At 43.0% G+C, this 144,179-nt stretch overlaps 8 protein-coding genes across 15 annotated transcripts in view; 2 read left to right on the top strand and 6 right to left on the bottom strand.

The window, feature by feature from the left end:
* Positions 1–15,138: 15,138 nt before the first annotated feature.
* Positions 15,139–19,435, bottom strand: LOC124009353 (tubulin polymerization-promoting protein family member 3-like). Its single transcript, XM_046321073.1, has 4 exons — positions 19,277–19,435; positions 16,831–17,022; positions 16,561–16,714; positions 15,139–16,402 (listed from the first exon to the last, which is right to left on the bottom strand). Exons 2-4 carry the CDS (start codon positions 17,019–17,021, stop codon positions 16,211–16,213), a joined length of 537 nt encoding a protein of 178 aa, XP_046177029.1. The 5' UTR covers position 17,022; positions 19,277–19,435; the 3' UTR covers positions 15,139–16,210.
* Positions 19,436–24,292: 4,857 nt separating this feature from the next.
* Positions 24,293–27,246, top strand: LOC124009226 (tripartite motif-containing protein 16-like). The gene is made up of 7 exons (XM_046320806.1): positions 24,293–24,956; positions 25,094–25,189; positions 25,416–25,649; positions 25,851–26,007; positions 26,108–26,164; positions 26,275–26,328; positions 26,415–27,246. Exons 1-7 carry the CDS (start codon positions 24,396–24,398, stop codon positions 26,963–26,965), a joined length of 1,710 nt encoding a protein of 569 aa, XP_046176762.1. The 5' UTR covers positions 24,293–24,395; the 3' UTR covers positions 26,966–27,246.
* A 7,688-nt stretch (positions 27,247–34,934) lies between these two features.
* On the bottom strand, positions 34,935–37,929 carry LOC124009240 (zinc finger and SCAN domain-containing protein 26-like). 3 transcript variants are annotated; one of them, XM_046320847.1, is made up of 3 exons: positions 37,410–37,929; positions 36,485–37,164; positions 34,935–36,305 (listed from the first exon to the last, which is right to left on the bottom strand). In XM_046320847.1, the coding sequence occupies exons 2-3, from the start codon at positions 37,147–37,149 to the stop codon at positions 35,423–35,425; spliced, it is 1,548 nt and encodes a 515-aa protein (XP_046176803.1). In that variant the 5' UTR covers positions 37,150–37,164; positions 37,410–37,929; the 3' UTR covers positions 34,935–35,422. The 3 variants fall into 3 exon arrangements, with proteins under 3 accessions (XP_046176803.1, XP_046176812.1, XP_046176794.1); XM_046320856.1 differs by having other exon boundaries at positions 36,485–36,999; XM_046320838.1 differs by having other exon boundaries at positions 36,485–37,929.
* Positions 37,930–41,288: 3,359 nt separating this feature from the next.
* Positions 41,289–44,954, bottom strand: LOC124009279 (NF-kappa-B inhibitor alpha-like). Its single transcript, XM_046320914.1, has 6 exons — positions 44,059–44,954; positions 43,852–43,969; positions 43,411–43,612; positions 43,182–43,270; positions 42,777–43,007; positions 41,289–42,586 (listed from the first exon to the last, which is right to left on the bottom strand). The coding sequence occupies exons 1-6, from the start codon at positions 44,550–44,552 to the stop codon at positions 42,545–42,547; spliced, it is 1,176 nt and encodes a 391-aa protein (XP_046176870.1). The 5' UTR covers positions 44,553–44,954; the 3' UTR covers positions 41,289–42,544.
* A 34,619-nt stretch (positions 44,955–79,573) lies between these two features.
* On the bottom strand, positions 79,574–96,300 carry LOC124009285 (gap junction delta-2 protein-like). The gene is made up of 2 exons (XM_046320926.1): positions 95,930–96,300; positions 79,574–82,083 (listed from the first exon to the last, which is right to left on the bottom strand). The coding sequence occupies exons 1-2, from the start codon at positions 96,004–96,006 to the stop codon at positions 81,228–81,230; spliced, it is 933 nt and encodes a 310-aa protein (XP_046176882.1). The 5' UTR covers positions 96,007–96,300; the 3' UTR covers positions 79,574–81,227.
* Positions 96,301–103,050: 6,750 nt separating this feature from the next.
* LOC124009335 (ras-related protein Rab-6A-like) lies at positions 103,051–123,249 on the bottom strand. 5 transcript variants are annotated; one of them, XR_006834281.1, is made up of 9 exons: positions 122,615–123,249; positions 111,332–111,390; positions 110,953–111,006; positions 109,750–109,855; positions 107,910–108,021; positions 106,541–106,634; positions 105,991–106,084; positions 105,075–105,141; positions 104,796–104,864 (listed from the first exon to the last, which is right to left on the bottom strand). XR_006834281.1 is itself a non-coding variant. In XM_046321040.1 (8 exons), exons 1-8 carry the CDS (start codon positions 122,682–122,684, stop codon positions 104,800–104,802), a joined length of 627 nt encoding a protein of 208 aa, XP_046176996.1. In that variant the 5' UTR covers positions 122,685–123,249; the 3' UTR covers positions 103,051–104,799. The 5 variants fall into 5 exon arrangements, 4 of the variants coding, with proteins under 4 accessions (XP_046176996.1, XP_046176978.1, XP_046176989.1 ...); XM_046321040.1 differs by lacking the exons at positions 106,541–106,634; positions 109,750–109,855 and adding an exon at positions 110,024–110,129 and having other exon boundaries at positions 103,051–104,864; XM_046321022.1 differs by lacking the exon at positions 106,541–106,634 and having other exon boundaries at positions 103,051–104,864; positions 122,615–123,241.
* Positions 123,250–123,957: 708 nt separating this feature from the next.
* Positions 123,958–126,129, top strand: mrpl48 (mitochondrial ribosomal protein L48). Its single transcript, XM_046321000.1, has 8 exons — positions 123,958–124,226; positions 124,377–124,429; positions 124,567–124,598; positions 124,764–124,852; positions 124,961–125,130; positions 125,343–125,445; positions 125,555–125,644; positions 125,774–126,129. The coding sequence occupies exons 1-8, from the start codon at positions 124,206–124,208 to the stop codon at positions 125,846–125,848; spliced, it is 633 nt and encodes a 210-aa protein (XP_046176956.1). The 5' UTR covers positions 123,958–124,205; the 3' UTR covers positions 125,849–126,129.
* A 15,976-nt stretch (positions 126,130–142,105) lies between these two features.
* Positions 142,106–144,179, bottom strand: part of LOC124009202 (mitochondrial uncoupling protein 2-like) — a 4,221-nt gene continuing 2,147 nt past the window's right edge. For both annotated transcript variants that reach the window (XM_046320767.1, XM_046320774.1), the window contains 5 exons: positions 144,113–144,179; positions 143,812–144,009; positions 143,618–143,719; positions 143,330–143,510; positions 142,106–142,404 (listed from right to left, as the gene is read on the bottom strand). The exon at positions 144,113–144,179 is cut by the window's right edge. In XM_046320767.1, the coding sequence (XP_046176723.1) occupies positions 142,311–142,404; positions 143,330–143,510; positions 143,618–143,719; positions 143,812–144,009; positions 144,113–144,179 (642 nt within the window). In that variant the 3' untranslated portion in view covers positions 142,106–142,310. The remainder of the gene's footprint in view (positions 142,405–143,329; positions 143,511–143,617; positions 143,720–143,811; positions 144,010–144,112) is intronic.

Raw genomic sequence — 144,179 nt, 5'->3', positions numbered from 1 at the left:
ATACACTAACACACTAACACTCTGTACACACTAACACACTAACACTCTGTACACACTAACACACTAACACTCTGTACACACTAACAATCTGCACACACTAACAATCTGTACACACTAACACACTAACACTCTGTACACACTAACACACCAACAATCTGTACACACTAACACTCTGTACACACTAACACACTAACACTCTGTACACACTAACACACTAACACTGTACACACTAAAACACTAACAATGTGTACACACTAACACACTAACAATCTGTACACACTAACACACTAACAATCTGTACACACTAACACACTAACAATCTCTACATACTAACACACTAACAATCTGTACACACTAATAATCTGTACACACTAACACACTAACACTCTGTACACACTAACACTCTGTACACACTAACACACTAACAATCTGTACACACTAACACACTAACAATCTCTACATACTAACACACTAACAATCTGTACACACTAATAATCTGTACACACTAACACACTAACACTCTGTACACACTAACACTCTGTACACACTATAACACTCTGTACACACTAACAATTTGTACATACTAACACACTAACAATCTCTACATACTAACACACTAACAATCTGTACACACTAACACACTAACAATCTCTACATACTAACACACTAACAATCTGTACACACTAATAATCTGTACACACTAACACACTAACACTCTGTACACACTAACACACTAACACTCTGTACACACTAACACTCTGTACACACTAACAATCTGTACACACTAACACACTAACAATCTGTACACACTAACACACTAACAATCTGTACACACTAACAATCTGTACATACTAACACACAAACAATCTGTACACACTAACAATCTGTACACACTAACACTCTGTACACACTAACACACTAACAATCTGTACCACACTAACAATCTGTACACACTAACACTCTGTACACACTAACACTCTGTACAGACTAACACTCTAACAATCTGTACACCCTAACACACTAACAGTCTGTACACACTAACACACCAGCAATCTGTACACACTAACACACCAACAATCTGTACACACTAACACACTGTACACACTAACAATCTGTATACACTAACACACTAACAATCTGTACACATTAACACACTAACACTCTGTACACACTAACACACAAAAAATCTGTACACACTAACGATCTGTACATACTAACACACTAACAATCTGTACACACTAACAATCTGTACACACTAACAATCTGTACACACTAACACAATAACACTCTGTACACACTAACACACTAACACTCTGTACACACTAACAATCTGTACACACTAACACACTAACAATCTGTACACACTAACACACTAACACTCTGTACACACTAACAATCTGTACACACTAACACACTAACAATCTGTACACACTAACACACTAACAATCTGTACACACTAACAATCTGTACACACTAACACACTAACAATCTGTACACACTAACAATCTGTACATACTAACACACAAACAATCTGTACACACTAACAATCTGTACACACTAACACTCTGTACACACTAACACACGAACACTCTGTACACACTAACAATCTGTACATACTAACACACTAACAATCTGTACCACACTAACAATCTGTACACACTAACACTCTGTACACACTAACACTCTGTACAGACTAACACTCTAACAATCTGTACACCCTAACACACTAACAGTCTGTACACACTAACACACCAGCAATCTGTACACACTAACACACCAACAATCTGTACACACTAACACACTGTACACACTAACAATCTGTATACACTAACACACTAACAATCTGTACACATTAACACACTAACACTCTGTACACACTAACACACAAAAAATCTGTACACACTAACAATCTGTACATACTAACACACTAACAATCTGTACACACTAACAATCTGTACACACTAACAATCTGTACACACTAACACAATAACACTCTGTACACACTAACACACTAACACTCTGTACACACTAACAATCTGTACACACTAACACACTAAGAAGTGTTAACATATGTTGTTATGGTCTAATGGTCTAATGTTGTTATGGTCTAATGGTCTAATGTTGTTATGGTCTAATGTTGTTATGTTCTAATGTTGTTATGGTCTAATGGTCTAATGTTGTTATGGTCTAATGTTGTTATGATCTAATGGTCTAATGTTGTTATGGTCTAATGTTGTTATGGTCTAAATGGTGTTATGGTCTAATGGTCTAATGGTGTTATGGTCTAATGGTCTAATGTTGGTTATGGTCTGTTGTTATGGTCTAATGTTGTTATGGTCTAATGTTGTTATGATCTAATGTTGTTATGGTCTAATGGTCTAATGTTGTTATGGTCTAATGGTCTAATGTTGTTATGATCTAATGTTGTTATGGTCTAATGTTGTTATGGTCTAATGTTGTTATGGTCTAATGGTCTAATGTTGTTATGGTCTAATGTTGTTATGGTCTAATGTTGTTATGGTCTAATGTTGTTATGGTCTGTTGTTATGAATCTAATGGTCTAATGCTGTTATGATCTAATGGTTGCTTTATGATCTAATGTTGTTATCTAATGTTGTTATGATCTAATTGTCTAATGTTGTTATGGTCTAATGGTCTAATGTTGTTATGATCTAATGGTCTAATGTTGTTATGGTCTAATGTTGTTATGGTCTAATGTTGTTATGGTCTAATGGTCTAATGTTGTTATGATCTAATGTTGTTATGATCTAATGTTGTTATGATCTAATGGTCTAATGCTGTTATGGTCTAATGGTCTAATGTTGTTATGGTCTAATGTTGTTATGGTCTAATGGTCTAATGTTGTTATCGTAGAATGTATGCACACATGACTGTAAGTCGCTTTGGATAAAAGCGTCTGCTAAATGGCATATATTATTATTATATTAACAATCTGTACACACTAACACACTAACACTCTGTACACACTAACAATCTGTACACACTAACACACTAACAATCTGTACACACTAACACACTAACAATCTATACACACTAACAATCTGTACACACTAACACACTAACACTCTGTACACACTAACACTCTGTACACACTAACACACGAACAATCTGTATACACTAACACACTAACACTCTGTACACACTAACACTCTGTACACACTAACAATCTGCACACACTAACAATCTGTACACACTAACACACTAACACTCTGTACACACTAACACACCAACAATCTGTACACACTAACACTCTGTACACACTAACACATTAACACTCTGTACACACTAACACACTAACACTGTACACACTAAAACACTAACAATGTGTACACACTAACACACTAACAATCTGTACACACTAACAATCTGTACACACTAACACACTAACAATCTCTACATACTAACACACTAACAATCTGTACACACTAATAATCTGTACACACTAACACACTAACACTCTGTACACTCTGTACACACTAACACACTAACAATCTGTACACACTAACACACTAACAATCTCTACATACTAACACACTAACAATCTGTACACACTAATAATCTGTACACACTAACACACTAACACTCTGTACACACTAACACTCTGTACACACTATAACACTCTGTACACACTAACAATCTGTACACACTAACACACTAACAATATGTACACACTAACAAACTAACAATCTGTACACACTAACAATTTGTACATACTAACACACTAACAATCTCTACATACTAACACACTAACAATCTGTACACACTAACACACTAACAATCTCTACATACTAACACACTAACAATCTGTACACACTAATAATCTGTACACACTAACACACTAACACTCTGTACACACTAACACACTAACACTCTGTACACACTAACACTCTGTACACACTAACAATCTGTACACACTAACACACTAACAATCTGTACACACTAACACACTAACAATCTGTACATACTAACACACAAACAATCTGTACACAATAACAATCTGTACACACTAACACTCTGTACACACTAACACACGAACACTCTGTACACACTAACACTCGGTACACACTAACAATCTGTACACACTAACACTCTGTACACACTAACACACTAACAATCTGTACCACACTAACAATCTGTACACACTAACACTCTGTACACACTAACACTCTGTACACACTAACACTCTGTACAGACTAACACTCTAACAATCTGTACACCCTAACACACTAACAGTCTGTACACACTAACACACCAGCAATCTGTACACACTAACACACCAACAATCTGTACACACTAACACACTGTACACACTAACAATCTGTATACACTAACACACTAACAATCTGTACACATTAACACACTAACACTCTGTACACACTAACACACGAAAAATCTGTACACACTAACAATCTGTACATACTAACACACTAACAATCTGTACACACTAACAATCTGTACACACTAACAATCTGTACACACTAACACAATAACACTCTGTACACACTAACACACTAACACTCTGTACACACTAACAATCTGTACACACTAACACACTAACAATCTGTACACACTAACACACTAACACTCTGTACACACTAACAATCTGTACACACTAACACACTAACAATCTGTACACACTAACACACTAACAATCTGTACACACTAACAATCTGTACACACTAACACACTAACAATCTGTACACACTAACAATCTGTACATACTAACACACAAACAATCTGTACACACTAACAATCTGTACACACTAAGACTCTGTACACACTAACACACGAACACTCTGTACACACTAACAATCTGTACATACTAACACACTAACAATCTGTACCACACTAACAATCTGTACACACTAACACTCTGTACACACTAACACTCTGTACAGACTAACACTCTAACAATCTGTACACCCTAACACACTAACAGTCTGTACACACTAACACACCAGCAATCTGTACACACTAACACACCAACAATCTGTACACACTAACACACTGTACACACTAACAATCTGTATACACTAACACACTAACAATCTGTATACATTAACACACTAACACTCTGTACACACTAACACACAAAAAATCTGTACACACTAACAATCTGTACATACTAACACACTAACAATCTGTACACACTAACAATCTGTACACACTAACAATCTGTACACACTAACACAATAACACTCTGTACACACTAACACACTAACACTCTGTACACACTAACAATCTGTACACACTAACACACTAACAATCTGTACACACTAACACACTAACACTCTGTACACACTAACAATCTGTACACACTAACACACTAACAATCTGTACACACTAACACACTAACAATCTATACACACTAACAATCTGTACACACTAACACACTAACACTCTGTACACACTAACACTCTGTACACACTAACACACGAACAATCTGTATACACTAACACACTAACACTCTGTACACACTAACACTCTGTACACACTAACAATCTGCACACACTAACAATCTGTACACACTAACACACTAACACTCTGTACACACTAACACACCAACAATCTGTACACACTAACACTCTGTACACACTAACACACTAACACTCTGTACACACTAACACACTAACACTGTACACACTAAAACACTAACAATGTGTACACACTAACACACTAACAATCTGTACACACTAACACACTAACAATCTGTACACACTAACACACTAACAATCTCTACATACTAACACACTAACAATCTGTACACACTAATAATCTGTACACACTAACACACTAACACTCTGTACACTCTGTACACACTAACACACTAACAATCTGTACACACTAACACACTAACAATCTCTACATACTAACACACTAACAATCTGTACACACTAATAATCTGTACACACTAACACACTAACACTCTGTACACACTAACACTCTGTACACACTATAACACTCTGTACACACTAACAATCTGTACACACTAACACACTAACAATATGTACACACTAACAAACTAACAATCTGTACACACTAACAATTTGTACATACTAACACACTAACAATCTCTACATACTAACACACTAACAATCTGTACACACTAACACACTAACAATCTCTACATACTAACACACTAACAATCTGTACACACTAATAATCTGTACACACTAACACACTAACACTCTGTACACACTAACACACTAACACTCTGTACACACTAACACTCTGTACACACTAACAATCTGTACACACTAACACACTAACAATCTGTACACACTAACACACTAACAATCTGTACATACTAACACACAAACAATCTGTACACAATAACAATCTGTACACACTAACACTCTGTACACACTAACACACGAACACTCTGTACACACTAACACTCGGTACACACTAACAATCTGTACACACTAACACTCTGTACACACTAACACACTAACAATCTGTACCACACTAACAATCTGTACACACTAACACTCTGTACACACTAACACTCTGTACACACTAACACTCTGTACAGACTAACACTCTAACAATCTGTACACCCTAACACACTAACAGTCTGTACACACTAACACACCAGCAATCTGTACACACTAACACACCAACAACCTGTACACACTAACACACTGTACACACTAACAATCTGTATACACTAACACACTAACAATCTGTACACATTAACACACTAACACTCTGTACACACTAACACACGAAAAATCTGTACACACTAACAATCTGTACATACTAACACACTAACAATCTGTACACACTAACAATCTGTACACACTAACAATCTATACACACTAACACAATAACACTCTGTACACACTAACACACTAACACTCTGTACACACTAACAATCTGTACACACTAACACACTAACAATCTGTACACACTAACACACTAACACTCTGTACACACTAACAATCTGTACACACTAACACACTAACAATCTGTACACACTAACACACTAACAATCTGTACACACTAACAATCTGTACACACTAACACACTAACACTCTGTACACACTAACACTCTGTACACACTAACACACTAACACTCTGTACACACTAACACTCTGTACACACTAACACACTAACACTCTGTACACACTAACACTCTGTACACACTAGCAATCTGTACACACTAACACACTAACAATCTGTACACACTAACACACTAACAATCTGTACACACTAACAATTTGTACATACTAACACACTAACAATCTCTACATACTAACACACTAACAATCTGTACACACTAACACACTAACAATCTCTACATACTAACACACAAACAATCTGTACACACTAATAATCTGTACACACTTACACTCTGTACACACTAACACACTAACACTCTGTACACACTAACACTCTGTACAGACTAACACTCTAACAATCTGTACACCCTAACACACTAACAGTCTGTACACACTAACACACCAGCAATCTGTACACACTAACACACAAACAATCTGTACACACTAACACACTGTACACACTAACAATCTGTATACACTAACACACTAACAATCTGTACACATTAACACACTAACACTCTGTACACACTAACACACAAAAAATCTGTACACACTAACAATCTGTACATACTAACACACTAACAATCTGTACACACTAACAATCTGTACACACTAACAATCTGTACACACTAACACAATAACACTCTGTACACACTAACACACTAACACTCTGTACACACTAACAATCTGTACACACTAACACACTAACAATCTGTACACACTAACACACTAACACTCTGTACACACTAACAATCTGTACACACTAACACACTAACAATCTGTACACACTAACACACTAACAATCTATACACACTAACAATCTGTACACACTAACACACTAACACTCTGTACACACTAACACTCTGTACACACTAACACACGAACAATCTGTATACACTAACACACTAACACTCTGTACACACTAACACTCTGTACACACTAACAATCTGCACACACTAACAATCTGTACACACTAACACACTAACACTCTGTACACACTAACACACCAACAATCTGTACACACTAACACTCTGTACACACTAACACACTAACACTCTGTACACACTAACACACTAACACTGTACACACTAAAACACTAACAATGTGTACACACTAACACACTAACAATCTGTACACACTAACACACTAACAATCTGTACACACTAACACACTAACAATCTCTACATACTAACACACTAACAATCTGTACACACTAATAATCTGTACACACTAACACACTAACACTCTGTACACTCTGTACACACTAACACACTAACAATCTGTACACACTAACACACTAACAATCTCTACATACTAACACACTAACAATCTGTACACACTAATAATCTGTACACACTAACACACTAACACTCTGTACACACTAACACTCTGTACACACTATAACACTCTGTACACACTAACAATCTGTACACACTAACACACTAACAATATGTACACACTAACAAACTAACAATCTGTACACACTAACAATTTGTACATACTAACACACTAACAATGTACATACTAACACACTAACAATCTGTACACACTAACACACTAACAATCTCTACATACTAACACACTAACAATCTGTACACACTAATAATCTGTACACACTAACACACTAACACTCTGTACACACTAACACTCTGTACACACTATAACACTCTGTACACACTAACAATCTGTACACACTAACACACTAACAATATGTACACACTAACAAACTAACAATCTGTACACACTAACAATTTGTACATACTAACACACTAACAATCTCTACATACTAACACACTAACAATCTGTACACACTAACACACTAACAATCTCTACATACTAACACACTAACAATCTGTACACACTAATAATCTGTACACACTAACACACTAACACTCTGTACACACTAACACACTAACACTCTGTACACACTAACACTCTGTACACACTAACAATCTGTACACACTAACACACTAACAATCTGTACACACTAACACACTAACAATCTGTACATACTAACACACAAACAATCTGTACACAATAACAATCTGTACACACTAACACTCTGTACACACTAACACACGAACACTCTGTACACACTAACACTGGTACACACTAACAATCTGTACACACTAACACTCTGTACACACTAACACACTAACAATCTGTACCACACTAACAATCTGTACACACTAACACTCTGTACACACTAACACTCTGTACACACTAACACTCTGTACAGACTAACACTCTAACAATCTGTACACCCTAACACACTAACAGTCTGTACACACTAACACACCAGCAATCTGTACACACTAACACACCAACAATCTGTACACACTAACACACTGTACACACTAACAATCTGTATACACTAACACACTAACAATCTGTACACATTAACACACTAACACTCTGTACACACTAACACACGAAAAATCTGTACACACTAACAATCTGTACATACTAACACACTAACAATCTGTACACACTAACAATCTGTACACACTAACAATCTGTACACACTAACACAATAACACTCTGTACACACTAACACACTAACACTCTGTACACACTAACAATCTGTACACACTAACACACTAACAATCTGTACACACTAACACACTAACACTCTGTACACACTAACAATCTGTACACACTAACACACTAACAATCTGTACACACTAACACACTAACAATCTGTACACACTAACAATCTGTACACACTAACACACTAACACTCTGTACACACTAACACTCTGTACACACTAACACACTAACACTCTGTACACACTAACACTCTGTACACACTAACACACTAACACTCTGTACACACTAACACTCTGTACACACTAGCAATCTGTACACACTAACACACTAACAATCTGTACACACTAACACACTAACAATCTGTACACACTAACAATTTGTACATACTAACACACTAACAATCTCTACATACTAACACACTAACAATCTGTACACACTAACACACTAACAATCTCTACATACTAACACACAAACAATCTGTACACACTAATAATCTGTACACACTTACACTCTGTACACACTAACACACTAACACTCTGTACACACTAACACTCTGTACAGACTAACACTCTAACAATCTGTACACCCTAACACACTAACAATTTGTAAGTCGCTCTGGATAAGAGCGTCTGCTAAATGACTTAAATGTAAATGTAAATGTAACAGTCTGTACACACTAACACACCAGCAATCTGTACACACTAACACACAAACAATCTGTACACACTAACACACTGTACACACTAACAATCTGTATACACTAACACACTAACAATCTGTACACATTAACACACTAACACTCTGTACACACTAACACACAAAAAATCTGTACACACTAACAATCTGTACATACTAACACACTAACAATCTGTACACACTAACAATCTGTACACACTAACAATCTGTACACACTAACACAATAACACTCTGTACACACTAACACACTAACACTCTGTACACACTAACAATCTGTACACAATAACACACTAACAATCTGTACACACTAACACACTAACACTCTGTACACATTAACACACTAACACTCTGTACACACTAACACACAAAAAATCTGTACACACTAACAATCTGTACATACTAACACACTAACAATCTGTACACACTAACAATCTGTACACACTAACAATCTGTACACACTAACACAATAACACTCTGTACACACTAACACACTAACACTCTGGACACACTAACAATCTGTACACACTAACACACTAACAATCTGTACACACTAACACACTAACACTCTGTACACACTAACAATCTGTACACACTAACACACTAACAATCTGTACACACTAACACACGAACAATCTGTACACACTAACAATCTGTACACACTAACACACTAACACTCTGTACACACTAACACTCTGTACACACTAACACACGAACAATCTGTATACACTAACACTAACACTCTGTACACACTAACAATCTGTACACACTAACACACTAACACTCTGTACACACTAACACTCTGTACACACTAACACACGAACAATCTGTATACACTAACACACTAACACTCTGTACACACTAACACACTAACACTCTGTACACACTAACAATCTGCACACACTAACAATCTGTACACACTAACACACTAACACTCTGTACACACTAACACACCAACAATCTGTACACACTAACACTCTGTACACACTAACACACTAACACTCTGTACACACTAACACACTAACACTGTACACGCTAAAACACTAACAATGTGTACACACTAACACACTAACAATCTGTACACACTAACACACTAACAATCTGTACACACTAACACACTAACAATCTCTACATACTAACACACTAACAATCTGTACACACTAATAATATGTACACACTAACACACTAACACTCTGTACACACTAACACTCTGTACACACTAACACACTAACAATCTGTACACACTAACACACTAACAATCTCTACATACTAACACACTAACAATCTGTACACACTAATAATCTGTACACACTAACACACTAACACTCTGTACACACTAACACTCTGTACACACTATAACACTCTGTACACACTAACAATCTGTACACACTAACACACTAACAATATGTACACACTAACACACTAACAATCTGTACACACTAACAATTTGTACATACTAACACACTAACAATCTCTACATACTAACACACTAACAATCTGTACACATTAACACACTAACAATCTCTACATACTAACACACTAACAATCTGTACACACTAATAATCTGTACACACTAACACACTAACACTCTGTACACACTAACACACTGTACACACTAACACACTGTACACACTAACACACTGTACACAGTAACATACTAACACTCTGTACACACTAACAACCTGTACACACTAACACACTAACAATCTGTACACAGTAACATACTAACACTCTGTACACACTAACAATTTGTACACACTAGCAGACTAACAATCTGTACACACTAACACACTAACAATCTGTACACACTAACAATCTGTACACACTAACACACTAACACTCTGTACACACTAACAATCTGTACACACTAACAATCTGTACACACTAACACACTAACAATCTGTACACACTAACACACTAACAATCTGTACACACTAACACTCTGTACACACTAACACACTAACACTCTGTACACACTAACACAATAACAATCTGTACACACTAACAATCTGTACACACTAACAATCTGTACACACTAACACTCTGTACACACTAACACACTAACAATCTGTACACACTAACACACTAACACTCTGTACACACTAACACACTAACACTCTGTACACACTAACACTCTGTATACACTAACACACTAACACACTAACAATCTGTACACACTAACACACTAACACTCTGTACACACTAACACACTAACACTCTGTACACACTAACACTCTGTATACACTAACACACTAACACACTAACAATCTGTACACACTAACACTCTGTACACACTAACACTCTGTACACACTAACACTCTGTACACACTAACACACCAACAATCTGTACACACTAACAATCTGTACACACTAACAATCTGTACACACTAACACTCTGTACACACTAACACACTAACAATCTGTACACACTAACAATCTGTGCACACTAACACTCTGTACACACTAACACTCTGTACACACTAACACACTAACAATCTGTACACACTAACAATCTGTACACACTAACACTCTGTACACACTAACACACTAACAATCTGTACACACTAACACTCTGTACACACTAACACACTAACAATCTGTACACACTAACACTCTGTACACACTAACACTCTGTACACACTAACACACTAACAATCTGTACACACTAACACTCTGTACACACTAACACACTAACAATCTGTACACACTAACACTCTGTACACACTAACACACTAACAATCTGTACACACTAACACACTAACACTCTGTACACACTAACACACCAACAATCTGTACAAAACAACACACTAACACACTAACAGACTAACAATCTGTACACACTAACAATCTGTACACACTAACAATCTGTATACACTAACAATCTGTACACACTAACAATCTGTACACACTAACAATCTGTACTCACTAACAATCTGTACACACTAACAATCTGTACACACTAACACTCTGTACACACTAACACACTAACAATCTGTACACACTAACACTCTGTACACACTAACAATCTGTATACATTAACACACTGTACACACTAACAATCTGTACTCACTAACAATCTGTACACACTAACAATCTGTACACACTAACACTCTGTACACACTAACACACTAACAATCTGTACACACTAACAATCTGTACACACTAACACTCTGTACACACTAACACACTAACAATCTGTACACACTAACACTCTGTACACACTAACAATCTGTATACATTAACACACTGTACACACTAACAATCTGTACACACTAACAATCTATACACATTAACAATCTGTACACACTAACACACTAACAATCTGTACACACTAACACACCAACAATCTGTACACACTAACACACCAACAATCTGTACACACTAACAATCTGTACACACTAACAATCTGTACACACTAACAATCTGTACACACTAACACTCTGTACACACTAACACACTAACAATCTGTGCACACTAACACTCTGTACACACTAACAATCTGTACACACTAACAATCTGTATACACTAACAATCTGTACACACTAACAATCTGTACACACTAACACTCTGTACACACTAACAATCTGTACACACTAACACTCTGTACACACTAACAATCTGTATACATTAACACACTAACACTCTGTACACACTAACACACTAACACTCTGTACACACTAACACTCTGTACACACTAACCCTCTGTACACACTAACACACTGTACACACTAACACTCTGTACACACTAACACACTAACAATCTCTACACACTAACAACCTGTACACACTAACACACTAACAATCTGTACACACTAACATACTAACAATATGTACACACTAACATACTAACAACCTGTACACACTAACACACTAACAATCTGTACACAATAACATACTAACAATCTGTACACACTAACATACTAACAATCTGTACACACTAACACACTGTACACACTAACAATCTGTACACACTAACACACTAACAATCTGTACACACTAACAACCTGTACACACTAACACACTAACAATCTCTACACACTGTACACACTAACACTCTGTACACACTAACACACTAACACACTAACAATCTGTACACACTAATACACATCCTCATTGAGACTCAAACCAGACTATTATAAACACTTATATACAGTATAGACACTTCCTCTGTGTTCTTTGTCTTTCACAGTGTTGTCCCAGGCTGTTCCAGGAGTAGATCCTGTCTACAAAACACACAGCAGCACGATACCGGGGAGAGAGGACAGAACACGACACAGACACACCCTCACACACAAGGCATTTCTTTTTAAGTACATTCATAACACAGTAGTGGATTTAACTATGCTGAACTGATCTGAACATTCACTAAAGCACACTCCCACTGAACATGACATAGAATGTCACATGCAAGCAGAGCATCATTCATCACCTACCCCAGAGGGATGTTCCACCCATAGCAACATACTACAGAGGACAGTCAACTACCATAAACACCATTCCATGTGTCTCACCTCACATCTTTCAGCTCAGCACAGGTCTCAGATAGAAAGGGGGTGACTATGTCTTGCCGAGGTCCTCATTCACTTTGTTGCCTTTTTGCACCAGTATGGGACTTAATAACAGAGGAAGCAGACTGGCTTTGTAAAGGTATTAGGGACAGATACTGTGTTTAGGGGTGTGCAGTACCCAAAGGAATAGTACTAATCACTGTGACTTTGACATGACATTGATAGAGATTTGTGTGTGCGTGGGGGTGTGTGTGTGTGTGTGACAGAGAGAGAGAAAAATCACTCTTTCACATGGTCTGATTTGCTGCTCAGTGATTTATTTGAGCGTTTACATAGTATTTTCCAGCTCTTCAGAACAGAGGGAGACACAGCTAGACTGGACAGTGATCAGGAAGGACAGAACAACAATGCAGTGCAGTCAGGAGGCTCCCAGTCCTCCAACAGACAGTGTTCTCATCTTCTCAGAGCTGGAGAGGACTCATCTGTCTCTTATTCCATGTGTCCAATCTACAGCACAAGCAAAGGACTATAATGTCCAGATACAGTTGATATATATTTGAATGTATTCACCATTCATTAATCTATTACTTAATCTAATAATGTATTTATTAATTCATCCATTTACATTTCCAATATTCAGTTATTATAGCAGAGCAGATGAAGCTATGTACATCAGTTGAGAAGAATGTGGGTGAAAGAAGTGCATAATACCAGGGCATTAGTGTGAGAAGCAACCTCAATGATAAGGCACAATGTGTATAGCAGTAGGAAGCTGAGTTACTTCCTGTAGTAGTAGGGAGCTGAGTTACTTCCTGTTGTAGTAGGGAGCTGAGTTACTTCCTGTAGTAGTAGGGAGTGGAGTTACTTCCTGTTGTAGTAGGGAGCTGAGTTACTTCCTGTAGTAATACGTGTGCTGACTGAGGTGTTTAGTAAAGCTGGGAGGGATGGGGTCAGGGGTTGGGCTGGAGCATTTACGAAGGGGGAGTATATAGATTATTTAAGTACATTTTCTAACCCTACGAAATCATTATTCTTTATCAACTAATACAGGTAATGTTTCATATTCAGGTTTACTCCCCACTGGAAGCATTACACCTGCCCTCTCCATCCTACCACCCCAACCCCACCCTGTAACTCTGAGGATATATTTATCAGTTTTAAATGTAACCTTTATTTAACTAGGCAAGTCCGTTAAGAAGAAATGATTATTGACAATGGTGGCCTCCCCTGATACTATGGCATCCAGTGACTGAACAGGCCATCCTCCTGTACCTGTTCAGTTCTCAGTTCTAATTGAAAGTCCAGTATTTAGGAGGTCTTTGGGGTAAATGGTAGGGTCTGAGTAGCTCTCTCTCTCTGTTTCCTCTATCCTGCCTATGCTTCCTTGACCTTATCCTCATAGGTGCCCTTGCCCTTGTAGGCCCCCACATAGCCACTGGCATCTGGGATCTCCTCTCGCCCAGCCTTGCCCTTCCCTTTGCCAGTCTCGTCAAAACGCTCCTTGTGTGCCCCCGTGAATTTGGTGGTGTCTGTCAGTCTGTCCACCGCCGCTGCCTTGGCCACTTTCTATGAGCAGGAAAAAGAGAGAAGGAAAGAGAGAATGAGAGATGAGCATACAAAGCAAGAACTTACCCCCTTACACATATGCAAACACACACACACACTCTTACTCTCTCTGGGACCAGTATTATCAGGCAGTGTGCTGCTGACAGGTAGACACTCACGGTGACGCCCGCGTTGGAGGGCTCCTTCCCTGCTATGAGGCCATAGAGCTGCTGCAGCGTCTCCTCCTGGCCCTTCCCTTTGAAACGTTTCGGGGCCAACTCTGACAGGGCCTGGCTGAACTGCTCAAAGGTGATCACACGAGCTGTCTTCGCCCTAAAACACATAGACACAAAATGTTGTTGTCATTTTCCCTCTCGTTTTCCCTCTCACTAGAAAGATGACTGTGCATCTTTCAGTGTGGAGATTTGAAACTGGACGGAGTTTCTCACTTGACTTTAGTGAAGACGATGTCCACGTCGGTGGCGGTGACGTTCTTGCCGTCGATAACCCGGCAGTCCTTGCAGAGTTTGGCAAAGTTCTTGCCGTTCATCTCCTTCCCAGTAGCCTTGGTGTCCCCATGAATGGCAAACTTCTTGAAGGCCGTCTCTACCTCTGCTTCTGATACTGAGCCCTCTGCCATTCTACAGAAAGGGAGGGAGAGAGAGGGATGATGCGAGAGAAGGATGAGAGAGGGATGATGCGAGAGAAGGATGAGAGAGGGATGAAAAAGGGATGAGAGAGAGAGAGAGAGAGAGAGAGAGAGAGAGAGAGAGAGAGAGAGAGAGAGAGAGAGAGAGAGAGAGAGAGAGAGAGAGAGAGAGGATGAGAGAGCGAGAGGGATGATGAGAGAGAGGTAGATGATGAAAGCAAGAGAGATGGTGAGTGAGAGGGGGATGATGAGAGAGAGAGAGAGAGAGAGAGAGAGAGAGAGAGAGAGAGAGAGAGAGAGAGAGAGAGAGAGAGAGAGAGAGAGAGAGAGAGGATGATGAGAAAGAGAGAGAGAGAGAGAGAGAGAGAGAGAGAGAGAGAGAGAGAGGATGATGAGAAAGAGAGGGTTAGAGATGATGAGGGAGAGGGGGATGATGAGAGAGAGAGAGGGGGGGGGATGAGAGAGGGGGGTGATGAGAGAGAGATAGAAGCAGATGATGAGAGAGAGAGATGATGAGAGGGAGAGGTACAACTTTTAGGATGGGATGTATGAGAAAGGAATACAGTTGAGAGGGTTGTTGTTTCTCACACAAAGACCAGGTTCCCTGCCATAATATTGAAATAACATTGGGAGGACGCGGTGTGTCCACGAACAGGAAATGAGGTATTAACTATTGGGAGAGATTTGGTCGTTAAGGCAAGACATTCAGCACACCATGTCTTCTGGGCATTACTCACAAGCTCACTTGTTTGTAATAAATCCATTAGCTGGATTGATTCCCTGCCCCTCCAAGAAATGACTGCTGTGGTCGCTGACTTATGGTGAACACACACACACCCATATCCACACACACACACACACACACACACACACACACACACACACACACACACACACACACACACACACACACACACACACACACACACACACACACACACACACACACACACACACACACACACACACACACACATCCACACACACACACACACACACACACACACACACACACACACACACACACACACACACACACACACACACACACACACACACACACACACACACACACACACACACACACACACACACACACACACACACACCCATATCCACACACACATATCCACACACACACACACACCCATATCCACACACACACACACATATCCACACACACACACCCATATCCACACACACACCCATCTTGAACTGTCACTGTTGTTTCAGCTACTCTCTGGCAGCTACTTAATTAAATAACGTTCCATTATGTATCATAACTGGAGAACAGCCTGTTGTTGGGGAAAATATCTCAATTATTTTCACTAAATGAGACCACCAGACTGCTCACTTTCTCTGTTTTATAATGGGTCTTGTCCATTCCGTATGATGGGTAACAAGTTCATGTATTTTTTATGTATTTTATCCAAAACTGGGCCATGGAGCATTTGATATTCAAAATGTAAAGAAATATTATTATATCTTGAAGTAATCTTTTACAGTACAGGAACATTCCACAAGTTAAACACAAACATTATGCAATATAGCCCCATAACATATAATATACACTGAGTGTACAAAATATTAAGAACACATTCTTCTGCCCTCAGAACAGCCCTGAATTCATCAGGGCATGGATTCTACAAGGTGTCGAAAGCGTTCCAACGGGATGCTGGCCCATGTTGACTCCAATGCTTCCCACAATTGTGTCAAGTTGGCTGGTAGTCCTTTGGGTGGTGGACCATTCTTGATTCACACAGGAAACCGTACCCCGTTCAAAGGCACTTAACTCTTTAGTCTTGCCCATTCACCCTCTGAATGGCACACATACACACATTCCACATCTCAATTGTCTCAAGGCTTAAAAATCCTTCTTTAACCTGTTTCCTCCCCTTCATCTACACTGATTAAAGTCGATTTAACAAGTGACATCAATAAGGGATCATAGCTTTCGCCTGGATCCGCCTGGTCAGTTGATGTCATGGAAAGAGCAGGTGTTCCTAATGTTTTGTCCACTCAGTGTATGTATGTCTACACGTATGTTCATTTCAAATGACAACGGAGTCTAGTAAAGATGCCTGAAAGCACAAAATAAACGTCAACCGAAAAGAGGACGGTGAGCACATTAAATTATGTCAAACAAATGGCTTCTCATTTCTATGATTGTCTGTCATGCATTGTGTTTGAACCTCTTCTGGTCCATAGACTCGGTACAGGAGAACTATAAATATAGACATGTTTACCTTTTAGGTGAAGGGATGCTGAGTGATGATGCTGGGGATGCCCGTGCTAATGCTGTGTGTCCTCCTCCTAGCCCTGCCACTCACACCACCTTCACAATGATGAGAGAGGTGGAGAGAGAGGGGAGGGAGATGAAGAACAGAGGGTGGGGAGAGAGAGAGAGCACAGACCAGCACAAGCCATGACATCATATGCTGCCTGTCACTCTTGGGCGCATGCGTTTGCTCGTTCACTCCCTCTTTTTCTTAACCTTACCCCCTCCCTTTCTCCCCCTCCCGGGCTCCTTCCCCCTCCCCTCTCTTGTCCTTTATGATTTGGCTCACAACTGGTGCAACCACGCCCTGTCCTCTGTCTGTTCGCTGTCTGCCTGTCCAGAGCAACAAAGAGGGCCTTTGTTTTGATAAACATGAAGAACAGCCTATAAAATGAGGACTAATCTGTACATGAACAGTAAACATCTAATACTTGTATTTATTTATTCAACTAGGCAAGTCAGTTGAGAACAAATTCTTATTTACATCGACTACCCTGGACGACGCTGGACTAATTAATTGTGCGCCGCCCGATGGGACTCCCAATCACGGCCGGACGTGATGCAGCCTGGATTCAAATCAGGTACTGCAGTGATGCCTCTTGCACTGAGATACAGTGTCTTTGACCCCTGCGCTAGTCAGGACCTTATTTAAACTAACATGATACACAAATCCATACGCAGCAATTCTGTTTATTTGTTTCTATTCACTGCCTTTCGCTCTGTCTATGAAGCATATTAGTTGTTTTTAACACTGACTCAATCATAACCCTCACCCCATGTTGAACACATCTTTAACACGTGGTCATTACAATTGAACAGTGAAACCCATTCGTTTAATGAGAAAGGATGTAGGATGAAACCCCACCCTCTAGCGGCTAATCTGGTACTGGCACCACAAATATCATGTGGATAATGTTCTGTTCCGTTCTAGAGAGTGGGAATAATCTAGAATAATGTTCTGTTTACAAGATACACATACAGTTGAAGTCGGAAGTTTACATAATAATCATGGCCTCTAAACCTTCAAGCTGCATACTGGACCCTATTCCAACTAAACTACTGAAAGAGCTGCTTCCTGTGCTTGGCCCTCCTATGTTGAACATAATAAATGGCTCTCTATCCACCGGATGTGTACCAAACTCACTAAAAGTGGCAGTAAAAAAGCCTCTCTTGAAAAAGCCAAACCTTGACCCAGACAATATAAAAAACTATCGGCCTATATCGCATCTTCCATTTCTCTCAAATATTTTAGAAAAGGCTGTTGCGCAGCAACTCACTGCCTTCCTGAAGACAAACAATGTATACGAAATGCTTCAGTCTGGTTTTAGACCCCATCATAGCACTGAGACGGCACTTGTGAAGGTGGTAAATTACATTTTAATGGCATCGGACCGAGGCTCTGCATCTGTCCTCGTGCTCCTAGACCTTAGTGCTGCTTTTGATACCATCGATCACTACATTCTTTTGGAGAGATTGGAAACCCAAATTGGTCTACACGGACAAGTTCTGGCCTGGTTTAGATCTCATCTGTCGGAAAGATATCAGTTTGTCTTTGTGAATGGTTTGTCCTCAAGGTGTTCCTCAAGGTTCTGTTTTAGGACCACTATTGTTTTCACTATATATTTTACCTCTTGGGGATGTCATTCAAAAACATAATGTTAACTTTCACTGCTATGCGGATGACACACAGCTGTACATTTCAATGAAACATGGTGAAGCCCCAAAATTGCCCTTGCTAGAAGCATGTGTTTCAGACAGCGAGAGGCAGGGCCTTCTCCTATAGAGCTCCATTTTTATGGAACGGTCTGCCTACCCATGTCAGAGACGCAAACTTGGTCTCAACCATTAAGTCTTTACTGAAGACTCATCTCTTCAGTGGGTCATATGATTGAGTGTAGTCTGGCCCAGGAGTGGGAAGGTGAACGGAAAGGTTCTGGAGCAACGAACCACCCTTGCTGTCTCTGCCTGGCCGGTTCCCCTCTTTCCACTGGGATTCTCTGCCTCTAACCCTATTACAGGGGCTGAGTCACTGGCTTGCTGGGGCTCTCTCATGCCGTCCCTGGAAGGGCTGCGTCACCAGAGTGGGTTGATTCACTGATGTGGTCATCCTGTCTGGGTTGGCGCCCCCGCTTGGGTTGTGCCATGGCGGAGATCTTTGTGGGCTATAACTCAGCCTTGTCTCAGGATGGTAAGTTGGTGGTTGAAGATATCCCTCTAGTGGTGTGGGGGCTGTGCTTTGTCAAAGTGGGTGGGGTTATATCCTTCCTGTTTGGCCCTGTCCGGGGGTGTCCTTGGATGGGGCCACAGTGTCTCCTGACCCCTCCTGTCTCAGCCTCCAGTATTTATGCTGCAGTAGTTTACGTGTCGGGGGGCTAGGGTCAGTTTGTTATATCTGGAGTACTTCTCCTGTCCTATTCGGTGTCCTGTGTGAATCTAAGTGTGCGTTCTCTAATTCACTCCTTCTCTCTCTCTTTCTTTCTTTCTCTCTCTCGGAGGACCTGAGCCCTAGGACCATGTCCTAGGACTACCTGACATGATGACTCCTTGCTGTCCCCAGTCCACCTGACCGTGCTGCTGCTCCAGTTTCAACTGTTCTGCCTTATTATTCGACCATGCTGGTCATTTATGAACATTTGAACATCTTGGCCATGTTCTGTTATAATCTCCACCTGGCACAGCCAGAAGAGGACTGGCCACCCCACATAGCCTGGTTCCTCTCTAGGTTTCTTCCTAGGTTTTGGCCTCTCTAGGGAGTTTTTCCTAGCCACCGTGCTTCTACACCTGCATTGCTTGCTATTTGGGGTTTTAGGATGGGTTTCTGTACAGCACTTTGAGATGTCAGCTGATGTACGAAGGGCTATATAAATACATTTGATTTGACATACACTTAGGTTGGAATCATTAACACTCGTTTTTCAACCACTCCACAAATTTATTGTTAACAAACTATAGTTTTAGTAAGTCGGTTAGGACATCTACTTTGTCATTTGTCCAAAAATTGTTTACAGACAGATTATTTCACTTATAATTCACTGTATCACAATTCCAGTGGGTCAGAAGTTTACATACACTAAGTTGACTGTGCCTTTAAACAACTTGAAAAACTACAGACAATTATGTCATGGCTTTAGAAGCTTCTGTTGGCTAATTGATATAATTTGAGTCAATTGGAGGTGTACCTGTGGATGTATTTCAAGCCTACCTTCAAACTCAGTGCCTCTTTGCTTGACATCATTGGAAAATCAAAAGAAATCAGCCAAGTGTAGACCTCCACAAGTCTGGTTCATCCTTGGGAGCAATTTCCAAACGCCTGAAAGAACCACGTTCATCTGTCCAAACAATAGTATGCAAGGATAAACACCATGGGACCACGCAGCCGTCACACCGCTAAGGAAGGAGACACGTTCTGTCTCCTAGAGATTAATGTACTTTGGTGTGAAAAGTGCAAATCAATCCCATAACAACAGCAAAGGACCTTGTGAAGATGCTGGAGGAAACAGGTACAAAAGTATCTATATCCACAGTAAAAAACGAGTCCTATATCAACATAACCTGAAAGGCCGCTCAGCAAGGAAGAAGCCACTGCTCCAAAACCGCCATAAAAAAGCCAGACTACGGTTTGCAACTGCACATGGGGACAAAGTTCGTACTTTTTGGAGAAATATCCTCTGGTCTGATGAAACAAAAATAGAACTGTTTGGCCATAATGACCATCATTATGTTTGGAGGAAAAAGTGGAGGCTTGCAAGCTGACGAACACCATCCCAACCGCGAAGCATGGGGGTGGCAGAATCATGTTGTGGGGTGCTTTGCTGCAGGAGGGACTGGTGCACTTCACAAAATAGATGGCATCATGAGGGAAGAAAATTATGTGGATATATTGAAGCAACATCTCAAGACATCAGTCAGGATGTTAAAGCTTGGTTGCAAACAGGTCTTCCAAATGAACAATGACCCCAATCATACTTCCAAAGTTGTGGCAAAATGGCTTAAGGTCAACAAAGTCAAGGTATTGGAGTGGCTATCACAAAGCCCTGACCTCAATCCTATAGAAAATGTGTGGGCAGAAATGAAAAAGTGTGTGCGAGCAAGGATGCCTACAAACCTGACTCAGTTACACTAGTTCTGTCAGGAGGAATGGGACAAAATTCACCCAACTTATTGTCGGAAGCTTGTGGAAGGCTACCCAAAACGTTTGACCCAAGTTAAACAATTTGAAGGCAATGCTACCAAGTACTAATTGAGTGTATGTAAACTTCTGACCCACTGGGAATGTGATGAAAGAAATAAAAGCTGAAATAAATCATTCTCTCTGCTATTGTTCTGACATTTCACATTCTTAAAATAAAGTGGTGATACTAACTGAACTAAGTCAGGGAATTTCTACTAGGATTAAATCTCAGGAATTGTGAAAAACTGAGTTTAAATGTATTTGGCTAAGGTGTATGTAAACTTCCGACTTCAACTGTAGATTATTAAACTGTTTGATTGAGGGCATGTTGACCCAGATGGGACAGGCAGAGATTTGACCTTGTCCTTTAGGCTGTTTACTGTAACTGTGTTGTGTACGTATAAACATGATGGTGCTGTGTCCTAGATTTAGGGTTCTCAAACCTCTCCGCAGGGACTCCCAGACAGTCCATGTATTTGAACTATTCCACAGCTAGCACACCTGATTCAAATTGTCAATAATCATCAAGCCCTTGACTAGGTGAATCAGGTGAGTTAGTTCTGGGCTACAACAACATTGGGAAACATCTAGGGCTCCCAGAGGAGAGGTTTGAGAACCACTGTCCTAGATTTCCTTTACAGAGAAGAAGCAGGACAGACTTTTTTTTACCGTGGACGTTGTGAGCCACCATTAAACTCTCACTGCTGTTGTGTCAACAAAAACATCTGAGTGTCTTTTCATGTATTCTCTGTTTACACTAAAACACAGCCTCACCTTTAAATACCTATGGAGGGGGACTGGGCTCTGGCTTTACTCTCTTTAAACACAGGTCAGTGGAGAATCATTCTGTGATCAGTCAGTTCTTTTCTCCTAACAGGTTATTTCCCTGTCTCAGACAGTCTGACCCAGCAGGACCATGGCTGAGTCGAACTTCCCCCTGCCTCCAGATGGCTTCACATGTCTTCTGTGTGCAGACATGCTGCGAGACCCCGTCACCATCTCCTGTGGAGACACCTACTGTCTGGAGTGCATCAAGATCTACTGGGACCAGTACGACCACCTGGGGGTGTACAGCTGCCCCCAGTGCCGGGCCACTTTCAGCCCTCGCCCCGTGCTGAGACGCAATGTGCCCAACGTGACCCAGGAGCTCGAGCTGCAGCCCTTCCCCTACCTCCAGAGGGATTCACTGTGTGACTTCTGTGTAGGCCGCCGCAGCAAGGCTGTCAAGTCCTGCCTGATGTGCCTGGCCTACTACTGCGAGACACATGTCAAGCCTCACTACGAGTCGGCCACCTTCAAGAGGCACAAGCTGGTGGATGAGACAGGTCACCTGGACAGGAAGATCTGTCCGCAGCACCAGAAGGGCCTGGAGCTCTTCTGTCGCTCTGACCAGATGTGTATCTGTGTGCTGTGTACAGTCAGGGAGCACCGCAGCCACAACATCATCTCTGCTGAGGAGGAGCGCGCTGAGAAACAGGCAAGACTGCTCTTACACACTGGAACAACCTACCCTCACCGCTCTACCAGTACACGACAACTGCAATGCTATGGCTGAAACTCATTTGAAACTTCTAAAGACAAAAGGGACTTATGGTTCCTCTTCTCCTTTAACAGAAAAACCTGGCAGTGACCCAGTCTGAGGTCCAGCACATCATGCAGGAGCGGATGAAGGAACTGCAGGAGTTGAGACACAATGTTAACGTTCTGAAGGTTAGGTCCATTTCCTAGGTCAATTTATGGTACTTTTTATGAGACTTACATCCCTTCATTAATGGTATATTTGTTTGATCATAAACTTTTGTCTTAAGAGGCACAAAATAATTAATATGATATAGTATATGAATTAAAACCATGTGAGTTTGCAATGTTTTGTTTTTAATTATATATATATAATGATATTTGTGTAATATACAGTATCTCCCTCCCCTAACATCAGAGCAATGCCCAGCGGGTGATATCGGACAGTGATAAGATCTTCAGTGAGATGTTGCAGGCAGTGGAGCGATGGCACGCTGAGGTGAGCCAGCTGACTAAGGCCAACATGCAGGTGGCCATGTCACAGGCTGAGGGATACGTGGAGCGGCTGGAGCAGGAGATCCTGGAGCTGCAGCGCAAAGATGTTGAGCTGCGCCAGATCCTGGACACAGAGGATAACATCCACTTCCTACAGGTAGTGGACTAGAGGGAGGGGGGACACTGGGCTGTCGGAACAAGGATCAGTACAATATTCAACAAAATATTATGAATCTGGCATTGGCATTACAATGAAAAGCAAGTCTATTCAATTCAAATATGTTATTCTCCTTGTGTCTATTTAATAAAAAATGACTCACTGAAACAGTATTTCATATCTTACTTCTGCACTACGTAGAATTTCCCCACGCTGTGTGTTCCTCCTGAGCCCACGGTGCCCAAAGTACTAATCAACCCCCAGTTCTCCTTCGGAGAGATCACGAAGACTGCCACCGACATGAAGGAGCATCTAGATGACATCTGTAAGAAGGAGCTGAGCAAAATCTCCAAGCTAGGTTGGTATATTACTGCGACTTAGACGCCTATAACACAGCCTTTGTACAGCAAGAATATAGCATTACATTGTGATAACCAACTGTAATTTTACATTTCCAGTAAGTGATACCCCTGTTTACATACTTTCACCAAGAGGTGGAGAAAAACAATTCAAAGGTATATATTTATGAAGTTTACATTGGTTTGTTATATGTGAAAAATAATAATTTTTTCAATCGGACTATCTCTGATGATATAATCCATCATTTGTTCCGGCACTAATACAGCACCCTCCAGGGCAGATTTTCAGGAACCCAAAACTAGGGCAGACTTCTTGAGATGTGAGTGGTCTGTTCTTGTCTGTTCTTCATACCAACTCAATCATATCATTTTCTGATAACGCCAATAAATATTACTTTTCCATCAGATTCCTGTCCGCTCACCTTTGACCCCAACACAGCCTACAAAGAACTGGTTCTGTTTGAGGGGAACCACAAAGTGATGCGGAAGAAGACAGTCCAGTTTTACCCGGACCACCCCGAGCGATTCGATGGCTTCTCCCAGGTTCTATGCAGGGAGTCACTGGGTGGGTTCAGGTACTACTGGGAAGCAGAGTGGAGCGGGGAGTTCTCAATCGGAGTGGCCTACAAGAGCATCAGCCGCAAGAGTAAGAACTCTCACAGTCTGCTGGGCTACAACGACAAGTCTTGGAGTCTGCTCTGCTCTGACTCGGGCTACTCCGCATGGCACAACAAGATGGACAAAGATCTGCCAGAGGCCCCGCGGGCCACACGGGTTGGAGTGTACTTGGACTACACTGCCAACACGGTGGCCTTCTACTCTGTGTCAGAGGCCATGGAGCTGATCCACAAATTCAAGGCCCAGTTCTCTGAGCCCCTGTATGCAGGCTTTGGAGTGGGTTCTTCCGTGTCCCTCTGCCAACTAAAGGAGAACCTCCAACTTTACCGAGCACAGTGATAACAGACTGAAGGGCATCTTCTCAGTGAAAATACCACTATGTAAACTACACATTGCTAATGTTGCACACATTACGAAACATTTAAATGTAACACATTTCAATAAAATATAAAATCATATGAGTGAAGAGTTAAGGATATTGCAAATGACAAAAACTATAATCAAATCATTACTTTGACTTTATTACTGTGACATGTAATCTTAGTCAAAGAAAATTCCTAAATTGGAAATATATCAATGGTTCTCTTTACAAACTGTGCAAATAAATAAATATGAACATCCTCCAGCTACAGTATCTGATACAAATGTGTATACAGTGTATTCGGAAAGTATTCAGACTCCTCCCCTTTTTCCACATCTTGTTACATTATAGCCTTATTCTAAAGTGGATTTTTAAAAATCTCATCATTCTACACACAATACCCCATAATGATAAAGTGAAAACAGGTTGACATTTTTGCAAATTTAATACAAATAAAAAAAGGAAATTGAGCTCAGGTGCATCCTGTTTCCATTGATCATTTTTTAGATGTTTCTACAACTTGATTGGAGTCCACCTGTGTTACATTCAATTGATTGGACATGGTTTGGAAAGGCACACACCTGTCTATTTAAGGTCCCACAGTTGACAGTGCATGTCAGAGCAAAAACCAAGCCATGACGTCGAAGGAAATGTCTGTAGAGCTCCGAGACAGGATTGTGTTGTAGGTAAATGTCTGGGCAAGGATACCAAATAATGAAAGCAGCATTGAAGGTCCCCAAGAACACAGTGGCCTCCATCATTTTTAAATGAAAGAAGTTTGGAATCAACAAGACTCTTCCTAGAGCTAGCTGGCCAAACTGAGCAATCGGGGGAGAAAGGTCAGGGAGGTGACCAAGAACCTGATGGTCACTGACAGAGTTCCTCTGTGGATATGGGAGAACCTTCCAGAAGGACAACCATCTCTGCAGCATTCCAACAATCGGGCCTTTATGGTAGAGTGGCCAGACGGAAGCCACCCCTTCGTAAAAGGCATATAACAGCCCACTTGGAGTTTGCCAAAAGGTACCGAAAGTATTCTCAGACCATGAGAAACAAGATTATCTTGTCTGATGACACCAAGATTGAAGTCTTTGGCCTGAATGCCAAGTGTCACGTATGGAGGAAACCTGGCACCATCCCGAAGGTGAAGCGTGGTGGCAGCATCATCATGCTGCGGGGATGCTTTTCAGAGGCAGGGACTGGGAGACTAGTCAAGCTCGAGGGAAAGATGAGCAAAGTACAGAGAGATCCTTGATGAAGAGCGCTCTGGACCATAGACTGGGGCGAGTGTTCACCTTCCAACAGGACAACGACCCTAAGCACACAGCCAAGACAACGCAGGAGTGGCTTCAGGAACAAGTCTCTGAAAGAGCTTGAGAGGATCTGCAGAGAAGAATGGGAGAAACTCCCCAAATAAAGGTGTGCCAAGCTTATAGAGTCATGCCAAAGAAGACTCAAGGCTGCAATCGCTGCTAAAGGTGCTTCAACAAAGTAAAGGGTCTGAATACTTACAGTAACCAGTCAAAAGTTTGAACACACCTACTAATTCAAGGGTTTTTCTTTATTTGTACTATTTTCTACATTGTAGAATAACAGTGAAGACATCAAAACTATGAAATAACACATGGAATCATGTAGTAACCAAAAGAGTTTTAAACAAATCAAAATATACTTTATATTTGAGATTCTTCAAAGTAGCCACCCTTTGCCTTGATGACAGCTTTGCACACTCTTAACATTCTCTCAACCAGCTTCATGAGGTAGTCACCTGGAATCACTGCCTTCCTGAAGACAAACAATGTATACGAAATGCTTCAGTCTGGTTTTAGACCCCATCATAGCACTGAGACGGCACTTGTGAAGGTGGTAAATGACATTTTGATGGCATCGGACCGAGGCTCTGCATCTGTCCTCGTGCTCCTAGACCTTAGTGCTGCTTTTGATACCATCGATCACCACATTCTTTTGGAGAGATTGGAAACCCAAATTGGTCTACACGGACATGTTCTGGCCTGGTTTAGGTCTTATCTGTCGGAAAGATATCAGTTTGTCTCTGTGAATGGTTTGTCCTCTGACAAATCAACTGTACATTTCGGTGTTCCTCAAGGTTCTGTTTTAGGACCACTATTGTTTTCACTATATATTTTACCTCTTGGGGATGTTATTCGAAAACATAATGTAAACTTTCACTGCTATGCGGATGACACACAGCTGTACATTTCAATGAAACATGGTGAAGCACCAAAATTGCCCTCGCTAGAAGCATGTGTTTCAGACATAAGGAAGTGGATGGCTGCAAACTTTCTACTATTAAACTCGGACAAAACAGAGATGCTTGTTCTAGGTCCCAAGAAACAAAGAGATCTTCTGTTGAATCTGACAATTAATCTTAATGGTTGTACAGTCGTCTCAAATAAAACTGTGAAGGACCTCTTACTCTGGACCCTGATCTCTCTTTTGAAGAACATATCAAGACCATTTCGAGGACAGCTTTTTCCATCTATAACATTGCAAAAATCAGAAACTTTCTGTCCAAAAATGATGCAGAAAAATTAATCCATGCTTTTGTCACTTCTAGGTTAGACTACTGCAATGCTCTATTTTCCGGCTACCCGGATAAAGCACTAAATAAACTTCAGTTAGTGCTAAATACGGCTGCTAGAATCCTGACTAGAACCAAAAAATTTGATCATATTACTCCAGTGCTAGCCTCTCTACACTGGCTTCCTGTCAAAGCAAGGGCTGATTTCAAGGTTTTACTGCTAACCTACAAAGCATTACATGGGCTTGCTCCTACCTACCTCTCTGATTTGGTCCTGCCGTACATACCTATACGTACGCTACGGTCACAAGACGCAGGCCTCCTAATTGTCCCTAGAATTTCTAAGCAAACAGCTGGAGGCAGGGCTTTCTCCTATAGAGCTCCATTTTTATGGAACGGTCTGCCTACCCATGTCAGAGACGCAAACTCGGTCTCAACCTTTAAGTCTTTACTGAAGACTCATCTCTTCAGTGGGTCATATGATTGAGTGTAGTCTGGCCCAGGAGTGGGAAGGTGAACGGAAAGGCTCTGGAGCAACGAACCGCCCTTGCTGTCTCTGCCTGGCCGGTTCCCCTTTTCCACTGGGATTCTCTGCCTCTAACCCTGTTACGGGGCTGAGTCACTGGCTTGCTGGGGCTCTCTCGTGCCGTCCCTGGGGGGATGCGTCACCTGGGTGGGTTGATTCACTGTTGTGGTCGGCCTGTCTGGGTTCCCCCCCCCCCCTGGGTTGTACCGTGTCGGAGATCTTTGTGGGCTATACTCGGCCTTGTCTCAGGATGGTAAGTTGGTGGTTGAAGATTTCCCTCTAGTGGTGTGGGGGCTGTGCTTTGGCAAAGTGGGTGGGGTTATATCCTTCCTGTTTGGCCCTGTCCGGGGTGTCCTCGGATGGGGCCACAGTGTCTCCTGACCCCTCCTGTCTCAGCCTCCAGTATTTATGCTGCAGTAGTTTATGTGTCGGGGGCTAGGGTCAGTTTGTTTATCTGGAGTACTTCTCCTGTCCTATTCGGTGTCCTGTGTAAATCTAAGTGTGCGTTCTCTAATTCTCTCCTTCTCTCTTTCTTTCTCTCTCTCGGAGGACCTGAGCCCTAGAACCATGCCCCAGGACTACCTGACATGATGACTCCTTGCTGTCCCCAGTCCACCTGGCCATGCTGCTGCTCCAGTTTCAACTGGCCTGGGCCCTAGGACCATGTCCCAGGACTACCTGACATGAGGACTCCTTGCTGTCCCCAGTCCACCTGGCCATGCTCCTGCTCCAGTTTCAACTGTTCTGCCTTACTATTATTCAACCATGCTGGTCATTTATGAACATTTGAACATCTTGGCCACGTTCTGTTATAATCTCCACCCGGCACAGCCAGAAGAGGACTGGCCACCCCACATATGCTCTCTCTAATTCTCTCTTTCTTTCTCTCTCTCGGAGGACCTGAGCCCTAGGACCGTGCCCCAGGACTACCTGACATGATGGCTCCTTGCTGTCCCCAGTCCACCTGACTGTGCTGCTGCTCCAGTTTCAACTGTTCTGCCTTATTATTATTTGACCATGCTGGTCATTTATGAACATTTGAACATCTTGGTCATGTTCTGTTATAATCTCTACCCAGCACAGCCAGAAGAGGACTGGCCACCCCACATAGCCCGGTTCCTCTCTAGGTTTCTTCCTAGGTTTTGGCCTTTCTAGGGAGTTTTTCCTAGCCACCGTGCTTTTACACCTGCATTGTTTGCTGTTTGGGGTTTTAGGCTGGGTTTCTGTACAGCACTTTGAGATATCAGCTGATGTACGAAGGGCTATATAAATACATTTGATTTGATTTGAATGCATTTCAGTTAACAGGTGTGCCTTGTTTAAAGTTAACCTGTCTAGGACTGGGGTTCCTCGCCAACAGCCAATGAAATTGCATGGCGCCAAATATAAAAATCACCAGAAATCCCATAAATAAAATTTCTCAAACAAACAAGTATTATGCACCATTTCTTTTGTTGTTGAATTTTACCCCCTTTTCTCCCCAATTTCGTGGTATCCAATTGTTAGTAGTTACTATCTTGTCTCATTGCTACAACTCCCATATGGGCTCTGGAGAGACGAAGGTCGAAAAGCCATGCGTCCTCCGAAACACAACCCAACCAGGCCGCATTGCTTCTTAACACAGCGCGCATCCAACCCGGAAGCCAGCCGCACTAATGTGTCGGAGGAAACACTGTGCACCTGGCGACCTGGTTAGCTTGCACTGCGCCCGCCACAGGAGTCGCTAGTGCGCGATGAGACAAGGATATCCCTTCCGGCCAAACCCTCCCTAACCCGGACGATGCTTGGCTAATTGCGCGTTCAGGTCCAGTCGGACAAAAAGTTCAAAAAGTTATATTACAGGTTGAAAAAAACTTGCCAAACTAAGTACAGAATCAATCTTTAGGATGTTTTTATCATAAATGTTCAATAATGTTCCAACCGGAGAATTCCATTGTCTGTAGAAAAGCAATAGAATGAGAGCTACCTCATGCGAAATGCGTGTGACTGAGAACGAGGCTGCAGGCAGACCCCTTAGTCAAACAACTCTCATCTGGCCCCCCTTCACTGTAGAAGCCTGAAACAACGTTTTAAAAACTGTTGACATCTAGTGGAAGCCTTAGGAAGTGCAAAATAGCCCATATCCCACTGTGTATTCAATAGGGACTGAGATCAAAAACTACAAACCTCAGATTTCCCACTTCCTGTTTGGATTTTTTCTCTGGTTTTTGCCTGCCATACGAGTTCTGTTATACTCACAGACATCATTCAAACTGTTTTAGAAACTTCAGTGTTTTCTATCCAATACTAATAATAATATGCATATATTAGCATCTGGGACTGAGTAGGAGGCAGTTTACTCTGGGCACGCTATTCATCCAAAAGTGAAAATGCTGCCCCCTATCCCAAAGAAGTTAATTTGTGGAATTTCTTTCAATCTTAATGTGTTTGAGCCAATCAGTTGTGTTACAGGGTAGGGGTGGTATACAGAATATAGTCCTATTTGGTAAAATACCAAGTCCATATTATGGCAAGAACAGCTCAAATAAGCAAAGAGAAATGACAGTCCAACACTACTTTAAGACATGAAGGTCAATCAATCAGGAACATTTCAAGAACTTTGAAAGTATCTTCAAGTGCAGTCAAAAAAAACATCAAGTGCTATGATGAAATGATCTCATGAGGACCACCACAGGAAGGGAAGACCCAGAGTTACCTCTGCTGAAGAGGATAAGTTCATTAGAGTTACCAGCCTCAGGAATTGCAACCCAAATAAATGCTTCAGAGTTCAAGTAACAGACATCTCAACATCAACCTTTCAGAGGAAACTGCATGACAATCAGGCCTTCATGGTCGAATTGCTGCACAGAAACTACTACTAAAGGACACCAATAATAAGAAGAGACTTGCCTTGGCCTAAACATCAGCGCCACAGGTAACTTCCACAAAGCTGTGAACGATCTGAGAGACAAGGCAAGAAGGGTATTCTATGCCATCAAAAGAAACATAAATTTCAACATACCAATTAGGATTTGGCTAAAAATACTTGAATCAGTCATAGAGCCCATTGCCCTTTATGTTTGTGAGGTCTGGGGTCCGCTCACCAACCAAGACTTCACAAAATGGGACAAACACCAAATTGAGACTCTGCACGCAGAATTCTGCAAAAATATCCTCCGTGTACAACGTAAAACACCAAATAATGCATGCAGAGCAGAATTAGGCCGATACCCACTAATTATCAAAATCCAGAAAAGAGCCGTTAAATTCTACAACCACCTAAGAGGAAGCGATTCACAAACCTTCCATAACAAAGCCATCACCTATAGAGAGATGAACCTGGAGAAGAGTCCCCTAAGCAAGCTGGTCCTGGGGCTCTGTTCACAAACACAAACACACCCTACAGAGCCCCAGGACAACAGCACAATTAGACCCAACCAAATCATGAGAAAACAAAAAGATAATTACTTAACACATTGGAAAGAATTAACAAAAAAACAGAGCAAACTAGAATGCTATTTGGCCCTACACAGAGAGTACACAGCGGCAGAATACCTGACCACTGTGACTGACCCAAAATTAAGGAAAGCTTTGACTATGTACAGACTCAGTGAGCATAGCCTTGCTATTGAGAAAGGCCGCCGTAGGCAGACATGGCTCTCAAGAGAAGACAGGCTATGTGCTCACTGCCCACAAAATGAGGTGGAAACTGAGCTGCACTTCCTAACCTCTTGCCCAATGTATGACCATATTAGAGAGACATATTTCCCCCAGATTACACAGATCCACAAAGAATTAGAAAACAAATCCAATTTTGAAAAACTCCCATATCTTTTGGGTGAAATTCCAGTGTGCCATCACAGCAGCAAGATTTGTGACCTGTTGCCGAGAAAAGGGCAACCAGTGAAGAACAAACACCATTGTAAATACAACCCATATTTATGCTTATTCATTTTATCTTGTGTCCTTTAACTATTTGTACATTGTATATATATATATAATATGACATTTGTAATGTCTTTACTGTTTTTAAACTTCTGTATGTGTAATGTTTACTGTTAATTTTTGTTGTTTTTCACTTTATATATTCACTTTGTATGTTGTCTACCTCACTTGCTTTGGCAATGTTAACACATGTTTCCCATGCCAATAAAGCCCTTGAATTGAATTGCTTGGGCCGGGAAACACGAAAATGTACATTAGGCGGGTGGAAATCTGTCCTTTGGTCTGACGAGTCCAAATGTTTTATTTTTTTTACCCCAACTGCTGTCTTTGTGAGACGCAGAGTAGGTGAACCAATGATCTCCACATGTGTGGTTCCCACTGTGAAGCATGGAGGAGGTGTGATGGTGCTTTGTTGGTGACACTGTGATTTATTTAGAATTAAAGGCCCACTTAACCAGCATGGCTACCAAAGCATTCCGCAGCGTTATGCCATCCCATCTAGTTTGCTCTTAGTTGGACTATCATTTGTTTTCAATAGGACAATGACCCAACACACCTCCAGCCTGTGTAAGGGCTATTTGACCAAGGAGGAGAGTGATGGAGTGCTGCATCAGATGATCTGGCCTCCACAATCACCCAACCTCAACCCAATTCAGATGGTTTGGGATGAGTTGGACTGCAGAATAAAGGAAAAGCAGCCAACAAGTGCTCAGCATATATGGGAACTTCTTCAAAACTGTTGGAAAAGCATTCCAGGTGAAGCTGGTTGAGAGAATACCAAGTGTGTGCAAAGCTGTCATCAAGGCAAAGGGTGGCTACTTTGAAGAATCTATAATATATTTTGATTTACTTAACACTTTTGGTTACTACATGATTCCATGTGTTATTTCATAGATTTTATGTCTTCTATTATTCTACAACGTAGAAAATAGTCAAAGAAAGAAAAACCCGTGAATGAAGGTGTCCAAGCTTTTGACTGGTACTGTACATACATCATGCATAAAACATATTGATTCTAAAAATAAATACAGTACACTGTCACACAATGTTTTCTGATCTCTGTTCTGAAAATAAGTACTACCATGATAATAATAACAAATAATTAAAGATTAACTATCACAATATCAAAATGCATGAAATACCTCTATCTTGGATCAAGGGTATCTACAAAAAAAATGAATAAAGAACAATTAATTTGAGCTTGTTTATATGGAAACATGGGAGCGATGTTCCACCAACCAGTTCACCTGTGAAACCCAAAGCAGTGTCCTCTGTTTATGGAACACGCCAACAGAAAACACTGGTAGTTTTCTCACAAATACATCTGCCTATGTAGGACATTTACAGAGAAAGCCACCTGACCAGTCCTACTTCAAGTCCTTGTTGTGTGTCAATTCTCACCAGGCCTCCTCCCAGCCAGGTGAAGTGCTGATAGTTAGAGTATCAGCGTGAGTGAGAGAGGTGACGTGCCCCTGGCCCTGGCTTGCTGTGGGAAACCTGGTGCCTCTTCATGTTGTCTTTGAGTTTGAAGGTCTGTCCACAGTCAGTACATTGAAAGGGTCTCTCCCAGGAGTGGATGCGTGTGTGTTTGTTGAGGGTGCGGCGGTGGCAGAAGGCCTTCCCACACACCCCACAGACGAAGGGCCTCGCTCCCGTGTGAATATTCCTGTGCTCCTCCAGGTTCCTCTGCTGGGCGAAGCAGCAGCCACAGTCTGGGCACTGATGGGAGGGCGAGGGTGATAACTGGCGAGTGTGGAAGGAGGGTGAAGGAACACCCGAGAGGGCCCCCCAGGTCAACTGTCCATCTTCAGAGATTAGCCTTGTGTACCTGGCAGTAAGCTCAGTCTCGTCACTAGAAGCATTACTCCGCAGTCCGGCTATCACTGGGCTGTCCTGGACATGTGGATGATAGGCGTCAGGAGCTAGGGGTGGGGGTGACTGTGGGGAGGGGATCTGACTGGACACTGTGGGTGTTGGATGCGTGTATATGGTGGAGGAGAGAGGGTTGTTTCTGGGAAGGAAGATGTAAGGTGTGTCCACAGACATGCTTTCATGTTCTGTTGTTCTCACAGACATTTGGATGGGCTCTGGAGGAGCACTCTCCTGATGCCAGTCAGGATCTTCCACTTCCTGCTTACACACAAAGATGGACCCTTCCTCTGGGACCCTCTTATGCTCATCCTGCTCCTCCTGATAGCTGGTCATCCCCACGTCAGGAATCTCAAGGCTGAAATGGACAGACTCCAGTTTAACTGTCTCCAGCTGGTTGAGAAATGACTTGGTCAAAGCATCTGGCTGATTACTGGTGCTCTGCATCTTGACACTCCTTTAAATTTAAAAAATGAAATACAATCAAGGGCACATACATTTCAAGAGATAAAGGTTAATCATAGTGAATCGTTGTTGTGATCTGAATGTGACTTAAAAATTAAAAACTTAAAACACTGAGGATGATAGAATAACTGAAGATACGATAAGCTCAATAGCAGCCACACATTGACCTACCCTTGTTCATGTGCCTCTGTTGAGCTCTGTGCTGTGTCTGTCTGTGTAGGGGCAGGCGAGGAGACGGTGAAGACCCCAGACCCAAGCCGCTGCTCAGCCATGCTGATTGCTTCCTCCATATCCCTGGGCTGCTGCTTCTGCACCCAGGCACCAGCCTCCTTTGGCAATAGGGACAGAAACTGCTCCATAGCAACACACTGCTCTACTTGTGCAGCAGTCCTTAGGTCAGGCCTAAGCCAGTGCTTAGCAGCCGAGTCAAGCCTCTGCCCCAGCTCTCTGGCTCCCTTCTGGGTGTCGTACCTCAAGGACAGGAAGTCCTGCCTGCTCTTGTCCTCCACAGTCCACATCTGTCCCTGTACCGTGGTCTGGGAGGCATTAGTCAACCCCTGGGGTCTGATCGGTTGACTCTTCTTCTGTGTCTCCTCTTGCAGCAGCCCAGTCAGCCTAGCAACCCAGTCCTCTGGGTCTTTATCTCTCCCTGTTGTCATCCCAGGCCTTCTCTGTTCCTCTTCATCCTGCGGTGAAGACCGGTCAAGGGTTTTGGTTAAACCATCCTTGACCAGCTGGCTGAGGACCTTTTCCTGGATCTCCCCCTGTCTAGTCAGCGCTTTCAGCTGTTGTTTATGCACATCCAGCAGGGACACCAGGAACTCAACTACATTCATATTGATTGCAGGTGCCTATGGTGAGAGCAGTCAAATAAATGGACTACTGGATCACAAAGGCATATATTACCCCAAAATCATTGCTAGCTAATTATTAGAGTCAAATTTCCAGTAGCTTCACTGCAACATAACTAGTTAGCAAGGTGGACAACGTTAAGTGGGAGATTTAAACGTTGTTGTTTTTTTTAAAGACAGCAAAATTATATTATCTGAAAAGGTATTACACAGAATAGAACATAACTCAAAGTAATATAATTTACCTGTGATTGTTAATTACTCGCCGTGGACGTTTCAGTAGCTTGCTAGCTACAAATAATATTTTGACAACAATGGACGAGAGGAATGTTTACAATGTTACACCACACAGGCGTCGTCACAATCAAATGGTACACCCGGAAACAATATAAAACTGTTTACGTAACGGTATCTAGCTAACTGTAGACTAACTTGCACGAAATACAATACGAGTAAAATACCAAAAGAAGCCTTAGCCTCACGGTCAGTAACGTTATTTTTCTACCTGTGGTTTTGGTCAGCTTGATAGTCGGTGAAAGTTGTCTATAGCTGTCTGGTCAGCTAGGCCAGTTAGCTAACGTTATCCCTCATCCAGATATACATTTAAATGAGTTAGCTAGTGTTGATAAAATGTTATGTAGATGAGGGAGCCGGTCAAGGATCGATTCAGACAAGGTGTTAAAATTGTACTATACAAGCGACAGTTTATTCAGAGTGAGAATATCTGGTACACGTAAATACGGCTCTCCCGTTCGCTCGCACAGAACAGCAGGAAAAGAGAAAGAGTGAACCGTTACAATACAATTTATACAAAACAGAAAGTAGGTTGATCCTGGGAGATCGGATCTTTGGATTGGTTCAGCTGGGCGGTCCGTCTGTAGTCTTCCGCCATTGGCTCAGCTGGGCCGTCCGTCTGTAGTCTTCCGCCATTGGCTCAGCTGGGCCGTCCGTCACTCTAGAATCCCGCCGTCACATCCGTTCAGCTAAAGGAGACTGTGTGTGTGCGCTGGTTTGGCAGTCAGTGTGTAATGTGGGAGCTATCCTGTAGGGGACCCCACAGGCTTTACTGTGAGTTGTAGCCATGTATTTAGCAGTAGGCTGATCACTTGCATAAGAGAATAGCAATTCTTTACACTAGCCAGACGTACAGCCTTTTAAACTTTCACAACCTCTTAGATCACGTGTTAGAAACATATCCAATCAAGGCTTAGGTGGCTATCAACGTTGTATTTTCACAGAATGTATTATAAAGTTACATCCAAGTTATCGTCATTGCCCAGTGGCACAATCATTACCAAATGTTTATAATCATAGACTCCAAGAGTGGAACCATGGAAGTGGGGCGGTTATTTACAGACCTACTAGCAGTGCACAGACAGCAGCTACAAGCCCTGACTGTACAGGGAGAGATCCAGACTCTATGGTACAGTTACTGGAGAAGGAGGTGCTCAGGAGAATGGAGCCCAATGTGAAGCTGGAGGAAGTGGAGGATCAAGCCTGAGCCCAGTCAGGGCAGAACAGAGACTACAGCAGCAGGGCTTCAGCTCTATAAGGTACGACCCAGAGAGACCGCCTAGGGAGCTGGGGAAAGGGCTGGAGAGTGCTGCCCATTACTGGTTCCGAGGAGGACAGCTGTGAATGTGGTGAGGTGTGTGGCCCTGCAGAGTTCTGCATCCCTTCTCCCCAAAGACGTTGGAGACTGAGTGCTGAAACAGTGCCCCCAGGAGATTGAGGAAACTATCTGCATGGCTAAGGAGTACCTGAACAACACACCTGGGGAGTAGAGCAGTGAGATGGACAACCACTCTGATGGAGAAGGGTACTCTGTAGACCAACAGAGAGAAGAAACAGCAGGGTATGGACAGATCATGTTTTGAGTATTTCTTACTCATATGTTGCCTACAAATATTGTGGGTTTATTGGAATGCATTTGTTGATATGTCTATTTCAATTTTTAAGACATGCAGAACCTACAGTTAACTGTGAGAAGATTAAAGTCACAGGGCTGTGCCCAGGGTTGTTTCTGAAGAGGATAGATGTGTCGAGTCTGCCTGTACTTTAGTTTCAATATAAGATGCCAGACATCTGGATGACATTTACAGTGAGGATAGGAGACTTGATGGGGAAGATGATTTTGCTGAACATGAGGACTGGGTTAAGGAAGAGATAAAATACAATAGCTAGTCTGAAGTAAAGGTTGAGATCAGGACAGTCTATTGACATGGCTAGAAATACTGAAAAGATTGAGAGGGGTCAGCTAAGAAACATAGCAAATCAGATGCCTGTCTCTGGGAGGGCCAAGAGATGTGTATCTGCCCATCATCTCCTCGTCCAGCCCTAACACTGCTGAGACCCTCTCCTACCTGAAACGTAAAAACAAAAGATCCCTCCCATAGACCAAGCCACTGCTGTCCTGACTGTGGTAAGAACTACAAACAGGCTGACTTTGTCAGTAAACACAGTTGCAGTGCCTTCCCTAAATTTCACTGACTGTGACCAAACCTTTACTTCTCAGACATGCCTGACCCACCACCCCAGAATCAATAATAGTATAATAGTGTGGAAAGCAGTTCAGGGACAAATATTATCAGAAATCTTACGAGGACCCACACAGGTGAGACCACTTATACATGTATAGACTGTGGGGACGTCTGTTTTCAGCTGAAAGGGCTGCAGGAGAAACAGCAACATCTACACAGAAAAAGGCCATTCCGCTGCAGTGTGTGTGGGAGGGCTTGCATCACAGCCACAACCTGACAAAACACAAGCTTCTTCACTCCCAGGCAAAGCCCTTCCTCTGTACCCACTGTGGAAAGAGCTTTAACCTCAATGACAAGATGCTGAGGCATCTGAGGACAGTGCACGATGAAAGCATGTTCCCTTGGATGTGGTGCAGCGGAAGGGCATCTTCCCCTAACCCTGCCTTGTGTCACGTTCTGACCTTTATTTCCTTTGTTTTGTATTTATTTAGTACGGTCAGGGGGCATCAGTTGGGTGGGCAGTCTGTTTGTTTTTCTATGATTTGGGGATTTGTATGTTTCGGCCTAGTATGGTTCTCAATCAGAGGCAGGTGTCATTAGTTGTCTCTGATTAAGAATCATACTTAGGTAGCCTGGGTTGCACTGTTTGTTTGTGGGTGATTGTCTATGTTGATTGCTTGTGTCATCACAGTTCTCATTTAGCTTCACGGTCATTTTGTTTATTGTTTTTGTATTCAGTGTTCAGTACTTTCTTTAATTAAATATCAAGAAGAACATAAACCACGCCGCGTTTTGGTCCGCCTTCCCTTCAACAGAAGAATCCCGTGACACCTTGTTAATAATGCTTACATCTCAGATCCTTTCAACTGCTTTAGTCCCAAACCAGCTAACTCAATTACTCCATATGTTCAACAATAAACATTTAACATCAGCCTACTTTAGTGGACATAATTTATTATCCACATTAATCTAGCAACATTTAAGTTACTACACCAGTTTCCCCATGATGAACATTTAAAGAAGCACAAAGACTATTTTGGATCTACAGACTGAGTCCCTGGCCAGTGTGACCAATGAGTGCAGGTACTATGATTGTAACGGGTGGCAGGTAGCCTAGTGGTTAGAGCTTTGGGCCAGTAACCCAAAGGTTGCTGGATCAAATCCCTGAGCTATTCTGTTCCCTGTGTGCCATGGATGTCGATTAAGGCAGTCCCCCACACCCCTCAGATATTAAACAGCATGATCATTACACAGGTACCCCTTGTGCTGGGGACAGTAAAAGGCAACTCTAAAATGTGCAGTTTTGTCCCCCACATGTCTCAAGTTGAGGTAGCCTGCAATTGGCATGTTGACTGTAGGAATGTCCACCAGAGCTGTTGTCAAGATAATTTTATGTTAATTTCTCTACCATAAGAGACTTATTTACATTGACTTATTTCCTTATATGAACTGTAACTCAGTAAAATCTTTGAAATTGTTGCATTTGGCGTTAATAGGCTCCATATATAATTATGGAGCCTCGGCTCCCGGATGCTGTAATAATATCGAAGCTGTGCATGGAAGTAAAGCTTGGCTACAACTTTGATACAGAATCCATACTGATGAGTGTTCAGGGACAATAAACAGCAGACACTGCATATCCTCTTAATACTCTATACATTTTACAGTTTTATTACAATAATCATGTAGACATCATGCTCCTGCTGACGAGCAAATACAGAGGCATCCTAGCCTGTCAAATCACCAGTCAATCCTTTTTCAAAAGAATACAAAAATAAGTCAAAAATACAGAAAGCGAATATACACCAGATTAAACCCTTGTTCTGGAGGGTCTCCGTGTCTGCTTTTTGTAGCTCCGTCTTTAATTTGTGAACTATACATCAAATGAACTGAATGACATCACTCCAGGGTATTCCAGGGATAGTCGTCAGGCCCTGGTTAGAGCACTCATAGTCAGGGACTGATTCATTACTGAAATTGTCACATCACATTACCCTCTACCCATGTGATAGGTCAAAAAATGTCAACTCACATAGACTTGCAGAGGTTCCCAAATGCCGTTAAACAATCATTTATTTCAACTTGAGGCAAAGATGATTTAGCAATGTGTTGAGTTTGCCCCTCTCTTTTCTCCTCCCATCCCTTGTGAACTACTTACCTTGGCATGCATAAACCTCTACCTTATGTACATTCACATCTTCCCCTAACCCTGCCTTGTTAATAATGGTAACGTCTCAGATCCTTCTAATTGCTTTAGTCACAAACCCACATGTCTCATCTATAGCCTTAAAGATAGAATCCGCAGTAGGGGAAACTGCGCCACGGCTGTTTTTGTTTTGTTGACGAAGCAGAGCTGGGGAGCGTTGGGTCTCATGGTAAAAATAAATGCACTATAAACACTGCTGTTCTATCTCGCGTCCAATCATGTTCGAGAGAAAAACACAGTTCATTGTTTGCAGTAACTTCTTTGTTGTTGTCATATCGCAAATGGGTGTGGCAGTTTTACCGTGAAGGACTCCAGCTTTAAAGTTGGAATCTGTAGTGGTGAAACTGGCAACTAGTTTGACAGAACACAGCTTTTGTTTGGATCATTCTCCCATGCGTAAGGTAGGCAACACTAGTCTTGGCAAGCTTAGCTCCAGACAAACACTAAAACCATGTGACCAATGTGCACAATGTAAAGGAACTAAATTGACACAGGAACAACTGATCAATTAAATCGAATGACTCAAGTCCGGACTGGGTTGAGAACTGGACCTACTCTGCAGCCTTGCTATATACAATTTACAGGCACACATACATACACGAACCACACACACACAAATGCTCATGATGCACATCAATCGCTTAGCCCAACAGCAGCGCCATGACTCCATGTGGCTCAGGTTCCATGTTCATGGTTAGTGCACTCGTTGTCCATTGATAACAACGTCATCAAACTCCTACAGGAGGCAAACGCAGAGAACAGCAGAGTTAATATGACTCCAGTGTCATGGAGTCATATAAACCCAATAGTAACACTTACAGCCATGATGGCCACTGTGTGACTTCTGAAATGTCAATAGATCTATGACAGACGAATAAAGAAGTTCATATCTGCAGTGCCAACTAACTCCCCCAGACCACCCTCACCTCTTCACTCTCCCTCTCCTCTTCGTCCTGGGCCTGTGCGTCAGAGGCCCCTCCAGCCTTGAGCAGGGCCTGTACCTCCTTGTTGGGCCTGTGCAGGGAGCAGTAGAGGGCTGTGTGGCCTGCATAGGAGGGCTGGTCTACATTGGCTCCCCTCTGCAGCAGCAACTGCACCACCCTGGGGCTCTGGGACTCCACGGCCCAATGGAGAGGGGAACGGCCTGAGCCTGGGTCCTGGGGGTGCAGAAAGGGAGAGAGAGGCAGTGAGTGGATCATCATAACATTTAAGTGTAAGTATCTTGCTCAGCAGGTGAGGGGACCTTTAATGACTTTAATGAATGAAGTGCTGAGGCATGTTGGAACCCAGCAGGCATGGAGGACCCACCCTGTCTATATCAGTCTACTCACCCTCTGGTTAACATCAGCTCCTGCCTCAATCAGCATGCTGATTATGTCCTCCTTGCCCCTCTGTACTGCCAAATGCAGTGCACTCACCCCTAAAGGAGAGAAAGAGAGAGGGAGGGTGACATTACAAATAGAGAAACCTAAAAGGTAAAACAGGGATGATAAAGTTACGGTATGTAAAGTTTCTAACGGTACAACGACAGGCTACACGTCGTCTGGGCGATCTGTGTACCCGAGTAGTTGGTGACGTGTAGATAGTCGGTGCTCTGGCAGTTGGAGGTGATCTCTCGTACACAGTCCTGCCTCAGCTCCCTGACAGCCAAGTGCAGCGGTGTGTTCCCTCCTCTCTCCTGGAGCTCAGCACTCGCACCGCCCCACAGCAGCCCCCGCACACACTGGGACTGGTCCACTATGACAGCCAGGTGGAGGGCAGTCTGACAGAGGAAGTAAGGAGGAGGAAGAAAAGAAGTGGACATTGAAAATAGAGGAAAACACAATAGAGACAAAAAGTCCCCAAAGTAGGAGATTTGAGAGGGCCAAATGAAGAGTGAGGAGACCAATAAAATGAAAGTGGACACATGTTAATTACATGTTAATAAACCCCCCATTGGGGAACTCCCTATGCTGGTGTGGCTGATCTCAGCTCAAAAGAGCAGTGTGTCCCTGTGCTTACCTGTCCCAAGTGGTTCTGGATGTCCAGGTAAGGCACCCAGCTCCTGTCCAGAGCGATCACCCCCAGTAAGTATTGTACGAAGGCCCAGTGCTCGTGGATAAGAGCCAAGTGAAGAGCCCTATGAACAAAGGAGATGTTTGAGATAACAATGACAAATAGCCAACAAACTGCTGTTCATCATGTGAATAGTAACGAGAGCCTACTCACGTGTCTCCATCCTCAGACACAAAGTGCAGTGTGTTGAGCATCTCGTCTCTCCTTTGTCTTTCCCCCTCCAGGCTCGGTGCTGCTTGCCTCCCACGGTCGTCGACTGTGTAACTGATAACTGGTTCATTCAGGTGCATGGTCCCCAGCCCCTGTGATATACTCCCCATCGTCTCATCTGTAATTGAGTCCCCTATAGCCGAGTCCAACCTCTCTCCACCACCCAGTGAACTAAAGTCCATAGGGTGCTTGTCAGTGTCATCCAGTGAGGGGTAGGAGGCCGTGTGAGGAGGGGACCTGGGCCCCCAGGTTTTGGATGTCTCATTGCTGAAAGAGTCATCCAGGCTCAACGCTGTTCCACTCAGACATTCTAGCCCACTGTCGCACCAATCATCCGGTGCAGAAGTACCCAGAGTTTCGTGTTTGTCAAGCCCGAAGCCAAGCATAGGCCGTGCATGCTGCTTTCCAAAATCGCACCTGGGCTGAATACCAGCCATTACGAATACTGTTGCTAGCTAGCTATTCGTTTTTTATAATAGACTATTTTGCAACAGCTGGTTAAAATCGATTGATTCTAGTAACCAGTTTGCGAAAGCAATGTAGCAGGCTAGCTGTGCTTTCAAGCTGGTAACTGATGTCCAAGCAGTTAGTTAGCTAGCTAGCACGCTAAAGGTGCTAGAGGACCAAGTCTACGAAAACAGTACAGGGCGCTGCATCTAAGCTCTAACTGATATCATCAAAGTTCATCTTTGATGGTTTTTCACTTAGTAAAATAAATATTAACGTTACCGTGCTAAATTGTTTACAGGTCAAGTCGTCTCGCGAAAGGAGATGTCCTGGGGAATTCCCAAAGCCTCTCCAGCCAAGTCTGTTAGAAGGAGTAGGTCCTGTGCGCATGCGTGAAATTGCATATCGGATAGGTCCTTTATTACGGTACCACCGACAGAACAATGAGAAAAACATATTTGACTGTACTGCTGTTATAGTGAGGTCAAATCAACGTTTATTGGTCGCGTACACAGTTTAGCAGATGTTACAGAGGGTGCAGCGACATGGTTATGTTCCTAGCTCCTAACAATACAGTAAAATGTCAAACAAGTACACAAATAATAATAAACATTTAAAAAACACAACGCACACTAAGAATGATATGAACAGCAGTAGATATATTAGTGAGCTATGTCACTTTGCTTCTGGACCAGAGTCTGGAATATAAATATCACTTAGAAATGTCCTCGTGTTTGAAAGAAAAGCACATTTTTTTGTCCATTAAAATAACATCAAATTGATCAGAAATACAGTATAGACATTGTTAATGTTGTCAATGACTATTGTAGCTGGAAATGGCAGTTTTTTTATGGAATATCTACATAGGCGTACAGAGGCCCATTATCAGCAACCATCACTCCTGTGTTCCAATGGCACGTTGTGTTATCTTAATCCAAGTTTATCATTTTAAAAGGCTAATTGATAATTAGAAAACCCTTTTGCAATTATGTTAGCACAGCTGAAAACTGTTGTTCTGACTAAAGAAGCAATAAAACGGGCCTTCTTCAGACTAGTTGAGTATCTGGAGCATCAGCATTTGTGGGTTCAATTATAGGCTCAAAATAGCCAGAAACAAATAACTTTCTTCTGAAACTCATCAGTCTATTCTTATTCTGAGAAATGAAGGCTATTCCATGCGAGAAATTGCCAAGAAACTAAAGATCTCATACAACGCTGTGTACTACTCCCTTCATTGAACAGCGCAAACTGGCTCTAACCAGAATAGAACGAGGAGTGGGAGGCCCTGGTGCACAACTGAGCAAGAGGACAAGTACATTAGAGTGTCTAGTTTGAGAAACAGACACCTCACAAGTCCTCAGCTGGCAGCTTCATTAAATAGTACCTGCAAAACACCAGTCTCAACGTCAACAGTGAAGAGGTGACTCCGGGATGCTGGCCTTCTAGGCAGAGTTGCAAAGAAAAAGCCATATCTCAGAATGGCCAATAAAAAGAAAAGATTAAGATGGGCAAAAGAACACAGACACTGGACAGAGGAACTCTGCCTAGAAGGCCAGTATCCCGGAGTCGTCTCTTCACTGTTGATGTTGAGACAGGTGTTTTGCGGGTACTATTTAAAACTTCTTCGGGATCGGTGTCCCATCCATGGGACGGTTGAGCTAACGTAGGCTAATGCGATTAGCATGAGGTTGTAAGTAACAAGAACATTTCCCAGGATATACACATGTCTGATATTGGCAGAAAGCTTAAATTCTTGTTGATCTAACTGCACTGTCCAATTTACAGTAGCAATTACAGTGAAATAATACCATGCTATTGTTTGAGGAGAGTGCACAATGTTGAACATAAAAAGTTATTAATGAACAAATTAGGCATAATTGGGCAGTGTTGATTTTTTTTAAATAACAGAAATGCAATGGTTCATTGGATCACTCTAAAACTTTGCACATACATTGCTGCCATCTAGTGGCCAAAATGTATATTGTACCTGGGTTGGAATAATACATTGTGGCCTTTCTCTTGCATTTCAAAGATGGCGGTACAAAAAATAATACAAAAGAACGGTTGTTTTTTAATTTGTATTATCTTTTACCAGATATATTGTGTTATATTCTCCTACATTCCAAGAGAAGCCAGACTTCCACCAAAAATGTCTCAATTAAAAAACATAAAATAATATGTCTTTGGTCTCTGTGTTTCATAATTTTCCTTCAATTTGCAAGAGGCTGAATGTATCTCACAGGAGAAAGCATCTGTCTATCTACGTGTATGCCATCTATCTGAAGCGATCTGAACTCCGTTGACAGAAAAAGTATCACAAATTTGCCAATCAGCGTTGAGCTAAACCAAGCGAGCTTAACTGTGAATGGTTCTGGCGCACCCAAAAAAAGAATCATGGGGAGACACTTTGGATTTGGCATCACTCCTATCAAATCCCATTGAGAGCATATGTCATTGGCAGAAAAATCTTGAATTGTTGCATCTCGTTGTGTTGGGCCTTTCCTAAATTAGCCATGGATGGAGATAGGGATTTGGACTTCTGGTTTTACTTAATTCTCCATACTGGCCAATGATTATAACAGCGATTCTGATCCAACCATTAATTCATACATTGTTGTGCCCCTGGCCTGAGAGGATGGAAGTTCAATATGTAGCTAGATGTAGAAGGCTAATGTTAACTAGCTAACATTGCCCATGAATGAAAGGGCTTGGCTTCCCCAGGGATTTGACCCACGCACCACTACTGATGGCCTGGAGATAGAAGCTGTTTATCAGTCTCTCGGTCTCAGCTTTGATGCACCTGTACTGTCTCCACCTTTTAGACGGTAGTAGTGTGAACAGGCCGTGGCTCTGGTGGCTGAGGTCCTTGATGATCTTCTTGGCCTTCCTGTGACACCGGGTGCTGTAGATGTCCTGGAGGGCAGGCAGTGTGCCCCCGATGATGCGTTGGGCTGACCACACTACCCTCTGGAGATCCCTCGGGTTGCGGGCGGTGCACTTGCTGTAACATGAGGTAATACAGCCTGACAGGATGCTCTTGATGGTGCATCTGTAGAAGTTTGTGAAGGGCCAGGACACATTTCGTCAGCCTCCTGAGGTTGAAGAGGCTCTGTTTTGCCTTCTTCAATGTGCTGTCAGTATGAAGGGACCATTTCATATCATCAGTGATGTGCAAAAGCTTTTGCCCCTCTCCCCTGCAGATAATACATTATTAATACAAAATTGGGCATCATTCATCTCAATCAATACATGACTTACTTTACATAACAATTGCTGGGTTTGCTCGGAAAGCCTGCTTTATGTTGCATAGGTGTCTGTCTTTTGAAGAGCACAATTATCAAAATGGTATGGATCCTTGATATCACCATCAATTCGTTTGATGACATTCCCTGTAATAATCACTAAACGAACAAAGATAATTTGCAGTAGAAAATAGCACTTGAAGTCAAATATGCATTTCATGAGGATACATGGGGTGGCGCCAGAGACCTATACGAAAACAATGTTTTGGTTTCCTCTTTGTCATCTGTAAGCAAAAGGAACATTAACAAAGGTTATCAAGGACAAACAAAGCTCTATTTTATAGGATTCATTAGCAACTAATTCGCTGCATGAAATAATGGTATGAGACGTTCCAAAGATAGGCTAAAACATTTCAGAGAAGTAAAATACATTTCTGAAAAAAGTCAAAAGGAAATGGAGCGATGAAAGAGGCTACACGACATGTCATGCTTTTGTGTGAAAAGGATATTCAAAGAAACTGAACAGGAATAACTAAGTGTCAGAGAATTAAGAGGGTTGTTTGAAGGTGAGGTGTGTATGTGTGTGTGTGTGTGTGCACATGCTTGCATGCGTGTGTGAGAGGGAGGCACTTAATTATAATACCTTACCGCACTCTCTCCTCCAGTATCACCATCCAAAAGAAGTGAAATAGAGAGAGAGAGAAAACATGGTCAGCCTCCATCCATGTATTGATTTGGGAAGGTGGATATGCTTGTGTGGTGGTATGGAGTTAGAGATGGGAGGGAAGTGGTTAATAAAACACCTGGCCAAATACATTCATTTCAGCAAGCTAGTGGCCCATGGAAAAGTATGTGCTGTGTAGGGATGTAACTAGCGTAAACCCCACCATTAGTTCAGCATAGCAGAGTAGCATGTGGCTGTGCCAAAGATGTGCTGCTGCAGATGAACATGTGGATGATTCGCATGGGAGCTGAGCTCAGTCTGGGCGTCCTGCTCTGTACACTATGTGAGGAGGGGAGAGGAGGCACTCCTAGAGGAGGCTCAGGATTTTGGGCTGATGGGGGAGGAAGAGGGTGGGAGGAGGTAGAGGAGGTGGAGAGATCACCACTCTACAATACAGCAGCTCGGGCTCGGATCCACAAGGTGGCAAAAGGAAACTTGTGTCCCCTCTAGTTTTATGCCCCTATATTTAAAAAGCAGAGTGATAGGTTAGCGTGTGCCTGGTGTGTGTAGGGGGGCTATGGAAAGCTTAGGTTTGACTCCTTTGGGTTTCCATACATTTAAAAAAACAAAGTATCATCTGTGGTATGCTAAATTAATAACGTGATACGCCTCTGTCTTTAATATTTGATATTGATTTATAAGGGTGGAGTCAAGTTTACCATTGTAGCAGCTTCACTCAACATGCCTCACCACTACAGTGTTTAGTTAGTTTCTTAGCTAGCTGTAAAAAAAAATTAGCTCTATTAGCCTATTTAGCTAGCTCGGACCTAACAATGGATAACATAAATTGGCTTCGCCAAAGTACCCAAACAAAGCCAAAGGAGAAGGGGACACCTGGTTACTGGTGTCAGTGGATGTTAAAAGTTGTGACAGTATTGTGAAGTTCTAGTATGTGGTGGACAGTACAGTAGGCCAGGAGGACCGAGGAGAAGAAACTGAGTGTAAAAGACTGTTCTTGGATGCTGTCATTGTTGAAATGTCGGAACGATTCAGAGAACACAACAGCCAACTAGTTGGTGGAGGCCCTGTGTGCCCTTGACCCAGAGAGCCATTACTTTCTAGATGTTAAAAAGGGGAAACCACCACTGGATCTAAGCAAAACCGATTTGGTGGAAGCGTAGTGTGTAGGGCGCTGTCCATGGTGCTGATAGAGTGCAGGGGAGATTTCGAACAAACCTGTCACTTCTTTGTCAAAAGCACTCAATGGTCTCTGCATTTAAACGTTTATGTTTATTGTGGTATAGAATTATATAAGTAGAATTCAATAGAATTCCAATGTAAGAACCCAAATGATGCCCCTGGGTAAAGCTACATATGGGTATGTTTCATCATAGAAATAGATAATTCTATTCTCTCTATCGTTCCGTTCCTGCTCCCAGCTGTTCCTATTCCCCTAATCATCATTTAGTCTTCCCACACCTGTTCCCGATCCTTTCCCCTGATTAGAGTCCCTATTTATTCCTTTGTGATCCGTTCCTGTCCCGTCGGTTCCTTGTATTGTATTCACCATGCTGTGATTGCGTTTCGCCCTGTCCTGTCGTGTTTTTGCTGTGATTGTGTATCGCCCTGTCCTGTCGTGTTTTTTTTGCCTTCATCAGATGCTGCGTGTGAGCAGGTGTCTCTGTCGACTACGGCCTGCGCCTACCCGGGCGACCTGCAGTCTGTGGCCGCTTCTCCAGTTATTTCCCTCTACAAGTCTAGAGGATTTCTGTTATTCCCTGTTTGGACTTAAATAAACTCTGTTTCTGTTAAGTCGCTTTTGGGTCCTCTTTCACCTGCATGACAGAAGGAACCGACCAAGGAATGGACCCAGCGACTTCAGACGCTCGTTACACTGCCGTCGAGATCCAAGGAGCCATGCTCGGCAGACACGAGCAGGAATTGTCTGCTGCTCGCCATGCCGTGGAGAACCTGGCCGCTCAGGTTTCCGACCTCTCTGGACAGTTCCAGAGTCTACGTCTCGTGCCACCTGTTACTTCCTGGCCTGCCGAGCCTCCAGAACCTAGGGTTAATAACCCACCTTGCTACTCCGGGCAGCCCACTGAGTGCCGCTCCTTTCTCACGCAGTGTGAGATTGTGTTCTCTCTCCAACCCAACACATACTCTAGAGAGAGAGCTCGGGTTGCTTACGTCATTTCACTCCTTACTGGCCGGGCTCGAGAATGGGGCACAGCTATCTGGGAGGCAAGGGCTGATTGCTCTAACAAATTCCAGAACTTTAAAGAGGAGATGATTCGGGTTTTTGACCGTTCAGTTTTTGGTGGGGAGGCTTCTAGGGCCCTGGCTTCCTTATGCCAAGGTGAACGGTCCATAACGGATTATTCCATTGAGTTTCGCACTCTTGCTGCCTCTAGTGAGTGGAACGAGCCGGCGCTGCTCGCTCGTTTTCTGGAGGGACTCCACGCAGTGGTTAAGGATGAGATTCTCTCCCGGGAGGTTCCTTCAGATGTGGACTCTTTGATTGCTCTCGCCATCCGCATAGAACGACGGGTAGATCTTCGTCACCGGGCTCGTGGAAGAGAGCTCGCATCAACGGTGTTTCCCTGCTCCGCATCGCAACCATCTCCCTCCTCTGGCTTTGAGACTGAGCCCATGCAGCTGGGAGGGATTCGCATCTCGAATAAGGAGAGGGAACGGAGGATCACCAACCGCCTGTGCCTCTATTGCGGAGTTGCTGGACATTTTGTTAATTCATGTCCAGTAAAGCCAGAGCTCATCTGTAAGCGGAGGGCTACAGGTGAGCGCAACTACTCAAGTCTCTCCATCAAGATCCTGTACTACTTTGTCGGTCCATCTACGCTGGACCGGTTCGGGTGCTACATGTAGTGCCTTGATAGACTCTGGGGCTGAGGGTTGTTTCATGGACGAAGCATGGGTTCGGAAACATGACATTCCTTTCAGAGAGTTAGATAAGCCTACGCCCATGTTCGCCTTAGATGGTAGTCATCTTCCCAGTATCAGATTTGAGACACTACCTTTAACCCTCACAGTATCTGGTAACCACAGTGAGACTATTTCTTTTTTGATTTTCCGTTCACCGTTTACACCTGTTGTTTTGGGTCATCCCTGGCTAGTATGTCATAATCCTTCTATTAATTGGTCTAGTAATTCTATCCTATCCTGGAACGTTTCTTGTCATGTGAAGTGTTTAATGTCTGCCATCCCTCCCGTTTCTTCTGTCCCTACTTCTCAGGAGGAACCTGGCGATTTGACAGGAGTGCCGGAGGAATATCATGATCTGCGCACGGTCTTCAGTCGGTCCCGAGCCAACTCCCTTCCTCCTCACCGGTCGTATGATTGTAGTATTGATCTCCTTCCGGGGACCACTCCTCCTCGAGGTAGACTATACTCTCTGTCGGCTCCCGAACGTAAGGCTCTCGAGGATTATTTGTCTGTGTCTCTTGACGCCGGTACCATAGTGCCTTCTTCTTCTCCGGCCGGGGCGGGGTTCTTTTTTGTTAAGAAGAAGGACGGTACTCTGCGCCCCTGCGTGGATTATCGAGGGCTGAATGACATAACGGTTAAGAATCGTTATCCGCTTCCCCTTATGTCATCAGCCTTCGAGATTCTGCAGGGAGCCAGGTGCTTTACTAAGTTGGACCTTCGTAACGCTTACCATCTCGTGCGCATCAGAGAGGGGGACGAGTGGAAAACGGCGTTTAACACTCCGTTAGGGCATTTTGAGTACCGGGTTCTGCCGTTCGGTCTCGCCAATGCGCCAGCTGTTTTTCAGGCATTAGTTAATGATGTTCTGAGAGACATGCTGAACATTTTTGTTTTTGTCTATCTTGACGATATCCTGATTTTTTCTCCGTCACTCGAGATTCATGTTCAGCACGTTCGACGTGTTCTACAGCGCCTTTAGAGAATTGTCTCTACGTAAAGGCTGAGAAGTGCTCTTTTCATGTCTCCTCCGTTACTTTTCTCGGTTCCGTTATTTCCGCTGAAGGCATTCAGATGGATTCCGCTAAGGTCCAAGCTGTCAGTGATTGGCCCGCTCCAAGGTCACGTGTCGAGTTGCAGCGCTTTTTAGGTTTCGCTAATTTCTATCGGCGTTTCATTCGTAATTTCGGTCAAGTTGCTGCCCCTCTCACAGCTCTTACTTCTGTCAAGACGTGTTTTAAGTGGTCCGTTCCGCCCAGGGAGCTTTTGATCTTCTAAAAGAACGTTTTACGTCCGCTCCTATCCTCGTTACTCCTGACGTCACTAGACAATTCATTGTCGAGGTTGACGCTTCAGAGGTAGGCGTGGGAGCCATTCTATCCCAGCGCTTCCAGTCTGACGATAAGGTTCATCCTTGCGCTTATTTTTCTCATCGCCTGTCGCCATCTGAGCGCAACTATGATGTGGGTAACCGTGAACTGCTCGCCATCCGCTTAGCCCTAGGCGAATGGCGACAGTGGTTGGGGGGGGACTGTTCTTTGTCGTTTGGACAGACCATAAGAACCTTGAGTACATCCGTTCTGCCAAACGACTTAATGCCCGTCAAGCTCGTTGGGCGTTGTTTTTCGCTCGTTTCGAGTTTGTGATTTCTTACCGTCCGGGTAGCAAGAACACCAAGCCTGATGCCTTATCCCGTCTGTTTAGTTCTTCTGTGGCTTCTACTGATCCCGAGGGGATTCTTCCTTATGGGCGTGTTGTCGGGTTACAGTCTGGGGAATTGAAAGACAGGTTAAGCAAGCACTCACGCACACTGCGTCGCCGCGCGCTTGTCCTAGTAACCTCCTTTTCGTTCCTGTTTCCACTGTCTGGCTGTTCTTCAGTGGGCTCACTCTGCCAAGTTAGCTGGTCATCCCGGTGTTCGAGGCACTCTTGCGTCTATTCGCCAGCGCTTTTGGTGGCCGACTCAGGAGCGTGACACGCGCCGTTTCGTGGCTGCTTGTTCGGACTGCGCGCAGACTAAGTCGGGTAACTCTCCTCCTGCCGGTCGTCTCAGACCGCTCCCCATTCCTTCTCGACCATGGTCTCACATTGCCTTAGACTTCATTACCGGTCTGCCTTTGTCTGCGGGGAAGACTGTGATTCTGACGGTTGTCGATAGGTTCTCTAAGGCGGCACATTTCATTCCCCTCGCTAAACTTCCTTCCGCTAAGGAGACGGCACAAATCATTATTGAGAATGTATTCAGAATTCATGGCCTCCCGTTAGACGCCGTTTCAGACAGAGGCCCGCAATTCACGTCACAGTTTTGGAGGGAGTTCTGTCGTTTGATTGGTGCGTCCGTCAGTCTCTCTTCCGGGTTTCATCCCCAGTCTAACGGTCAAGCAGAGAGGGCCAATCAGACGATTGGTCGCATACTACGCAGCCTTTCTTTCAGAAACCCTGCGTCTTGGGCAGAACAGCTCCCCTGGGCAGAATACGCTCACAATTCGCTTCCTTCGTCTGCTACCGGGTTATCTCCGTTTCAGAGTAGTCTGGGTTACCAGCCTCCTCTGTTCTCATCCCAGCTTGCCGAGTCCAGCGTTCCCTCCGCTCAAGCGTTTGTCCAACGTTGTGAGCGCACCTGGAGGAGGGTGAGGTCTGCACTTTGCCGTTACAGGGCACAGACGGTGAGAGCCGCCAATAAACGCAGGATTAAGAGTCCAAGGTATTGTTGCGGCCAGAGAGTGTGGCTTTCCACTCGCAACCTTCCTCTTACGACAGCTTCTCGTAAGTTGACTCCGCGGTTCATTGGTCCGTTCCGTGTCTCCCAGGTCGTCAATCCTGCGCTGTGCGACTGCTTCTTCCGCGACATCTTCGTCGCGTCCATCCTGTCTTCCATGTCTCCTGTGTTAAGCCCTTTCTTCGCACCCCCGTTCGTCTTCCCTCCCCCTCCCGTCCTTGTCGAGAGCGCACCTATTTACAAGGTACATAAGATCATGGACATGCGTTCGGGACGGGGTCACCAATACCTAGTGGATTGGGAGGGTTACGGTCCTGAGGAGAGGAGTTGGGTTCCGTCTCGGGACGTGCTGGACCGTTCACTCATCGATGATTTCCTCCGTTGCCGCCAGGATTCCTCCTCGAGTGCGCCAGGAGGCGCCGGTGAGTGGGGGGTACTGTCATGTTTGTCATTTATTATCATGTCTTGTCCCTGTGCTCCCCATGCTATTCGTTTCCCTCTGCTGGTCTTATTTGGTTCTTTCCCTCCTTCTATCCCTCTCTCTCCCCCTCCCTCTCTCACTCTCTCGCTCTCTCTTCTCTCTATCGTTCCGTTCCTGCTCCCAGCTGTTCCTATTCCCCTAATCATCATTTAGTCTTCCCACACCTGTTCCCGATCCTTTCCCCTGATTAGAGTCCCTATTTATTCCTTTGTGATCCGTTCCTGTCCCGTCGGTTCCTTGTATTGTATTCACCATGCTGTGATTGCGTTTCGCCCTGTCCTGTCGTGTTTTTGCTGTGATTGTGTATCGCCCTGTCCTGTCGTGTTTTTTTGCCTTCATCAGATGCTGCGTGTGAGCAGGTGTCTCTGTCGACTACGGCCTGCGCCCCCGAAGCGACCTGCAGTCTGTGGCCGCTTCTCCAGTTATTTCCCCTCTACAAGTCTAGAGCTAGCGTAAATATAGATTGTGTCATGCCTTTATCCATCTGATATTTTGTTTACTCTGCCTACTTGGTGCCATTGTTTTGTTCTGTTCACATTAATTCGTTTGCATTCGCAGTTTTGTCGGTATGCTAAACTGTTGTTCAGTGTTTTTGTTTGCATGCATGAATAATTAGGCTACTACTTTCAGCATTTAGTTTGCATTATTTTGGTAAGTGGTATCAAATGGTAAGTGGTATCAAATGGTATCAAATGGTATCAATTGCATCAAACACATAGTTTCCATGTGCTTTAGTGTGCAGGACGCTGTCCAACGTGCTGATGCAGCGCAGCAGAGATAGGCTACAGATTTCGTGTCAACCTGTCACTTCAAAAGCAAGCATTCAATGGTCTCAGAGTCTCAGCATTTGAACTTTATGTTTGTTGTGGTATATACGCAGAATTCAGTATAATTCCAATGCAAGAACCCCCCCCCCCCCCCAAATTGTGCCCCTTCATCGATTTCAACTGCCCCTTAAGTCACTTTATTCTGGTGCCGGGTCTGCAGCAGCTCTCTGAAAAGTGCTGACCTGCTCTCTTCAGTGGACATTCTTCAATGCTGGCAGCAGCACAAGAATCCCCTCGTCCATTCACCCCTTCTCCATCCCACCTCAAATTCCCTTTCCCAGGTCAGAGTGGTGATCTCATATACAGTCATTGGATTATCTTATTAGGAAAAATTGTGAGGTTAAGTAAGCTTTCTGCCTATCTTAACAGATACATGAACAGACTTTGGACACATCTACTCATTCAAGGGTTTTTCTTTCTACATTGTAGAATAATAGTGAAGATAAAAACTATGAACTATGAAATAACACATATGGAATCATATAGTAACCAAAAAAGTCTTACACAAATTAAAATATATTTTATATTTGAGATTCTTCAAAGTAGCCACCCTTTGCCTTGATGACAGCTTTGCACACTCTTGGCATTTTCTCAAACAGCTTCACCTGGAATGTATTGAAGGAGTTCCCACATATGCTGAGCACTTAATGGCAGCTTTTCCTTCACTCTGCGGTCCAACTCATCCCAAACGATCTCAATTAGGTTAAGGTTGGGTGATTGTGGAGGCCAGGTCATCTGATGCAGCACTCCATCACTCTCCATCTTCGTCAAATAGCCCTTACACAGCCTGGAGGTGTGTTGGGTCATTGTCCTGTTGAAAACAAATGATAGTCACACTAAGCTGTCAGAGCAGCTCACAGATCACTACACCTGTGCATAGTTCATCTGTAAATAGCCCATACAATCTACCTCATCCCCATACTGTATATATTTATCTTGCTCCTTTGCACCCCAGTATCTCTACTTGCACAGTCATCTTCTGCACATCCTACCATTCCAGTGTTTAATTGCTATATTGTAATTACTTAGCCACCATGGCCAATTTATTGCCTTACCTCTCTTATCCTACCTCATTGGCACATGCCGTATATAGATTTTTATACTGTATTATTGATTGTATGTTTGTTTATTCCATGTGTAACTCTGTGTTGTTGTATGTGTCGAACTGCTTTGCTTTATCTTGGCCAGGTCGCAGTTGCAATTGAGAACTTGTTCTCAACTAGCCTACCTGGTTAAATAAAGGTCCAATAAATACATTTTAAAAAGTGCAAACCAGATGGGATGGCGTATTGCTACATAATGCTGTGGTAGCCAAGCTGGTTAAGTGTGCCTTGAATTCTAAATAAATCACAGACAGTGTCATCAGCAAAGCACCCCCAAACCATCACAACTCCTCCTCCGTGCTTCACGGTGGGAACCACACAATGCAGAGATCATCCGTTCACCTACTCTGCGTCTCACAAAGACACGGCGGTTGGAACCAAAAATCTGAAATTTTGACTAATCAGACCAAAGGACAGATTTCCACCGATCTAATTTCCATTGCTCATGTTTCTTGGCCCAAGCAAGTCTCTTCTTATTATTGGTGTCTTTTAGTAGTGGTTTCTTTGCAGCAATTCCACCATGAAGGCCTGATTCACACAGTCTCTTCTGAACAGTTGATGTTGAGATGTGTCTGTTACTTGAACTCTGTGATGCATTTATTTGGGCTGCAATTTCTGAGGCTGGTAACTCTAATGAACTTATCCTCTGCAGCAGAGGGAACTCTGGGTCTTCCTTTCCTGTGGCGGTCCTCATGAGAGCCGGTTTCATCATAACGCTTGATGGTTTTTGCGACAGCACCTTCAAAGTTCTTGTCATTTTCCGCATTGACTGATCTTCGTGTCTTAAAGTAATGATGGACGGTCGTTTCCCTTTGCTTATTTGAGCTGTTCTTGCCATAATATGGACTTGGTCTTTTACCAAATATGATTGGCTCAAATGCATTAAGAAGGAAAGAAATTCCACAAATGAACTTTTAAGAAGGCACACCTGTTAATTGAAATGCATTCCAGGTAACTACCTCATGAAGCTGGTTGAGAGAATGCCAAGAGTGTGCAAAGCTGTCATCAAGGCAAAGGTTAGCTACTTTGAAGAATCGCAAATATAAAATATATTTTGATTTGTTTGAAACATTTTTGGTTACTACATGATTCCGTATGTGTTGTTTCATAGTTTTGAAGTCTTCACTAATTATTCTTCAATGTAGAAAATAGTAAAGATAAACGAGTAGGTGTGAACGAGTAGGTGTGTCCAAACTTTTGACTCCTACTGTAACAGACTCTCCGCTGCTCAGGCCTTCTGTGTTTTGATTCATTTAGGCACTAGAAGACATGAAAATAACTCTCCAGATGTTCCTTAAATCAAGCATGGAGGAAGGGAGACAGCAGGTTATTTAGGGAATCAGGACGGTACCTGTAAAACCTAATATTTTTTTTTTTTTGGGGGGGGTTATCTATGAGAATTACAGCTGTAGTGTCTTATTGAATAGCTGTCAAGCTGTGTTATCTGTTTACTTGGGGAGCTGGCCTGGTAAAAGAGTGTTTTAAACCTGCCAATGGCTCTTTCCTCTGGCTCTAAATCATAGCCCTGGGAGATGGACTGCCTGGGGGGGTGTGCAGCTCTCGGCATCTGCTAGACACACGGATCAGAGAGTAGACCTGGGTCAAGGGTATAGAAATGTAATCCATGGACTCTACAATATTTATATTATCAAGGCACTGAGATAGATGTCTTCCACATGTCATAGGAGGCAGTCCTGGAATTCAACGGTTAATCCAAGCTCTGCATAGCTGTTGGCATATGGTGACAGGAAAATGGTGTTCACATCTTTAATACATAAGGGTACCAGTGTATCATTCGATAATAGAATGCACACCCAAGCAGTTTTGAAAAACGAAGAATCAGCAGAAACGAGCCATGACTGCTCTGATCATCAAGCTAGTAGTCAATCTCTAAGCACAAAGTGTAGGCTGCACATAGCCCGTCAGTATTAAATACACGGGCAATTGATTTATTCGCTGTAAAGGCTGTATTGGGCTTTCACCAGAAGATTATATTCACCTAATTAACTAGAGTCATTCAAACTAGACTCATTAAGGAAGAAGGTGTGTGTGTGTGTGTGTGTGTGTGTGTGTGTGTGTGTGTGTGTGTGTGTGTGTGTGTGTGTGTGTGTGTGTGTGTGTGTGTGTGTGTGTGTGTGTGTGTGTGTGTGTGTGTGTGTGTGTGTGTGTGTGTGTGTGTGTGTGTGTGTGTGTGTGTGTGTGTGTGTTGGGGGGGTGTATAGTATGTATGAGTGTTTGTGTTAGAAAGGCTGATCATTAGGCAAGAGAATGATGTGTGTGTGTGTGTTGGGGTGGTGTATAGTATGTATGAGTGTTTGTGTTAGAAAGGCTGATCATTAGGCAAGAGAATGATGTGTGTGTGTGGGGGGAGGGGGGGGTTGTAGGAATCAATGCATTTTTAAAGCCGGAAGTCTTCATTTTATGAGCTGACCAACAATGACTGTATTAAGGGGCACTGACCTGTCTAACTGTATGTTTTGTGTCATTGAAGCCACTGATGAACACACGGCTGGTGGTATACAGATGTGCAGTAAGCTTGTGCAGCTCCTCCATGTTTGTCCTGGATTCCCTGTGACGTGAAGTCATGTAGTGATGTCAGAGATGTCAGGACAATGTGACAAAGATGAACCCTTATTCTCCAGACCATCACTGTGATGAATGTCAAAGCACACCCCTGGCACTCTCTGCCATTCACTGTAACACTCCCTCTTTCTCCTTCCTCTCTCCTCTGCCATTCACCTTCTTCTCTCCCTCTCCCTGCCTTCTTCTCTTCTGCCATTCACTGTAACACTCCCTCTTTCTCTCCCTCTCCCTGCCTTCTTCTCTTCCTCTCTCTCTGCCATTCACTGTAACACTCCCTCTTTCTCTCCCTCTCCCTGCCTTCTTCTCTTCCTCTCTCTCTGCCATTCACTGTAACACTCCCTCTTTCTCTCCCTCTCCCTGCCTTCTTCTCTTCCTCTCTCTCTGCCATTCGCTGTAACACTCCCTCTTTCTCTCCCTCTCCCTGCCTTCTTCTCTTCCTCTCTCTCTGCCTTCTTTCCTCTCCTCCCCTTTCTCTTCTTCTCTTCCTCTCTCTCTGCCTCTTTCACTCCCCCTGCCTTCTTCTCTTCCTCTCTCTCTGCCTCTTTTTCCTTCCCCCTGCCTTCTTCTCTTCCTCTCTCTTTCTCTCCCTCTTTCTCCCCCTGCCTTCTTCTCTCCTCTCTGCTCTTTCTCCCCCCTGCCTTCTTTCTTCCTCTGCCCCCCTGCCTTCTTCTGCCTTCTTCCTCCTCTCTCTGCCTCTTTTTCACTCCCCCCCCTGCCTTCTTCTCTTCTCTTCTCTGCCATCTCTCTCTGCTCTTTCACCCCTCCTTCCTTCCTCAGATGCCTTTTCTTCTTCTTCCTCTCTCTCTGCCTCTTTCACTCCCCCTGCCTTCTTCTCTTCCTCTCTCTCTGCCTCTTTCACTCCCCCCCACCAAAACCGATGCCTTCTTCTCTTCCTCTCTCTCTGCCTCTTTCACTCCCCCCTGCCTTCTTCTCTTCCTCTCTCTCTGCCTCTTTCACTCCCCCCTGCCTTCTTCTCTTCCTCTCTCTCTGCCTCTTTCACTCCCCCTGCCTTCTTCTCTTCCTCTCTCTCTGCCTCTTTCACTCCCCCTGCCTTCTTCTCTTCCTCTCTCTCTGCCTCTTTCACTCCCCCCTGCCTTCTTCTCTGAGACACGCCCTCACTCTCACTAGATTTTAAGGGGAGCTGTTCTGCCCAAGACGCAGGGTTTCTGAAAGAAAGGCCCCTGCCTTCTTCTCTTCCTCTCTCTCTGCCTCTTTCACTCCCCCCTGCCTTCTTCTCTTCCTCTCTCTCTGCCTCTTTCACCCCCCTGCCTTCTTCTCTTCCTCTCTCTCTGCCTCTTTCACTCCCCTCTGCCTTCTTCTCTTCCTCTCTCTCTGCCTCTTTCACCCCCCCTGCCTTCTTCTCTCCTCCTCTCTCTCTGCCTCTTTCACCCCCTCCCAATCCTCTAAGCCTGCCTCTTCTGTCCATCTTCCGCCTCTCTCTCTGCCTCTTTCACTCCCCCTGCCTTCTTCTCTTCCTCTCTCTCTGCCTCTTTCCTGCGTTTACTCCCCCTGTAACTGCCTTCTTCTCTCACTCTCTCTCTTGCCCCTCAAACACCAGCTTCTCCTTTGCCCTGGCTGTCTCCATCCAACCCTCCTTCCTTCTAAACCTGACAATACAGTTTTCTTTTCTGTCTTTCATTTTATTTTTCTCCCAATCTCCCTCTCTCTCATTCTCTCACTAGATTTTAATGTTTCATATGCAATCTTTGGCTGACTTTATAGTCCAATTATCCTCCAAGTTGAGCAAAAGCTGACTGATCCTCCTGTGAAGAAGTACCATTTCAGATATCAAACGTTACTAATTTAAAATGTCACACATCTTGGCTAATAATAACACTTCATGATCTACTCTAAAATATGAATGACAACCATGACCATCACTCTACATTCTCTCTGACATAATGGAATAATAGAATATGGACACTGTGGGGGGAGAGGGGGGGTTGTTAAAAAATACCCGAATCACTTTATTAGGACCACACCCTAAAACCGATGATTAGATAAGATGATCATGGTTAAATTAGCATTTGAACCACAGAAATGGTTTGATACCATTAACCGTTCTATCTCAAGATTTTATTTGAGATTTTATTTGAGATTTTATTTGAGATTTTATTTGAGACAGGAAAAGGCCAGGATTAAACTTTCGAAATTGCAACACGGTAAACTCAAAGGTTGATTAGGAGCACCATATTTCAAAAATATTATTTGACCTTTCAAATTACTACCATGGCCAAATGTCTCAATTATCCGAGTGCAAACTCACCTTCCTGGATTGAAATAGAAGATTCCTATCTAAACCCATTTAAGACGTGCCTTATATTTCCCAATCTGTACAAAAAAGTGATTAGGCTAAACTGGAAAAGCAGATTGAATGTTTCACCCAAACACTGGCTTAACCTACTGTCTGAACCTGGCCTCCCCGGAGAGATCTACCTTCAGCTAACAAACTGAAGGACTTTAACCCAATCTGGGAAACATTCCTATCCTACATTGCCCTCAGAAACCCCAGACAATGGCAAGTATGGCACCTCCTACCTAGTTCACAGCCCTATGCTAACCAGCAGCTTATCCACCAGTCTTGTTTAGTCCGGTCCTGTCCTGTCTTGTCCTGTTCCTCCTGTCCTGTCTTGTGTTTACCCCAACCCTGGTAATTAAACAACCTGTGACTATGTCTGAGTATCTTTAGTTGTTTTGTCTTGGTATGTTTGGTTGTGAATATTGTATTGTCTGTTATTTGTGACTTATTAGTCCTCGTAAACGGTCTATAAAAATGCTTATTTTCTTTAAGAAGTTATGGCATACATTTAATTTCCTAACAGGAATGGAATTCTGCAATCAGTCAATGCCATCACACCTGTACTCTTGTACAAAGCACTGATGAAATGTGGGCTACATTGCATGTACTGTATGTATTCCATGTACACAGGTATCTGCTGTCAGCACTAAACCTAATGAAGACTTTGAAACATTGTAATCTGTATCAGTGCAGCAGGAAACACTGTATGGAGCAGTGAACAGTGAGTCAGTATTCATTTCTGTTGATTGTGGACAATGGTGGTGGTGGTGGTGGTGGTGTGTGTGCGTGCCCTCCTATGGCCTCTTGGAGCTAATAAAGGTCTCCACTAAGTAATCCACCCCAGTGGAAATCATCTGAGCTGAAGCCAACATATGGTTCATCAGTTTTATTTCTCCATCGCCTGCCCATGCATATTCTATCAGACAGCATGCCGTGCGCCAGCCTGTTTCATAATGGAGACTTTGCAAGGCAAGATGGTGTGTGTTTTTGTTTTATGTAATCCGTTCACTGTAAATCAGATTTCATATTCCATGCACAGTCACGTAAAATGGCTTCCCAATATCCTTATAGTTGGATACACCCCAAAACATGCTGGTTTGTTTTGATGACCCAGCTGCTGGGTTGCAGGCGTTGGATCACTTACAGCAGTTGGGTTGTTTTCTTTAAAAAGAGAATGGTTTGGTTGTTGAGGCTGGGTTATTAATGCTGAGTTATTGAGATATGACCCAGCAGTTCAGAACAGAAGACTGGGAGTGTGGCTAAGTAGGGGCGTGGCTTTCAGATTGTTATTTTTGGCCAACCATGAGAGTAAATGCCATTCTGGTTAATCTGTTCTGTTATATTGTTAAAGGAAAATTCCTTCCAAAAAGTATATTTTGTTATTTGTTTCATTAGTTCATTGTTGATAGTCCCAAAATGTTTCGTTTGTCAGCAATCAAGTTTTCAAGATATGTAACTTTCAGAATACAGAAATACAGCCGGTATATGTTAAGGTGGAACACTGACAGTTTAGTAGCTTTAATGAAGTTTACAAATATGTAAGAGTTCTTTAAAAGCCTATGCAAATCTCAATGTTGGGATAGTTACCGCCTTTTTACAATATGTAAATAATTATGTTATTAATGTTACATTAAAATATGTAATGTGTTGATTTTTTAAATGAAAATTGAAATGGCAATGCACCAACGTATCGTGATGTACAGGAAAGGCATTTACTCTACCAGTGATTACAAATAACAATGTGAAAGCCACGCCCCTAATAAGACATGCCTCCTGAAATAACCAATGGAATGGCATTGACTCAAACAAATCAAATCAAATTGTATTTGTCACATGCGCCAAATACAACAGGTGTAGACCTTACAGTGGAATGCTTCCTTACAAGCCCTTAAACCACAAAGCAGTTTTAATAAAATACCTAAAAAAGTAAGAGATAAGAAAAACTAATAATTTATAGGAGCAGCAGTAACTAACAATAGCGAGGCTATATACAGGTAATTATGTACAGACCTACTATATTTATTTCTCAACTAATATTAAGCACATTGCTTCTCTTTACAACAGGAGTACAGCCTACCTGGCTGGCATGAAAATGAACCACGGGAAAAGCGGTCCTCCATTTGCTATTGAAGTGCAGAGATGACATGTATTCTTTCCCCTGACCCTGTTTCGAGACAGGTGCATGATAATGGTCCATACTACGGAGCACGCAGCACTCAGGGATGCAGCATTCTGGGCCAAGGGCACAGCGGCCACTGGCCACAAAAGGCATGGATTTTTGGGGGGGGTGCATTATGGCCACACAAAGGGGATGCCAGCGTGAAATTCAAGGCAGTATCAAGTGCTTGTCGAATTCTGAATGAGAGACTGATGTAGTGTGTACATCCTGCTAAAAAACAAAAACAAAGCAGAGCTCATGCCTTTCAAGCTGATTTTTTTAGTTACACGAATAACTCTAAATTAAGCATATAGGAGTACCTATATACCTATTCCTTTGTTAACCGCTCAACAAAGAATAGCCCCATGTGCTCACTCCCTCAAATCTTTTAGAGAAAATATCCTTTCTATTTTATTCAGCTTTGTTCATTTGTATTATTCATACTATAAAATAATGTCACGGAATTCTAAGCAAACTTGTCTGCTAAATGAACTAGTGTAGCAGAGTATGTTCTTCTGTTCTTCTGAAATAGACTACATTTTCTTCATATCATGCTTCTTTAGATCTGTCTAAAATAAATAATGGATTTATTGTGAAAGTGTAGGCTATATTACACGGATTTATTAGACTTTTTAAAATGTAGATGTTCCAAAGGTCTGCATCAGTGTCTTGTAGGCTATATGTGGAGGTGCTAAATGTGTTTATGTTAATTAACGGTAAATTACCGTAAGACCGACAGTTATTTGCTTGACAATCACCGGCTGAAGAAATTTCATGACCGCCACAGCCCTATGAGGGAGGATGATCATTTTCGTATTTCTATCACAGCACATTAGATGACTGTCATTCATATTCCATTCACGCAGTTCAATGTAACATCAATAGGTTTAGGCATCTACATGATACTTGAATTTTCCCTATTCCTATCACGAGGTTGCTACAACCTAGCCTACGAATGAACGTTTACAAAGTAGGTGCACAGGTTCGAGAGAAAATTTGGTGACAGTGACACATTCAATACCGCCGTGCACACTCTTTCCTGCATCTAGCTGTTTAAAAAAGTAGCAGTGAAACCTTTATTTAACTAGGCAAGTCAGTTAAGAACCAAATCTTATTTACAATGACAGCCTACACCGGACACCGCTGGGCCAATTGTACGCTGCCCTAAGGGACTCCCAATCACAGCCAGTTGTGATACAGCCTGGATTCGAACCAGGGTGTCTGTAGTGAGGCCTCAAGCACTGAGATCCAGTGCCTTGGACTGCTACGCCACTCGGGAGCCCAATGGGTGTAATCATTAGTCCAACAGTTGCGAACAAGAGTTTCTGTTGGACAAATTCAGGTTTATCCCCGTTTGCTTCCGTTTAAGATTTTGTTTCAACAGAAACAGAGGAATGAATATCAAATTCAATATTATTTATCATATACCGTTAAATCCTTACTTACAAGCCCTTAACCAAAGAATGCAGTTTTAAGAAAAATAAGAGTTAATGAAATATTTCCAAAATAAAGGAAAGAATAAAAGTAACAAGATAAAATAACAATAACGAGGCTATATACAGGGGGTACCGGTACCAAGTGAATGTGCGTGGGTACAGGTTAGTCGAGGTAATTGAGGCAATATGTACATGTAGGTAGGGTTAAAGTGACTATGCATAGACAATAAACAGCGAGTAGCAGCAACGTAAAAAAAGGGGGGGATGGTCAATACAAATAGTCCGGGTAGACATTTAACTATTTTCAGTCTTATGGCTTTCGGTAGAAGCTGTTAAGGAGCCTTTTGGACCTTGACTTGGTACTCGGGTACCAGTTGCCGTGCGGTCGCAGAAAGAACAGTTTATGACTTGGGTGGCTGAAGTCTTTAAAAAAAAATTGGGCCCTTCCTCTGACACCGCCTAGTATAGAGGTCCTCGATGGCAGGAAGCTGGGCCCTAGTGATGTACTGGGCCATACACATTACCCTCTATAGCGCCTTATGGTCGGATGCAGAGCAGTTGCCATACCAGGCGGTGATGCAATCAGTCAGGATGCTCTTGATGGTGCAGCTGTAGAACTTTTTGAGGATCTGGGGACCCATGCCAAATATTTTCAGTCTCCTGAGAGGGAATAGGCATTCTTCACGACTCGCTTGGTGTGTTTGGACCATGATAGTTTGTTGGTGATGTGGACACCAAGGAACTTGAAGCTCTCGATCTGCTCCACTTACAACCCTGAGGATGTTAATGGGGGCATGTTCAGCCCTCCTTTTCCTGTAATCCATGATCAGCTCCTTTGTCTTGCTCACTTTGAGGGAGAGGTTCTTGTCCTGGCACTACACTGCCAGGTCTCTGACCTCCTCCTTATAGGCTGTCTCATTGTTGTCGGTGATCAGGCCTACCACGTTGTGTCGTCTGCAAACTTAATGATGCTGTTGGAGTTGTGCTTGGCCACGCAGTCGTGGGTGAACAGGGAATACAGGAGGGGCTAAGCATGCACCCCTGAGTGGCCCCCATGTTGAGGATCAGCGTGGCAGATGGAGTTACAGAGGGAGGTGTTTAGTCCCAAGGTCTTGTACACATGCAAACACAGTTCACTTTCATAGCAGCCATGTACAAACAGCATGATCACATAATTCCTTCTCGCAACTACATGCTTTCCTCCTCCTACCTTTCCCCTTCGCGTGTGGACTTTAGTGCACAACAAATCAGCTGTCTGTGACCAGAAAAAACCTTTCCAAGCCAAACCTTCATATCATAACCGCTAACGGCTACACCCAACCTACATCGTTGTCACCATAATAGCTAACGTCATAGTCAGCATAGCTCCTAGAACTAACGTGTTACCAAACCCACTACAATCATGCAGTACACTGTAAAGTCAGCAAGCAGTTTAGCAGTTACACCAGCGGGTCCCAGGGGCAATAAATAAAAATAAACAAAAGCTTACCTTGACTTGGAAGAATTCTAGTGTTGGATACCATAGCCAGCTAGCTAACCTAGCATCCCTCTCTGTTTGAGCCGGGTGTTTGAGTAGCTGCATTCACTATCTAAGTGAAAGTGAAAGTAAAAATATATATATACTAGCTAGCTCTCTCTCTCTTCTCTCTCTTTTTCTCTCTCTTGCTCATCCTTAATTTTTAAAGAAATGAATATGTTCAAAACTGTTCAACTATTCTTGCTCTTTGAGCCAACTACTCACCATACTTTATGCACCACAGTGCTAGCTAGATGTAGCTTATGCTTTCAGTACTGGATTCATTCTCTGATGCTTTGATTGGGTGGACAACATGTCAGTTCATGCTACAAGAGCTCTGATAGGTTGGAGGATGTCCTCCGGAAGTCATAATTACTCTGTAAGTCTATGGACTGTGGTGAGAACTATGAGCCACCTAAGTTTTTTATTGAAGTCAATGTACACAGAGGAGGACGGAAACTAGCTGTCCTCCGGCTACACCATGATGTTATCCTACAGAGTACTTTTCACGCTATTGTAGACCTTAATTGCAAAACAATGTATTTTAATCAATTATTTGGTGACATGGGAATATATTTAGTGTAGTTTCCCCCAAAAGGATACATTTGTAATGTTTCACTATTTAAAAATAAAATGAAATTCACTGAGGAGGATTCTCCTCCCCTTCCTTCTCTGAGGACCCTCCACTGATGCCAAATGCCATTTGATTGTAGATCTATAGTGTGCAACATTACGGACTCTACTTGCTCTGTAGCAAGTAATGTAATGAGTGTATGGCACAGACTGACCTGTGGTAATGTAGTGTAAGACACAGACTGACCTGTAGTAATGTAGTGTAAGACACAGACTGACCTGTAGTAATGTAGTGTAACACACAGACTGACCTGTAGTAATGTAGTGTAAGACACAGACTGACCTGTAGTAATGTAGTGTAAGACACAGACTGACCTGTATTAATGTAGTGTAAGACACAGACTGACCTGTAGTAATGTAGTGTAAGACACAGACTAACCTGTAGTAATGTAGTGTAAGACACAGACTGACCTGTAGTAATGTAGTGTAAGACACAGACTGACCTGTAGTAATGTAGTGTAAGACACAGACTGACCTGTAGTAATGTAGTGTAAGACACAGACTGACCTGTAGTAATATAGTGTAAGACACAGACTGACCTGTAGTAATGTAGTGTAAGACACAGACTGACCTGTAGTAATATAGTGTAAGACACAGACTGACCTGTATTAATGTAGTGTAAGACACAGACTGACCTGTAGTAATGTAATGTAAGACACAGACTGACCTGTAGTAATATAGTGTAAGACACAGACTGACCTGTAGTAATGTAATGTAAGACACAGACTGACCTGTAGTAATATAGTGTAAGACACAGACTGACCTGTAGTAATGTAGTGTAAGACACAGACTGACCTGTAGTAATGTAGTGTAAGACACAGACTGACCTGTAGTAATGTAATGTAAGACACAGACTGACCTGTAGTAATATAGTGTAAGACACAGACTGACCTGTAGTAATGTAATGTAAGACACAGACTGACCTGTAGTAATATAGTGTAAGACACAGACTGACCTGTAGTAATGTAGTGTAAGACACAGACTGACCTGTAGTAATATAGTGTAAGACACAGACTGACCTGTAGTAATATAGTGTAAGACACAGACTGACCTGTAGTAATGTAGTGTAAGACACAGACTGACCTGTAGTAATATAGTGTAAGACACAGACTGATCTGTATTAATGTAGTGTAAGACACAGACTGACCTGTAGTAATGTAGTGTAAGACACAGACTGACCTGTAGTAATGTAGTGTAAGACACAGACTGACCTGTATTAATGTAGTGTAAGACACAGACTGACCTGTATTAATGTAGTGTAAGACACAGACTGACCTGTAGTAATGTAGTGTAAGACACAGACTGACCTGTAGTAATATAGTGTAAGACACAGACTGACCTGTATTAATGTAGTGTAAGACACAGACTGACCTGTAGTAATGTAGTGTAAGACACAGACTGACCTGTAGTAATATAGTGTAAGACACAGACTGACCTGTAGTAATGTAGTGTAAGACACAGACTGACCTGTAGTAATATAGTGTAAGACACAGACTGACCTGTATTAATGTAGTGTAAGACACAGACTGACCTGTAGTAATGTAGTGTAAGACACAGACTGACCTGTAGTAATGTAGTGTAAGACACAGACTGACCTGTAGTAGTATAGTGTAAGACACAGACTGACCTGTAGTAATGTAGTGTAAGACACAGACTGACCTGTAGTAATATAGTGTAAGACACAGACTGACCTGTAGTAATGTAGTGTAAGACACAGACTGACCTGTAGTAATGTAGTGTAAGACACAGACTGACCTGTAGTAATGTAGTGTAAGACACAGACTGACCTGTAGTAATGTAATGTAAGACACAGACTGACCTGTAGTAATATAGTGTAAGACACAGACTGACCTGTAGTAATGTAATGTAAGACAAAGACTGACCTATAGCCTACTCTCTCTGGGCTGAGCTGCTGATTCTCATGTGGAGGCAACATGAGCAGTTAAACAGACCGTCTGCTCGGCTGCTTTGTTTCTCCCTCCGCCAGCACTCTGTCCGTTTCCTCTCCTCTTCTGATGTGTTTGTTCTTGCCTCCTCCCACTTTACTTCTGCTTTACTTCTGCTCCTCCCCTCAAGGGATCACTAGTGCCAAGAGTGTTGGCTTGGGACCGAAGGTTGCTTGTTTGAATCCGTGAGCCGGCAAGGTGAAAAAATCAGCGGTTCTGAACTTGAGCAAGGCAGTTTACCCTCACAACAACTGCTCCCCGGGTGCCGATGACATGGACATGGATTAAGGCAGCCCACCGCACCTCTCTGATTCAGAGACATTTCGGTTGAATGCGTTCAGGTGTGCAACTGACTAGGTATCCCATTTCCTGCCAATACCCCAGACACTCATGTTAATTTTGTACTGTAATTTCATGAGTGTAAAAATATGATTAGATTGTCCTGACACTTAAACTTGAACTGGAAAATCGAGACCCCAAAGCCCGTCTCTTTGTAACACGATAGCACCCTTACCCAAAAGGGATAACAATGGGTGAAAGTGATTTAATTAGTTATTCCATAGACTGTGAAGCATTCCTAGATTACAGTCACAGAAAATACATTGCACATTTGTCATCTGCTCTCCCTTTATTGATCTTCTGATTGATTAAAGTCAAGAGCTACCTCATGAACATTTTCGAATCAAAGTTTTCATCTCCCTGGCTGAGGCGGCTTCCCTGTCATTTCCCTCATTTGATTTACCTCCCATCATTTCAGTTGCATGAACACACAGAGCCCAAACCGCTCGCTCCTGCGACTGGCTGCACACTGGGAGAAATAATTGACTTACATGCTTTAATGCATGAATAAGCTAGTAGTAATATGGATGTCTAAGGTACACTGTTATGTGTTTGTTATGTGTGTGTGTGTGTGTGTGTGTGTGTGTGTGTGTGTGTGTGTGTGTGTGTGTGTGTGTGTGTGTGTGTGTGTGTGTGTGTGTGTGTGTGTGTGTGTGTGTGTGTGTGTGTGTGTGTGTGTGTGTGTGTGTGTGTGTGTGTGTGTGTGTGTGTGTGCACGCCTTTTGGCGCTGTCCTGTTTTGAATGCAATCAGCATCTGTACATTGTGGAGGCTCATCCCTTACCATAAGCAGTCATTCATACAGCTGTATTCCACTGGTTCAGGGAATTAGCTAGAGTGAAATAAACCAGTGACAGGCAGAGAGAATGTCATAGACCTTGGTTCAATATAGATATTCATAAATTAGAACAAAAAGGGAACACGTAAACAATATGGGAGCCAACTGTTCCAATTGTTCATTCAGTCCATTTGGTTACTAGTGCAGAAGACTTGGTGAAGATTTATGAAGCCACTGTCTAACCCTGGTATGTACAGTGCATTCGCAATGTATTCAGACTCCTTGACTATTTCCACATTTTGTTACGTTACAGTCTTATTCTAAAATGGTTTAAATAAAACAAATCCTAATCAATCTACACAAAATACCCCATAATGACAAAGCAAAAACTGTTTTCTAGAAATGTTTGCAAATTTATAAAAAATTTAAAACAAAAATACCTTATCTACATAAGTATTCAGACCCTTTGCTATGAGACTCGAAATTGAGCTCAGGTGCATCCTGTTTCCGTTGATCATCCTTGAGATGTTTCTACAACTTGATTGGAGTCCACCTGTGGTTAATTCAATTGATTGGACATGATTTGGAAAGGCACACACCTGTCTATATAAGGTCCCACAGTTGAGAGTGCATGTCAGAGCAAAAACCAAGCCATGAGGTCGAAGGAATTGTCCATAGAGCTCCGAGACAGGATTGTATCTAAATAGGGAGAAAGCTAGAGGCATGTTTTGAGTGGTAGAAATTAGGTTTGGGCCGATATATTATAATATCGAGAATCAGCGATATGTGGAAGATATTGTGATGTGCAAGACAATACTTGACTTTAACTTTACAAATCAAAACTGTGCAGTTTTATCTGTTCGGCTGTATCAATATGTCAAAATTAATTAACTAGGGCTTATTTTTTGCCATAAGAGTATAATGACTTTAATGTCATAAATAAACAAAATAAAACAGCACAGTGTAATGGGTGCGTGCTGGTGGCAGGGAAATTAGGCGCAGGAGAATGAACTTGCTATAAACGGAGTCGTTTAATAAGTGCTCACAAACTCCGAAAACCAACATATTCAAAAATAATGAAAGTGGGTACAAAACCCGTCGCACACCAGAAAGATAACTAGCACCAATACATACAACAAACAATCACCGACAAGGACATGAGGAAAAGAGAGGGTTAAATACACAACATGTAATTGATGGGATGGAACCAGGTGTGATGGAAGACAAGACAAAAACAATGGAAAATGAAAAATGGATCAGTGATGGCTAGAAGGTCAGTGACGTCGACCTCCGAACACCGCCCGAACAAGGAGAGGGGGCGACTTCGGCGGAAGTCGTGACACACAGTGGGAAATTATTTATAAATAATTACTGGTGCATCAATCTAAGTTAAATAACAAAAACTCCCCATCAAGTCAGTTTCATATAGAGATCTGTATTTTCTTTGCATTGGATGCGTCTCAATCCACCACATCACCAGTGCCACACTTCCGCATCTGAAAGGTGACAGAGCTAGAGAGGTGTTAGTCAGACCATGAGACCAAAAATCGGTCTTCTCTGGAAAACTTATGTAGCATCTGAACTGTTTGACCTACAAACTATTATGACCGCTCTATGGAAAGGTGAGAGTCTCTCGTGGGACTCATCTGAAGGTAACCGGTACCGTTTTTTTTTAAAGTATGAAGTATGAAGGCAGATTTTTGCCTTCCCAAAAAAAGGGGTTAAATATGTGCAATGAATATATATATATATATATATATATATATATATATATATATATATATATATATATATATATATATATATATATATATATATATATATATATATATATACATACATACAGTAGCAGTCGAAAGTTTGGACACACCTACTCAATCAAAGGGTTTTCTCATTTTTTAAACTATTTTCTACATTGTAGAATAATAGTGAATACATCAAAACTATGAAATAACACATATGGAACCATGTAGTAACCCAAAAAAGTGTCAAACAACTCTAAATATATTTGAGATTTTAGATTTCTCAAAGTAGCCATGTCTTGATGACAGCTTTGCACACTCTTGACATTCTTTCAAACAGCTTCATGAGGAATGCTTTTCCGACAGTCTTGAAGGAGTTCCCAAATATGCTGAGCACTTGTTGGCTGCTTTTCCTTCACTCTGCCCTCCAACTCATCCCAAACCATTTCAATTGGGTTGAGGTCAGGTGATTGTGGAGGCCAGGTCATCTGATGCAGCACTCCATCACTCTCCTTCTTTGTCAAATAGCCCTTACACAGCCTGGAGGTCTATTTTGGGTCATTGTCCTGTTGATAAACAAATGATAGTCCCACTAAGCACGAACCAGATGGGATGGCGTATCACTGCAGAATGCTGTGGTAGCCATGCTGGTCAAGTGTGCCTTGAATTCTAAATAAATCACTGACAGTGTCACCAGCAAAGCACCCCCTCACCATCACACCTCCTCCTCCATGCTTCACGGTGGGAACCACACATGCAGAGATCATCCGTTCACGTACTCCGTGTCTCACAGACACGGCGGTTGGATCCAAAAGATCTCAAATTTGGACTTGTCAGACCGAAGGACATTTCCACCTGTCTAATGTCCATTGCTCGTCTTTCTTGACCCAAGCAAGTCTCTTCTTCTTATTGGTGTCCTTCAGTAGTGTTTTCTTTGCAGCAATTCGACCATTAAGGCTTGATTCACACAGTCTCCTCTGAACAGTTGATGTTGAGATATGTCTGTTACTTGAACTCTGTGAAGCATTTATTTGGGCTGAGCTCAGCTCTAATGAACATGCAGCAGAGGAAACTCTGGGTCTTCCTTTGCTGTGGCAGTCCACATGACCGCCAGTTTCATCATAGCGCTTGATGGTTTTTGCGACTGCACTTGAAGAAACTTTCAAAGTTCTTGACATTTTCCATATTGATTGACCTTCATGTTTTAAAGTAGTGATGGACTGTCGTTTCTCTTTGCTTATTTGAGCTGTTCTTGCCATAATATGGACTTGGTCTTTTACCAAATAGAGATATGCTCTGTATACCACCCCTACCTTGTCACAACACAACTGATTGGCTCAAAGGCACTAAGAAGGAAAGAAATTCCACAAATTAACTTTTAACAAGGTACACCTGTTAATTAAAATCCATTCAAGGTAACTACCTCATGAAGCTGATTGAGAGAATGCCAAGAGTGTGCAAAGCTGTCATCAAGGTAAAGGTTAGCTACTTTGAAGAATCTCAAATATAAAATATATTTAGATTTCTTTAAACACTCTTTTGGTTACTACATGATTCCATGTGTTATTTAATAGTTTTGATGTCTTCACTATTATTCTGCAATGTAGAACATAGTCAAAATAAAGAAAAACCCTTGAACGAGTAGGAGAGTCCAAACTTTTGACAGGTACTATCTGTGCTCCTACTGTAACTGACTCTCCGCTGCTATCCTAGATATAGGACAGATACTTCCAAACCTTGTTTCCCAACATCTTAGACTCTAGAGAATTAACAGCGCAAAACGATAATATTGGATATCTGCGTTACTTGAAATAGCCTATTGTGGAATAGGTCTCCCCAAATATCGTCCAACTCTAGTAGTGTGGATAAAAGTCCCTTTAAAGGGCAACACAATGATTCATTTGATGGCCGACTATAGTTTTATGAAGAGGGGAATGAGGAGGCTGTGCTGCATTCTGAGTACTGATACTGATACAGTAATCTCTGTGGTGCTTAACATCGTTACTGTCCTCTCTCCATCACCACAGCAACCGGCCTGGCAACCAGCCTGCTAACCAAATCAATCTCAACTCTTCTGTGACAACCGACTCTTTTGATTAGGAGTTGGATGACTTGTGACTTGTGTGTGCTGAGGTTGTGCTTGTCAGCGGGTGTCGTTGACATGATAATGATGTGTTGGTTTTCAGCACGTGCACACACTCCTATTTTCCTCCTGGCCACATGTCAATGGGTTCATAACACAGCCTTGATGTGAATAAATAAGCCGTGAAGGTTTAATCTCACTAAAAGGTTCCACACCCCACCCACTCTCTCTGGACCACTCTTAACACCAAAGCCATTAGATCTGTGATCACTGCTACTCTGATTTCCCATCGTTATGTCATATCAGAGGTAGGGTTAAGATTTCCATAGATTATACATAAATATTGATATTGTTTTGACGGTAAGAGGCTTTGTGTTTTGGGTGAAATTGTCATTAGTTGTATTCGTTTCTGTTTGCTTCCTCTCTCCTACCCAAATGAATGATAATCGTGATGTTGAAGAGTCGTCAAGGCCAGGCAAGTGCACTAGGACTCAGTATGTGTGTGTGTGCGTGCATGTGGATGCGCGTTTGTGTGTACGTGCATGTAGGCGCATGTGTGTCAGCTGGAGTGGGTGTGAGACTTGGGAGTCATGTCTGGGTTAAACCCACTCTGTTGTGTTACAGTACAATACACTCAATAGAGTAACTGACTGCATAATGTTTGAGTCTCTTATCCTGAATCAAATCACATAACATTTGAACTGTCACATGCTTCGTAAACAACAGGTGTAGACTAACAGTGAAATGCTCAGACCATTCAGGTCAGGAGCTTAACTTTCATATCCAGACTGAACCGGTGAAATATCAAGGATTCATGAGTAGAAACTCAGACTCTACACAATAGTGTAACATAGCCTCTGAGAGAGATGTATCATTTTTGTTTCTTTAATAATTGATGTAAAGCAGGTTTTGAATCTTTGCGCAGCTAAAAACAGCTGGATTGTTAAGCTGTCACTGTGTATTACGTGAGATAGACTGCAGAGCAGAGGGAGTGCAGTGGAGACATTTTCCACTCTATAGAGCAGCGCACACCAACCGGTCAACCGAGATCCACTGGTCAATCTTCAAGGCATTCCTAGTCGATCACCAAACATTTCTGTAGGAAAGCCAACGATAAAGCCTTGCACTCCGCTCTCTCTTTTTTCTATTCGTCTTGCAATGTTGGTGGTAGGTGCAGTTGATTCAGAAGCCCTGCAGGCAAACTTTTTAGCTACTTTGCAACAATTTAGCATGTACGCTAACCCTAACCCTAATCCTAACCTCTAATCCTAACCCCTAGCCTAGCTAACGTTAGTATTAGCCACCTAGCTAACGTTAGTATTAGCCACCTAGCTAACGTTAGTATTAGCCACCTAGCTAACGTTAGCCATAACACATTGGAATTTGTAACATATCTTACGTTTTTCAAATTCATAACATATTATACATTTTGCAAACTCATAACATATTGTATGTTTTGGAAATCCATTACATATCATACGAATTGTAGTTCGTAACATATCGTACGAAATGGATCATGGACATCCACAAATGAATGCATACCATACGAAACGTGGCATATCATACTAGATGGAGTGTTACTTACAGAATAATATGAAATGTCTCACCAGAGGAAAGGAGAGAGTAGGGACGATGAGAGGCGAACCATATGCTGCAGGTAGGCCTACCATCAGTCCAGCAAAATAAAAAGCTAATTATTCAAATTTATGCTCAGCTGTGCCTCGCAAGTAATACAACAACTGATCTACTTTGTTATCAAAGCTCGAGTTTTGAAATATAATATAGTCTGAAAATAATATTGGCAGGCCAAGCATATGCAGTGATCAGTGGTGGATTTAGGCATAGGCGACATGGGCAGCCGCCCAGCATCTTGCCGGGGCAACATCTTGCCAGGGGCAGCATGGGGCAACATCTTGCCAGGGGCAGCATGGGGCAACATCTTGCCGGGGCAACATCTTGCCAGGGGCAGCATGGGGCAACATCTTGCCGGGGCAACATCTTGCCAGGGGCAGCATGGGGCGCCCGCACAACAAAATATATATATATCCCGAATGGAGACATTTGCGCGATCGGTTTTCTATCGCTCATTTGCATTTCACATCAATGATATCATGTCACCGTGTGGGACTGTGGGTCAATTAACCTTGTCGGAGTGGGCACCCTGATTCTAGTTTGTGAGCTAGGTAGGCTACTGTCTGGGAAGGTCTCCCACTCAGAAGTACGAGATGGGGAGGGGGGCGGGGGTAGGTTGACCTCAGGTCTCTCCACTGGAAGCCCGAGGAAGGGGGAGCAGGGGAATCTGTCAAATAGCGCACCTCTAACTTTGTACACTACTAATGCAATTAGTTTTGCAATTTAGTTTGTGTGTTTCTGTGTAATATTGTAATAGTCAATAATCAGGTTCTCTTCTTTATAAGTGTGTTATTCTATTTGTGTATTTTTGTGATATAGGATTTGTGCAATTTAGATTTATTTGTGTGTCCTGAGATACTCAAAAGGTCCTACAACTGCAACATAGAAAGCATTGGTTGCATCACTGCCTGGTATGACAATTGCTCGGCCTCTGACCGCAAGGCACTACAGAGGGTAGTCCATACGGCCCAGTACATCACTGGGGCAAAGCTGCCTGCCATCCAGGACCTCTACACCAGGCGGCGTCAGAGAAAGTCCCTAAAAAAGTCCCTAAAAATTGTCAAAGACCCAAGCCACCCCAGTCATAGACGGTTCTCTCTACTACCACATGGCAAGAGGTACCAGAGTGCCAAGTCTAGGACAAAAAGGCTGCTCAACAGTTTTTACCCCCAAGCCATAAGACTCCTGAACAGGTAATCAAATAGCTTTAGAGATCATCTACACCATAAAGACTATCAACACCCTAGAGACTATCTGCACCTTAGAGAATGTCAGCACTTTAGAGAATATCAGCACCTTAGAGAATATCAGCACTTTAGAGAATATCAACACTTTAGAGATTACCAACACTTTAGAGATGATCAATTTTAGAGACTATCAACACCTTAGATTATCAAAACTTTAGAGATTATCAACACTTTAGAGATTATCAACACCTTAGAGACTATCAATTTTAGACTATCAACACTTTAGAGACTATCAACACTTTTGAGATTATCAACACTTTTGAAACTATCAACTTTAGAGACTATCAACACCTTAGATTATCAACACTTGAGAGATTATCAACACTTTAGAGACTTTCTGCACCTTGGAGATTATTTGCACTGACTATGCATACATCCAACTCTTACACAAAAATGTTCACACAAACACCACACACAAGTACAAACACACACCCATACAGACACAGACACACACCCATACAGACACAGACACACACCCATACAGACACACACAGTCAACGCTGCTGTGTTATATATTATTCATTCTACTGCGTGACCAAGACACTGCACACTTTATATTTGTAAATGCTGACTATGCAAACTACCTCTTCTATTACAGATATAGGATCTTAAATTGACTTTATTGTCACAGCAAAATAATCCTGCAGCAACAGGATTTGAACGTTTGGCCATAATGTTGCTTGATTGGTAGTTAAGCTACTAGCTGGCCAAAAGTAGGCTACATGAAAATTGCAATACTGTTCATATAAACGTGTTAGTGTGGGTTTTCAATTAATTTATGTAAATTACAAAGCTCTCCTGCATTTCCTGCGGTGCAAGAACATTCTCAGCAACAAAAGAGTGATCAAATTGAGATCCGACATCTGTACTTATTATTTTTGACACAACTCTGATTGTTATTATTGATATTGAATAACGTACTGTATTGTTGAGGGAGCTAGCACACAAGCATTTTGCTGCACTTTTTATCGCTGCTGTAAACTGTGACAAATAAAATTTGATTTGACCATGACCTCATTGAATCTCCTAACCATAAACAACAGGAAGATTGACCAGAGATAGTCAGCCACTCCCAAAATGTGTAAAGTTATTAATCTCTTACTCAGAGGACTGAGTGAGAACAGTTGGATGAGCTCACCTGGGAATGTGCTGCTGTCTGTCAGACTTCCTGGACTGCAGCAATCATAGTCTCCCTCCCTCCCTCCCTCCCTCCCTCCCACACACACACACACACACACACACACACACACACACACACACACACACACACACACACACACACACACACACACACACACACACACACACACACACACACACACACACACACACACACACACACACACACACACACACACAGCTCAGTTCTTGGAATCCTCCAGTGGGGACAAGGGCCATAAGCCTCCATCAAAGAGCCCTAGATGAAAGCCCAAATCAAAGCACCTGGGTTGTGATTTGTGATTAGCACTTGGGTCAATTTTTGTATTTGATCAAAGCTAGATTCTGTTAGTGTGGAGGTCTCTGCTGGAGTAACTCTGTTTGGATTTGATCAAAGCTAGATTCTGTTAGTGTGGGGGTCTCTGCTGGAGTAACTCTGTTTGGATTTGATCAAAGCTAGATTCTGTTAGTGTGGAGGTCTCTGCTGGAGTAACTCTGTTTGGATTTGATCAAAGCTAGATTCTGTTAGTGTGGGGGTCTCTGCTGGAGTAACTCTGTTTGGATTTGATCAAAGCTAGATTCTGTTAGTGTGGGGGTCTCTGCTGGAGTAACTCTGTTTGGATTTGATCAAAGCTAGATTCTGTTAGTGTGGAGGTCTCTGCTGGAGTAACTCTGTTTGGATTTGATCAAAGCTAGATTCTGTTAGTGTGGAGGTCTCTGCTGGAGTAACTCTGTTTGGAGTGTGGGGGTCTCTGCTGGACTCTGTTTGGTTTGATCAAAGCTAGATTCTGTTAGTGTGGAGGTCTCTGCTGGAGTAACTCTGTTTGGATTTGATCAAAGCTAGATTCTGTTAGTGTGGAGGTCTCTGCTGGAGTAACTCTGTTTGGATTTGATCAAAGCTAGATTCTGTTAGTGTGGGGGTCTCTGCTGGAGTAACTCTGTTTGGATTTGATCAAAGCTAGATTCTGTTAGTGTGGGGGTCTCTGCTGGAGTAACTCTGTTTGGATTTGATCAAAGCTAGATTCTGTTAGTGTGGGGGTCTCTGCTGGAGTAACTCTGTTTATTTTCTGTCTTACTGAATGGATTTTGGGTCCGTGGCAACTAACTCTGCCTCGCTGACTTTGTTTATCTAACTTATTAATGTTGTTTCCTTTTCATGACAAAGTCAAATGAATTTGGCTGGTGGTTTGTTCATGTCTGGCCTGGGTACACAACTTTAATCATACATCCCCTGTTATTAGAACAATATTCACATTGTCATAAAGTATTTGCACGGGAATTCAAGTAGTATCCATTGTACTGTATATCTTGTCATCAGTGGCCATAAGTGTGCTGTTTTATGTTCATTTCCACTCTGTAAACATTTTCGTTTTTTGCTACTCAATGTCTGAAACTGTTCTCTTGATGCAATTTGAACCTTGTGCCCTAGTCTTATTCTCATAGCCTGCACACACACTTCAGCAGAAAATATGAAGCTTTTTGATATTTATATATTTATTCATTTATTTTTTTCTGCAATATAATATTAATATTATTGCTGCAATTCTGGAGCCTTTCCAATATTCGCTCCCCATATCCCCATTACAGGGTGCTATGTTCACATCTCATATATCATTTTTAATCTTAACACATGCTGATTATTACATGTCACAGGAGCAGGATGCAAATAAATTAAACAGTCTCTTTTTTTAATTACATGTCATAACACAATCTATCCATTCTATGAATGCTTCAGTACATGCCTTTTTCAAAGTCCATAGGAGGGGAAAAATACTTTTTTGGAACTTACAGTTTCCATTCTAGAACAAAAGCTTAACAAAGAGCACATTAATATGATATATTCTTAAAGCTGGCAATCTATGATTAATCTCTAGCACCACCCAAATCCCAGCACCCAACCCAACACCGCCATTCCCCCACCCACCCATGCCTCATAGGGGAATAAGCTGGCTTTATGCAATTATTATTACATTCAATTATTTACAGTAACTTGGAAATATGGCACCAAATTCGATAGTAAAGCAAAAACTTGTGGGTTAAAAATGTTCAAATGTTCGGTGAGTAAATACTTCTGTTTCCTGTGTAATGGAGGAATAACGGCTGGTTGGAATCCCATTCATTCCTTTAGTGCTTCATACTGTAGTCAGTCTTGTAAAATAATGCATTATACAGCGATAGGGGATTGGGGGACAGGGGGACGGGGGGACAGGGGGACGGGGGGACAGGGGGGACAGGGGGACAGGGGGACGGGACGGGGACAGGGACGGGGACAGGGGTTCCAGTTTGTGCTGAGGTGTAGTTTTGGTGTTGATTTTTGAAAACATTTTAAAGCCTTCTTTTCTGGGTTTCTAAGGGGATGATAAAAGGTGCTTCTCCTCTGCTTGGCTCCTCCTTATAGTGGATCTGCCGCAGGGAAAGAAAATAACGGAAAGAAGGAATGTTTTCATTCCCTCAGCAACTCAACTTCACCCATCGTCTCTGCTCTGACTCTGCAGAACAAAGGACATACACACTGCCTTATCTCTTGCGCACACACACACACACACACACACACACACACACACACACACACACACACACACACACACACACACACACACACACACACACACACACACACACACACACACACACACACACACACACACACACACACACACACACACACACACATATGCGCATGCATGCTCACACATACGTTCTTGCATATGCACGCATACTTAAATAAATGAAGGGACAATGTTTGACCTCTCACAAAGGCAAAGATAATATATTTATGTGAGACATTTCTTAATTTGAACTATCCTTAATTCATATTCTTACAGTAATTAGTTCCATCTCCTCTTTATCCAGTGTGTTCTCTTGGAAGGCACAACACTCCCAACAGTTTAAATCTAACTTTAGTTAGTATCTCAACTGCCATTTAGGTACTTTCTCTCTCCTGTAGAGTCCAAAAAGCTCTTCTCTCCAATAATCCTCCAGTATGACCATGTGAAGTCCCTCTGCACCCCTGAATAATGTTGCAGTGTAAAGTTAGTGCCCCTCAGGGTGGGGGGAGCTGGATTGAGTGTTCGTCCTCCCCAGAGAAATCTGTGCTCGGTCCAGAGGTCCAGGTCCCCCATTTGGAGGAGCCTCTGTCAGACATAGGCTGACTCACTGGACTGGGTCCTGCCCAGGTTGGGGGCCTGGGACACATGCGACACGTCCTTCTTACGCACCTCACAGATGGACTTCCTGCGGGCCTGAACACCCCTGACGGCCGTCTTGATCTTCCTCCAGCCCAGGTGGTTGAGCTCGGCCAGGTTGAGCAGCACACAGATGCCGCTCACCGCAAACATGAAGATCAGGAACACCGTCTTCTCTGTGGGGCGTGACACGTAACACTCCACCTCCTTCACGCAGGGGTAACGGTCACACTCAAACATCCCTGGCACGTTGAAGCCATACAGGAAGTACTGGCCTGCCAGGAAGCCGATCTCCAGCACGTTACGGAACACCACCTGGATGACGTAGAAGCGGGAGATGCCCTCCTGCCGCCGCACCTTGGCGCTCTTGGCCTGCGTGAGCCCCCGGGGTACATTTGGGATCTCCTTGACCTCCAGGTCCTGCTCCTCCTTGCCACTGTCGGGGTTCTGCACCAGGATGCCGTTGATGTTGCGCAGCTTGCGGGCGTGGTGGTCGCCTCCGCGACTGTGGTGACTTGCATGACCGTGGTCTATGTAGGGGTGTAGCATGGAGTAACTGCGGTCACGCTGCTTGGCGGACTGGTGCACAGAGTAGGTGATGAAGCATAGGCTGGGCGTACACACCAAGATGATCTGGAAGACCCAGAAGCGGATGTGGGATATGGGGAAGGCCTTGTCGTAGCAGGCCTGGTTGCAGCCCGGCTGCATAGTGTTGCAGATGAACATTATCTGCTCGTCCTCATAGACTTTTTCACCCACTATACCTACTATCAAAATACGGAAGATCACTACTACGGTCAGCAGGATCCTGGAGAGAGGGAAAGAGAGAGGGGTGGGGAAGACACATTGTCAGTTATGTGTTAAGAGGAGTGTTAAATGTAGCTACGGTTGCACAATTCTGGGATCTTTCAATAAATGTCCTGGTTTCACAGTCATCCTGGTTGGAGGATTTCGGATTTCCTCTTGATTCTGGGAGTCCTCCAACCAGGAAATGTATTGAAAGTTTTGCAACCCTAGTCAGATGTGACACAGAGTAGAAAAAATAATCATTGTAAGTCCTGTGATATTGACATGATTAATTAGACATGTTACTCGTCTATTATCATTAATTGAAAGCCAAAGCTAATGTGTTTGCAGGGTGGCTTTGGCTTTTGTCATGTGACTTGTTTCTACTGCATTATTGACTGTATGTTTGTTTTACTCCATGTGTAACTCTGTGTCGTTGTATGTGTCGAACTGCTTTGCTTTATCTTGGCCAGGTCGCAATTGTAAATGAGAACTTGTTCTCAACTAGCCTACCTGGTTAAATAAAGGTGAAATAAAAATAAAAATAAATGTGTGAATTATAGTAACATCATTTGTCTTAAGCCAATAAAAGCTGTGTTTTATATGTACCTCTGCTCAACCACAGCATATCAATGGAGACAGCAGCTCTCACACCAAGGACAAGTTTGATCAGATGTGTGTAGTGGTCGCACTCTGTGTGTGCTTGTGTGTGTGTGTGTGAATGTGTGTGTGCTTGCGTGTGTGTGTGAATGCGTGTGTGTGTGAATGCATGTGTGTGTGTGTGAATTTGTGTGTGTGCACGAATCCCTCAGCTGCTGCAGTGTGAAACGAAGAAAGGTAGGAGAGGAGAGATAGTCTCAGTCATTTCTGTGGATAATGAACATGTGGAACCCTGCATGAATATCCATCATGTTGCTGGCTGAGCGTAACCCTTCTGTCTCCTATCCAGCCAGCATCTCCATTCATTTTTCAACAGCAGACAGACAAGAGATGAGCTCTCTCCCTCTCAGCTCTGCCTGTGGAGACGTGCTGAGAGCTTAATCCCACTCCTCCTCAATCTACCCAGTACTACTACATCCACACACACCCAGACGATCTAAACCCCATTGAATAGGCTACTATACTTTATCAATGCTTCCTCACCTAAACATGGTTTATGTACTGCAATATGCTCCACTGGCATCAGCGAAAATGTCAACCAAATGACATCAGCGATGTTTAAAATTCACCGCTAGTGCTGTCCTAAAGCAATGCCCCGCCCCTCATGCTCTCTCCCTCCCTTCCTGTGTATTGATTATTTAGCCCATATTATTGGTTTGACTGATGGTGAAGTGTTCAATGGGACATTGATTGAGTGTGTGCACTTCATTTGGAGTAGCAGGTTGTAGAGTTCCTCAGAAGATGCAGACCCTCATTTTACTGTTGCTAAGCAGCTTAGATATAGCCTCCATTTACGTGAAAGAGGCAGCTACCAGTGGCTGTTCAATTAACATCTTTAGCACTGCTGAATACATATGCTGCCATTTTTAATCTCTCTCTCACCCCCCTCTCTCTTTACATCCCTCTCCTCCTATCTCTCTCTGTTCCTTTCTCTCTCTATGTCCCTCACAGTCCCTCTCTCTCTCTCTCCTAGTTCTTTCATAGTGCAGTGTCAAAGGAGACCCTGGTGTGTCTTTAAAATTAGCCCCACCTCCCCCCACACCCACTCTCCGTGGCCAGTTACCACAGCAACCCCCTACTGATCCAGTCAGAGCGGAGGCTCAGGGAGAGAGAGGAGAAGAGAGCAAGGGATGGAGGGATGAAGGAGTGAGAGAAATAAGAACTGTGTGTGAGGCGTGAGAAGATACAGAAACCTTATGAATGTAGACAGATAGACAGGCAGATGTAAAGTGAGACAAACATGCTAAATCAGGGGGAAAGACAGGCAGATGTAAAGTGAGACAAACATGCTAAATCAGGGGGAAAGACAAGCAGATGTGATGGTACAGATTCCTAGCCGGGCAGCAGAACAGGCAGAACATGTGGTACTATGGTACAGACTTTAAATAGAGTTGCATGCTGCTGCAGGACTGTTCTCACACCACCTGGGCCTCGCATGAGCATGTGTATGTGTTTGCATATGCGTGTTTATTTTTATGCGTGTATGTGAGTGTGCATGTACTGTGTGTGTGTGTGGGTGCTTGTGTATTCCCTGTGTATCCCTTGCTTGTGCGAGGTGACATGTGTGTCTGGTCGTCTGTGTTTGGAGCAGCTGTGTGTACGCTACACTGCCTCTCAGTGTGTTTGAAAATAAAACAGAAGAGATTTCTACACCTTTGGTGTTTCAGAGGTTCAATGCCATGTACATGAACATTTGCACACACTTCCACTCTTATAGAACACACATGCATGCAGGGAATCACACAAGCAAGTACACAATTACAAGTGCAGACACATAGCCATACAGACACACAGCCACACACAGTCACACAGACGCACAGCCATACATGCATTACACACACACAGCTACACAGACACACAGCCATACAGACACACACACAGCTACACAGACACACAGCTATTCAGCCATACAGACACACAGCCACACACACAGCCACACAGACACACAGCCATACATACACTACACACACAGCTACACAGACACACAGCCACACAGCCACACACACAGCCACACAGACACACAGCCATACATGCACTACACACACACACAGCTACACAGACACACAGCCATACATGCATTACACACACACAGCTACACAGACACACAGCCATACAGACACACACACACAGCCACACAGACACACAGCCATTCAGCCATACAGACACACAGCCACACACACAGCTACAGACACACAGCCATACATACACTACACACACACAGCTACACAGACACACAGCCATACAGACACACAGCCATACAGCCACACACACAGCCACACAGACACACAGCCATACATGCACTACACACACACAGCTACAGACACACAGCTACAGACACACAGCCATACAGACACACAGCCATACATGCAAGTATATTAGTATATGCCATTTAGCAGACGCTTTTATCCAAAGCGACTTACAGTCATGTGTGCATACATTCTACGTATGGGTGGTCCCGGGAATCGAACCCACTGCCCTGGCGTTACAAGCGCCATGCTCTACCAACTGAGCTACATAAGGACCACACACACACAGCTACAGACACACAGCCATACATGCACTACACACACACAGCTACAGACACACAGCCATACAGACACACAGCCATACATGCACTACACACACACAGCTACAGACACACAGCCATACATGCACTACACACACACAGCTACAGACACACAGCCATACATGCACTACACACACACAGCCATACAGACACACAGCCATACATGCACTACACACACACAGCTACAGACACACAGCCATACATGCACTACACACACACAGCTACAGACACACAGCCATACATGCACTACACACACACAGCTACAGACACACATACATACATGCACTACACACACACAGCTACAGACACACAGCCATACAGACACACAGCCATACAGACACACAGCCATACATGCACTACACACACACAGCTACAGACACACAGCCATACAGACACACAGCCATACATGCACTACACACACACAGCTACAGACACACAGCCATACATGCACTACACACACACAGCCATACAGACACACAGCCATACAGTCATACAGACACACAGCCATACAGACACACAGCCATACATGCACTACACACACACAGCTACAGACACACAGCCATACAGACACACAGCCATACATGCACTACACACACACAGCTACAGACACACAGCCATACATGCACTACATGTTCCATCGCTCAGTTGGTAGAGCATGGCGCTTGTAACGCCAGGGTAGTGGGTTCGATCCCCGGGACCACCCATACGTAGAATGTATGCACACATGACTGTAAGTCGCTTTGGATAAAAGCGTCTGCTAAATGGCATATATATACACACACAGCTACAGACACACAGCCATACATGCACTACACACACACAGCTACAGACACACAGCCATACAGACACACAGCCATACAGACACACAGCCATACAGACACACAGCCATACAGACACACAGCCATACAGACACACAGCCATACATGCACTACACACACACAGCTACAGACACACAGCCATACAGACACACAGCCATACAGACACACAGCCATACAGACACACAGCCATACAGACACACAGTCATACAGACACACAGCCATACATGCACCACACACACAGCTACAGACACACAGCCATACATGCACTACACACACAGCTACAGACACACAGCCATACATGCACCACACACACAGCTACAGACACACAGCCATACAGACACACAGCCATACAGACACACAGCCATACAGACACACAGCCATACATGCACCACACACACACTGCATTCAGAAAGTATTCAGACCCCTTCACTTTTTCCACATTTTGTTACGTTACATCCTTATTCTAAAATTGCCTAAATCGTTTCTTCCCTCGTCAATGTACACACAGTACCCCATAATGACAAAGCAAAAACAGGTTTTTAGAAATATTTGCAAATGTATAAAAAATCCCAAACTGAAATATCACATTTATGTAAGTATTCAGACCCTTAACTCAGTACTTTTACTCAACACCTTTGGCAGCGATTACAGCCGTGAGTCTTTTTGGGTATGACGCTATAAGCTTGGCATACCTGTATTTGGGGAGTTTCTCCCATTCTTCTCTGCAAATCCTCTCAAGCTCTGTCAGGTTGGATGGGGAGCATTGCTGCACAGCTATTTTCAGGTCTCTCTAGACATGTTCGATTGGGTTCATGTCTGGGCTGTGGCTGGGCCACTCAAGGACATTCAGAGACTTGTCCCGAAGCCACTCCTGCATTGTCTTGGCTGTGTACTTTGGGTGGTTGTCCCGTTGGAAGGTGAACCATCGCCCCAGTCTGTGTCACACCTGCTCCCGCTCTTCCTCCCTCTGGCGGTCGAGGGCGCCAGACTCCCCAACACTTCCAGTACGCACACCTGCTCCCGCTCTTCCTCCCTCTGGCGGTCGAGGGCGCCAGACTCCCCAACACTTCCAGTACGCACACCTGCTCCCGCTCTTCCTCCCTCTGGCGGTCGAGGGCGCCAGACTCCCCAACACTTCCAGGAGGCACACCTGCCTTTCCCCGTCATGCGCATCAGTGCTCATTGGACTCACGTGGACTCAATTACTTGTGTAATTTCCTTCCCTATTTCTGTCTGTTTCCTAGCTCTGTTCCCTGCATCATGATTGTTTGTCATATGTTCTTGTTTACCTGTGTGCTGACGCTGTTCCGGTCGTGTTTCATGTCTGTCCCTGAATAAATGTTTGACTCCCCGTACCTGCTTCTCATCTCCGGCGTCAGGTCCTTGCAGTCTGAGGTCCTGAGCACTCTGGAGCAGGTTTTCATCAAGGATCTCTCTGTTCCATTCATATTTCCCTCAATCCTGACTAGTCGCCCAGTCCCTGCCACTGAAAAACGTCCCCACAGCATGATGCTGCCACCAACATAATTCATCGTAGGGATGGTGCCAGGTTTCCTCCAGATGTGACGCTTGGCATTCAGGCCAAATAGTTCAATCTTGGTTTCATCAGACAAGAGAATCTTGTTTCTCATGGTCTGAGAGTCCTTTAGGTGCCTTTTGGCAAACTCCAAGTGGGCTGTCATGTACTGAGGAATGGCTTCTGTCTGGCCACTCTACCATAAAGGCCTGATTGGTGGAGTGCTGCAGAGATGGTTGTCCTTCTGGAAGGTTCTCCCATCTCTACAGAGGAGCTCTGGAGTTTTGTCAGAGTGACCATCGGGTTCTTGGTCACCTCACTGACCAAGGCCCTTCTCCCCCGATTGCTTAGTTTGGCCCGAGCAGCCAGCTCTAGGAAGAGTCTTTGTGCTTCCAAACGTCTTCCATTTAAGAATGATGGAGGCCACTGTGTTCTTGGTGACCTTCAATACTGCAGAAAAAAATGGTACCCTTCCCCAAATCTGTGCCTCAACACAATCCTGTCTCGAAGCTCTACGGACAATTCCTTCAACCTCATGGCTTGGTTTTTGCTCTGACATGCACTGTCAACTGTGAGACCTTATATAGACAGGTGTTTGACTTTCCAAATCATGTCCAATCAATTGAATTTACCACAGGTGGACTCCGATCAAGTTGTAGAAACATCTCAAGGATGATTAATGGAAACAGGATGCACCTGAGCTCAATGTCGAGTCTCATAGCAAAGGGTCTGAATACTTGTGAAAGAATAAGTTATTATAAGGTAAGGTATTTCTGTTTTAAAAATTCATAAAATTGCAAACATTTCTAAGAACCTGTTTTCTATTTGTCATTATGGGGTATTGTGTGTAGATTGAGGAGGGAAAATACTAATTTAATACATTTTAGAATAAGGTTGTAATGTAACAAAATATGGAAAAGGTGTAGGGGTCTGAATACTTTCCGAATGCACTGTAAGTGTTTGTCTCCTTGATGGTTTGACTGAAAGTGAGGGTATTGATGTTTCTCAGCAAGGCATTTGACACTCCTAGATGAAAGCATGTTGTGTCCTGTTTCACAAAGCTAATGGCAAAGAACCTTATTATCCCTACTGTATCTCTGGGTTTTGAAATGTGAGAATCTACACAGCTGCAGCTGCTGATTGCCCTGTTAATGTATTGAATGGATAATAGAACAAGACAAGCTTCTGTATCTCAACAATGAAGGAGTCTGAGTGTGACAGAGCCTCTGTCAAGTCGTCACAGAGATGCTCTGAGTGAGTTTGTGTTGCAGCAGTTCCCTTGGTGCAGCCTGGTCCAGGTCCTGCTGTCACAGCGAGTGACTGTCATCATCATTCAAACACCTGCTGTGTGCTGCATCAGAGGGGCGGGCCCTGCGCTGCACCTAGGCTACACTACACAAGCTGTCTGTTCACACGTCCACGGCATAGGACCGTATGGTTTCTAACTAACCCATAATCAACATTACAGATGTGTTCATTATGCCTCATGTTTGAGGTATTCTTGTACTGAATAGTTGCAAATATTTTCATATTCTGTATTTCCCGGGAAAGGCACAGGTCATTACATTTCCCTCTTATGTATTAGGTTCTGCAGAATTCACAGGGTTGCTTTGCCTGCAATGTTTGACAGGGGCTACGTGATGGTGTTGCACAGTGTGAGTTTTACTGCGGTCCTGAGCTGTTGGTTTATTCAGGTGTTAGACTGTTTGGGTGTAAGTGTTACATGGTTTGGGATTGCCGTGTGTGTGTGTGTGTGTGTGTGTGTGTGTGTGTGTGTGTGTGTGTGTGTGTGTGTGTGTGTGTGTGTGTGTGTGTGTGTGTGTGTGTGTGTGTGTGTGTGTGTGTGTGTGTGTGTGTGTGTGTGTGTGTGTGTGTGTGTGTGTGTGTTATTCTGCTTTAGAACAGGATAATCAGCATGAAGTAGATTGCTGCATTAGCAGAAAGCAGTGGAAAAAGGTCATCTAGAAACATCAGTTAAACCCTGCCGAGAGAGCAAACGAAGGCAGGAAGGCCCTTAGGCCCTCACCATCTGAATATCCCACTCCAGAAGATCAAAAAGATGTTTGACTATCATTAGAAGTTCGCCTGCTTGTTTTGGAAGCTCTTCAATCAAGCCAACGGCGTAATTTACTCGAGGCCATTGCTTTAACTGGTTGAACTGGTTGAACTGGTTGAACTGGGTGAACTGGGTGAACTGGGTGAACTGGTTGAACTGGTTGAACTGGTTGAACTGCTTGAACTGGTTGAACTGGTCCAGAGGATCCAGGATGGGGATCCAGGCACCACATCTACACAGCTCAGATCACTTACAGCAAGACTGGCTGGAACATGTCTTACATCAGTCAATCTCATACCTAGAAAACCAGACGATTCGCCCCACTGTGACCAAAACATACTTTCAAGGTATTTAAAATGCTATAGATTTTCTCAAACCGTATGTGTTAGAATTCACCAATAATCATGGCGATGAATCATTCCTTAATGAGGATATTGCATCAAATGTGCACATATACACAGTTGTGAGTTACTATAGAAACAGCCTGTCCAGATGAATGTACCAGTGAGGAAGGCATTCTTGGCTGGTATGGAATGTGATGTAAACCACCACCGCCAGGTCTCTGATTGGAGACCCAATCATCCAGCTAAAGAGCATGTCTGATTGCAGCCCAAGTGGATAATTGAATCTCTAGCTATCTTTGGTCTAGGATGATGTCACAGTCATGAATCAGAGCAGGCTCTTAGAACTCCTACAGTAATGGTGAAAGGTATAGAAACAGCAAGTACACTGAGTGTAGAGCCAGTGTCTATTGAATGGTGGTTTATACAAGCAATGGTGTGTTGGTAATGCTAAATGGCCAGGATGTCTTTACAGTATAGTCAATTAATGTTATGTGTAGCCTCTAAACACTCTGCAGCTCTGCTGCATTGTTTCTACAGTATACTTTAGATTAGCTGATGTGTAGGCTGTGTAATCTGTTTTAGCAGCTCCAGTGTTAGGTCTATGGCAGCCTCGTCGCGAACCAGGCCATGACAACGACCTGGTTTTGGAGGTCTGGCATGGTAGACTATGGTAGCTCCTGTAGTAGTTGGTGTGCTGGCTGGACATCCAGGCCCTGGCTCTTCGAAAGGCTCTCACACGTTCATCCATACAGCAGCTGCTGCTGCCAGCCTTCAGAGGCTGCGCCGGCTCTGAGCACTGACCCCAGATGCACAGGGAAAACACCCACACACCAGCTCACACACACACACACACACACACTGACACATATGCATACACATATATACACACGCTGATGATGCTCACAGACTCATGAATACGCTAGGTCATGATCTCACATGCTATGCATACATACACTGTACCTCTCAAACACATACGAGCTCACCCCACGAGTACTCACACATAGGCCTGCATACAGCCAGAATTAGCATAAACACAAATACATTGTGGACAGTGGACAAACAGCAAGGGCACAAGAACAGAGAGCAGTCACATAATATTCAGCCACACATACTGGACACCCAGAGTGAAAATGTTATTTCACCTCATACGGAGCATGTCTCCGTAACAAGACACAGCTAATTGCTTATGGCAGCACATAATGAAGACCTGACCAAGCACAGAGATTAGAGAGCTGCATTACATTACAACACACTGGCTATCGCACTGAAGGAGCATCTCGTCATCTCCCCCCTCTCTCCGTCTCTCCCTCTCTACCTCCCTCTTTCAATTAGTGTTTGAGCTAGTTGGTGAATATTGTATGGCATCACTATTCTCCTCTGTGAATATGGGAAATGGAAAAGAAGCAAATACTAACTATATGTAACAGCCGTCTTATTTTGTATCAAATATTGAGAATGTTTTTAATCAAATGTGTCTGAAAAAACACGTGGCTCAGTTGGTAGAGCATGGTGTTTGCAATGACAGGGTTGTGGGTTTGATTTCACGAGGGACCAGTATGAAAATGTATACACCCACTACTGTAAGATGCTCTGGATAAGACTGTCTGCTAAAATGTAAAAATCTAGCCCGATGCTGTGGGTGTATCCAATCCAGTATGGCTGTCTCCTCTGCAGTAGGGTCAGTTAGCATCTCCAGTGTATTGAGTAATGACACAGATTCTCCATGCCACTGATTGTGATAACAACCTGTGCTGCCAACTCAGATACTCTGCAGATGGAAACTTACCCTCTTTTTTTCCTCAGCCTCTGCAGTGCTATCCCTTCCTTCCCATCCCTCAATCCCCTCATTTCCATTGTTTAATCTCTCCCTGATCCCCTAGTCCTCCATTCTCTCTCTCTCTTCCTGCTCCATTCATCTCTGGCACTGACCCCACTACAGCATTGCAGTGGAGAAAATGATGCATCAACACACTTCCTTTCCCTTTTACCTGCAAGGTGTTTAACCTGATTTAATACAGGAACTACCCCCCGGCTTATTTCTCTCCTGGAAGAGCACATTAACGCTTTGTAAGAGAGATCACAGGCGCGCGTGTGTGTGCGTCAGAATGAAGCAGAGCAAAGGGGGGGGGGGGGGGGGGGTGAGAGATAGCCTATAGAGGACAGTTAGGACAAAGGGACAGTATAAGGCACAGTGACTGCAGGGGTGGGCAGACCGCTGCTACATTTACATACACTACTGTAGGTGCAAAATGGCTGACCTGACCCTGATATATAACGACTAGCAGAGCCACATCTCTGAAACAGCAGTCTGACCACATGAAACAATTTCACAACCAGGCCTGCACCAACACGTTGCAGTAGCTTAAAGAATCACCCTGTATACATGCACCATGTACGTATCTAAACACTCAGTCCCATTTCTGCAGTTGCTATTAAGAATCTAAATTCACACAGACAGAATGGACTGATAGAGGGCCACCACAGAGATATTGGGTTACTGCTAACATCTAGAGGCCACACAGACAGGACTAACAGATTGAACATGGCCCAAACACTAAGGTATCAGTTACAACACACCCTCATGTCCTCACCAGCGGCAGGAGAAACCAGAGGAATGCAGGCTACTGAGCGTCAAAATGTACAAATAAAAAGCGACTTAACTGTGGTGCACTATAGGGTCCCTATTCACATGATCACTCTAGTCATCTGACCATGTCTGGTATAGAGTGTGGAAACACCTCGATGCCTTTAACTCCACATATATAAATACTACAGAAGGAGACAATGAGAAAAAGGATGGACCCACGTTTAGCTTGAGGAGAATTAGTCATCAAATATGTTTGATATGAGGGGAAAAGCCTTTCTTGTCGGGCCTGTAAAGTGCATGATCAACAGCAGCGCTCAGATTAAGAATAAAAGACACGAACAGAAGTCCATGTCAGCATTAATAATGTGCTCTGTCAGACACCGCAAACACATTTGTTGTCTCTGCTCCTGAATGATTGTAGGCGTTTCTTCATTCGTTGATTCATTCTCTGATTAATGTATTCCTCTTTTGCACCCAACAGACTATCATTGATTCTAGTTGCCAGACAGGGGCTTGATCTAAACTCAAAGGAGATGGAAAATGCAGATCCCTTATCCTGTTCATCATCGTATGGCATTTGGACAAATGGGGAGATACAGTATGTGTCCACACTCACACATTTGGTTTGGTTGTTTGTGTAGTCTACTTTATCAGTATTTTTCAGAACTTTGATCTACTTTAGCATGACCCCAAATCATATCCACCACTGGGACACCCTGATGAACTCGTTAGCCGATTCGCCTTGGTGGATTTGAATTATGACTTCGCCCACACATTAAAGGCTTTTCAACTTGCAGACCCACACGAGTGCCTGAACTTGGATTTGTTATCCCACTTAGCTCCTATTTGTGGTTATAATTATTCCTTTTGCTTTTCATACCCACCATGTTGAATAATGTGAAATAATAATAATATAGTGATACTACACTACAACCTACATTTAACACCATGAACATTGTTGTGACATTTCATAGTACAAAAGCACTGTGCAAAGTGCAAACATTACCATAAATCTCATTATAATCTAGCAACACTATTTCATTTGAAACCTTCTTAAACAACGTGCTATGAAGAGGTGACTTTAAGTATTGCTCAGTTTACTAAACTCAAGTTAAATAATCCCCTCCGATTTGATTATTTAGTAAATTATTTAACTTGAGTTTAGTAAACTAAGCAAAACATAAATAGTTGCTTCTTCATAACGCACATTGTTGAAGAAAAGTTTCAAATGAAATAGCGCTGCTAGATTATAATGAGATTTATGGTAATGTTTGTACTTTGCACAGTGCTTTTGCACTAGGAAAATGTCGCCCTCAGTCTCTATTTAGACTGCTGTATATAGCCTTCTAGCCACATACTCTGATAAACATGTACGTGCACACACATACACAGACAAACACATACACAGACAAACACATACACAGACAAACACATACACACATACACAGACAAACACATACACAGACAAACACATACACACATACACAGACAAACACATACACAGACAAACACATACACACACATACACAGACAGACACACATACACAGACAAACACATACACAGACAGACACAGACACACAGACAGACACAGACACACATACACAGACAAACACATACACAGACAAACACATACACAGACATACACAGACAGACACAGACACACATACACAGACAAACACATACACAGACAAACACATACACAGATAGACACAGACACACATACACAGACAGACAGACAGACATACACAGACAAACACATACACAGATAAACAGACATACACAGACATACACAGACAAACACATACACAGACAGACACAGACACACATACACAGACAGACAGACAGACATACACAGACAAACACATACACAGACACACACATACACAGATAAACAGACATACACAGACAAACACAGACATACACAGATAAACACAGACATGCACAGACATACACATACACAGACATACATACACACACACACACACACACACACACACACACACACACACACACACACACACACACACACACACACACACACACACACACACACACACACACACACACACACACACACACACACACACACACACACACACACACACACACACACACACACACAAAAAAAAGACAAAAGCACAAAAACAGACACAAACACAGACACGCAGTGATTGTACTGTGCTTGTACGAGAGAGAAGGTCAGGCTTTGCCCTTGCTGGGGACTACCTGGGGTTGAGGTTAATGAGCACAGCAGTGCAGCTGGCCTCCATGTTAACATAGGTAGCCAAGCTCTGTAGACTTCCTCTCTACTGCACGGTACTGCAATCCTGAAAGCCTATAGCTGTATGCTTCACTGGGTAAGCAAGCATATGGAAATATCGTGTGTGATTTTTCCATACAGGGGACAAGTGCAGTTTACCAGTGTGAGTAACTCACATTGTGGTTAATGGGTGGAAAATCACACTTTGAATTTGACTAATCACCCAGGCGAGAGACGATGAAGCATATTTTTCACATGCCAGAGAAAAAAATCTGCCATTACAGTATGTTTGTCCTCAGTACATGTCTCCACTGCTAATAAGACTCCAATCTGCTCATGCATAACCTTCTGTCACTACACTCCAGTAACTACAGAACACACAAAACCACAAGAAGCAATCTCTCCTCTGCCAAGTTCAGAATAATTTCCTCCATCTCATCCTGCTCACCCACACCTTCATTTCTGTCCTCTGAATCTCTTTTCTCTGTATGTCTCGCTCTCCTCCTCCTCCTCCTACTAGAGACTCCCATTGCCCCTCCATAAATACCAGGACCAATAGGTGAAATCAACACAGGAGCTTGGCTGAATTAGCCCTAATGCCCAGTAATACCAGCTCTTGGTTATGTGCAATTAGCTTTGCCTTAAATAATGATGGGCACAGAAGGGGGGAATGGCCGAGGAGGGGAGGGGCGGGGAGGAGGCTACTGCTGGGACAGTCCTCAGGGATACCACCAACCCAGTTAACACTCAAAACACACATACATTTAAGTTTTTGTCATTTAGCAGATGCTCTTATCCAGAGCGACTTACAGGAGCAATTAAGGTTAAGAGCCTTGCTCAAGGGCACATCGACATATTTGTCATCTAGTCGGATCGGGGATTCGAACCAGTGACCTTTCGGTTACTGGTCCAATGCTCTAAACTGCTAGGCTATCTACCAAAACACCAACACACCTTCAATAAAAAAACACACACAAGCATTTCCCATCACAAAACACACACACAAAACTATTTTTACACACACAGACACTGGTGATGAGTGGCAGGAGGACAGTCTTACCTCCCAATCATGGTAGAATGTTGCTGGACAGCAGCCTCGAGCAGCCGCTCCAGAATGGTCCACTCCCCCATGGTCATTGAAAGACAGATTCAGCCTAAGGAGGAACCGGGTCTCCGGGGCTCTTCCCCTCTTCCTCCCGCTCCTCCTCCCCCTCCTCCTGGGCTCAGCGCTCCTGACGGTCCCCAGCCAGAGGGGGCGCATCCGCCCCCGTCCCACACCAGCTTCTTCTGACCTCTACTCGTTGACCTGGCCGATGGTTCTCTATGGGAGTGACTGTGTGGGGGTGAACGTGTGTGCCCTCCCTCGGTCCGGTCCCGTTGTGCTCTTCTCTTCCTGGCAGAGGAGTGGTGCCGTCTGCCTCTCCTCCTCTCTCCTCCTCTCTCCCTCCCTCCCCCTCCCTGTGTAGTGAAGCTTGTCTTCCCCCTGCTGCACCACTCAGATCTATGCTATAGCTCACTGTATGTGACAGCCATGATCTTGCTCTCTCCTTCTCTCCCTCCTCCCCCTCTTTCTCCCCCTCACTCCCGCTCTTCCCTGCCCTCTCTCGCTCTGTGCTCCACCCTACCCCCAGGGCTGTCCTGGTACCTCAGATGCACTCCCTCCCATCAGTGTGAAGCTCTTGTCCTTGCATTGTGTTCAGTACTTTCCCTGTACCCTGCCTCCTCTAACCCAGCACACAACACACTGCACCCAGCTGACCTCTCCTCTGCACACCTCCACGCGCAGCCACACACACACACACACGCTAAAACTCGAGGACCGACTTTCACTGCCTGAATCCTCCCTATATTTACTACACTATGATGTAAAGACACATTTGCACATAAAGCTCCTGCCATGCACTGTATTGCTTACTGAAATTCATAGTCATGGGAACGTTGGCTCCTCCACCCCCAATCACTACAAGAAACAGTAAAAAAAAACAGACAAAATAAACGCCGGCACACACACTCAATCAGCTGCCTTGCTGCATACACTTAGGCAGCGGTGCTGCAGACCTGCTGTCCTCTATCGTCCCTCTGGCTAATTCCAGCAGAGTCCTCCGCCTGGAGTCATGTCTGCCGCAGAGAGCAGGGATGAGTGGCTATCCTCCTGGAAAACCATCATCTCTCTCTTCTCTCCCTCTCTTTGCTCTTTATCTCTCCTTGCTCCCTCCTTTCCCCTCTCCTTATGTTTGTGTTCTGAGCTCAGTCTCTCTGATTACCTATCTCTCTCTAGGTCTCGCTCCTTGTTCCTCCCTCTCCTTTCAGCACTCTCTCACTCTCTCTGGTTCACTCTCTCACTCGATCTCTGTCAAACTACGTAAGCATGCCACATTCCCCCCTTCAGACCCCTCTCTTTCTCTTTCTCTCCCTCCTCCCTCCCTATTTCCTTATCTGGTAAATGTGCTAGGATTGCTAGTCTGATCGCTGGTTCACTTGTGCTTGCAAGAATGCCTCCCTTGTGCCGTCTCGGTTCTCTCCTCCTGTTCTATTGGAATGAGGGATTCTACCGCCACCCTTCCTTCCTTCCTTCCTTCCTTCCTTCCTTCCTTCCTTCCTTCCTTCCTTCCTTCCTTCCTTCCTTCCTTCCTTCCTTCCTTCCTTCCTTCCTTCCTTCCTTCCTTCCTTCCTTCCTTCCTTCCTTCTACAATCCTTTGTCTCAATGTGGAGTCTCTTTCTCTCTCACGGTCACTCTGTCTCTCATCATCCTCTCGTACACATGGTCTCGTCTCTCTTCTCTCACTCTCTCATTCTCTCTGTTACACATCACCCTCCTCATGCCTCTGTCGAGAGGATTACAGGAGAGAATCATGGTTCTGCTCCTCCTCCCCATTACCCCTCTGCCCCTTCCTGTTACTGTATTCAGCATGACCGCACACTTATTTGTCTCTGCCCCCACCTTCTCTCCCCCTTACTGTATTTTCCTCCCCACTCCTCCTCATTCCCCTTCACACATTCTGTCCATTTCCCCTTCTCCATTCCACCCCCAACTTTCTCTGGAAAGATGAGCCCAGTACAGTATTCTGCTGAAAGCTGAATTCATTAGATGAATATAATGGCGGTGTGATACAGTACATAGACTACCCCCACGTGCCCCCACACACACACTTGCTCTGCCACATTGGTACAGTAGCCACTGTGAGTCACACACCAACAGTAACAGCATCAAGGGGAAGAATATCCAATGTTTCTTGTCTGAACAGGGACACGGATAATATACATCTAGCTGGTTTTCTGTGCATCGGCAGGACAGAAGGACAGCGTCAGGTAAGATCAGGGGATGGTGTGTGTCTCTTTGTTAACAACAGCTGGTGAGCAATCTATACTATTAAGGAAGTCTCGAGGTTCTGCTCGCCTGAGTTAGAATACCTCATGATAACCTGCAGACCATACTATTCACCAAGAGTGTTATCATCTTTATTTTTTTGTAGCTGTCTATTTACTGCACTCAATGAGCTGTATAGGACCATAAGTAAACAAGAAAATGCTCATCCAGGGGCTGCTCTGATACTGGCCTGTGATTTTAATGCAGGACAACTCAACTCTCCCTCTTACCTCATTTCTACCAGCATTTCACCTGTACAACTAGATGTCCTTTACTCACACAAAGATGCAGAGATCAAAATAAACACCTACGTCAGAATGCTGTTCAATGTCTACAGCTCAGCTCACCTCCACCCTCATCACTAAGCTAAGGACCCAGGGACTGAACACCTCCCTCTGCAACTGGATCACACTCCCAGTATGGTTAGTGTAGGCAACAACACATCCGCCACTCTGACTCTCAACACGGGAGCACCTCAGGGGTGCGTTCTCAGCCCCCTCCTGTACTCCCGGTTCACCCACAACTGCATGGCAGCGCATAACTCCAACACCATCATTAAGTTTGCCGACGACACGATGGGAATAGGCACGATCACCAAAACGATGAGACAGCCTATGGGGAGGAGGTCCGAGACCTGGCAATGTGGTGCTAGGACAACAACCTGTCCCTCAATGTCAGCAATACAAAGGAGCTGATAGTGTACAACAGGAAACGGAAGACCGAACATGCCTCCATTAACATTGACGGGGCTGTAGAGGAGCGGGTTGAGAGCTTCAAGTTCCTCAGTGTCTACATCACTAAGGATCTACCATGGTCCACACACACCAACACAGTCGAGAAGAGGGCATGACAACGTCTCTTCCCCCTCAGGAGGTTGATAAGATTTGGTATGGGCCCCAGATCCTCAAAAAGTTATATAGCTGCACCATTGAAAGCATCTTGACTGGCAGCATCACCACTTGGTATGGTAACTGCTTGGCATCGGATCTCAAGGCGCTACAGAAGTTAGGCCGTCTGGCCCAGTACATTACTGGGGCCGAGCTCCCTGCCATCCAGGACCTTTAAACCAGGCGGTGTCAGAGGAATGCGCAAAAAACTCTCAAAGACTCCAGCCAATCAAGTCATAGACTGTTCTCTCTAGTACCGCATGGCAAATGGTACCAATGCATCAAGTCTGACAGGACCCCGAACAGCTTCTACCCCCAAGCCATAAGACTGCTAAATAGTTAGTTAAATAGTTTACGAAGCATGTGATCAAAAAATGTTATTTGAAGAAAGGACAGACCGAGAGATATGGAGATTTAGAACATAAGAAGAAATAGAGGGAGGTAAGAGGCAGGGAGAGTGGTGGTGGTGGGGGGGGGGGGGCTTCAGGTTGCATGCAGGCTTGTGAGAGGTAAGTAGGAAACGTGCCTCTGTGATGCCATGGTAACAGTGCATGCAATGATATTGCATACCCTCATACAAAACCAGCTACGGATCAGGCTAGAGGGAGCAAGTTCACAACCACAGACCTTACACAGCAACTACTGCAGTGAATCATGTACAGTGCCTTGCGAAAGTATTCGGCCCCCTTGAACTTTGCGACCTTTTGCCACATTTCAGGCTTTAAACTTAAAGATATAAAACTGTATTTTTTTTGTGAAGAATCAACAACAAGTGGGACACAATCATGAAGTGGAACGACATTTATTGGATATTTCAAACTTTTTTAACAAATCAAAAAGTGAAAAATTGGGCGTGCAAAATTATTCAGCCCCTTTACTTTCAGTGCAGCAAACTCTCTCCAGAAGTTCAGTGAGGATCTCTGAATGATCCAATGTTGACCTAAATGACTAATGATGATAAATACAATCCACCTGTGTGTAATCAAGTCTCTGTATAAATGCACCTGCACTGTGATAGTCTCAGAGGTCTGTTAAAAGCGCAGAGAGCATCATGAAGAACAAGGAACACACCAGGCAGGTCCGAGATACTGTTGTGAAGAAGTTTAAAGCCGGATTTGGATACAAAAAGATTTCCAAAGCTTTAAACATCCCAAGGAGCACTGTGCAAGCGATAATATTGAAATGGAAGGAGTATCAGATCACTGCAAATCTAACAAGACCTGGCCGTCCCTCTAAACTTTCAGCTCATACAAGGAGAAGACTGATCAGAGATGCAGCCAATGGGCCCATGATCACTCTGGATGAACTGCAGAGATCTACAGCTGAGGTGGGAGACTCTGTCCATAGGACAACAATCAGTTGTATATTGCACAAATCTGGCCTTTATGGAAGAATGGCAAGAAGAAAGACATTTCTTAAAGATATCCATAAAAAGTGTCGTTAAGTTTTCCACAAGCCAACTGGGAGACACACCAAACATGTGGAAGAAGGTGCTCTGGTCAGATGAAACCAAAATTGAACTTTTTGGCAACAATGCAAAACGTTATGTTTGGCGTAAAAGCAACACAGCTCATCACCCTGAACACACCATCCCCACTGTCAAACATGGTGGTGGCAGCATCATGGTTTGGGCCTGCTTTTCTTCAGCAGGGACAGGGAAGATGGTTAAAATTGATGGGAAGATGGATGGAGCCAAATACAGGACCATTCTGGAAGAAAACCTGATGGAGTCTTCAAAAGACCTGAGACTAGGACGGAGATTTGTCTTCCAACAAGACAATGATCCAAAACATAAAGCAAAATCTACAATGGAATGGTTGAAAAATAAACATATCCAGGTGTTAGAATGGCCAAGTCAAAGTCCAGACCTGAATCCAATTGAGAATCTGTGGAAAGAACTGAAAACTGCTGTTCAAATGCTCTCCATCCAACCTCACTGAGCTCGAGCTGTTTTGCAAGGAGGAATGGGAAAAAATTCAGTCTCTCGATGTGCAAAACTGATAGAGACATACCCCAAGCGACCCAAACGCAGCAAAAGGTGGCGCTACAAAGTATTAACTTAAGGGGGCTGAATAATTTCGCACGCCCAATTTTTCAGTTTTTGATTTGTTAAAAAAGTTTGAAATATCCAATAAATGTCGTTCCACTTCATGATTGTGTCACACTTGTTGATTCTTCACAAATAAATAGTTTTATATCATTATGTTTGAAGCCTGAAATGTGGCAAAAGGTCGCAAAGTTCAAGGGGGCCAAATACTTTCGCAAGGCACTGTATCTAGCTCTGTGTGTGTGAGAGAGAGATAGAAAGAGCAGATAGGGACAGAGAGGGAACCTTGTGTGTGTTTAGCATCTTGGGCGTAATTTAGGGTATCATCCTCATCAAGGACACATGGTGTATCAGTCCTGAGACAGTGGAATGTGTTTGGGCCTGGGTTAGTGACATAGAGATAGTGTGGAGAGCTGTCCTCAGCTGGCTGGGCTGAATGAATTCAGACCTCTATGGAACAAGAGAGTGAGACACAGGTGTGTCATCAGTTACCTAGAACAGCCAGCTCAGACACACACACACACACACACACACACATGCTTTTTTTGAACACTACAATTAAATAAAAGCGTGCACGCACGCACACACAAATAAATATTCTTACATCAATGACCTTGGATGGAAGGAAACACCAAATTGCATTAATGAATTAACAGGAAATATTTATCTTAGATTAATGGATATTCCAAAAATATAAATTTGATTTTCTTGTCACAAAGATGCTGATCATTATTAACAGATGTTGCTATCCACTTGTCATAGTCCTGTATCGATACTCCATATTTAGAGCTTCCTGCTTGAAGCTTCAGTATGAATCAAATGGGGTGAAAAGACATCTGACATATTGTAATCCAAACAAATAGTGTAAAGTCAGGGGAAATGATCCAGCTAGTGCTGTAGTAGACTAGAGAACACTGTTCACTACCTCATAGTAAGCTGTTAAGAATCTGTCATGACTAGAATAGGGGTCACTTAACCAAAAGAGGAATGATAGTGTATGGTATGATCGATGACACAATAACTATGTAGATAAGGTAGTGGGTGATAGTACGTTAGATGCATATCTTCGTAGGTCAACGTGTCTATGAAGGGGGAAAGCAGGGATTGGTGTATGTGTGTGTAGAGCTCAGGTGTGTGTGTGTGTGTTGGTAACATTCATCAGGGAGCCGACATAGATGCTCTGAACAGTAACTCATGTAGAATGTTCTCTGCTCATGGCCCCTTGGCCAGTCGTTGGAGAGGCTGCCACCCAGTGGCTGTACCAGCTCTCAGCAGGCCAGTAAAGGGATGGGCTCCAGTCAGAGGCGTAGTTGATTTATGCATCAGATCAGTACCAACTGTTACCGGTTCCACTTTAGGCGACCAAACCCACTGAGAAAATGTCCAGTAATGCACTGTGGCAGCAGGGAGGAGGCTGTAATCACTAACTGACATGTTGACTGACAAATGGTCTTGTAACTTACTGGGAAGCGGTTTCAGAGAGGTGGTCAGAAAGTGGATGCAGTATTGCTGGTGAGTGCAGACAGGCATGATTAGAGTATATATTCTTTGACCTTTCCCAAGACATTCCCCTTGAAACAGGATGGAGCCTGCCCTGACATCAGGCCAATACGTTGTCCTTCACCTCGTCTTCACTTTCAGTACAATACCAGAAAACACTCCGCCTGAGGACGACAGCTGGTTTTGGCCATGTGTCATAGACAGCCAAAACGTTGCCCACTATGACCCAATTATGTTGTGGGGAAATAAGAATTTGTTCTTAACTGCCTTGCCTAGTTAAAAGGTCAAATAACAATGATTTAAGACTTGAAATATTGAATTCAAATATAACACTGGAATCACAAAGTTGACAGGAAATAAGACGAGTCACACTTTGCAGCTCTCCTTGTCTAGCATTTATCTATTTATTCAACCATGAAAAAAGGACATTTCAGTTAAACGCAGACCTTTCTTGGGGATGACGATAAGACACTGATGACTTCTAGCAGTGCAAATGATGAGCTTGTGGCAGCACAGACAGCCTCCAACATCCAGTTAAAACCATTCCAAAGATAAAAGGTTACGGAACAAGACGCTACTGGACTTTCCTCCAGGTTTGTGTTTTTTTCTTCTTCAGTTTGATCAAATCAACATTTTGGGGGTAAAGGGGTAGTGACATCACCTGAAGAGCTGAAGGACATGTTTGGGGGAGAAAAAAAAAAAAATCAGGTGGTTGACAAAATACTCTAGTCAATTAGGGATCATCCCAACAATGATCATATTAACAGTAATAAAAAAAGAAACATGATCCAGTCAAAATAAATATTACAAGTCATTATGGATTGAATGAACATGTAAGATAATTCTCATTAACAAAAGATCAAAAAAATAACTAAAGTGTCGATATAACATTAAACCAAACAAAGCTAGGAAATCCCAAAACCATGGAAGCCCTCTTATACAATGAGCACTTAAAAAGGCATGTCTGCATATCTAAACGAAGTTGGGTTTGCGTTGAATATGATACTTCTCAATATACAAAAATCATTTTGCAAACAGTACCGTTCTCCAAAGCAATATCGTTTCATCTATGGTAATAATTGTACTTTTAGAAAAAAGTAAAGATCTAACCAAGAGATATAATAGAAAATGGCAGCCAAGGTGAAGATCCCTTTTATTCATTTGTGAGGACAAGGTGAATAATGAAGGACGGTCGTGTTGTGGTAGTGAAACTGGCCTTGTGTTCTATTGTTACTTTGCGTCACGTTGTGGTGGGAATTGTGTCATCATGCTGTGTGTGTGTGTGAGTTCTTGTGGTTTCCCTACATTGTGTTGTCATACCATGCTTCGGTGGAGTGACACTGTAGCTGCTATGTGGTGGGACCGGCATAAAAAAGGTTGGTGTGCTCAACATTTACCGAGTGGGTGATATTCTTGGGGGCTGCTAAGCCCACTTATGGCAGAACAATTCCACTCGGTTATCCATTACTCTGAAGTCTTTCTCACATGCTGCAATCATTTTTGACTACTGTGTAACCAACCATTTCCAGAGTATACCCATGCAAGCGATGCAGCAAGTAGGCTTGTCGTTTTTTAACTGTTCTAGGCTTTTTTTTTTTTAATAGTCTTCAATTGTCAAAAATGTCATAAAATGCATCTGCAGAAGTAGTTCCATCCACAAAGCGTAATATATAACTGCGTTTCAATTAATTTGATGATATCTGTAGGCCCATGTAAAAGACCAGGGGCATGAACACGGAAGTAGGACGTAAGAACGAGTCACTTGCATGGCGCATTACAGAACAAGACGCAGTGCTTGAAAAATGTAACAATAAATCATTTCCTTTTTCATTGCCAAAGTAGAGTTAAAGTTCAACGGAAATAAAATAGCATTCACATCCACATTTTGCTTGTTATGCTTAAGGTAATCTCAGCGATTCCACGACGGGATTCCACGACGACAAGGATGACGGACAGGTAGTGTTCTTCTCTTTCAGGCTGTGGTGAAGGAGTCAGGAATCAAGGGGTTCAGAGGAAGAGCAGAGAGGATAGGTACAGTATAGAGGCCGATAAGCCAGGGTGAGAAAGATCAAGAACAAAGCGCAGGAGAGAGAAACAGTGATGGAGAGAGTGATAAACGGAGGCTGGAGTTAGCAGGAGCAGCCTCCTTCGCTGACGGGCTGTTCTGGGGTCTTCTCCAGCTTTATGTCAATCACTGGGGAAGGAGGGGTTAAGGACCAACTCGGAGGTCAGACAAGAAAACATGAAGTCCTTTGAAACACTTCCCATCTTCTCAATAGGTTTACAAGCTAGCCAATAGGTGTCTAAATGTTTGAGTACAATCTGGAAGCATTTATATCTACTATTGCCACTGAAAAACATGCATAGTCATACACACAAGTGTGTCTGTGTAGAATAAGGATACTGTCTTCTCTGCTCTTGTCCTGTGTGCTCTCCATGCCAGGGAGGGCAGCAGCCACACGTCGGAACAGCTGCAGGAAAGAGAGAACAGAACTCATCGGTCAGAGTCAGACCACTCCAGTCATCCTGCCCTGACATCCACAGAGGCGCTAGGGCAGCTCTTTGGGCTTCCGATCTTCTTAATGCTTCCAATGACGATGTTTTAAAACAGGCAAACTAAGGTTCACCTGTCCAGAGGCTGACACCATAAGAAATGAGACCCCATAGAATCTTTGCGCCTTGAATTTGAGTGCGTTTGATAGGTCAATCATCTAGGATTCGAAACAGCAAATCAGAGCTTATTCTTTTATCTTACAGTTGATTTGAACAGGGGAAACTGCTTGCTTGTTTACTTGCCTGGGGGTTTGAATAAAGGCCTCAAATTATCTGTACAGCGTGCATTCCACACAAACCTACTGTAGAGCTCACGATACAATCCAGACTGATTCAAGCTTTGTTCATTCATTGGTTTAAGGTAGACAGCGGTAATCATATACAGTTCCTCCTAAAAGGAGGTAAAATACCATCCAATAAATTAACCTGCTGGATAGATCATGCATTAAATAGAATCATTTAATAGTGGTTAGAGAAATCACCTCAAATAAAACCTGGGGTGTGGATCACAAGTCTAAACTCTGTCCCACCCACCAGACCAACTCTGAGCCCACACCTCTACAGGGTGCAAAGAACCCTCTGGTTTTTGGTTATTATGACTGACATGAGATTGGTGGGCAAGGGTTCTGAGACAAATCCAAATCCAAGGAGCCCATTTAGTGTAAATACAAGCCAGTGTTCAACACACAGTGATATGCACACGTGTGAGAGAAGCTATCAGAAGAAAGCGTGAGCACTGCACACGTCACACACACGCTGTGCTCTACCTGTTTGACATTGTAGCCTGTCTTTGCACTTGTTTCAATAAAAAGAACATTCAGCTCTTTGGCTCTCTGTTCCCCTTCCTCTGTGGTTATCTGTCTGTGATGACACACGACAATGGACACACACACACACACACACACGAAAACGAAAAAGAGAATGAACATCATGAAGTGAAGGATGAACATGCCGTGTCTCCTCCTGCTCCTCCTCCTGCAACCTCTGCTCTGTCGAGTGCCCACACAGCTCCTACTTCATCAACACCTCAGAGTACCACCTCAGCTCCTGGTTCAATACACCATATAGGATTCAAATGAAAAGCACTTCAATCTAAAATGGTCATCAATGGGTATTACAGAACGGTGTGCCTGTGCAAGTCACTTCAGAACTTCTAAATGACCTTACATATAAGGATTGGGCTAAACTAAACCTACCCATGCAGCATTACTGCAGCATTTGACCCTTAACCCCTGAACATGGGTGACCTTTCGAGGATGAGCCGAGGCAGCAGCAGTAGAAGCATGGACGGAGAGCACGACTCAGGCACAAACTCACCTGCTTGACGTTGTAACCTGCTTTAGCACTAGTCTCAATAAACATTACATTTAGCTCTTTGGCCTTCCTCTCACCCTCTTCAATAGCAACTTGCCTGTGGTAGGTAGATAAGAGGGTTAAACATGAACAGCATACAGTCAGCTCATATAGAATCTAAAACCAATAATACAACGCAGCAGTCAATACAGTAAACATGGGAATAGAAATTCAAAGCAGATGTTTTAAGGTGAAAAGCATTGGGGGTTATAGTGGAAAACCATGTGTTAAAATAAAAAGGATCGGTTTGGCGATCACAATTGTTTGAACACACAAATGGATAAGACTTGCTATGATCAGTTGAACCTCTGAATAATTATAATATATCCAGGTCGTGCTAAACTGGAAAGAGGGTGTGGTCTATTCAACTCCAGACAGTTCCGTCTCTAGATGGCCTGTATCAAGGGAAGAGGTTTGACCTCTTGTTGTGGCCAACAAGTCCCTGGTCAGCTGTACCTAGAGGACAGCGTTTTCCACTCAACACAGCAGGGCCTAAAGGTCTGACTTAAAAATGAAAAATAAACACTCTACAGTTACAGTCAGTGGATTCAGTAGTATGCTCTAATGTAGAGAGCCCTCCAGGACTTGGGGCCTCATCTAGAAAGTTTTGCGCCAGATCTCACGCAAAAGATGGCATTTATAAAACTGAACGCGAGAATGTGCTTATCCTCCTGCAAACTTTACACCATGAGTACACAGTTTCTACTCGTTGAAGTAATGCATTGCATGAAGGAGCAGGACTATATGATATATAATATACAATGACACATTAATAACAAAACAGGTAGCTGAATATACTGTAATAAAAAGAGCCAATCATCAGTTAGTGCGAAGAGCCTAAATCCATTTATTTTAGCTTTGCATTCTAAAGTAATTACAGGTCCACAACTTGCAATTGCAAACTTTCAGAAACGGTCAGACTATAGCAAATGTCACGACAAAATAAAACATTCTATCAACACCTCCAAAGACACTTGAACAAGTTCGCCATTGCCATTTCCTTTAGTGGCCATCTTGGCCTAATTCTAATACTTCCAGTGTACAGCAAATAAGGGTGTTATCGACACCATAGAAGGTGAATGAAGGGCGTTTTTCAGGCGTGCAGTTTTATGACAGGTCTGATTTATAATGGAAAACATGCGTATGCATGTACAGCACGCATCTAGTTTAGAAATCTCTATATTTTTGTGCACACGCAGTCTTCTCAGAAATGGCACACAAAGATATTTAGTGTAAAATTGACTCAACTGTTATGAGGCCCCTGGTCTGAAGAGCTCTACAGGCTTACTGACACTAGACTGACTTTAGCCTTCAGTTATTATGCCACTCACACCTTTTGTCTGCAAGGTCCGTCTTGTTTCCCACCAGCATGATGATGACATCACTTCCTCTCTCCGTTCTGACATCATCAATCCATTTTGTGGTTTGCTGGAAAGAGTTGACATCTGATACAGGAGGGAGAGAGGGAGGAGAGAATAAATGTTAATCTCCATTCAGGTTGTGACAAGTACAGACTTGTGGTGATAAGCAGAACGACAGAGACAGTAACAAATATACAGAGAATGTGACAAGTAAGCTCATTAAACAAAGTAAATCCAGCTCCCAGTTCCTATCCAGATGTAAGAGCCAAATGGGTTAAATAGTACATCTTTGTTTCAAATGAATAATGAATCTGTTGTGTGTTTGCTATTAATCCCCTGTCAAGTGTGTGTAGCCCCCTCTACAGGCTGATGCAGAATACAGTTAAAAGCTACAGACTCCAAGGCCTACTGGTAGAGACTGGAATGGCAGCTCAGTGTTTTCACAATACCAGACTATCCTTACTGTGCCATATGTTATTTTTTTTGGTTTGAATTATTAGAATTTGTTTTGTTAGTTCTCTTTATATTTTGTAACCAGAAGAATGACAAATGTATTCTTTTTCAACTTGAATCAAACTCTGGACATTGGATTTGCATGAGTCAAGACTAACATTTCACCACTCAATTGTGGCGAAAGGATTAGGATGATAATTGTTTTGGGACAATTAAATTGGATAATTTAGCCACTACACCCTCCATCCATCTAGGCTACTATGTTATCTATCCATATCCTTGTATTCTGCCTGTCTGTTTATCCCATAGACCAGGGGTACTCAACTCATTCCCTATGGAGGTCCGGAGCCTGCTGGTTTTCTGTTCTACCTGATAATTAATTGCACCCACCTGGTGTCCCAGGTCTAAATCAGTCCATGATTAGAGGGGAACAACTCAAACAAGCAGTGAAACTGGCTTCAGGGTCCAGAGTTGAGTTTGAGGGCCATAGACTGTATATATGTATTTAACAGTCTATCCTCTATCCAGCTGGAGGTGGTGTGTTTTTCCTGTAGTGACAGTTAGACTTCCTCCCCGGAGAGCCAGTTAAATAGATGTCTATTGATTTTCCTCTAGCCCTGCTGCAGCTCCATGTCTGCTTTTATCTCCCCCTAATGGCCAATCATCTAACGGACACATTGTAGGAGAGACTTAAAATTGAGTGAAAACTGAACATTGTTATTTCATGTCGGGCAAAATAGGCCCCTGAAGCAACATCAAAGCTGCCGATACCAATTATTTCTAACGAAACGAATAAGACACTTCATTGTTTTGTATATGGGTGACAAACCTAAGTCATGGTTGCCATGGACAAAAAAGAACAGTCCAGAAAAATAAAGATGGGGAAGGATTGAAAAGAAATTGGATTGCTCTGTTGGAAAACAAACAGGAAATCATCAAGGAAACTACTAAACTATTGACACATTTAACTGCTTTTTACTATAAACAAATTTCACCAACTGATTTTTGCTATTGAAAGCTATTTGGTCTGTAGCCTAATTAGGTTGTATGTATGCTACCGAATGCTTTGTCATTCTGGTATCAATTAACAAACTAATACCTGTCTATTTAATACGGAAACATTCACACACTACAATCACGCAAAAAGCAGACCAAATAAAGAAGAAGTGGACACAAAAAAAAGAGGGGGAGGAAAACATCACAAACATGAAAAGGGGACTGAAGGCATCAGGTACAGGGGAAAAGGAGAATGGAAAAAACAGAAAAGGGACTTGAGCCAGTAGAAAAAAATGAGGTGATGTTTTTTTGTTCTGATTGGTATCCTTCCATCACTTTTCCATCAGTAGGGACCGCACTCACTTGTGATGTCATAGACTACCACGGCCACGGTGGAGTCTCGTATGTAGCTAGGGATCAGACTCCGGAAGCGCTCCTGGCCGGCTGTGTCCCAAAGCTGCAGCCTCACCTGAGCAGCACGTTAGCACCAGCACACAGGGAGAGAAGGAGAAGGAGAGAGGGGCAAGAGGAAGAGGTGGTGGTAAGAGGGGAGAACTGGATGAGGGTTGAAGGGGGGGTGGGGCGGGGCACGCACGCACGCACGTCGAGTGGGCGGGGCGCGGAGGGGAGTACCTACTTGTGATGTCGTATACTACGACAGCGGCAGCGGAGTCTCGGATATAACTGGGGATGAGGCTACGGAAACGCTCCTGCCCAGCCGTATCCCACAGCTGCAACCTGATCTGTGGCGGATGGGAGGAGAAATCAAATAAAAATGGAAAAGGAAAGGATGAAAAGTAGATGAGAAAAGGAAAACATGAGGTAAGAAACCAAAAAGAAATAAAACAAATCAACTTCTGAAGGAGAGAAAAGGAGAGAGTAAGAGAAACGAGAGAAAGAGAGAGAGAAAGAAGGCTGCATGCATGGAGTGTGTGACCATAGGAGGAATGGTGAGGCCCAGGGGAATCATGGGTACTTGGCCTCATTTCTAAAAGGTTCTTCTCTCGTTCACGCTAGATATTGAATTTCAGCACGAGAATGAACCGAATATGAGCAGATAGGAAAAGGGGAAGAAAAGAATGAACAAGTTTGTATGGAGGAGAGAAAGCTAGCAGGAAGGAAGAGGCAGGATCCAATCCCAGCCCAGGACAGGGCAGCTCTCCGGCTTCTTTTAAGGCGCTAGTGTGTGTGTGTGCGTGCGTGTGTGTGAGAACCTGGGCCAGGACAAAACACAGTTAGAGCAGACAGTCAGGTCACAGGATACCCAGCATCCCCAAAGTCCCAGAAACCACTATTGGCAAAAATGCAGTCAAGACTCAGAGACCTGTGTGATTGAGTGGGGGTGCGTACATACCAATGAATGGGTAAATCTTTACATTTCAAAAAGAGACATTTTCTAAATCACTATAATGCAATTTAACATTACTCAGCAAAAGTAACACCAGAGTCATGACTAACACACTCACTAAAATATTCTCTCAATCAGCATAACATCCCAATCAGCACATTACCACTTTATATGACAATTTCAAGAGATTGATTTAAAAAGGAGAACGTAACACTTACTGTTCGGTCTTCGAGGTACATGGTTTTTGACAGGAAATCTATTCCTATTGTGGCCTGGAAAAGAGAAAGAATTAAAAGAATGAGAACATTTCTGACAATGATGGTAGATTGATAAGGCTTCAGTACTGTAGTTAGACTAAACTAAAATGAAGGAACAAACAGATTGCCTAGTCGAGCCCAGCACTAACAGACCTAATTCAATTGGCTAATCATAAAGACAGACAAGCTGAATGAAGTGTGTTATTGTTGGTCTGGAGCAAGTCTGCCCACCCTGTTGTAGGACCAGGACTAAGGTTAGGCATTGAGATCATCGGTGTAGTAAACCTAGCCCTGACTACCATATACAGATTCAAATGGTGTCTGTGTGGTCTAGCCTCACCTGGTAGGTGTTGTCGAAGCTGTCGTACATGAACCTGGTAATCAATGAAGTCTTCCCCACTGAAAAACACAAGACACGAGTTAGGCCCAACATGGCTACATAAGGACACAGAAGTCCGGATCGCTGTCATTTTCCCCAATTTGATGTATTTTTAGGAACCCAGTCGGGGTCTCAACTTACTGTTGCGTTAGAATTACACAAGGTACAATTTTGAAAGTTGGTTGTGCATCTGCAGTTTTCCTCTTGATATAAGTCACTTAATGACTAAAATAACATGTGCACAGTATTTGGGATAGTAGCTCAGGTCTCAGCTCAGGTCTTATTCGGGATACACTGTTTACATGCACCTTTGATATCCCGCCTCACGAGTATCACTGACCATGAATTAACACAATATTCCTCCTTTAAGTATATTGGTTAAAGGAATAGTAACTGAAATATAAACACTGATGGTAAAGCCTATAACCACTCACATGTAGAGTAATACAATATAAACTCACAGAATTATGCATTTCTTGCAGTTAAATTATACAACAAATGTTAGCGGAGAAAAAACAGGAGTGGAGAAATATAATTTATTTCTTTCAGCATCTCTTGAGAAAACACATTACACACGCATTATCTTTGACACTTATGCAAGCAGACTGTATTTTAACCACAAAATATGCACCCAAGACTAACCGAAGTCTTAACAGAAATAGGTTTCGTCATTTTCTCAGCTTTTCATTTCCTTAAAACCAGTCAAAGTGATGGCATTTGGACATTTTGCACAGGACCGATCTTTCCACTGTTTTAGAGTTGGTGTTTTTCCCCGGTCCCTAAATGAAACGGACAACTTTACCAGTGTTACTAAGATGAACAATGCCTTCATTCTATTTATGTGAAACATTCTGCTGATCATTACTCTATTTAGTCTTCTGGGCAACAAGTTATGACAGAAGAGAAACTACATGCATCAAACTATAGTTGACAAACAAATGGCCTACCAAATATCAGACATTATAAGCAGAAACGTGTGTAAATTAGGGTGAAATTAGCCAATAGTAAATTACAGTAGTCTAAATTATGGAATTATTATGGTGAGCAAAATGGGCAGGTAGCCTACTTTATGAAGTGATTTGCTTGACAATCAGATGAAAACATCACAACACCCATGAAATGCTTCACTGAGCCTGTGTAGACCGCAACAGTAAAGGGGATAAGATGTTAACATGCCACAGTATCCCGTCTTAGATCAGCCAATCCCAGGCATCTTATCCAGGTTTCTCATAACCGGGATACAAGCCTCCTCAGGTTATTGTAAATGGGATATGATGTTTATGTGCATCAACTCAAAAACAGTACTTTAGTATCCAAAACAATAACAGGACATTGGTGTGCATGTAAATGTGGTCACTGACAGTCACTCAGTCTAGCCAGCCATAGTAACTTTTAGTATTCATGGCCGAATTACCGACCAGGCACATGAACAGGGGCCCCGGCCTCCAGTGGGCCTCTTATTTTGTTAATCACTTTTCTCAGATATATTAACATGGCATATGTAATGGCAAAATGTGGAGAATTGCAGGAAATTAGCTGTACCTCTGCACCAAAAAAAATGCTCTGTAAAGCAAACTTATTTGTTTATCTTTTGTCTATAAAATACTTTTTCTGCTAACAGATCCCTCTGTAAGTATGACATGATAGTGCGAGTTAATGCAAGTTAACGTGTAGCAGCTAATTGTTTCGCTAACATGCTATGGGTCTGTAGATGGACTGTGGTTAATTAAGCGACAAGAGCCATGATAAGTGCTGGGGCCATTTTCGCTTGTTTCTGCTGTTGTCTTGTTTCTGCTGTTCTCGATTTCAGAGTTTTTAAAATTGTATAGAAATGTAGTACATGACCCACTCAGGACAAAACTAAAACTCAATCCCTGGCTATGGCCCTGATTAGTCTTGAAGAGTAAATAACACCAGTAGTGCTGGCAGAACAGACACAGTACTACACACCTCCCCAGACCAGTGTGGAGTGAGTCATTTCACATAGCGAACATAAGACATGTTCTAGCCTGATTTGGTCCTGCAATCCTCCAAACCCAGCAACTCCTCAGACAATTTGCTGAGGTGCACCATCTGTTTTCTGGCCAAAGCCCACAGCTCACCACTACCTTATGACTTGACTCCACCAACCAAGAGGCCTGGAGTAAGAGTCCATGAGGAGCCGTCTGCCAAGTCTGCACTTTAAGGGAGAGATCAGTAAAAAAATGGCATTCAAAATCCTGAAGGGTTTTTGAATTGACTTAAGAAAAATAAAAAAAACTCCAAGGAATGCTGGGAGATTCTCAGTGTCGACCCAGACATAACGTCCTGGCATTTAAACCATACTTGATTTTCAAAATGTTTGCATACTATTAAACATCCTATTTTTGCATACTGAGAATGCATTGTGTGTGAATGCATTGTTTCCCGCCATTTGTTGATTTTGGTAGCGCATCCCCATATCTAACTGATCAGCTGTTGTCAAAGCCAAAATGAGTATGACATCCGGGCATTTAAAAGTATGAAAAAATATTTTTGCATACTCAAAAACGGCCAAGTACAGTGAGTTTACAAAATAAATTATGAACACATGCTCTTTCCATGACAGTTTTCACCTGGTCAGTCTATTAATGTCAATTAACCTGGATCTCTGCCACCAACACTCCCCCTCACTGTTTCTACCTCGCCCTGCACTGGCATGTGACAACACCTCAAGGGAAATTGGGGAGGGATTAAAACAGCGAGAAAAAAAAAAATACAAAAAAAAAATTGAATTTTGTTTCATTACTCCAGTCTACCACATGGTGGAATGCACAAGTATTCATTTCCAATAGAACCTCCCCCTCCCTGTACATCTCTCCCAACCCCTATATCATACTACCACTGTTGCTCATGGCTGGTCAGGCCTCAACTCATGGATCCTGAGCAGAGCTCTCCATAACACAGCAGTGTTCAGAATCACAGTGCACACAGGCCTCGAAGCAATCTGTACCATCGATCGAGATATCTATACACACAAGAATGTGTGCCAGATTTGGGGTCAGAGGGAGCGATCTAGAGGCCTTATGCCTTCTCTCACTCCATTCTCTTCATCACAATGTAGTTGGCATGACATTGTCTTACATTACTTCTCTTTGTGACCAGACAAATACCAAACTCTTTTCAATAACCCATTCCTCAGACAATATGCCTAATCTCGTTCTGCCTGGTTCTCTCCTGATAGCCCATTTTGATTGTCTGTTTGCATCAATGGAAGTTAAATACAGACAGACTTGAAGAGGTGACCTCTAAAATATGACAATGAGTGGTCCCATGGCTGCTTTTTTTCTGTGGGCAGAGCAATGAAACTGAAAACTTCTCCTTGAATGCAAGAGAATGGAGCAGCTCTCATGCCATTGAGTGTACATAGATGAAAAGCAGGACATGTGACACCAATCCCCAGCATGGGCTAAGTATGGAAGGGATGATAAGAGTGACATTCTTGTGACAGGAATGCCAGATGGCAAAGGTTCCCAATTACAGTTAAATCATTCTGTGGAGCCACTAACGCTGACCAGTGTATGAAAATGCCATGATTTGACAGAATACCTTGTAGCTGCCAAAGGGAGAAATGGAGGGAGAGGCAGAGAAAACAAAATGGCTGGATTCCCAATCAAGCGGTACAGCTTTCCCCATAACCCATATTAAAACTAAATCAGTCGCATACACATATTTAGATGTTTTCACAGGTGTAGCGAAATGTTTGTTCCTAGCTGCACTAACATTGCAGTAATATATGTCAATAAAAACATGCAAATCTCCCCCTCAAAAGGAAGGAATTAATAAATATTAGAACGAGCAATGTCAGAGTCCGGGATATAAATATATATGTATATGGTGTGTATAAACATTATGGGCAGTAAACAAATAGTAAAGGTGTGTACAGCAGTAGTTTTATAGAATAGGCCTTGACTAGAATACAGTGGATACACAGAGTACAAAACATTAAAAACACCTGCTCTTTCCATGACCGACTGAGGTGAAAGCTATGATCCCTTATTGGTGTCACTTGTTAAATTCACTTCAATCAGGGTAGAAGGATTTTTAAGCCCTGAGACATGATTGTGTGTGTGCCATTCAGAGGGTGGATGGGCAAGACAAAATATTTAAGTGCCTTTGATCGGGTATGGTAGTATGTGCCAGAAGCACCAGTTTCTGCCAAGAACTGCAACACCGCCGAGTTTCACACTCAACAGTTTCCTGTTTGTATCAAGAATGTTCCACCACCCAAAGAACATCCAGCCAACTTGACAACTGCGGGAAGCATTAGAGTCCACGTTGGCCAGCATCCCTGTGGAACACTATCGACACCTTGTAGAGTCCATGCCATGTTTTTTTTTACACCTTTATTGAACTAGGCAAGTCAGTTAAGAACACATTCTTATTTTCAATGACGGCCTAGGAACGGTGGGTTAACTGCCTCGGTTCAGGGGCAGAATGACAGATTTTCACCTTGTCAGCTCGGGGGATCCAATCTTGCAACCTTACAGTTAACAAGTCCAACGCTATAACGACCTGCCTCTCTCTCGTTGCACTCCACAAAGACGGCCTGTTACGTGAATGCAATAAGCAAGTTGCTAGCTAGCTAGCAATAAACGTATCTTATAAAAACAAGCAATCAATCATAATCACTAGTTGATGGTATTACTAGATATTATCTAGCGTGTCCTGCGTTGCATATAATCTAACTGAGCATACAAGCATGCATACAAGTATCTAAGTTTCTAACTGAGCAGTGGTAGGCAGAAGCAGGCGCTTAAACATTCATTCAAACAGCACTTTCTTTGCATTTTGCCAGCAGCTCTTTGTTGTGCATCGAGCATTGCACTGTTTATGGCTTCAAGCCTATCAACTCCCGAGATGAGGCTGGTGTAACCGAAGTGAAATGGCTAGCTAGTTAGCGCGTGCTAATAGCGTTTCAAACGTCACTCGCTCTGAGCCTTGGAGTGGTTGTTTCCCTTGCTCTGCATTGGTAACGCTGCTTAGAGGGTGGCTGTTGTCGTTGTGTTCCTGGTTCGAGCCCAGGGAGGAGCGAGGAGAGGGACGGAAGATATACTGTTACACTGGCAATACTAAAGTGCCTATAAGAACAAAGGTTAATGAAATACAAATGGTATCGAGGGAAATAGTCCTATAATTCCTATAATAACTACAACCTAAAACGTATTACCTGGGAATATTCAAGACTCATGTTAAAAGGAACCACCAGCTTTCATATGTTCTCATGTTCTGAGCAAGGAACTTGAACTTAAACAATTTCTTACATAGCACATATTGCACTTTTACTTTCTTCTCCAACACTTTTTGCATTATTTAAACCAAATTGAACATGTTTCATTATTTATTTGAGGCTAAATTGATTTTATTGATGTATTATATTAAGTTAAAATAAGTGTTCATTCAGTATTGTTGTAATTGTCATTATTACAAATAAAAACATTGTAAAAAAAATTAATAAAAATGGCCGATTAATCAGTATCGACTTTTTTTTGGTCCTCCAATAATCGGTATCGGAGTTGAAAAATCATAATCAGTCGACCTCTGGACTAGACAGCTGACAGAAGAAGGAAAACATGTCTACTTTAGGAGTCAATATGAAGACGACCCACATGTTAGAAGATACTGCTGCAGACAATGACACAGTGAAGACATCTACTGTATGCATGCGTGTGCCCTGACTGCACTGGGGACTTGTTCTACTCAAGCTCAAAGTGTGGTCAGGAAGGGTGCTTTGGCCAATGTGTATTGTAGTCAAGCGAGTCAGTAATGTACATATTTATGTCAATTGAAATTTTGGCCTGATATCTCCACTTCAGGTCTCTTCAATGAGAATAGACTAAGATGGTCTGCAGTTAGGAAAGTTAAAAAGAATGTTACATTTAGAGGCCCACCACTTCTTTCCTTTAATAAATAGAAACATGCTTACATGTCTGCTAGCAAGAGAGCTGTTTGTTTTTAGCATTCTTTTTACCAGGTAAGTTGTCTAAGAGGTGAGAACACTATCAACAACCCAGGAAAGAGTTTCTGGGGAGATGAGTAGTTCAACAAGCCAACTGGATGCTGGGGATGATTAGGTGGCCAGAGTAATACGATGGCCAGGTTGGAAATTGGGAACCAGTCAATAATCTCATAATTATAGGGAAGGTAGGCCTAACTTGGGAGGGTCTGGGTTTAGGACCAGGCCATCCTTTCAAATAAGCAAGAAGTAATTACACTGATACGATCTAATGGCGAAAACACCTGAGAAGTAGTCACTTAAATCTAGACCCATTGCCATACGCGTCTGTGGACACAGACATGTCAGTCAAAAACATACGAGTGTGAAGTCTGTCGTTTGTGTGTTTCCCAGCGGTGAGGGACTTAAACTGACTAGACCTAATGTGTGCACACTCTGATCCAGTGTTCACCTCTCACACCAGTGCAGAAATCCCTGCTTACATAAATAGTTGCGAGGGGTCAGAGGTCAGGCTTCATTCCTCTGGGGCAGAACACAAAATAAATCACAGCAGTATATTATCCACATTTACTCCTCCCTTCCCCCAGTCTCAACAGAAACACATCACACACGTTTGTCAGCAGCACAAACAAACAAAAAACACATAAACCTCATTGAAATGTAGCATGGGTTCTGGTTAGGAGGGGGATGTTTGTTGCTGACAGTGGTGTATAGGATACACTATTTTATAGCCTTGCCTACAATGAAAGGAACCGATTGACTTCTAGCCCACCTCCATACTAGAGGTTGACCGATTATGATTTTTCAACGCCGATGCCGATTATTGGAGGACCAATAAACGCCGATATCGATTAAATCTGACGATTTTTTGTTGTTGTTGTAATAATGACAATTACAACAACACTGAATGAACACTTATTTTAACTTGATGTTCTGAAAGGGCTGCAAAACCTGGACCCATTCAAATCAGCTGGGCTTGACAATCTGGACACCATTTCTGAAACTGTCCGCCGCTATTGTCGCAACCCCTATAACCAGCCGGTTCAACCTCTCCTTCGTATCATCTGAGGTCCCCAAGGATTGGACAGATGCCGCAGTCATCCCCCTCTTCAAAAGGGGGAGACACCCTGGACCCAAATTGTTACAGACCTATATCCATCATGCCCTGCCTACCTAAGTTATTCGAAAGCCAAGTCAACAAACAGATCACTGACCATCTCGAATCCCACGGTACCTTCTTCGCTGTGCAATCCGGTTCCCGAGCCAGTCACGGGTGCATCTCAGCCACGCTCAATGTACTAAACGATATCATAACCGCTATCGATAAAAAAGACAGTACTGTGCAACCATTTTCATCGACCTGGCCAAGGCTTTCGATTCTGTCAATCACCATATTCTTATCGGCAGACTCTGTAGCCTCGGTTTTTCTAATGACTGCCTTGCCTGGTTCACCAACTACTTTGCAGACAGAGTTCAGTGTGTCAAATCGGAGGGCATGTTGTCCCGTCCTCTGGCAGTCTCTATGGGGGTGCCACAGGGTTCAATTCTCGGGCCGACTCTTTTCTCTGTATATATCAATGATGTTGCTCTTGCTGCGGACGATTCCCTGATCCACCTCTACGCAGACGACACCATTCTGTATACTTGTGGCCCTTCCTTGGACACTGTGCTATCTAACCTCCAAACGAGCTTCAATGCCATACAACACCCCTTCCGTGGCCTCCACCTGCTCTTAAACGCTAGTAAAAACCAAGTGCATGCTTTTCAACCATTCGCTGCCTGCACCCGCACGCCTGACTAGTATCACCACCCTGGATGGTTCCGACCTAGAATATGTGGACATCTATAAGTACCTAGGTGTCTGGCTAGACTGCAAACTCTCCTTCCAGACTCATGTCAAACATCTCCAATCAAAAATCAAATCTAGAGTCGGCTTTCTACTTCGCAGCAAAGCCTCCTTCACTCACGCCTCCAAACTTACCTTAGTAAAACCGACTATCCTACCGATCCTCGACGATGGAAGCTATTTTGTAGATGACAATACTCTACTCAGCAAACAGGATGCAGTTTATCACAGTGCCATCCATTTTGTTACTAAAGCATGTTATACCACCCACCACTCCGACCTGTATGCTCTAGTTGGCTGGCCCTCGCTACATGTTCGTCGCTAGCCCCACTGGCTCCAGGTCATCTACAAGTCTATGCTAGGTAAAGCTCCGCCTTATCTCAGTTCACTGGTCACGACGGCAACACCCACCCGTAGCACGCACTCCAGCAGGTGTATCTCACTGATCATTCCTAAAGCCAAAATCTCATTTGACCTCCTTTCCTTCCAGTTCTCTGCTGACTGTGACTGGAACAAATTGCAAAAATCTCTTAAGTTGGAAACTTTTATCTCCCTCACCAACTTTAAACATCTGTTATCTGAGCAGCTAACCGATCGCTGCAGCTGTACATAGTTCATCGGTATATAGCCCACCCAATTTACCTACCTCAGCCCCATACTGTTATATACACTATATTATTTACTTTACTTATTTACTTTTCAGCTCTTTCTTTTTCAGCTCTTTTGAACACCACTATCTCTACCTGCACATGTTCATCTGATCATTTATCACTCGTGTTAATCTGGTAAATTGTAATTATTCACTCTTATGGCCTATTTATTGCCTACCTCCTCATGCCTTTTGCACACAATGTACACTGCTCAAAAAAATAAAGGGAACACTTAAACAACACAATGTAACTCCAAGTCAATCACACTTCTGTGAAATCAAACTGTCCACTTAGGAAGCAACACTGATTGACAATAAATTTCACATGCTGTTGTGCAAATGGAATAGACAACATGTGAAAATTACAGGCAATTAGCAAGACACCTCCAATAAAGGAGTGGTTCTGCAGGTGGTGACCACGGACCACTTCTCAGTTCCTATGCTTCCTGGCTGATGTTTTGGTCACTTTTGAATGCTGGCGGTGCTTTCACTCGTGGTAGCATGAGACGGAGTCTTACAACCCACACAGGTGGCTCAGGTAGTGCAGCTCATCCAGGATGGCACATCAATGCGAGCTGTGGCAAGAAGGTTTGCTGTGTCTGTCAGCGTAGTGTCTAGAGCATGGAGGCGCTACCAGGAGACAGGCCAGTACATCAGGAGACGTGGAGGAGGCCGTAGGAGGGCAACAACCCAGCAGCAGGACCGCTACCTCCGCCTTTGTGCAAGGAGGAGCAGGAGGAGCACTGCCAGAGCCCTGCAAAATGACCTCCAGCAGGCCACAAATGTGCATGTGTCTGCTCAAAAGGTCAGAAACAGACTCCACGAGGGTGGTATGAGGGCCCGACATCCACAGGTTGGGGTAGTGCTTACAGCCCAACACCGTGCAGGACGTGTTTTCATTTGTCAGAGAACACCAAGATTGGCAAATTCGCCACTTGCGCCCTGTGCTCTTCACAGATGAAAGCAGGTTCACACTGAGCACATGTGACAGACGTGACAGTCTGGAGACGCCGTGGAGAACGTTCTGCTGCCTGCAACATCCTCCAGCATGACCGGTTTAGCGGTGGGTCAGTCATGGTGTGGGGTGGCATTTATTTGGGGGGCCGCACAGCCCTCCATGTGCTCGCCAGAGGTAGCCTGAATGCCATTAGGTACCGAGATGAGATCCTCAGACCCCTTGTGAGACCATATGCTGGTGCGATTGGCCCTGGGTTCCTCCTAATGCAAGACAATGCTAGACCTCATGTGGCTGGAGTGTGTCAGCAGTTCCTGCAAGAGGAACGCATTGATGCTATGGACTTGCCCGCCCGTTCCCCAGACCTGAATCCAATTGAGCACATCTGGGACATCATGTCTCACTCCATCCACCAACGCCACGTTGCACCACACTGTCCAGGAGTTGGCGGATGCTTTAGTCCAGGTCTGGGAGGAGATCCCTCAGGAGACCATCCGCCACCTCATCAGGAGCATGCCCAGGCGTTGTAGGGAGGTCATGCTATTTTAGTGTTCCCTTTATTTTTTTGAGCAGTGTAGATTATTTTTCCCCCCTACTATGTTATTGACTTGTTTGTTTATTCCATGTGTAACTCTGTGTTGTCTGTTCACACTGCTATGCTTTATCTTGGCCAGGTCGCAGTTGCAAATGAGAACTTGTTCTCAACTAGCCTACCTGGTTAAATAAAGGTGAAATAAAATAAATATTTGTCGCCAAACCCACTGGCTCCAGGTCATCTACAAGTCCTTGCTAGGTAAAGCCCCGCCTTAGCTCACTGGTCACCATAGCAGCACCCACCCTTAGCACGCACTCCAGCAGGTATATCGCACTGGTCACCCCCAAAGCCAATTCCTCATTTGGCCGCCTCTCCTTCCAGTTCTCTGCTGCCAATGACTGGAACGAACTGCAAAAATCACCAAAGCTGGAGACTCATCTCCCTGACTAGCTTTAGGCACCAGCTGTCAGAGCAGCTCACAAATCACTGCACCTGTACATAACCCATCTGTAAACAGCCCATCCAACTACCTCATCCCCATACTGTATTTATTTATCTGACTCATTTGCACCCCAGTATCTCTACTTGCACATTCATCTTCTGCACATCTATCACTCGTGTTTAATTGGTATATTGTAATTACTTCGATACTGTATATAGACTTTTCTACTGTATGTTTGTTTATTCCATGTGTACCTGTGTTGTGTGGAACTGCTTTGCTTTATCTTGGTCAGGTCGCAGTTTAAAATGAGAACTTGTTCTCAACTAGCCTACCTGGTTAAATAAAGGTGAAATAAAAACATATTCAGTAGTATGTAGCAGCTGGCTAACTCGTTAACGTTAATGATTTTAGTTAACGTCGTTACAACCCGACTACTGACCTGACTGATTGGGTGAACTAGAAACAACGCGTCTCCCAACAGCTTGTTAACTAGCTCGGCTAGTAAGTCTATAAGTCTAAAAACATTATATGATAGTTAGCCAGGTAAAGCTGCTAACCATTAAGGTTAACTAACGTTTACCAGCTAACGGAAGCTAGCAACAAAGTAGCTAACGTTAAAACACTTGATATCACGGATAGGTTCAATATCACTGATCGTAGCTATTAAGATCATTTAAATCGCCATGGTCTCTATATCATGGCAGTTGGTGGATATCGATTAAATGAAGGGACTCGCCCATGATGATTGATGGCATTTGCTAGCCATTTAATAGCTAAATTGGCACGCTGATGACCACATAAAACGCGTTAGTCGTTACCCCACACAGGTCAGTGTTCACTTACCGCTCTGTTCGCCAAGAAAGACCAATTTAAATTTCCTTAGAGGGTTTCCGAAGTCTCCTGCCGCGGACATGACTGCAATGTTGTTAGGCAGGCAAAGGCAAGTTGTAGACTGTGGCCCACAGTGTGGGGATAAAAAAACACACTACCCCTTACTTTAGTGAGCTAGCTAAATCCCTACTAGCTAGCCAGCCCAGTTGACAAGTTGAAGGGGTTCTGCCGTAAGAACTAACTAGCTAGCTAACAGCAATAGCAGCAATGCTTCTAAACTGCAATTTCTTGGCTTGACTGGCAATCGGTGAGTTTCTAGCTAAGTAACTAGCTAATAGATACTGGCTTCTTGAACACTCAGCTGACTTGTTTGTGACTCGCTCACGAACTAACTACCTCAGCACTCCCACTCCATCGCTGCTAGCTAGTTGTTTCAGAGGATGTTTGTCACGACCTAATGTGTTCGACGACTGGCACAAGGCTCCACCAATCCAAAGCGACTGTGGCATTCCGATGCAGTGGCGTAAATTACGGGTGTGTTCGCAAATTCACTCTGGAACGCAATGTCAGATTGTGCGGTTCATAAATTCAGCGCGTTTCGCAGTCGGGTCCATCAAGCTCTGGCCGAGGGGTAGGGTTCATCCGAGTGTTATGACCTACCAACGACAGTCAAGCACCCAAACTATTGGCTAAAGTTGGCTAGCTTACGTCCAGACACAAATGAGAGAACATCTCACACTGACCATTTTACTCGTCCTACTAGCAGAGCTGGTTAGGCTGTTGTCATGTGTTTTAGAGCGTTGTTGACTGTAACTATGCTGCTGCCAACAATTTAATTACGTTTACTGACACCGGTCATATTCAACGGGTGTTATGCTTTCGTAAATTCCTCAGTTGTTCTGCGCTCTGGTACACTCAGACGAGAGTGCTTTGAAATTGGAGTAGATAGCCAGAGTGAATTTACGAACGCACCCATTTGGTGATCCTGCCACATAAACTTTCCAATATATATCCGTCAATAATATAGTAGCTATTTCATAATGGGGATCAGTGTCTAAATGTGTTGCTTTGGTTCTCACGTCCTGAGGTGAACGATTGGTGGAATTTGTATATTTCATGAAATTCCATGTAAATTGTTATGGGAACGAAGTTTTTGCATTGTAATGTAATGTAACTACACATCCGAGCATAATATGTCAGATGAAAGGGGAGTAGATGCAGGTTGCTTGACGAGGACGCCACGTTTCCAGGGCCAGCATCGGACTTTGAACGCAATGCCGTCTTTCTTTTCTTTCACAATGACATTGTGCTGTGAGCAATAATTACATATTATACACTTATTTGGCTGCATCCAATACCCTCATACTCGTCTAGGTTTCTCTTTGATGCATATATTAAATACAATTTAAAGCAAACACATTTGAAAGCGGAAATAAGATATTGTCCTTGTTCCATAGCACATTTTAGTCAGTTGGACCAACCGGAAGCATTCTTCTCAGAACCTCTTGTATACATGTGCAACAACTAGCTTCTGCAAAATTGTGAATCTAATATAATTTCGAGATTTGTTGTGAAGTGATTACTTCATCTTAAATTTGAAGCAATGAATCCTGTCATTCGCAAGGTAGTGTGTCTTCTACTCATAAATGGCGTTTTCCACATTTTTATTGTTGATGTAACGTTAGCTAGCTGGCTAGCAAGAAGGAAGGTCAAACATGTCAGCATATTAAAACACTTGTATATGATAGATTGTTTATCTTCTATCCCGTTACAGGCTTCCTTCGCACTTCATTCACGTGTGTTGGACCAAGCAGGATTGTTGTTCCGGTAAATTAGTTAAAAGCATCTAGGCAGCCAATTGCTGGTTGCTACAGGACACAATAATTACCACATCAAGTTTCATTCGATGAGGTGTTAGCTAGCGACATTTCAACGTGTCTAATGTTTCTGATGTTTATTTTAAGGGCATCAGTATCAGTGCAACATCCGATTCAGGGTAAGTCCTCCCACCAATAACAATAGTTAGTTACTGTTGTGTATCAATTTAGACTTTCTAGTTAAGTCTTAGGAAGTGACTATATCCTGAAAGTTATATTGCCACTTATATAATTACCTAAGTGTATGTAAGCTATCTGTTTGGCTGGATAACTGTTTTCTACAGGGAGTCTGGCTTTTTCCAATGAGCGACAATACAGGACCATGCCTACTCATGGGATTGGCAAATATAAGCACCTGTTACCCAAAGAAGCGGTAAGACTGTCCTTAGTAGATCACTTAATTATACTCTCTAATACTGAAGCCACCAGCTTACACTGTTAGCATATCTACTTGATTATAGAACATTTATTGTGCCTTCAGCCAAAGAAAAAGAAAGAGAGACAGCAGATGAAGCAGATCAAAACTGCAACAGATGCAGAGTACGGGACTCTGAACGTGAAAGTGTCTGGGTATGACATGATCCTAGTGGAGCACTACTCCCAGTACATCCACAATCTCTGCAACCGCCTAGGTGTCAAAGTGGCTGAGAGGTGAGAGGTAGACTTTAAGACACTGTTACTGGCCTCACTCAAAGATTTGATGGCCAAAATATACATGTGTCTGTCGCAAAGTTCATAATGATTCAATAGGAGGCACACATTTGGCCCTCTTTCGTAGCATGGGATTACATCATCCAATGTCTTTGAATCATTGGTTAACTAACTAACCTTAAAGGGATGAACTAACACTATTCTCTTCTCAGCTATGCTTTGCCCACTAAGAGCATGGAAGTCATGGTCATGCCAGAGCAAGGGACCAAGATGTATGTAGATGCCATCCTCAAGACCCATGAGCGAATTGTTCAGGTAATGGAGTGTTTTTAGTGATGATAATTTGTTCTCTGAACTTTTGGCAGTTGCACTGACAAACAGCTTTTCACTCTAGAGAGAGCATTGATAAGTGTTTTGTTTACAGCTCAGCCAACTAAACGCCACATTATGCCCCACCTTTATGGAGGTCCTGTTAAAGAATCAGCCAGAGGGGATTCAACTCTCTGTAAAGCCGGTGAGCATATGACATCTATGGTCTTGACCTCTGCATGACTTTTCTTTTGCACATGGATCATATCTACAGTATGTAAACTTTTTTGTTGTTATTTTTCAGTGACATAACACTTGCTTGTCTGTTTTCCAGCACACAGAGGCAGATTACCAAGCCCGTTTCAAGGCGCGTCCAGAGCTAGAGGGACTGATGGCACAGATGACCTAGTGAGAGGAAAAACACTGTCCACCCCACCCTTTTACCTCAACTGTCATCGTACTTTTTCTGACCTCTACTTTGTCACATTTGAAGCAGTGGATGCCAATGCTTCTTTTTGTCCTCACAATAGTGCTGTTTTTTGTAATCATGACGTGTACATATTGTAAATGAATTGTGGGTGAATGTAGGACTTTGTCCAAAAGCTGAAGAGCATACGCACATCCAGATTCTTTTTGCAGGTGCTGGAGTTGTAGGTTAATTAATGAGAAATAAAAACACTGCACACTGCTGCTCATGCTCCCAGGTGATTTTATTATAACAGCATTAGGCATCCATATCCCAGGTGATTTTATTATAACAGCATTAGGCATCCATATCCCAGGTGATTTTATTATAACAGCATTAGGCATCCATATCCCAGGTGATTTTATTATAACAGCATTAGGCATCCATATCCCAGGTGATTTTATTATAACAGCATTTGGCATCCATATCCCAGGTGATTTTATTATAACAGCATTAGGCATCCATATCCCAGGTGATTTTATTATAATATATAATATGCCATTTAGCAGACGCTTTTATCCAAAGCGACTTACAGTCATGTGTGCATACATTCTACGTATGGGTGGTCCCGGGGATCGAACCCACTACCCTGGCGTTACAAGCGCCATGCTCTACCAACTGAGCTACAGAAGGACAACAGCATTAGGCATCCATATCCCAGGTGACTTTATCATAACAGCATTAGGCATCCATATCCCAGGTGATTTTATCATAACAGCATTAGGCATCCATATCCCAGGTGATTTTTATCATAACAGCATTAGGCATCCATATCCCAGGTGATTTTATCATAACAGCATTAGGCATCCATATCCCAGGTGATTTTATCATAACAGCATTAGGCATCCATATCCCAGGTGATTTTATCATAACAGCATTAGGTATCCATATCCCAAGGTTCTATACACTACCAGTCAAAATTGACACGCCTACTCATCAGGGTGTTTCTTTCTTTTTACTGTTTTACTACTTTGTAGAATAATAGTTAAGACATCAAAACTATGAAATAACACATGGAATCAAGTAGTAACCAAAAAAAGTGTTAAACAAATCAAAATATATTTGAGATTCTTCAAAGTAGCCACCCTTTGTCTTGATGACAGCTTTGCACATTCTTGCCATTCTCTCAACCAGCTTCACCTGGAATGCTTTTCCAACGGTCTTGAAGGAGTTCCCACATGTTGAGCACTTGTTGGCTGCTTTTCCTTCACTCTGTGGTCCAAATAATCTCAAATCATACATATTTTTTAAACGTCTTTAACTTTATTTATTTCTAATCCTACCACCCCTATAATTTGAGTAAATTAGTGAACAACAATGCTTAGGACTCTACTTCCAGCTTATACATACTATATACATTTAATGGACACAGTCTTTTTGACAATAGTTCTATTTTGTTTGTTTTTACTACTGTTCTTCCTCTACCCTCAACCTCTCCCATCTATTTCTGATGTCCAACCGGTTTGATTTCTATTTGCCATATCTTTCAAACTGCTCTTTCACAAAAGTTGTTAACCTATATAAGTTTTACGGACACATTCCTCCCATCTCTCTCTTAACACCATCCATAATGGATTTCTATTTGCCATATATTTTTCAACTGTGCTGAGATGTTTCACAAAAGTTCTGAACCTTTCTATTCTCATTGTTTGTACAGATTGTAAATTGAAAATATTATTTTGCTAAAAGTATTATTATATTATTGATTGTTTGACTATGACTTTTCAGATCACCCAGTAGTGCTATCTGCAGGGTTAGCTCCAGGTAAATATTGCAATTCTTCAGCCATTCCTGGACCTGTGAACAAAAACATATGGACAGTACCGAAACAAATTATCTAATGATTCTGTCTCTTTGTCACGTTCTGACCTTAGTTTTTTTTGTTATGTCTTTTTTTTAGGTTGGTCAGGGCGTGAGTTGGGGTGGGTTGTCTATGTTCATTTTTCTATGTTGTGTTTTGTGTTTGGCCTGGTATCGTTCTCAATCAGAGGCAGTTGTCGTTAGTTGTCTCTGATTGAGAATCATACTTAGGTAGCCTTTTCCCACCTGTTTGGTGTGGGTGACTGTTTCTTGTGTCACTATTCAGGACTGTTTCGGTTTTCGTTTCCATTCACTTTGTTATTTTTGTATTGAGTCGTGTTCAGTGATTATTAAAGTATCATGGACACTTACCACGCTGCTTTTTTTTTTCCCATCACATTCCCAGTGGGTCAGAAGTTTACATACACTCAATTAGTATTTGGTAGCATAGCCCTTAAATTGTTTAACTTGGGTCAAACGTTTTGGGTAGCCTTCCACAAGCTTCCCCACAATAAATTGGGTGAATTTTGGCCCATTCCTCCTGACAGAGCTGGTGTAACTGAGTCAGGTTTGTAGGCCTCCTTGCTCGCACACACTTTTTCTATAGGATTGAGGTCAGGGCTTTGTGATGGCCAATACCAATACCTTGACTTTGTTGTCCTTAAGCCATTTTGCCACAACTTTGGAAGTATGCTTGGGGTTATTGTTCATTTGGAAGACCCATTTGCGACTTCCTGACTGATGTCTTGAGATGTTGCTTCAATATATCCACATAATTTTCTTTCCTCGTGATGCCATCTATTTTGTGAAGTGCACTAGTCCCTCCTGCAGCAAAGCACCCCCACAACATGATGCTGCCACCCACGAGCTTCACGGTTGGGATGTTGTTCTTTGGCTTGCAAGCCTCCCCCCTTTTTCCTCCAAGCATAATGATGGTCATTATGGGCAAACAGTTCTATTTTTGTTTCATCAGACCAGAGGATATTTCTCCAAAACGTACGATCTTTGTCCCCATGTGCAGTTACAAACCGAAGTCTGGCTTTTTTATGGCGGTTTTGGAGCCGTTGCTTCTTCCTTGCTGAGCGGCCTTTCAGGTTATGTCGATATAGGACTAGTTTTACTGTGGATATAGATACTTTTTTATCTGTTTCCTCCATCATCTTCACAAGGTCCTTTGCTGTTCTGTGATTGATTTGCACTTTTAGCACCAAATTACGTTAATCTCCACAAGACAGAACGCCTCTCCTTCCTGAGCGGTATGACGGCTGCGTGGTCCCATGGTGTTTATACTTGCATACTATTGTTTGTACAGATGAACGTGGTACCTCCAAGCGTTTGGAAATTGCTCCCAAGGATGAACCAGACTTGTGGAGGTCTATAATTATTTTTCTGATGTCTTGGCTGATTTCTTTTGATTTTCCCATGATGTCAAGCAAAGAGGCACTGAGTTTGAAGGTAGGCCTTGAAATACATCCACATGTACACCTCCAATTGACTCAAATGATGTCAATTAGACTGATAGAAGCTTCTTAAGCCATGACATAATTTTCTGGAATTTTCCAAGCTGATTAAAGGCACAGTCAATTTAGTGTATGTAAACTTCTGACTCACTGGAATTGTGATACACAGTGAATTATAAGTGAAATAATCTGTCTGTAAACAATTGTTGGAAAAATGACCTGTGTCATGTACAAAGTAGATGTCCTAACCGACTTGCCAAAACTATAGTTGGTCACAAGAAATGTGTGGAGATATACCAATAGGACCATTGTTAGCATGTTTTAACCACTCCTATGTACATGGTAGATTATCAGACACTCAACAAGAAGGTCTGATTTCATTATTAATGAAACAGGATATAAGTGGAAAATATAAAGATCCAGTCCATAAAAAAATTGGAGGCCCCTTAAACTTCAGTGTTATGATTTAAAAATTCTAGCAAAATGTATATCGCATAGAATTGAAAAAAAAGGTATTGTCGGACATTATTCATTCTAATCAGACAGGTTTTTTACATGGACGATACATTGGAGATAATATAAGGTAAGTACTGGAAATAATAGAACACAATGAAAAATCTGGGAAAACAAGCCTGCTATTCATAGCTGTCGGAAAAGGTTTTTGAAAAGGTTTTTAATATATTTGTCTATCACATTGATAAACTCCCTCACGACGCCAGGACAGCGGAGTCAATCACCACCTTCCGGAGACACCTGAAACCCCACCTCTTTAAGGAATACCTGGAGTTTATATACAGTAAATGTAAATGAATCATAAGTTTACATACACTTAGGTTGGAGTCATTAAAATGTGTTTATCAACCTTTTACCTCAACTAGTCATCCAGCCTTGGAGTTTTCCCAGACTTAAAGGCTTTATTGTCTAGGGCTGTAAACTTTAGTGATGTCAGCCAATTATAATTTTTGTATTTTTATTTGTTGTATTTTATTAGGATCGCCATTAGCTGTGGTGATTGCAGCAGCTACTCATCCTGGGGTCCACACAAAACATACAACATTACATAATACAGACCATTAATAGACAAGAACGTCACACATAGCTGGTGGGGTAAGTGTGTGTGTGTGTGTCAATGCTGTATGTTAATTCCATCAATCAAATGTATTTATAAAGCCCTTTTACATCAGTGGATGTCAAAAGTGCTCATACAGAAACCCAGCCTAAAACCCCAAACAACAAGCAATGCAGATGTAGAAGCGCTGTGGCTAGGACAAACTCCCTAGAAAGGCAGGAACCTAGTAAGAAACCTAGTGGGGAACCAGGCTCTCTTCTGGCTGAGCCAGGTGGAGATTATCAGAGTACATGGCTATTGAGTCCAGATCGTTCTTCAAGATGTTCAAACGTTCATAGATAACCAGCAGGGTCAAATAATGATCACAGTGGTTGTAGAGGGTGCAACAGGTCAGCACTTCAGAAGTAAATGTCAGTTGGCTTTTCTTTTTCTTCCTTTATTTTACGAGGCAAGTCAGTTAAGAACAAATTCTTATTTTCAATGACGGCCTAGAAACAGTGGGTTAACTACCTGTTCAGGGGCAGAACGACAGATTTGTACCTTGTCAGCTCAGGGATTTGAACTTGCAACCTTTCGGTTACTAGTCCAACGCTCTAACCACTAGGCTACCCTGCCAAGCATTCAGAGGTCGAGACAACAGGTGATGAGAGAGACTAGATACAGCAGGTCCGAGACAAGATAGGACATCCGGTGAACAGTTCAGGGTTTCATAGCTTTAGACAGAACAGTTTAAACTGGAGTAGCAGCACAACCAGGTGGACTGGGGACAGCCAGTAGTCATCAGGCCAGGTAGTCCTGGAGCATGGTCCTAGGGCTTTGGTCCTCCAGGAGAGAGAGAGGATACTTAGGTTCACATAGGACACCAGAAAATACAGGAGAATTTCACCAGATAGGACAGACTGACCCTAGCCCCCCCCCCCCGACACACAGACTGTTGCAGCATGCTGGAGGCTGAGACCGGGGGGCACTGTGACCCAGTCCGACGATACTCACAGGGCCAACCAGGCAGGATATAACTCCACCCACTTTGCAAAATCACAGCCCCCACACCACTAGAGGGATATCAACAGACCACCAACTTACTACCCTGAGACAAGGCTGAGTATAGCCCACAAACATTTCCATCACTGCACGAGCCCGAGGGGGCGCAAGACCGGACAGGAAGATCACGTCAGTGACTCAACCCACTAAAGTCGAGTATAGCACAAAAAACCTGGCACAACCCTCATAGGGATGGCATGGAAGAGCACTAGTAAGCCAGCCCCCGTAATTGGGTCAGAGGCAGAGAATCCCATTGGAGTGAGGGGAGCTGGCCAGGCAGAGACAGCAAGGGCGGTTTGTCAATCCAGTGCCTTGCCATTCACCTTCGCACCCCTAGGCCAAACTACACTCAATCGTAGGACCTACTGAAGAGATGAGTCTTCAGTAAAGTACTGAGTAAAGTATAGTACCAAGTCTGCGTCTCTCACGTGGATAAGTAGACCATTCCACAAAAATGTTGCTCTATAGGAGAAAGCCCTGCTTCCAGCTGTTTGCTTATAAATTCTAGGTACAATAAGGAGGCCTATGTCTTGTGACCATAGCGTACGTGTAGATGACTTAAATGTAAATGTAAATGTAGCACAGGACCAAATCGGAGAGATAGGTAGGAGCAAGTCCATGTCATGCTTTGGACGTTAGCAGTAAAACCTTGAAATCAGCCCTCGCCTTAACAGGAAGCCAGTGTAGAGAGGCTAGCACTGGAGTAATATGATCAAATGTTTGGGTTCTAGTCAAGATTCTAGCAGCCGTATTTAGCACTAACTGAAGTTTATTTAGTGCTTTATCTGGTTACCCTGAGAGTAGAGCATTACAGTAGTCTAATTTTATCATGCCCGCTGGTGCCAGACGGCCATTATTACACACACCTGTCACCATCATCAGCGCTTCATGGTACTCACCTGGACCCCATCACGTCTTTGATTTCCTCCCGTACATCTGTCACTTCCTCAGTTTCTTACCCGTGTCTGCATTAATGTTGTTTTGTTTCCCCTGTCCAGATGCTGTCCCTGTTTTATTTCATGTCCGTTATTTATTCAATATTTACTCCCTGTACTTGCTTCTCGTCTCCCAGTGTCTGTCCTCACAAATCTAGAAGTGACGAAAGCATGGATTAGCTTTTCTGAAACATTTTTTTGGCAAAAACGTTTTACTCCATTTCTGCAACGTTACAAAGATGAAAAAAAGCTGAGCTTGAAATATTCTTGATAGATTTGTCAAAAGAGAGATCAGGGTCCAGAGTAATGCTGAGTTCCTTCACAGTTATATTTGAGACGACTGTACAACCATCAAGATTAATTGTCAGATCAAACAGCAGATCTCTTTGTTTATTGGGACGTAGAACTAGCATATCTGTTTTGTCTGAGTTTAAAAGTAAAACATTTGCTGCCATCCACTTCCTTATGTCTGAAACACAGGTTCATCAACATGTCCGCATAACAGTGAAAGTTGAGATTGTGTTTCCAAATGACATCACCAAGAGGTAGAATATATAGTGAAAACAATAGTGGTCCTAACACTGAATTTTTAGGAACACTGAAACGTACAATTGATTTGTCAGAGGACAAACTATCCACAGAGACGAACTGATATCTTTCAGACAGATAAGATCTAAACCAGGCAAGAACTTGTCCATGAAGACCAATTAGGGGTTCCAATCTCTCCAAGAGAATGTGGTAATCAATAATGTCAAAAGCGACACTAAGGTCTAGGAGCATAAAGACAGATGCAGAGCCTTGGTCTGATACCATTAAAATGTTATTTATCACCTTCAGTCCTTATGATGGGATCTAAAACCAAACGGGGGCGTTTTGTATACATTTTTTTGTCTCCAGGAAGGCAGTGAGATGCTGCACAACAGCTTTTTCTGAAAATGTTGAGAGGAATGGGAGATTCGATATAGGCCAATCGTTTTTTACATTTTTCGGGTCAAGATTTGGCCATTTATTATGTTCAACATAGGAGGGCCAAACACAGGAAGAAACTCTTTCAGTAGTTTAGTTGGAATAGGGTCCATTAGGCAGCTGTAAGGTTTATAAGGTTTGAATATAAGGGTTAAATCTAGACTAGCCTACTAAGGTGCCTATTCAATCCACATCGCACAAATACAGCTTTACAGCGTGATTGAAATGTAAAGGCACTGATCCTGCTCAGTGAAGACTGCATTCTCAGTAAATGCTGCATGATGTTAGTTCAATCGGAAATTACCTTTAACAGCATAAATCAAGCACTGTTATTTTTTTACTTAACCTGGCCAAAGCCGGACCAATTGTGCACCCCCCTTTGGGCCTCCCAATCACGGCTGGTTGGGATACAGCCTGGAATCAAACTAGACTCTGTAGTGACCCCTCTAACACTGAGGTGCAGTGCCTTAGACCGCTGCGCCACTCGGGAGCCCAAAATAAAATCGATTTTGAGTTCATCACAGATTTCACCATTAGATTTCGCCTGGTGTGTGGGGTTTGCCTTTCTGACGTAGTTGCTCAACTAGTTGCTCAACAATAAGTACGTCTCACACACACACACAGAAAAAAGTAGGAACAATCTGATATTATTCTACCTCAATGTCTTATGGAGCTGTTTATTGCCCAGAAAATTGACAATAGTGACATACCACTACCACGATGCATATCAATACTGAACCTTTGCATGCAGTCATTGTTTAAAATCTTATTTTATCCTGCAGAATTCTCACTCTTACTAGTAATAGGTTTTCATACAGAGAACGTATAACACGTAACTACCACTAAATGACCACAGGGTGGCACTCTCTGAACACAGAAATAATGGTTAGAAGCAACGCCCATCAGGAGCAGGGGGAATCTGTTCAAGAAATGCACACTGAATTAGGAGCATGGTTAGGGAGTAACCGATTACATGTAATCCGTTACATGTAAGCGATTACAAAAACGGTAACTGTAATCTGTTACATTACCAGCTAAAATATTATAATCAGATTACAGATACTTTTGAAAAACTAGATGATTTCTTCGAGGATAACATTTACATTACATTACATTTAAGTCATTTAGCAGACGCTCTTATCCAGAGCGACTTACAAATTGGTGCATTCACCTTATGACATCCAGTGGAACAGTCACTTTACAATAGTGCATCTAAATCTTAAGGGGGGGGGTGAGAAGGATAACTTATCCTATCCTAGGTATTCCTTAAAGAGGTGGGGTTTCAGGTGTCTCTGGAAGGTGGTGATTGACTCCGCTGTCCTGGCGTCGTGAGGTAGTTTGTTCCACCATTGGGGGGCCAGAGCAGCGAACAGTTTTGACTGGGCTGAGCGGGAACTGTACTTCCTCAGTGGTAGGGAGGCGAGCAGGCCAGAGGTGGATGAACGCAGTGCCCTTGTTTGGGTGTAGGGCCTGATCAGAGCCTGGAGGTACTGAGGTGCCGTTCCCCTCACAGCTCCGTAGGCAAGCACCATGGTCTTGTAGCGGATGCGAGCTTCAACTGGAAGCCAGTGGAGAGAGCGGAGGAGCGGGGTGACGTGAGAGAACTTGGGAAGGTTGAACACCAGACGGGCTGCGGCGTTCTGGATGAGTTGTAGGGGTTTAATGGCACAGGCAGGGAGCCCAGCCAACAGCGAGTTGCAGTAATCCAGACGGGAGATGACAAGTGCCTGGATTAGGACCTGCGCCGCTTCCTGTGTGAGGCAGGGTCGTACTCTGCGGATGTTGTAGAGCATGAACCTACAGGAACGGGCCACCGCCTTGATGTTAGTTGAGAACGACAGGGTGTTGTCCAGGATCACGCCAAGGTTCTTAGCGCTCTGGGAGGAGGACACAATGGAGTTGTCAACCGTGATGGCGAGATCATGGAACGGGCAGTCCTTCCCCAGGAGGAAGAGCAGCTCCGTCTTGCCGAGGTTCAGCTTGAGGTGGTGATCCGTCATCCACACTGATATGTCTGCCAGACATGCAGAGATGCGATTCGCCACCTGGTCATCAGAAGGGGGAAAGGAGAAGATTAATTGTGTGTCGTCTGCATAGCAATGATAGGAGAGACCATGTGAGGTTATGACAGAGCCAAGTGACTTGGTGTATAGCGAGAATAGGAGAGGGCCTAGAACAGAGCCCTGGGGGACACCAGTGGTGAGAGCGCGTGGTGAGGAGACAGATTCTCGCCACGCCACCTGGTAGGAGCGACCTGTCAGGTAGAACGCAATCCAAGCGTGGGCCGCGCCGGAGATGCCCAACTCGGAGAGGGTGGAGAGGAGGATAACTTTTAAATTCAGAAAGTATGTGTGCGAAAAAAAATCTTTGACACTTCTCTGTTTTCTCAATGACATTCAAATTAGCATTGAAAAAGGCAAGTCTGACCACAAATCAGAGACCACTATGATGACACATCAAATGTGTTTGATGGATCGCGGGAAAAGAGCAGGAATGGGGTTTTGTAGGCTACAGTCCAAGCTATATCTTCCAATGGTGCGACTGCTGTCGGAATCAATAGATTATCCAACTTGAATAAAGGCTTGGAGGTAAGGATGACAGCAGTGGTGTAGTCTACGGCGATATGGATATCACGTATTATTGATATCTACATAGCGCATTGATGTGAATCACACTGCTGCTCTCTCATTTAGCTATTTGCGCCTTGCGGATTGTGGTTGTTGTGGATGGCTAAATGTGTATTTACAATCTACTGCAGAGATAGCCTGCAGAGTTCTGTCCTACTATCCAGGTCTGTACCCAAACAATTTGAACTTCTACTTTTAAAAATCCACCTCTCTAAAAACAAGTCTCACTGTTGCCACCTACTGTAGACCACCCTCTGCCCCCAGCTGTGCTCTGGACACCATATGTGAACTGATTGCCCCCCATCTATCTTCAGAGCTCGTGCTGCTAGGCAACCTAAACTGGAACATGCTTAACACCCCAGCCATCCTACAATCTAAGTTTGATGCCCTCAATCTCACACAAATTATCAATGAACCTACCAGGTACCACCCCAAAGGCATAAACACGGGCACCCTCATAGTTATCATCCTAACCAACTTGCCCTCTAAATACACCTCTGCTGTTTTCAACCAAGATTTCAGCGATCACTGCCTCATTGCCTGCATCCGTAATGGGTCAGCGGTCAAATGACCTCCACTCATCACTGTCAAATGTTCCCTGAAACACTTCAGCGAGCAGGCCTTTCTAATCGACCTGGCCGGGGTATCCTGGAAGGATATTGACCTCATCCCGTCAATAGAGGATGCCTGATTATTTACAAAAAATGCCTTCCTCACCATCTTAAATAAGCATGCCCCATTCAAGAAATTTAGAATCAGGAACAGATACTCCTGTGATTGAGAGGAACATGGTCTACTGAGAATTTCTCAAAATTGGGGTTTTACTCAGAATTGCAGAAAAGGGGCTGTCCCAGGATGCCTGACCCTAACTGGGCTCATGGGCGGTCCTCTGATTTAGTTCAACTCAAAAGGGAATTGGAGTTTCCTTCATTAAACAGTCTAAAATCACATTACACAATTTTACAGACAGTATCATACTCACTCATTCATCTTATACAACAATTAGAGGAAAACCTCATATCTGAGGCTATTATATCAAATCAAATCAATTTATATAGCCCTTCGTACATCAGCTGATATCTCAAAGTGCTGTACAGAAACCCAGCCTAAAACCCCAAACAGCAAGCAATGCAGGTGTAGAAACACGGTGGCTAGGAAAAACTCCCTAGAAAGGCCAAAACCTAGGAAGAAACCTAGAGAGGATGATCTCATCAGTGACTCAACCCACTCAGGTGACGCACCCCTCCCAGGGACGGTATGAGAGAGCCCCAGTAAGCCAGCGACTCAGCCCCTGTAATAGGGTTAGAGGCAGAGAATCCCAGTGGAAAGAGGGGAACCGGCCAGGCAGAGACAGCAAGGGCGGTTCGTTGCTCCAGAGGCTTTCCGTTCACCTTCCCACTCTTGGGCCAGACTACACTCAATCATATGACCCACTGAAGAGATTAGTCTTCAGTGGAGACTTAAAGGTTGAGACCGAGTTTGCGTCTCTGACATGGGTAGGCAGACTGTTCCATAAAAATGGAGCTCTATAGGAGAAAGCCCTTGTTAGAGGAAATTATAGTTTAGATGATTAATTATGTATACATTATTGATTAGAACCATTTATTCTAATACTATTATGTTATGGTATGAAAAGTAAAAGTTATTGGTTAAGCTGTTACTGAAAATGTAAGAAGAATGAATTAATTGTCTGGGCCTCTTGGGAAGTTAACGGAAGAGCTAGGCTATGGCTTGTCAGACAGATAAGAAATGTCTGGGAGAGTCTCCAGACCTAACACTAACAATAGGCTCTTGTGAAAATCGGAGAGAGGGGGGATAAACTGATGATGTCATGTTCGGTTTATAACCTGTGGAAAAATGTGTATGCTTCAGTACTCTCTTGTAATAAACGCTGTTACTTTTGGCTTTTAAGACTGGTCTCAATCTACTTCATGCATAATTAATGAACTTACAATTCATTAATGAATTAGAAATGAGTGCGAATTGGTTTTGGCAATTAAACATAAAGGAATTTAGAATTCCTCTATCAATTTGGTCCTTCGAATGCCGGATCTAAATAACTCTCACTGTGCCTGAAGATAGTACGCTGGAAAACGTGCACGGACGAGTTTTTTGACTCGTTTTACTAAAGACCTGACCTCTGAATTGAGGTTAAAATTGAAACAGGCCTGCGTATTATCACAGAGGACAGAGAGAGTGACTAGATTCAAACGAACAGTGCTTCCCAGCCGGCAGCCAGGTAAAGTAGCCTTTATTCTTGATTTTGGGAGGATTTGAGTTTTTTAATTGATGTTGTGAGAGGGAAATCTAACAATTAGTGGCGTGAGATAACGATTATTAGAGTTCTTTACTGACACAACCGGAAAATAAGATTTTAACTAGGGCCTTACAAACCCTGGGCTTATAGTTGTTAGGTTAGACCTAAAAGTCTGATTCAAAAGTCAAAGCTATTGGTAAGGTTTCCATAAAAGAGCTAAACTTAATCATGAAGGATTGTTTAGCCGAATAAGGAGGAGAGGGAAACTTAAATCTAAAGAAATTAGATAAAAGCCATATTGTTTAGACATGACAGTTCCATGCGAGAGGGAAGTTTAACAATTAGTGGCGTGAGATAACGATTATTAGAGTTCTTTACTGACACAACCGGAAAATAAGATTTTAACTAGGGCCTTACAAACCCTGGGCTTATAGTTGTTAGGTTAGACCTAAAAATCTGATTCAAAAGTCAAAACTATTGGTAAGATTTCCATAAAAGAGCTAAACTTAATCGTGAGAAACGCACCCGCCTGAGATTAAGACGGGATATTAAATAAGGTACTGGGAAATAGGACGGTAATCTTGTAAAAATATTGATCATCGTTCCTATTGAACTAATACTACTGAAATATCCAAATAAAAATACACATAGCCAGACAGAAAAACTAAGCAATTGAGTAACGGTAAATTGTTAATTCGTAGAAAGCCACACATATAGAATAAAAAAATTATATAGAAAGGCATAGATAAGTGATTAGATACCATAGCTACAAGAGAACGGCAAGGATTTAGAATGGGTGGGAAGGCTTCAAAGAAAGCCCCGGAACTAACGGGAGACGAGCGATACATGGAACAGAGAGACAGGAGAAACATCGATTTCGGTCTAAGATGGAGAAAAAATACGATTTTGATGGCCGTCTAAATGTAGAAAAGCTGGAATCGCTTATAAAACAAATACATAAGGAATGTGGTAATAATGTGAAAAAGCAGGATAAACAAGGGTTGTACACAGCCAGGGTCTGGCTTACGGAAGCCAGGAAAAGAGTGGAAGTTAGAGAAGGAAATAAAGTCTTGAAAAATTAATAAGATGAGTCAAAAGAAAAATACAAGATGTTTTAATTGTAACAAAATTGGACATTTCGCCCGGGAGTGTAACACTCCACGAAAAAAATCGTCAACAGGTTGTAATTTAACTGTGGGGAAGTCAGAGGCGACAATCGAGTAAAGAAAGGGAACTGAGGGAAAACTTTGGGCGTTTAAATTTGGGCTATTTTCTGTTGTCTAGATGTCGGAGTAACAAATACAGATAACTGTAAAAATTGGTATATTTGCGGAGAGTCTCAGTCAAATTCCATTGTGCTAGTAGGGGAGTGGTGAGAGCAGCAGTCTCACCAACGGTAATCCACGGTTCGGTTCCCGTTTAACTAAAATTGATTTTAGATCGTAATTGACCTATTTGCATGTTTTGCCTGAAAAATATGGTCGCCAGTGTTTGCAAAAGATATAACTGAACGGATATTGTGTTCTAGATAGAATTGATAAGTCATTAAAAATAATGGCGAGACAATTTCGATGTAAAACGCTATTTCGCCCAAAATGATCTGGTGGAATAATGTATTGAGATGAGTCGTAATTAAATAGATGTATCATAGAAGAGAGAGAGTTACCTAAAGTGAAATGGAGGGGATAACGGAGAGATACGATACAATTCCAGCCTGCCCTGACGTTATGGCTATTTATGAATCAATTGACATGAGAAGTTTAGCACAAAAAAGTATAAAAACAGGGTACGTTAAATGTTAGGGTATATTAAATTGAGAAGTTCGGTTGGGTTTACTCTGATGATTAGAATTTAAAACTGAACTCAATCTGAATAGGGAATATATATTTTACAAAGGCGGGCAGCTTTGTGTCTATAGCCAAGCAACGGAATTGCTAGACACTCAAATGGGGATATGTAGTGTAACGCGTTGGACTATAAAATAGGTAAGAATAGTTTAATCGTAAAAAGTTGTGATTGTTTTTCCGAGTATTGATTTTTGGTTAAGGTAACACCAGTGAATTTGAACAAAAATTAACGTATTCTAAAAATGATCTGAATTCCATCCTCATTGCGGGGAACAAATAAAATGCCTTATCTTAAAGGGACAGTGCACGGTAATCACAGTGGTTTGAGTGTATGACAGTGGGGGAAAAAAATATATACATTGTGGGACGACAATTCGAAGATAGAAAAATAAGTTACATGATACCTCAAGGGACTTAAAACAAACGATGTGAGGGGATTATCATAATTAGGTTTTGTTTTTGTAGTAAAACGTTTGGGTTAAGGGGATTTCCACGTTCCCAGAGACGAGGCATTTTTAAGGCGTACACTCACGAATGCTGGTCTGAGTTTGTAATTAGACAAGTGAATAACGTATTGGGAATAGAGTTGTAATTAAAATACTAAGTCAAAGACGAGGCAGGTATTTAGAGCAAAATGGATTCTAAATGAGACAATTATGATTTATGCCCATCGAAAAGCGTTTATAAAATTGGCGAATTTAGATGTTGGTTGGGGTGGTAAATTATAATTCAGGATTTGAACAGATGTGATAAATTAGGTTTGGTTAATCGAACAAGAATGATTTACAATTCATTTGAAGTCGCTACGAATTGGCAGTTTGAGCGCTTGATGACGTCACTAGCGAGACACTTGTCACTGGGGATAACGGAGCAAAATGTATGGCTGTTAGTGTGTGTATCGGGGTTTCGAGTAACTTTTAAGAATTTGATATAAAAATGTTTTGGTTATTTGTTTACTGGTTATGGTCAATTTGAGGGGTTGATTAAACTTGAAGTGTGTTCTGGCGGTTTTAGATAGAACTCTTTGTTCCGGAATGGATGAGTTAACCAAAATAAGTAAATTAAAAGGAGCCATGAGGGAATGCGAATGCATATTTATTAAATATCGGGGATTAAATTACGGATTCCTTACACTGTGAAATGTACGACATTTGCGGCAGAGAGAAAAAGTAATGCATTGGGATGATAATGTTATCGGGTTAATTGTATCTAAAGGTAGCATGGTAATTTAAGTAAACATATCCGTAGACGATGTTTAAAACTTATGATTAATTTTTTGATTCAAAGGGGAATCATTAGGTTTTAGTTACAGTTCACTTAGAGTTTCTGATTCGAGGTAGCATTAGTGAATGGGAGTTAGGTGTGTGGTGTCTCACTTTTAGAGGCCTCCTGGGATTATAACTTTGGGGAGAGAGCAGCTTTAAACAACCAAATTGAAAAAGGTCAGCAAATTATACACATGGAACAACTGTTAGAACTGTTTGTTTTAGTGCAAGGGTATTTTAAAGAGGCACGCTCACATATGGAACCTTATGAGATGTTCGTCAGAAGCATATGGAACCTCCTTTCCATTGTGCGTCAGAAGTATCATCCACGGTTTGCAAGGCAACACGATGATCTGGTCTATATGGCCCAGATCTCTGGAGAAGGAGCCTGCACTTGCTCTCCTGGGTCAGACTTGTACAGAGTGCATGTTCCACTAAAACGGATTTCTCCCATTTACTTCGGGGGGGGGGGCTAGTCATTTGTTAAACAAATCTTAGATGATTTGACATTGAAGGTTTCCCACAATTCCTCAATAGCGAAAGAAAGTGCCAGTAAAAGGACGCCGACAGTGCATGCCGTTCTGAGAAATAGAACATCCTGGTGCATCAGATTTTCAATCACTTGTCATGAGACCAAGCTAAAAGTTTCATTTCCCCACCCAACCCAGCTCAAAAATACAGCAAAGTGGTGTCTAGAGAAGCTATGCCCATCCCAGAGAGGAGACATCCAGTGTGATACTTTCCTCTGACAAGAAACACTCGATCAACCAAGCACTAGCTTTCTGAATCAACAGCCATAATATGAAGTCAGATTTTAAACCAGATTGGAAATCTCCTTCCTTTGACCCCCACATTTAGAATTGTGCTCCTTGCAAGCAGGTATAGGTAAGATTCCTATGAATAAGTTATTTGCAAAAAAGACAGAAGTCATAATTAGGTATTCATTTTATTGTCGAAAGTTAGAGCTTAAAAAAAAACATTGTCAGTCTCAGGAATACACTTCAGTGAAAGGCGAGTGAAAAGTGGTTTAAAATGGAAACGACAACGGCCACAAAAGATAGTTAAAATGGAATAAAAGCAAAACCGCATCACCATCCACTGCAGCCAATAGCCAGGTCTACAGAGGAGTGCCACAGATTTAGCAGGCTGCCATCATGGCACGTTTCAGCTGCTCATATGTAACGAACATCACCACGTTCCACGAGCCCAGACGTAGAAAAGAGGGCATGAACCTGTAGGGAGTAAATTGAGAAAACTCAGATCAAGGCAAATGCTTCAATAAACCAGAGGGGGAAAGAAACTATACCAAACAAAAACACAATATGCAACAATTAAGGAATTTACTGAGTTACAGTACATATAAGAAAATAGGTCAAATAAATTACATGAATTAAGCCATAATCTATGGATTTCACATGACTGGGCAGGTATGTAGCCATGGGTGGCCCTTGGAGGGCATAGGTCAACCCACTAGTAAGCCCCCCACCCCTCCCTCAGTTGAAGCCAGTTGGGCTGGTATGGTTACACATGGTCTGCGATTAGGCTGGTGGGACGTAATGCGATAATCTAAAGCGAAGTAGGAGGCAGTCTGTGGCCACTCCAGTCAGCATGCCAATTGCTCACTCCCTCAACTCAACATCTGTGGCATTGTGACGAACTGCACATTTTAAAGTGGCCTTTTATTGTCCAAAGCACAAGGTGCACCCGTGTAACGATCATGCTGTTTAATCAGCTTCTCAATATGCCACACAGGGGAATGGATTAAGCAAGCAAGCATTTCACTGTAATACTTGTTGTATTCGGTGCATGTGACAAATATAATTAGACTTGATTATCTTGTCAAAGGAGAAATGCTCACTAACAGGGATGTCAGCAAATGTGTGCACAATTTGAGAGAAATTCGCTTTTTGTGCATATGGAACATTTCTGGGATTTTTCACCCAGCGCATAAAACCAACACTTAACATTGCATTTATATTTTTGTTCGGTGTAATTAACAGGTTTAGACAGTAGTTTGACTAAAACAAAGCAGCAACAGCTATATTTAAAGTACTGATCAATAAGGTGTATGAGCCTTGTAAAACCATCCATCTGGTACAACCCAGTCCAGGAGACTCCAGGCAACTAAAACACTTATGAATAAGACATATGGCTTACCCTTTGTAGAAGGCAAGAGGTCCCTCCTTGGTCACCATGGCATGAGCACAGTTGAGGGCGCTGCTGTACTGGCCGAGGGCAGAGTTCATATATCTCGTCTTCACCACATCCACGGGAGAGGCAATCACAGTGGTGCAGAATCCTGCACCAAATGCAGATGTGAAGTGGCAGGGGAAGTCATCTGTAGACCAAATGAAAAGGGTTAAGGAGAGGCATCACAATACCAGACAGAAGTTTAAGAGTTTAAGTGTGTCATTTTAAACAATATATGGCAAGGCAATGGCTCACCAGTCAGGGATGTGTTTTTAAGAAGCGCGTCCTTGATGAGGTCATATGTAACCAGCTCAGTGCAGTTCACGATTGCATTGCGGGCAATGTTTGGGCCAGTACCTGCAAGGTGGGGATGGAAATGTTAGCAATACTGCTGACCGAAACATTGGACAAAAGGCACAAATGAGCCGTGTGATCAAGCAAACACCCACCTCTCCACAGACCACGCATGCCCTCTTCCTTGGCGATGGTCTTGTAGGCCTGCATGGTACCATGGTAACGTCGGTTTGGCCCAGAGGAACTAGCCTGTGCCTGGAAGCGGACTTTCACCACATCTGTGGGTTGGGCTAATGCGACTGCCATGGCTCCAGTTGTACAGCCCGCCAGCAGGCGACTGCCAATCCCTACATCTGGAGAGAGAAAGGGGCAGTTAGAACAGTGAGAGTTCCACTTTGAAGAAAATGAGTATCACTTGAAGGTCAAAGTTCAGTGTGCAATGTGTAGCCTACTCACGGTCTGAGCCTTTGGTGTAGAATGACTTGACAGAGTCATAGAGGCCGATACGGATGGAGGCAAAGCT

The sequence above is a fragment of the Oncorhynchus gorbuscha genome, linkage group LG02, assembly GCF_021184085.1.
Source record: "Oncorhynchus gorbuscha isolate QuinsamMale2020 ecotype Even-year linkage group LG02, OgorEven_v1.0, whole genome shotgun sequence".
NCBI lineage: Eukaryota > Metazoa > Chordata > Actinopteri > Salmoniformes > Salmonidae > Oncorhynchus > Oncorhynchus gorbuscha.
Note: the sequence above shows the minus strand (reverse complement) of the source record. Positions and strands in the feature narration are given on the sequence as shown.

Bases quoted from the DNA above. Each gene is read 5' to 3' on its own strand.
- LOC124009285 (XM_046320926.1), bottom strand. From the start codon at position 96,006: ATGACCATGGGGGAGTGGACCATTCTGGAGCGGCTGCTCGAGGCTGCT. The intron at 82,084-95,929 runs GTAAGACTGTCC...CCCTCTCTCCAG, and splicing joins CATTCTACCATGATTGGGAG to GATCCTGCTGACCGTAGTAG.
- LOC124009353 (XM_046321073.1), bottom strand. From the start codon at position 17,021: ATGGCAGAGGGCTCAGTATCAGAAGCAGAGGTAGAGACGGCCTTCAAG. The intron at 16,715-16,830 runs GTGAGAAACTCC...TATGTGTTTTAG, and splicing joins ATCGTCTTCACTAAAGTCAA to GGCGAAGACAGCTCGTGTGA. The intron at 16,403-16,560 runs GTGAGTGTCTAC...TCCTGCTCATAG, and splicing joins CCTCCAACGCGGGCGTCACC to AAAGTGGCCAAGGCAGCGGC.
- LOC124009240 (XM_046320838.1), bottom strand. From the start codon at position 37,149: ATGAATGTAGTTGAGTTCCTGGTGTCCCTGCTGGATGTGCATAAACAA. The intron at 36,306-36,484 runs GTAGGTCAATGT...TTAAATTTAAAG, and splicing joins ACAGAGGCACATGAACAAGG to GAGTGTCAAGATGCAGAGCA.
- LOC124009279 (XM_046320914.1), bottom strand. From the start codon at position 44,552: ATGGCTGGTATTCAGCCCAGGTGCGATTTTGGAAAGCAGCATGCACGG. The intron at 43,970-44,058 runs GTGAGTAGGCTC...CTTTGTTCATAG, and splicing joins GTGTCTGAGGATGGAGACAC to GGCTCTTCACTTGGCTCTTA. The intron at 43,271-43,410 runs GTACACAGATCG...TCTCTCCTTTAG, and splicing joins ACACGTCACCAACTACTCGG to GGGTGAGTGCACTGCATTTG.
- mrpl48 (XM_046321000.1), top strand. From the start codon at position 124,206: ATGAATCCTGTCATTCGCAAG. The intron at 125,446-125,554 runs GTAATGGAGTGT...TTTTGTTTACAG, and splicing joins CCCATGAGCGAATTGTTCAG to CTCAGCCAACTAAACGCCAC. The intron at 125,645-125,773 runs GTGAGCATATGA...TCTGTTTTCCAG, and splicing joins TTCAACTCTCTGTAAAGCCG to CACACAGAGGCAGATTACCA.
- LOC124009226 (XM_046320806.1), top strand. From the start codon at position 24,396: ATGGCTGAGTCGAACTTCCCCCTGCCTCCAGATGGCTTCACATGTCTT. The intron at 26,008-26,107 runs GTTGGTATATTA...TTACATTTCCAG, and splicing joins GAGCAAAATCTCCAAGCTAG to TAAGTGATACCCCTGTTTAC. The intron at 26,165-26,274 runs GTATATATTTAT...GCACTAATACAG, and splicing joins TGGAGAAAAACAATTCAAAG to CACCCTCCAGGGCAGATTTT.
- LOC124009335 (XM_046321040.1), bottom strand. From the start codon at position 122,684: ATGTCCGCGGCAGGAGACTTCGGAAACCCTCTAAGGAAATTTAAATTG. The intron at 111,391-122,614 runs GTAAGTGAACAC...TGTGTTTTTCAG, and splicing joins CTTTCTTGGCGAACAGAGCG to TGGGGAAGACTTCATTGATT. The intron at 111,007-111,331 runs GTGAGGCTAGAC...TCTCTTTTCCAG, and splicing joins GCTTCGACAACACCTACCAG to GCCACAATAGGAATAGATTT.